We start from the raw sequence: 144,179 nt of genomic DNA, 5'->3' as shown, positions 1-144,179 counted from the left end.
TTTACATTTTGAATTTAAGTCTACTCAGATCAACTTAATGTTTTTTTACAAGGTGTGAAGTCAAGGTCAGTGTTTATTGCCCTCCTTCCCCCACTCCAAGTGGATATCCAGTTGTTCAAACACCAGTTTTTTAGAAAGACCTTTAGGTTTAATATCATTTGGCTCTATAATTATTATTTCATCCAGTTTGTTTCTGCTATTTATTTTTCTGTAAATATATTTGGGGTCTGATAATCTGAATACACTTGTGCTCAGTCATTATGTTTCTGTACCTAGAATTTATTCTGTCATTCTGTCACTGGAGGTGCTCAAGCAGTTTAGGTGAGATTGATTCGTTCACTTTTCAAAGTCAGGTTATGTTTGGCCTAAATCAAGCAGATTAATGCATATTTCAACATTTCTCTTCTGCTTTACATATTTCAGGGTAATTTTTTTTCAGCAATGGATAGGTGACAATTTATTCAAACTGAATTAAGCCCAGACATATGCTATAATAAATGAAAGAAGAAGAGAATCTATCTCCCATATGGACCTCAAAGCGTGTAGTGAAAGAAGGCATTTTAGGATTGTGCCAACCTTGTGAGAGCAGATAGAATAAGCAGAGAGAAACCTGGTTTTGATGACATTGTTGAGAAAATACATTAACTCATACCTGAAAACTATGCCATGGTGCTAGGTTTTTCAGTTACGTGGTGTAGATTCTGTTCAGTTTTTTATTCATGTCTCTGAAAACATCCTAAATGATAAAATCTACCTACATTTTTCTCAAGTCCCCCTTTCTACTTCATAGAAACCAATTTTCTTTATACTGCGTGACTACATGAATACAAATAGAGCAGTATGATTTAAAGCCATTTTAAATTACAATTAAAACACATAGGAATGGTGAAAGAGTTTTGTTTTGTTTGTTTTTTTTTTCCCCTGTAAATATTTGTCTAATGGCATAGACATTTATTTCAGGAGGAACTGAAATGATGACAGGAAACATGTTATATCTCTCATTAACTTCTTTTTTTTAATTTTATTGGGGAAAATTGGGGAACAGTGTATTTCTCCAGGGCCCATCAGCACCAAGTCACTCTCCTTCAATCTGGTTGTGGAGGGCGCAGCTAACTGGCCCATGTGGGAATCGAACTGGCAACCCTGTAGTGCAGAGCTTACGCTCTAACCAACGGAGGCATCTGGCCACTCTCTCATCAACTTCTTCATGTGCTTCTTTTCTTTGCACAACAATTATTAAAGTGTCACAATTTAAATGTAGCTATTTTTGAGATTGAATAACTCAGCTTTTTTTTTTTTCCAAATTAGTGTCTAGGCTCACTTAAACTCTGAAAGTTATGAGTATATACTCATATTTGATCAAATGAACATTATTTTTCAAAACATAAAGCCTCTTTGCTGTGAAAAATACTTTAGCTATGCTAGAGGAGGATAAATTTCTGAAATGAGATAATTAACTTTAAAGATGAAAGTATAACAATTTTCAATAATTTTCACTTTCATTATAATTTAATATTGCTGGCTAAATTTTCTAGGTTAGGAAGATATAACCTAGAAATATAGATTAATTTGCTTTGATGAAATGGTGGCAGAATATCACATTAATTTCTTTGGACATCAAATGAATAAAAAGAAATTTTATTGAAGCAAAAATTGCATGTGAAATAAATTTTGCACTAAGTAAATATGTACAAATTTGCAAACATGATAAATGTGATTGTGACAACAAAAAGATTCAAGACATCTACTGTAAGATTATTTTTTAAGGTGATACTATTCACTGAATAAAAAGAATAATGATAAAATCATACAAATAAATGTTATGATGGTAATAAAGTACTAGATATAAATGTGTTTTGCTGATGAGTATTTTCCTGGAAAACTGGGATTTTTTTTTTCTGATACCTTGTTCAGTCTAAATTAAACTTTAATGAAACATGGTATGTTTTTATGTCCCCTGGAGGTATGTGTGTGTTGTTGAAGATATGGACTGATTTGGAAATTATGTAAAATAAAAGAGAATGTCATGAAGGAAAGATAGAAATTATTATAGGAATTGGCTCACATGGTTATGAAGGCAAAGAAGAAATCTGATCTTCCATTTGCAAGCTGGAGAAGTAGAAAAGCCAGTGGTATAATTCAGTCTGAGGCCAAAGATCTAAGAACCTGGGGGCCACTGGTGTAAATCCCAGAACAAAAAGCCTGATATTCTTAAGCTCCTATATCCATAGGCAAGAGAAGGTGGACATCCCAGCTCAAGAAGGGAGAAAGAATTTGCCCCCTTTTCACTTTTTTGTTCCATTTAGGCTTCCCAGAGATTGGATGGTGGGTGTCTGTCCACATTGGTGACGGTGAATTTCTTTACTTAGTCTACTGAATCAAATGCTAATCCTTGTCAGAAAAACTGTCACAGACATATCCAGAAATAATGTTTTACCACCAATCTGGGCATCCCTTAGGCCAAACAAGTTGACATATAATATTGACCATTACAGGGATATTTGACCATTCAATGTGGTCAATATTAACCAGATACCAAAACCAAATAAAAACATTATAAGAAAATAAAAATGAAAAATATTATATATTAATGTGGTTGCCAAAATTCTTAACAAAGCCTTAGTAAGTTGGGTTCAACAATACAGAAAAAGTAAAAGAAAAGAAAAAGAAAAAAAAAAACGTACCTTGACATTTGACTAAGTGGGTTTATTTCATGAATACAAGTAGTTGTTGCATTTGCAAATCAACCATTTAACCTATATTAATAGATAAAACATCATCTGAACAGATATGTATCAGGTATATCTGATATGTATCATATATATACACATATATATACACATGTTCATCTGAAAAAGCATTTGGCAAAAATTAATATCTACACCTGATAATAATCCTTAGCAAATTAGAAATCTAAGGGAATTCCTTTAACCTAACAAAAAGCAATATAGAAAACTTACAGTTATCATATTTAATGGTGAAAGATTCAATGTAAGTTAATGTCGTGGTATGACAAAGCTGGAAGGAAACAAGAGTCAGAGAGATGACACCAAAAATAACTATAAAAAATATGAAAATGAGTAGTAGTTCCAATCAGTGTTATAAATTTATAATTGCAAGAGTAAAGCTTAACAAATTGTCATTGTTTTTGCCATATATAAACATCATGTTTCTAATAACGATATATGTATCTATTACACATTGTGGCCAAAATTGATAGTTGTATCCCAATGTGATTTTTACCTTTTTATATAGTAATAGAATTTTAGCCTTTCCTAGCAGCAAAACTAAAAATCCCAGCCACTATTGGAGTAAGATAAGACCTAGCAGTTAATTTCTGGCTAACAAGTATGTTAGGTTTTTATTATAATATCCATATTAATTAATGTCTTGAATTTACATGCAATGTTTATGCAGTACACTATTATTATTTTCTCACAAGCAAGTAATATTCGTGAGATCTTATACTCAGTTCTTACCCATAAGTGGATGTAATAAAAACTAAATTACCATATATATACATGAGATGTTTGCATTTTAGGCTAGGGACATACAAAAAATATACATTTGTAATATTTGTATAGGGCAAAGAGGCAGTTATTATTCTTTGCTCCACGGAGAGAATTACCTTAGAAACTTAATGAGAAGAATCTTTAACACTTTGGTATGTAAATAAGTATCTTCATGTGGAAGATAAAACTGTATGTTTTGTTTTAAAGACTTGGGATATCTACTTGATTGTTGGTCTCAAATCCCTTGAAATAGAAACAAATACATCTGGAGTTAAATAAATCTCTCTGGAGTCTCTACTTTGTAGATAGTTGTAAAACAACATCTAAGTCTTGTTCTTGTGATTCAGATTCCAAGTTTCTACAGGTTTTGGTTGGAGAACCCTAAATACAGAAATACAAAAATATTTTCATATAATTCCACATGTGGAGCTAACTTATGTTTTCAAATTCTGCGTTATGACATTATGAAAGAGGCATGTCCTACACTCTGCCTTTGCCCTTTCTAGCTACCAAGATCTGGATGTAATGGCTGGTAGAGTGACAGCTATGTGGGAAATGATATAGAAAGTTCACGATGAAGATGGCTGAACAACCAGTTTCCATGAATCTGGTCAATGTTCTGATTTTCTACATAAAAAATTGCCCTAAAACTTAAAGGGTAAAACCAACAACTATTTTATTACATCTCATAATTTTGTGGTTCAGTGATATGAACAGCTCTGCTGGCTAACTCTTCTGCTATACATGATTTTGACTGGGTTTGTTGTGTGATGTTCTGCAGGAGGCTCAACTTGATTGTAAATGCCTTAACTTAAAGAACTTGGCAGAGCTAAACCCAGCTCTTTTTCCGTGTAGTTTCAGTATTTCGCCACATGTTCTTTCTAGCAGTACCTGAAGCTCTCACACAAGAACTCGAAGTTCCAGGAGTAAGTCTTTCAAGAGCCATAAAGTAGAACCTGTCAGATAGGTAAAGCCAGGGCGAGAAAATTAGCACAATGTCCATTCTGCCATATTCTATTGGTCAAAGCACTCAGATTAAAGGGAGGAGAGAATGAACACATCACTTGATGGGAGAGACATCAAAGAATGTTGACATCTTTAGTCTACTGCAGTCTGTGCCATAGACAAACCTCCATACTTATTTCATGAACATGACTTTTATGTTAGGTAAAAATAATATATTCTAAGCAGCTACAGTTATATAGAGTGTCTTTTTAATAATGGATCTTTTGTTATACAGGATTACTTTTTACCTATATACATACCATTATACTTAATATTGCCTAACTGGATATCAAGTTAAGAGCCAGACTATCTTAACTGAATTTTTTATATTCACTTCCCTAGCTCTAATTTAGACCACTTTGCTGTCATTTGGTACACCATTTTTCTTCAAAAAGAATTTTTTTTGAAATTCATATATGTGTGTATGTGTGCGTATACCATATATATATATGTGTATACATATATATGTTTACATATATACATACCATATATAAATACATATACTTATATTTATATATAATATATTATATATATATTTGCATATGTATATATATTTACATTATATTTACATATGTGCATTTACATATATATGTAGGTTTAGCACTTTACTCTGAATATAACAGGGATAGAAGATTTTATGGCCTAATTTTCTCCTAATAATAATGATAAAACCTCATCTCACAATCTTTCATGGTCTTAGGGTTATTAGTAATATATTGAAATCTGGTACCAACTAATTAATAAAAATTTAATATATATGTCAATGACTAAGATATTTGATCATACTGTGTTTTAAACAAACTTTCCAAGAGTGTCATTTACTGGTATTTATCTTGTCTTTTCTGCTCAGGTTAAATGCCTCACATCTCTTTTTCACGCTCCATTAGACTCTTGCAAAATTTTACTCACATAAACTGTTAAGACTTATGGGAGTATCTTTAACATGGCGGAGACCAAATGTTTACATTGACAGGAAAGCTAGAGATGGGAAAGAGCAAAGTTCAGATTTTCTATTTTTATTGGAATTGTGAAGAATTGACTATTGTTATAATGTGGAGAAGGTTTATTTGATGTCATTTGAAGAGAAACTAATAACAGATAGAAGAATAAACTGTAGTTCAAGAGAAAGGTATGAAACGAAAGGGGTTACAGGCTCTTTGCAGCACTTGAGAAAAGTAATCATTTCTTTTGATTGCTTGACATTCCTGAAGAGAATATCATGCATGCAATTTTATGCTTGTATCTGAGCCTCTATTTTAATGATCAAGATGTTTTTCAAGCAAGCAGAACTTCAATCCTAAAAAAGAAACATACAAAAAAACTAATGTATTTTAATAAAAGCCATTTCCCAAGATGAAAGGAAAGTTCAACTTATTCTTTGTAGATTTGTTTTTAAGCTAGTCCCAGAAATTTAGGCATACTTTGAGACCTAGCAAAATGTGGGTAAATAATACTGATGAGGCAGTGATAACTGTCATTAATCCTTAAATTGCATTTGTATCTTCAGAATATTCTTGTCAGGGAAAAATGCACAGATGTGAGAACTGAGGCACAGAACTGAAGTGTTAAGTCAAGACTACCATGCATTTAAAAGTAAATTTTAACTGAACCGTACTAAAATCCTAACACATGTATACACTGTTATAAAACAAAGCTGTTGGGTATGGGAAATGAGCTATTAAAATGAGTGATCTAAGATTGGATCTCCATTTTAGAAGTTGTGTTTCTCCACGGGACACATTTTATATGTATTTCATGAGTAAGCAAGGTTAAACTTGGGGTTATTACTGCACTTTGTTTTTACTATTGTCTTTGGTAATAATGCTTCTTTATATCTTTGATAAAAACAGACATGATAGAATGTTAAAACAGCAAATATAGTGTTAATTATAAGAAATTTTATATAATTCAAGACTTTAATGTCTTTTCACATCCTAAAATTCTATAGGATTTGTCAATTTTAGAAACATTTTATTAGAAAGATCTTCAAAAATAAAAATAAAGAGAATGGTAAAATGAACCATCATATATACATCATCTAGATTTTATCTCACAAGATAAAGTGAAAGCAAAGTGAGATCCCAGTTTTCCCAGCTTTGTTCTTCTTTTCCAAAATTGTATAGCTCTTTCATCCAAATATTGCTTTAGGTGAATCCTATGCATTTTGGTGTGTTCTCATTTCATTTTTATCCATCTCAAAGTCTTTTGTAATTCTCTTTTAAATTTATTCTTTAACTCATTGATAATTATAAATATGTTTAATTTTTACATATTTGTGAATTTGCCAAATATATTTCAATTATTGTTTTTAATCTTATCCAGTTGTGGTCAGAAAACAGTCTGTATGTTTTTAATTATTGTAAATTCATTGAGACTTATTTGATGGCCTAATATATGATATAATATCTCCAGGAAAACGTTTCATGTGCATTTGAGAACATGTATTCTTATGCTTTGGGGTAGAGTCTTGTATAGAAGTCTGGTTCAGTTGGCTTGTACTTTTGTTCAAGTCTTCTATTTCTTTTTGGTCTTCTATCTAGTTGTCATATACATTGTTAAAAGTGGGGTATTGATGTCTGCGACTCATGGAACCTAGATATCAATATTTTTAATCTCCATGCATTACAGTGTACAGCCACACATGAGAGAAAGAGAAAAAAATCTATCTCAACTGTGCTATTACACGTAGAATAGTTCTTGGACTCATGCTGTTGTGAGAACTAAGTCATTGTTTAAGATATAAGTACTAAAATTGAGAGTAAGAATTTATATGCTTTGAGAACAATTCAACAGGATAATTTTGTGTCTGTTGACAATAATACAGAGTTTTTATTGCATGTTTTTTATTTTGTCATTTTTCTGTTATTGCCTTTTATTGTATTTTACAAAAGTAATGGTTTGGGATTGATTGAGTAAATGATTTTTTCCATATAGAGAATATGAAAAGGATTGAACATTAACATTCTCAGCAACAGTACTATCTCTTCAGAACTTTAGTTTAAGTTTTAGAAAAGATACCCTTTCTTTTTCTACCACCCAGGACAACCTAGGAAAAAGCTAAGATCTCTGTCACTCTAGGTATGTGTGTAGGTTGACAGATGGATTATGGGATAGATAGATTTGGTTCAGAATTCTTCAATTTTGCATTTGTATTCTATCCCACATATTGGTTCAAACCTTCGTAAGAAATTACAATGACCACATTAGAAGAATGGCTTCCTACATTCTGATGGGTCAAGAGTTGAATGAAAGGTGAAGAAACAGAGATAATGCCTATGGCCCTTAGAGAGGAAGTATCAAAAGTTGCTTGTTTTGTGTTTGTATCTCTTTCATTAGCTAGATAACGTTTTTGATCATGTGATAGGCCTTAGGGGAGCAGTCGGTGAAGATGAAGCAATACATATTGAGAGCAGAACATAACTAAGAGAATTGGGGCATAGTGGATGTTAGGACTGAGGAGAATGGGCCAATATTGAGTATCAGGAAGGAAACACATGCACTGTGAATATGGTGTTAGGCACAGACAGGTGCATGTGTTTGCATGTGACATGCGTATGCTCCCTCATACTGTTTGTTCACCTATTATATCAGATTTTTTCTTGAATACATTAATGTGGTGGAAATTGAAGGAATACAGTTTGGTCAATAACATTATCTTGTAACCCTCATAAGCAAAATTCAGGTAGCATAAAAAATTACTTACTAGGTGGGTGAAATGTTCATTTATGTGATACCCACCAATTATTTCAGGACATTTGTACTTTATTTACATAAGTTTATTTGTTTACTGAAATAATTTGTTAATTGTGCAGGAATGAACATTTTAATTCAATAATCATTTACTGTTTCCTAATATTTACTCCTAAAATATCATCGGAAACTTTAAACAGTCGGACATATACAGAGAAAAATGCAACTTAGTTTCCCATTTCTACTTAAATGTGTGAAGTGTAGATATGCTTTTTGTTTTCATATTTCCTTTTTTTATAGACGTTATAATCTGCATTTCAATGTTTAATATCATCCCCTAAGTAATTTATAAATAAACTATATTACAAAAGTACTTCTCACAAATATTTAATGAGCACATTATATATAATTTGCCATATTCTGCTATAAGTAAAAAACATTTTCTTACATTGTTCCATAATGTACATCATGAATGAATTTATATAAAATAAAAAATATCCCCTGAATTATTTTATTTTGTGCATCTACATTATCATTATTTATCACCTTTTATATGTATATATGTATATATACATATATATGCGTATAAATATCCATATATATGTATACACACACACACACACACACACACACACACATATATACAGCTATACACAGAGTGTACCAAAAAAATGTATACACATTTTAAAAAAGGAAAAATCTGTATTAAAATTTTAATACTCAATATTTACTGATAACAAAAGATGAATACAAAGTACAAGTCATGTGTATACATTTTTTGGCATCTATATATATGGATATATTGTTTGTGTGGTAATTAACTGGGATGCTAGTCTCAAATTCGGCATCCCATATAGCATAGAGAAGGCGATGACCAGTTTGAAACACAGCTCTTGGAATATTTTTCTGATAAATTGTTATTACCTCCACCATTGTGGAAGCAATTTATAGCTCCTGTAAAATCTGAGCAGGGGGAAGAAACTTTTACAATCTTTGTATCATTCAAATGTCTTCCTATTTTCTTCGTAAGTTGTTGTCATCCATCAAGATAACAATATAACATCTTATAACACAGAAACAAAGTCATTAGGAAAAACAGAATAACATATAAAATAAACAAGAAATGTGAGGGGAGATGTTCACCTATGGTGACACTTTTCAAGTTCAAAAATAAAATAGCCAGTTATGTAGCAGCCAAATGAGTTTATTCAGGAATAGCAGAGAACTGCAATTCGAAACCGGAAAACTGTAGCAAGCTATGAGCAAGTCCAAAGAAACAAATGGATGGGGGATAGTCAGCTTTTACTAGTTTTTCCGGAGGAATTTGGGGAGGGTTGTTTTGAACGAAAGTTCTTCGGAGGAGAAGAGTTTGAGGTTGTGGTGGTTTCTCATTCTCATTAGATGAAAGTGGTAGTTAGTGTGCTGTATCTGGAGCTAGGAGGAATCTTCCTTTTTTTGAAAAAGCAGATTAAATTCCTATGTGAAAAATGTCCTCCCTTGTGAAAATAATTCTTCTCTTCTCCTTGCTGGTTATGGAGGCTTCAATGAATCGTATGTGCACGAGAGCTCCTGCGTCAGGACTCCATTTTAAATGAGGCTTCCTTTATTTATTCTCACACTGTCCTTGTGGAATAACCATTTGAATGGATTTTTTTCCCCTCAGAGGCTCGTAGCATCACATCATTCATTACTAATTTGGACATAAACATTGTTTCCTATAGTAAATCCCTAAATCTGTTTCATTAATATGATGTATTAAGACCTAAGATTTTTCTGCCCAATATGTTCAGCATTTGGTTATCAAAGACATAAAATAATGCACTTCATATATATATCAAATAAGAGAAAATGTGGCCTTTCTCTATAGATCAACAAAAATGATAAATAATACGTAGAATAGAGATGAACCAATATATAATACATGGGGATGAGTGCTCTAAAGAACTCTTATTCAGAAAGTGCATTTATGAAAATAAAGAGAAAATAAGGTCTGTCAGGCAACATGAACATTCTCGATGATGGTCCAAATGAAGAAGTACATTTTCAGAAGTTTTCCACATTTCATCATGAGTCATCAATACTACATTTGAATGTTTTGGTTAATATTGTACTTTTGCAACAAAAATCTCACACATTTCAGAATAAGGATAGATGAAAGAATGCAAATTTTATTTCATCTTTTTTTTTTAAATTGCATATAATATATATATGCATATAAAATTCATATAATATAAATGCATATATATATGCATATATATATGCATTTATATATGCATATATAAATTCATATAATATAAATGCAACCATTTCTAAGTGAACATTCAATATTATTTTATACATTCACTACATTGTGCAATTCACAGTATTGTGGTGGGTTTTTCATAAATGCATTTAATCATGTGGAGGCATTTCCTTCTGACTTTTCTGATTTTTTTTTTTCATCGTGGAAGCATGTTAGGCTGTATCAAATGTTGTTCTGAATTAACAGAGATGGATGTGAACTTTGTATATTCTATTTTAATTGGGTAGAATGTGCTATATATGTCTGCTAACATGTCTACTACATGTTTCTATATATTTATCCAATTTCTCTAGGTTATTTAATTTGTCCATATACAACTGTCTGTAGAATTTTCTTATAATAATTTTTATTTCTGTAAGTTTGGTAATAGTATCCCCACTTTCATTTCTGATTTTAGTTGTTTCCATTTTCTTTCCTTTTGCTACTTTTCTTGATCTTTTTAAAGAAACAACTTTGCTTTTATTTATTCTCTGTTTCTTTTTCTATTATCTGTTTCATTTCTCTGCAGTTTTTATTATTTTATCCTATCTCCCGGCTTTGGATTTAGTTGGCTCTTCTTTTTCTAATTCCAAGGTGTAAAAGTGGGTTATTAATTTGATTTTTAAAATGTGCTCATTGACAGCTTAAAATGTCCCACTGAATATTGCCTTCACTGCTTCCCTTAAGTTTTGGTATGCTGTGTTTGCATTTTCATTTGTCTCTATGCATTTTCTAATTCCTAATTGTCAATTTTCTAATTGTCATTTTTTCTTTGTCTCATTCATTGTTTAATAATGTGTGATTTAATTTCTATGTATTTGTTTACTTTCTAGTTTTCCTTCTGTATTTGATTTCTAGATTCCTTTCATGGTCTTAGGAAACATTTTATATGATTTTTCTGTTCAAATTTATTAAGACTTTTATTATATCTTTACATATGGTCTATGCTGGAGAACACTCCATGGCCATTTAAAAAGAATGTGTATACGGCTGTTGGTGGCTGGAGGGTTTTATATATGTTTGTTAGGTCTAGTTCATTTATCATATTGTTCAAGCCCTTAATTTCCGTATTGATCTCCTGTCTAGATGTTCTTCCATTGCTGAAAGTGATGTATTGAAGTTTCCAACTATTATTGTAGAGCTATCTATTTCTCCCTTCAATTCTTTCAATGTGTGCTTCATATATTTTAGGGCGCTGTTGTTTTGTGCATATATGTCACAATGCTTTTTTAATGAAATTTAAGCTCATGGTTTATTAAGCACTTCCTTGTGGTTGTAAATTTTTTATTAGATTCAGCATTCCAAAAATTGATTTTATCAATTTTTACCAGCCTAACGTATGCTTCAGTGAAGAAAACAAGGCTTGAAGCTCACTTTTCCATCATTTCTGTGATATCACTGAACCAGTGTATTTCTTTTTAAATTATATACATTTTAGAATGTTTTTGGATTTCTGTTTTGTTTTGGTTTTACAATATATAATATAGGAATGCACTTTCTGTGAGTTCTGATCAACTACAAAAAAGTGTTATATATCTGTTTTCATTATCTGGTAACCATCTTACGTAATATATCTAGAACTATTAAACATAATTTACTTAAATTTAACTGAAAAGAATGAAATGTTCATGAATATTAAAGAAATAAAAGGACATTTCTCTTACTATACAATTCTATGTTAGATCTTGGTTCCTTTTAGCAAATTTAGTAAAGTCTTTTTAGATCTTTATCTCCTTATGTAGAAGTTTCTCCTCATTGCTTTGATTTTATATATATATATATATATATATATATATATATATATATATATATATATATATATATATAGAGAGAGAGAGAGAGAGAGAGAGAGAGAGAGAGAGAGAGAACCTATTTTCATCACATAGATCCTTACCTTATTGTTAGTAAGATTTTTGGATGTCTTCTTCATTGAATTAGTGGTAAAGGTCCATATGATACTTGACTTAGTAGTCCATAAGAAATGCAAGTAATGAAATATAACTAAGTAGTCCATGAATGAATGCAAGTAATGATATATATCTTTAGCATTTATTTTACTTCTAGTTTAAATGGTTATTTTTCTATTAAGTAGTCTGTTTACTATACTATTCAAGAGTCCTAATTTTCTACATTTATATTTTTAAATTGCAAATTCTCTATGGTGTTTTGATAGGCTTTATAATTCTTCACCATAGGAATAGTGTTGTGTCCCATTTGGTGCCAAGTATTGTGTCCTACAATAGCAGGAATTTAGTTTAAAATGTCCCTAAGGTGAGAGTTGGTTTCAGAATCATACTAATCATTGTGGCCAGCTGGATTGCAAAAAGCAGGAAAGGCTGATGATAACATTAAGACCAAAGGGTATAAAACATATGGGAAACAAGATGAAATTCTGCTCATTCATATGTCACAGAAAAGTGAGACTGATCAACAGGTTTGGATTACTTTACTTCTCCATTCTTGGTCAGTGGATTCCTGGTGCTAGGATATGCCAACATCAATGGGGGAATATATTTAGAAAATTTCACCATATGAAAGCATTCAAAGTCAGTAGTATATCTGGAATCCATGTGTGTACTATTTTTGTTTTTTGTGTTTGAACAGTACATTATAACAATACCACCTTTTATTTACATTAATTCTCAACTTGAAAAACACTTTGGCATGCATTATTTTATCTTTTTGGTATCTCTATGAACTAGTAGAGAGAAATAATATAATCCTCACTTCATGGAGTAGAAGACTAATCCTTTGAGGTAATAAATGTGGTGTGCATGGATGTACTCACACTACATGGAAAGTCAAAGCTAAATTGCTCTTCCAACTCCTCCTTCTTTTCTCTTTACATACACTATTCTGGCAGAATGTCTTTCTGTTAAAGAAAGGTTATAACCAAATGTTTTCATTATGCAATGTGAGTGAAAGCAGGTTAAGTGTATTATATAGTTTTTCACGCCGATTCTATTTTTAATGGGACAAATCCTTTAATATCTGAAAATATTAAAAAAAAACACTTCAATATATGATGCTATTTGAAATTATGTGTATATGTGCATGAAAAAAAGTCAAACCTTTTATGTTATATCTGGAACTCTTTCCTGCAGAAAGCAGTTTTAAAGTAGCTAGTTTTAAAAAAAATGATACTTATTCATTTTTCTCAAATAGCGTAAGAATTTGAACTTTTTGATATTAGTCATACATCAGTACATTTTAAGAAAACTGTCATAGCTGCATATTTCAAAAAGTTAAAGAAAAATGAAAAATTGAAGAGGAAAACATCTGTGATTTTCAAAAGTAAACATACAATTAAATTTTAGAGGTTTGAGATGATGACTGTCTTTAGAATAACTTCTCTGTGTATCTCAAAATCCTTTCTTTGAGATATTTTAAAAGGAGAAAAGGATTAGTTGAGACTACTTATTCGGACAGAAGAAGTATCAGTGGATATATAAATTCACTTTTACATATGAGAATTTGTTATTGAATATTTTTTTCTCCTACTTAAATTGTATTACTTGGCTAGCTCAGGAAATCTGTTGCAAATAAAAATAAAAGTGGTAGAATAGGACATAATATATATTCATCTCTTTAATCAACTAAAGCAAATGCACATTTTATATAAATGCACCTTATCGAACCAGTTCTCTGTATAAGTGAATCTCTGGGAAATGTTAGGTTGAAATCATCATGTACTATAATATCAAAAGTAGGATGATATGTTAGTTTACGGTAACCATTAATCATTGATGAATCTCAAGAAAACATAAAAACTTATGAAGTAAATTACCATGGGTCCTGAAAACTGTAATAATGCAATATCCTGAGTTGGCTTGGCAATGTTTAATATCAGGTATTCTGTTATTGTCCAAAAATTAAATCATTTTTGCTTTACTCTGCCACTTTTTAAATGTAAATAATACTGTTAAATGTCATGAGTTTATAACTTTTTACATCGATTTTCTGATGATAGAACTAAGTCATAAATATATAATGAAACAATAAAATTCCAACATGCAAATGCTACATAGATGTCTTATGTTGATCGTCTTTTTCCATGCCTTATGGTATGCATTATTTATAATATATTTTTGTGTAATTTAATTTGTATAGCTAAACCCTGTTAATACAATATTGAAGAAAAATTAAACATACTCACAATATTCAATATTTGTATGATAGTTTCAAAGACCATTAAGCATTTTCAAAAAAAATTTGTAAAGGTAAAGGAAAGTATTATTTATTAATCTACTATTTGCTAGGCACTTGCCTTGTATATTTTTTTATTTGATTTTTTGATCAATGACATGAAATAAATAATGCTATGTCCACTTTATGTAATCAAGAGCACAGTCTCTGAGATGAGAAACAAGTTGACCAAAGATAAGAAGTAGACAAGTAAAACTACAAATATCTGACTAATTTCCTCTTTTGTTCCTCACCAATTACCCAGTAAAATACAAGCCTTTACATATATTTCGAATGCTACGTACTTAGGTTCTCTGATATGTTAAGCAATTAACCATTTGTTGATTAAAGAGATATATTTGAAAACAATAATTTTTATTTGATAGAAATGTCGAATTTTATGACAAATCACCAAATTTCAAAAATGAACAAATAGCAAAATTTAATTTCACTGTAATTTCTTTGTATTTCCTAACAATAAATAATATTCTAAAGTAATTTTGTTTATTTGCACCCTTGGAAATTATAATACTTAGGCTTAACAAGGCAACTGCCTTAATTTTCATTACAATATTATTTTCTAGATTGGAATCTTTGAAATTCTCACCACGTGGAATATCATATGCTATCTATCAACACGATGTGTGAAATTACAGTGATGACATTAACTTTGTGTCGACAGTTTTTTTTTGTTTGTTTCTGTTTAGATATGCAGCATTTTGTTTTCAGAAGGAACTTCTATTTCTTTTACATTCTCCTTTGGAAGGCAATATATCATGTTTGATACACATTCTTCATTATTTAAGATTTTTGCTAGTATTGTTTTGACACCTAATGCAAGAACATTACAAACGTTTACCTCATATTCTAATTTAACCTCATGTTGTCTTATTTCATCTTCCATGGAGCAGTTTTCAATAGTTGCTTTAAATATACCAGAGTTGAAAATGAAAACGTTTAAAAATTGGTTTATCTTTTATTAGTATACCAATTTCATTTTTTTAAGTATTAGAATCATATGCATTCAGACACTAACTAAATGTATTTTCTAATATATCACACCTAGAATGTGTGCATTTTAGTGCAAAAAAAAACAACAACATACAGTTGTATTGGTACTATTGAAACAAGTTCAGTTTAATAAAAACAAATCCATTATGAGGGACCTAATTATTTATGTACAAGGTGTGACTAAACAATACAGTGAATGTTTAAATTAAAAAATATATATTACAGTAAAAGATACATTGCCATTAATCCCCCTCAAAATACTACTCCTCACTTTGAGCAAACATATCCCATCAGTCTTGTCACTTTTTGAAGCAGGTCTGGAAGTCCTCTTTCATGAGTGTCTTTAGTTGCACCATCTTGGCTGCCTCAATGTCCTTAATCGATTCAAGATGTTTACCTTTCATAGTCAATTTGACTTTAGGGAAGAGTCAGAAGTTGCTTGTTGCCAGATCCAGTGAATAAAGTGGATAAGAACACACCAGTCACGTTTTTCTGTTCGACAGAATTTGCCATATATCAGAAGCAATGTGTGACATGGAGCATTGTCATGATAGAAGATGATTTACGGCACACTTAAAAACAAACCTTCTCTCAACCGTAGCTCACACCCAACTGACTGCACGGAACAAGTTGAAACTTGTCACACACTGTTACTAAGGTTCCATGCGCCACTTCCCGTATTAAAGATCCCTGCCTTTCTGTTGGAGGGCACTTGGCTGCAGCATTCACTGTATTTTGTGATCACAATGGAAAGGCTCTGTGTCACACATCGCTTCTGGTATGTGGAAATTTCTGTCAGATAAAAACATTATGGTGTGTCCCCATCCACCTTATTCACTATATCTGGCACCATGTGATTTCTGGCTCTTCCCCAAAGTCAAAATGATTTAGGACATCGAGGCAGCCACAATAGCGCAACTAAAGACACTCACAAAAGAGGACTTCCAGAACTGCTTCGGAAAGTCACAAGAATGATGGGATAAGTGTGTTCGAAGAAAGAGGGAGTATTTTGTGAAATTGCTGGGTCATATGTTAACTCTAAATTGAAATTTTTGAGGGATTATCAAATCTTTTTCGAAAAGACTGCACCGTCATACATTCCCACATACAATATATAATGATTTCAATTTCTCTACATCCTCACCAATCCTTATTACCATGTGTCTTTTTTAATTATATATAGACTAGTGTGTGTGTGAAGTGGTATCTAACTGTTATTTTTAGTTACATTTTCCTAATGGTTAATGATATTGGGCATTATTTTATGTGTTAATTGTTGCATATTTGCTATGGGGGCAAGTTGCATATTTGTTATGGGGGCATGTCTATTCAGATATTTTTCATATTTTTGTTAAAGTGAGAAGACTTTATCATAGAGTTGCAAGTGATCATTTTATGTTGTGGATACAAGTCTGTTGTCATAAATGTGATTTGTAAACATTTTCTCCCATTCTTTGGGTTGCCTTTAGACTTTCTAGATGTTGTCTTTTAAAGAAACTTTCTTGAATTCTGACAAAATCCAATTTATCTGTTTTTCTTTCTTTTGCCACTGTTACTTTTGGTGTCATACCTAAGAAAGCTTTGCCTAAATCCAGATCACTAGATTTGTCACTGTATTTTTAATCTAAGAATTTCATATGTTTAGCTGTGTAAGTACATAATTTATATACAGTTATATTTTGTGTATGGTGAGGAAGGAGTCCAACTTTATTTTTTGTATATGGATATCAGTAGTCCCCAGAAAAGGCTATTCATTAAGAATTAAATCATTTTGGCTTTTGTGAAAAATCAATTTGACCATAAATGTGAGGGTTTACTTCTGAACTCATAAAAAAGGCTGCTGTAAAAGCCCACTGGGATTTCTATCAATCTGTACATCAATTATGGGATTATCAGACTCTTAACTATATTAAGTATTCCAGTTCATGAACTTAGTAGTGATTTTATCTTGAAAATTATTTCACTTTGTTGAAATGCTCTCTTTGTGTCTATTGTGATGATCAGGTGACCTTTGTTAAATGTAAATATATACCTTGTTTCCCAAAAAATAAGGCCTATCCAGACAATCAGCTCTGATGCGTCTTTTGGAGCAAAAATTAATAAAAGACCCAGTCTTATTTTACTATAAGACTGTGTCAATGTAATATTATATAATAATAAAATATAACAATAATATAATATAATATAACATAATATAATATAATATAGTATAATACCAGGTCTTACATTAAGTTTTGCTCCAAAAAGATGCATTAGAGCTGATTATCCTGCTAGGTCTTATTTTTGGGGAAACAAGCAGGGTGCATATATATATATATATATAGATAGATAGATAGATAGATAGATAGATAGATAGATAGATAGATAGATATATATCCCAAAGTAGAATTCTGGGAATAAATCCAAGTTAATTATGGTTTATACTCCTTTTTTATGCATTGATAGATTTAGTATACTTATATTTGTGAGGATTTTTTAGTCTATAATTTGTAACTTTTCTTCCCTTGTGATAAATTTGGTTGTGACATCGTAATAATACTGTACTCCTAGAATACATGGGAAATTTCTCCCCCTGCTCTGTTTTGAAGAATTTGTGAAGTATTAGAACTATTTCTACTAAATTTTTTAATAAATATTTGGTAGCATTGACCAAGGAAGCCACCCAGGTCTGAGTTTTTCTTTGTGAGAGAATATTAATTCAATGTCTTTTTATTTTTCTTTCTTTATTTTCGGTCAGTATAGCTAATGATTTGTCATTTTTCTCTTGGAAAAGAATCAACTTTGATTTTGTTGATTTTCTCTGGGTCTACGTTCTCTATTTTATTAATTTCCATTATAATTTATAGCATTTCCTTTCTTAGCCCTAGTTTACTTTGTATCTACCAGTGTTTATAGAAGCAGTTTAAGTTTTTAATTTGAAATATGATTTTAAAAATGGCAAATATAGTTATAAATTGGCTGAGGTGTTAAAGTTTTCAACTATTATTTTAATTTGTCTTTTTCTCCCTTCAATTATTTCATTTTTGCTTCACCTACTTTGGGACTCTGTTTTTTGGTGTATATATGGTTATGAGTTTATATTTACCTGATGAATTGGAATTTTCATTATTCTATAGTTTTCCTTTTTTCTCAAGAAACATATTTGTTTTATTTTTATTTTTGTTTGCTTCCTTATTGTTGCAGTCTCAATGATTGTTTCGTTCTAGCCATTTGTTCTCAATCTATTTGTATCTTTAAATCGAAGTGTGTCTTGTGTATGTACAATATAGTCTGTTTTTTTAATCTACTCTGACAACACTGCCTTTTCATTGGATTATTCAATCCATTTATAATTAATGTAATTACTGATATATTTTATCTGCATCTGATATTTTGCTCTTTTTTATAAATGTGTCATGCTTTTATTTATCTGTGTATCTTTTACAGCTCTTTTTTCTTGCATTAAGTAAATATTTTCTGATGTACCATTGTACTTCCTTTTATTTTCACTGTATTTTTTACTTACATTTTTTAGTGGTAATGATCTAGGACTTACTATTTACATCCATTCTTATCAGAATGGATTTTAGACTTTAATTCTAGTGAAACATAGAAATATTATTTTTATATACTTCTCTCATCTCCTTTATTGTGGTATTATTTTTATACAAATTGCATCTATATATGTCAAAAACAATAATATAGTATTACTATGACTTATATAATTTTATTATTTTTAAAAGAGGTGAGAGAAGAAAGGAGAGTAAATGTATGTTTTCACAGTTTATTTACCATTTCAGTTCTCTTTATTTTGCACTAGTTTTGAGTTACCATCTTGTATCATTTATTTTATTCCAATATGACCATACCCTCAACAGCCAGCCTCCTTTGTCCTGTTGTTGTCAAAATGTTATATGTATATATGTATATATAACATTTTGACAACATTTTTGGGAAAACACAGTATATATCTATACACACACACACACACACACATTATATAATATGTATTTAATATATATGATATACATATACACACACACACACATAAATGAGCCCCAGTTAAGATCTCAGCCAGATGGACTCATTTAGTACATTATGATGATGTTCCAGAAGAAGATGACATGATTATATTTGAATAAATGTAGATTGTTGTGCATGAAAAAATGAGACATCCCCTGAAAATACGCCCTAGTGCATCTTTTGGAGCAAAAATTAATATAAGACCCAGTCTTATTTGGGGGGAAATATGGTATAAGACTCAATCTTATTTTTGGGGAAACACAATATATAGGGTATACAAGTGGGTACTTTAGTCAAAGTTATTCAAACAGTAGTTCACCATAATCAGAAGTGTCTGGACACTGGTGGTAATCACTTTGAGCACCTCTTGTAATTGCAGAAGTCAAACGTGACTTGTATTCGCCATTTGTTATCGTTATATATTGAGTATTGTGACTTTAATTTTAATACAGTTTTCCTTTCTTAAAATGTTTATACATTTTTTTGGCACCCTCTGTATATATTACACCAAGCAATGCATGATGTTTTATACGATTGTGTTATTTGAGATTCAAAATAGGAGAACTATGTACTCATACTGTTTTTTATATACCTCCATGATTACTGATACTTATTTTTTTAATGTGGATTTGAAATGCTGTCTGGTGTCACTTTGTTTCAGCCTGAAAAACCTCTATTGTTATTTATTGTAATGAAAGTTTGCTAGCAATAAATTTTCTCAAGTTTTGTTTACATATGAAGGTCTTTTTTTGCCTTCATTATTGAAATATAGATTTACTGTATATAAGATTCTTTGTTGACAGCTATTTTTTTTTCCATTCCTGTTTTGAATGTACCTTCTGGCCTTCATTTTTTCTGATGAGAACTAAGCTATTAATTGATGTTTGTTGTCATTAGTTATTTTTTTAATAAAATCAGTTATTGAATTATTTGAGTTAAATAAGTTATCTATAGTCTTTCAAGATTTTCTCTCTTTCAACATTTTTACTATGCTTAGTCTAAATATGAATCTCTGATGTATCTTACTTGGAGAAGATTGAGATTCTTGGACGTGTTAATTAATATTTTTCACGTAATTTTGGAAATTTATTATTATTTCTTCTGACATTTTTTTTGTTGTTGTTCTCTCTCTCCCCTCTACTTCTGGTACGTGGATGTGCCAACTGGTCTCTCACGTTTGTCTGAGGTTCTCTTCATTCATGTTTATTCTTTTGTTGTTTTTTAATCAGCTTACAAAGTCTGTATTGATCTATTTTCAAGTTTCCTAATTTTTTCTTCAGCCAGCTCTAAATCAAATCTTGAGCACCCTAGTGAATTTTTCATTTTAGTTATGGTAGTCCCTCCTTATCTATGGAAGGTATGTTCTGAGAACCCCAATGGATGCCTGAAACCATGGGTAGTACCAGACCTTATATATAGAGTAGGATTTTTCCTCTACATGCACCTATGATAAAGTTTAATTTATAAATTAGGCACAGTAAGAAATTAACAACAATAACTAATAGTAAAATAGAACACATAACAAAATAATATGTCATGTAAATGTGATCTCTCTCTCTCAAAATATCTTACTGTACTCTACTCACCTTTTCACTTGAAGGAAGCACTTTATAATTTCTCTTGGGAGTATCCATATTGCCAGCATCACTACTATTGCACTTTGGAGTGATTATTAAGTAAAATAAAGGTGACTTGAACTCAGTCACTGTGAAGCCAGGACATTCGATCTAATAACTGAGATAGCTGGTAAGTGACTAACAGGTTGGTAGCATATACAGTGTGGATATGCTGGGCAAAGGGGTGATTTACATCTGGGCCGGACAAAGAAATGCAATAAGAGATTTTTATCACACTACTCAGAAGGCATGCAATTTAAACTTATGAGTTGTTTTCTCCTACTTTCAGACTGTATTTGACTGCAGGTAACTAAAACCATAGAGGGAAACTGTTGTAAAGGGGGACTACTGTATTGTCCTTCTCGAGTCTAGAATTTCCATTTGATTTTTTTCTCAATATTTTCTTTTTATTAATATTATTTTTGGGGACATTGTTATCATACCTTTCTGTACTTTTATAAGTTATTTTATTTTTTTAGTCCTTTGAATGTAGTTAAAACAATGACTTTGATATTTTGTCTGCTTTGAACTTTCCCAAAGGCAATTTCTCTTGCATGCTTTATCCTTGTTTATGGATCAAGTTCTCCTGTTTATCTGAATTTCTCATAAATCTTTTTTCCTTTTGCTGAAAATGGACATCTTAAGTAATATATAGTAGTAACTTTGTATACTGACCTACCATTTCTGCGGCTTCTTGTTCTCATTTGTTTGCTGACTCGTTGAGTGACTTGGCTGGACTAATATAGTGATGTGTATTACATCGATCAGGTACAGTCTCCAATGTGCTGCTTCCCAAATGGCACAGCCACACATATGTGCACTGCTGCCGTAGGATGACAGCGGTTCTTCAGGGTTCTGTCTTGTCCCCTAATATTTCTGTTAAGCTGTCTGCATCTGTCACTATCATATCCAACTGTTCTCCTCTACTAATTTCTAGATGTTTGTTCTAGTTTTTATTTTTCTTGATTTTTCTATTTTGTGACAATGTTCTGGGTCATAAATTTCTTTACAATTTATTATACATTATATGTAATACGACATATAGTTAATATTACATCATACCAGATATTTTATAATTTAATATCATATGTAGTTTGTATTATACATAATAATATTATATATATATATATATATAAAATTATATATTGATCTTATATTGATTAATACAATTAAATGCAGGCTTCTCCCCAGGGGTAATATTTGAGGCTAATCCTTGAGGTTTACTTCAAGCTCTGAAGGACTCTTATAGTAGGTTCTTTTGCTTGTTTATTTTGCTAAATCTCTAGATGTTTCATTTTCTACATTGTTATTTTCACGGAACTGCCAGCCTCCACTTAGGTTTTTTATCACCAATGTAGCCATTGTTTTCAACCAAACTCTTAACTTGGATTTGAACTTTGCCATATTCTGTTCCTCAAGGTTTTCCTAAGGGGAGAAATATATGGATGTCTCTGTTCTTAGAATCTGTCTTTCCCCATGCAAACCTCTTGAATTGTCTCCAGACCTAGGGGCAAGAAAATTAGCTGCTTCTCTGGAAGTGACACTCTTACTTTGCAAGTGGGATCCTGGATAGGGTGATAGTATCTGGGTTACTTGCCTTCTTCATGCAGTATGGAGAGGTGCCTTCTTCATGCACCTCTGTTCTGCCAGCAAGCTGAACTAAAAGTCAGCAGGACCCAGTATTCTCAGCCTGCCATCCCTGTGGAACTACTCGTGTACACATGCACCCTGGTTGGTTAAAGGGAACCCGGGATCTTTTAGCTTCTCTTTCCTAGAATAGAGCTGGGTACTAAATGGGTAAGGAGCCCTGTGTTCTTATGTTCTCTGAGATTCTACCATGGAGATTTGGTGGGTTGGGGAAGAAATGGATCTTGCCTCAAATAGTATATACTTTCACTGTTTGTTCCAAGACTTAGCAGAATTTCTGGAATAAAAATTTCATCATTTACTGTATTAATTTAGGCATATAATATCTAGGACAACTCTAGATGTTGTCTCTTAAGATAATCTTTTCTAAATTATGGTTGTTTTGCTGAGGCAAGTTTTATGGAGCTGCTCATATTGCCAATCTCGAAATTTCATATAAAATTTTATAAATATGATCACTGTGTGCTTCATTTATAGGTGACATATGAACAAAACTTGGAGAAATTGAGGGAATTAGCTCAACAAATATCTTGAGAAATAACTGACTAAGTTGAAGGAATAGTAGACAAAGAATCCCTCAATTAGTACCATTTCTGATGTGTTGGCAGAACAGAAGGACTCCTACTTAGATGGAGAGGTATGAAAAAGAAATAGGTACTTAATTTTCTATGATGTCTTCAACCCCCAGTTCTACACTGATGCTTTCCAAATATTTATTTTTGCCTACGTAGCTCTTGCTTAAATTACCTCCATTACCTCAAACTTGATGTGTTTAAAACTAACTTATCTTTTAAAAAAATAACTGTTAAGGCCACAGAGTAAGAAAGCAAGTATCAATGTTCTTTATGTCATGTGTTTTATTCTAGTCCTTTTCTCGTATATTCCAATGTCTTTCAATTCTTCAACTCACTTTACACTTTTAAGCTTTTATAAAAATCATCACCTATTATTTCTCTTTTGGGTAAAGTCACAAAGATATGATTTCAATTGAATTGCTCAGAAAGTCAATATTAGTGTTTACATTTATGAGATGGTTAAAGATCAAGGTTGGTCTTCAAGATTGCTCTTATGAAACATTTGTACTTTTGTAAAAAAAAATGTTTCTATAAGTTAACTAGCAGCAGTAATTTCTGTAGTAGCACAAGAGTGGGGCTATTTAGTTTATGACATATTTATTTTGATATCTGTGGGTTTCCCTCTTAAATTAAATTGTATGTAGACTCCAAGAATATAGAACACTGTGAAAGAGGCTTAATCTTGGGCTGTTATAGAGATAGAAAGAGAGACTTCTTCACTTTCTAGGAAGACATAGGATAATTGATTTAATAAGGTTAAATAAATGAATTGTGGGATAATAATAGCATGTAATCCAAACTTACATTTTACACATTAGTTGAAACTGAATTGTAGAATTTGATATCAACAACAATTTTAATCCTCTATTTATCCACACTCTCTAAAGTAAAAGATTACCCTAGACATAAAATCTGTACTACCATGATACAGAAACCATAATTACATTAACATCTGTTTGAAATGTTGAAATTAAACCCACTAAAAAGACTGGCTTGGGAATTTTACCATCTCTATCTTATTGTGTTTTAATTTTCCAAACAAGAGTAAGCTGTGGTTTATAGCTTATTCACTTTCAAAACTAAATAATTATGATTTCAAAATCTATGTGTAACAGCCTAGCTTGAGTTCAGATCAATATATACTTTTGGCCCAGGAACCATCCTTTGTCTTTCTACAGATCATCAAACTGTCACTTCTTTTAAACTAACCTCTTTCACTTTGCAGCCTCTCTTTTTTATTTATTTTATTTTATTTATTTATTTCTTGCTGCTTACTGTGTTTCCCTGAAAATAAGACCTAGCCAGACCATCAGCTCTAATGTGTCTTTTGGAACAAAAATTAATATAAGACCTGGTCTTATTTTAATATAAGACAGGGTCGTATATAATATAAGACTGGGTCTTTAATATAATATAACATAACATAATATAATATAATATAATATAATATAATATAATACAATACAAGACCGTGTCTTATGTTAATTTTTGCTCCAAAAGACGCATTAGCGCTGATGGTCTAGCTAGGTCTTATTTTCGGGGACACACAATAGTTCATCCTCGGACTTTGTCCAATTTTTCTTGAACCCCATTCCACAATTCCCTTTCCTATTCCCAATAGTCTGATGTGTCTGTGCTGATCATGACTGTCTCTGAGCACAAAGACTGGCCACTTTGTCACTCCTTCAAAACAATTAGGCTTCCCTTGCTTAGGGCCTCATGGTTAAAATTCCTATCTATGGATCACTTAAATAGGTGCATCAATTTGTTTTAAACAGAGAAATGTTTCTGGTTGATCTGGAACGCCCAGGTGAATGAGCATGGTAACATACAATGTTGGCCCAGAATAAACTGCCCCCCAAGTTATTACAGCAAACATACATACAGAAAGGTAAATAACATCCCCTGTGCTATTCAAACAATTCAAATAATGCCTCTAATGAGATATTTCAAGACACTTAGGAAGATTGGGAAAATATTTGTGGAGAAATGGGTTATTTTATTTCATTTTGTTTTCTTCCTCTCTTGATATTCAAAGCTTTGGCTATAACAACAAGTTTCATACAGTGACTTTATGATAGTATTTCAAAAGCATTTGATTCAGGCAGTTTAGTCAGGAAACATTACACTAAAGCAGGGGTGTCCAAACTGTGGCCCACAGGCCAACTGCGGCCCGCGATCCATTTTTTATTGGCCCGCAGCAAATTCCAAAAATATATTTAGTTTATTTAAATAAACCAGGTTGAGGCAATACGTACTTCACCTCGAGTGAGTGGCCCGGCTGTTTGTGTACTTTACCGCATACGGCCCTTGGTGAAAAACGTTGAAAAAAGTTTGGACACCCCTGCACTAAAAAGTATGGGTTATTTAATTTTAAAAAGATACAACTTTGAACATTGTTAGCACCATTTTCTTCTAAGATTCTTCTTAATTTTAGAACATCATAAGTAAAGTGTTCCTATTCTGCTGAATATCCAAGTGAGCTCCTTTTATTAAAAAATGTGATAAGACATAAAAATAGATCTAAGTGTTGTTTCTTATCAACTTGAAATAAATTGCTATACACACTATTTTTCAAGAATAAAGTCTTAATATTATATAAAAACAATGTAAAGTAGTTGAAATCGATCTATTTATGCAAAATTGAATAAAATATATGGTTAATTAAGGATACATTTCTATCTATCCATCTATCTACCTATCTCTCCTCACATCCATGACTTGAAAATTATACTTTAATGATAGTGACTATTAGTTGACTTATTCTGTAATTAGGTTTGCCTTTAAACTATGAAACACTGAAATCCTATTATCCTACAGATAATAAATGCATTCTTTCGCAGAAATAATTTACTACAAACATGTAGACCTGAATCTTATTACTATTGCTAAGTTTTCCCACCATTGACCATATCTTCTTTATACTTAACTTCTACCATCTTTTTAAGAATCGATATATTTACCAGAAAAACTACTGCTCAACATGAGTTAGTGCAAAGTTTCTGCTAGTCAGAGGTCTTGAATATACTTTCACAGAGTTAAACTGATTTTTAAGTTTAAATTGTCTTAGTTGGTGTATAGCTTATTCTGTATATTAATAAATCATGTTTAATTTTTCAATTTCTTTTCATTTCATCTGCATGAACTTGAAATAATAGCAATTGACTTACTTGATATCTAAGTTTCATTTTCCTCTAAAATGCTGAACATTAAATTGATTTTTATGAGTACATAAAAAATATGTACTCTGAGATTGGTATCTTACACTGAGAGAATAAAATAGGAAAAGGAACATAAACTTTAAAAAATATACTTTCTGTATAGTATTTCTATTATTATGTATGGGGCAGCCATGACATCTAAGTATTTTCTCTGTCATTATCTAAAAACAATTCCAGCTCTAAAGAAAATGCACAAAGAGGAAAGTAAGCAGTACGAGTTTGTATCCTTTCACCTGTAGTATAAAATTCTTTAAAAAATAAAAATATTAAGGAATATTTCTAGTAAGTTGTGACTTGCTATATTTTGCAATGCTCAATTTCATGGATTTTGACAATATATCAGGATAGTAATATTTAAGGAAATGATCAAGTCTGCTTATCAGTAGAATGGATATTCCATAAAATTTTTATTTATAAGATTTTCTCTGCTTGTTGCTCTGCTTTTAAGATCAACTCTAATATATGTGGGTTTAAGCAAAGGTGCATTTTGTGTCTATACTACATATATGTGTGTATGTTTGTGTGTGTTTTCTTATCACACACATTCAGTTTTATACTACTGAAAGACAACTATTGTTATATACCAGATGCTCAAAACATAAAACCTGACATGAGGAATTGTACGTCCCTGTAGAATATTCTCCACAAGATAATGTTGCTGCCATCTTAACCATGAGAAAAAGTCAGATGATTCACAAAGTCATATTGTTTGAGCCCATCAGGGAGCTGAGGTCACAGGCATGCAATTAAACTGAATTCCAAAGACTGATAGAGATGATACGTGAACAGTATCACAATTGAAAAAATACATGAGGAAGAGAAAAGCTGGAATCATCCATGTGGATAAAAGATAGATAGATGATAGATAGATAGATAGATAGATAGATAGATAGATAGATAGATAGATAGATAGATATCAGCTAATATATTAATATATTCTTAAAGGTCAAATGTAGGTTTTCTGTCATTCTGAAATTATTGAGACCCTCTCACCACAGAGAGAAGGGAAGCTGGCGGTTCCTCATAACTCTTTTCTATGGGCCTTCACTTGGAGCTTATGAGAAAGATTAGAGAAAGAGACAGGACCCCAAGTGGTGCAGAAAGGCAAATGACGAGCTGCCTGTGGGGACATGAGCAAATTACCGCTTCTTATGCAATTCCATCGTATGACACAAAGATCTTTGCTGGAATAGGGATAACAAACCCTTCAACCTCCAATGTCATAAGAAGATCTATTTCTTTTGGGGAAGAGGTTGACTCAAACAAAAAAAATAAACAACAACAAACATGATGGAGAGAGGGAGGAATCTCTCTTCAGGTAAGGATCTGATGATACAAAATAGGTGTCTGCTACTGCTGGAAGAGAGATGGGATTCTCCGCTGCATGATCTGACAGATATATAAAGTACTGCTTCTCACAGGAAAATATGAATCCAGAGAAGAAGGCCTTATCCTTCTGAGGTACATAGACCACATGGAGTTTGCAGTCTAAAAATGAAAACAGAATTACTTTCCTCCTATTACAAGTCGAACAATGAATATCAAACCTCAGTAGACTACCACAGGGAAATAAGACAAAAGAAAATACTGAAGAGAATGGCTAAGGATGTTCCGAAATTAAGAAATAAAAAGAAAACGGGGTAAGAGAACAAGAGAGAGAAAGAAAAAATTAAAATGTGGATCCAAATGCCTAGAGGAGATCAAACACAGAAGTAAAACATGCACCTAATGTAGTCAAACTGTAGATAACCACAGATAAAAGGAAAATCCTGAACAGAGCCAGAGAATTAAGAATCATAAAATAGACCAGAGCATAAATAGAGTTACAATAGTCTTCTTTTCAGAAAACATATAAACCCACAGACAGTGGAGTAGTAATTTGAAAGTAATGAAAGAAAGAAAATAAAAGAAAAACATCCAAACCAGAATTGTATTCTCTGTTAAGATACTTTCCATTTGAATAGAAAAATAAAGAAGTTGTTTAAAACAAACATAAGCTGTGATAATTTATGTCCAACAGAATTATGTTACAAAAAAATTTAAAGAAAATTCTTCCCGCTGATAGAATATGATAACAGATGGAACTCTGGATGATGGAGGACTAAAAAAGAACATTGAAATAGTAAAAATTTAAGTGAATGTAAAAGACTTTCTAAAGTATCAATTTAAAATATAATTGAGAAGAAATAACAATGAATTGTTGAATGTAAAACATAAATAAAATGTTTATTTCTGTAAAAAATAATGCATGGCAACATTAGAACTAAACATAAGAAGAAAGAAAATAAAACTATATCATTGTGGGAATTTTATACCAGAAACAGTAAAAGATTATTTAAAGATAAGCTGGGAGAAGTTAAGGATGCATAGTATAAATAATGGAGAAACCAGAGAGAGAAAGAGAGAGAGAGAGAGAGAGAGAGAGAGAGAGAGAGAGAGAGAGAGAGAGAGAGCCTATTATATAGAACAATTGTAGAGATAAAAATCCAAGAATAATCCAAAAATCCACATTTAAAAAAAGAAAAACAAATCAAGAAAGAAGAGATAGAGCCAATAAGACAACTATAAGACTTCAATATGCATATATCAGTAATTACATTAACACAATTTATCTAACTACCACAGTTAAAAGTTGTGATATTGAATTTTTGTTTTGTGTATTTTACTGTTTACTTTTTTTAAATTCTTTTTACATTTAAGGTGGTTTTCGTATAGACAAAACAAAAATCCTAACCAAAAGAGACCTAGGGTCTATGTTAATGTCAGACGGGTATGTTTTGGTAAAAGGTATACCAAAATATATATCATGAAAAATTAGCCCCATACATCAGGAAGAAATAATGATCTAAAAGGTATATGCATCTAATGAAAGCTTCAAGATAAATAAAACAAATAGAATGAATAGAACTGAGAGGACAAATTCCTACTTATAATTGGATATTTCCAAATCTTGTCTAATATGCCATAGAACAAATAGAGAGGAAATAAAAATGATACAGATGGTCTGAATAACACTGTGAACTTACCTGAACACCACATCCAATAGTAGCACGAGCAGAATATGTATTCTTCTCATGTATGACCTTCACAAAGATAGACCATCAGAAAACTTCACCATATGTAAAATATTTATAATTATATACAAATATATTTGACCACAAAAAAGTGAAACTAGAAATCAGTAATCAAAATGTATCTTGAAATTGCCAATAAATTTCTAAATTCCCCATGAATCAAAAAACAACAAGCAAAATAGAAAATATTTGAAATGAAGAAAAATGAATACAAAACATAATTATCTGTTACTTGCACCTATAGTCATACTTAGATGGAAATTCACATAATTGAATGCTTGTATGACATAAGAAGGAAAGTTCTTTTTTATTATTATTATTAGTTTCAGGTGTACAATGTCATAGTTAGACATATACACCACTCACAAAGTGACAACCCCCTCCCCCAATCTACTACCCCTCTGACATCGTATATATAGCTGTTACAGTTCCACTGACTCTATTCCTAATGCTGTACTCCACATCCTGTGATGATAAATGTATGTATTATACACACATTTATATGTATGTGTGTGTGTGTGTGTATATTATATATATATATATATATATATATATATATATATATATATATATATAATGTATATATATAATTGTAGTTGACATTCATTACTATTCAGCTTCAGCTTCAGGTGTACGTTGCAGTAGTCAGACACCTACACCATTCATGAAGTGGTCCCCCTAATAAGCCAAGTGTCCATTAAATACCCTACAAAATCTTTACATTAATGATTATATTCCCCAAACTGTCTTTCATATCCCTATGGTAATTTTCTGGTTTCAGATTGTGCTTTCTAATCCCCTCACCTTCTCCCTAATCCCAGCCCCCTCCCATCTAGCACCCCTCAGTTTTTCCTCTATATCTCTGAGACTATTTCTCATTAGTTTGTTAATTTATTCTATTCTTTAGATTGCCCTTCTAAGTGAGATCATATGGTATTTGTCTTTCTCCTTCTGACTTATTTTACTTAGCATAATGTTCTCTAGGTCCGTCCTTATCCTTGCTAATAGTTAGATTTCATTCTTCTTGATGTAATACTCCAACAAGATGTAATACTTCTTGATGTAATTACTCCAGTAATACTCCATTGTATAAATGTACCACAGTTTTTTAATCCAGTCATCTACTGATGGGCATTTTGGTTGTTTCCATATCTTGGCTATTGTGAATAGCACTGCAATAAACATAGGGGTGCATATTTTTTTTTCAAATTAGTGTTTTGGATTTCTCCGGGTAGATACCTAAGAGTGAAACTGCTGGGTCATAAGGTAGTTCCATTTCCAATTTTTTGAGATATGTCCATACTGATTTCCATAGTGGCTGCACCAATCTGCAATCCCACCAATAGTGCATGAGGGTTCCCTTTATTCCACATTCTTGCCAGCACTTGTTGTTTGTTGATTTATTGATGATGGTCATTCTGACTGGGGTGAGGTGGTATTTCATTGTGGGTTTTATTTGCATTTCTCTAATGATTAGTGAGATTGAACATTTTTTCGTATATCTGTTTGCCGTCTCTATGTCCTCTTTAGAAACATGTCTCTTCATGTCTTCTGCCCACTTTTTAAATTGCGTTGTTTGTTTTTTTGGTGTTGAGTTAAATGAGTTTTTTATTTTGGATATTTACTCCTTATTAGATGTATCCTTGACAAATATCTTCTCCCATTCAGTATGATGCCTTTTGTTTTTATTGATGGTTTTCTTTGCTGTGAAAATCATTTTAGTTTAATGTAATCCCATATGTTTATTTTTTTCCTCTTACTTCCCTTGCCAGAGGGGAAATGTCAGCAAAAATATTACTAAGGGTAATGTCTGCAATTTTACTTCTTTTATTTTCTTTTATGAGCTTTATGGATTCAAATCTTACATTTAAGTCTTTAATACATTTTGAATTTATTCTTATATATGGTGTAAGGAGGTGGTCTAGCTTCATTTTTTTGCATATGTCTGTCCAGGTTTCCCAGCACCATTTATTGAACAGACTGTCTTTACACCAATTTAAATTCTTGCTTCGATTGTCATAGATTAAATGACTACATAGGCATGGATTTATTTCCGGGCTCTCTATTCTGTTCCACTGATCTATGTGTCTGTTTTTATGCCAGTACCATGCTGTTTTGATTACTGTAGCCTTGTAGTATGATTTGATGTCAGGTATCGTGATACCTCCCATTTTGTTCTTCTTTCTCAAGATTGCCGTGGCTATTTGAGGTCTTTTATGGTTCCATATAAATTTTCAGATTCTATGTTCTATTTGTATGAAAAGTGTCATCGGTAGTTTGATAGGAATTGCATTGAATCTATATATTGCCGTAGGCAGTATGGACATTATAACTATATTAATTCTTCCTATCCATGAGCATGGTATGTGTTTCCATTTATTTGTATCTTCTTTAATTTCTCTTTTCAGTGTCTTATCATTTTTTGGTTACAGGTCTCTTACAGGTCTTTTACTTCTTTGGTTAAATTTATTTCTAAGTATTTTACAGTTTTTGAAGCAATTGTAAATACAACTGTTTTCTTAATTTCTCCTTCTGATATTTTATTATTGGTATACAAATGCCACTGGTTTCTGAATATTAATTTTGTATCCTGCCACTTTACTAAATTCATTTAGCAGTTCTAATAGTGTTTTGGTGGAGTCTTTGGGGTTCTCTATAGTATCATGTCATCTGCATATAATGACAATTTCACTTCCTCCTTACCAATTTAAATGCCTTTTATTTCTTTTTCTTGTATGATTGCTGTGGCTAGAACTTCCAGAATTATGTTGAATAAAAGTGGAGAAAGTGTGTTATCTTGTCTTGTTCCTGACCTTAAGGGGAATGATTTTAGCTTTTCCCCGTTAAGTATGATGTTAGCTGTGGGTTTATCATATATGGCTTTATTATGTTGAGATATGATCCCTTTATTCCTTCTTTCTTAAGAGTCTTTATCATAAATGGCTGTTGCATTTTGTTAAATGCTTTTTCTGTATTTATTGATATGACCACGGTTTTTATTTTTTTCATTTTATTAATGTGGTGTGTCATATTAATTGATTTGCAAATATTGAACAAAGCTTGTATACCAGGAATGAATCCCACTTGATCATAGTGTATAATCTTGTTAATGTATTGCTGAATTCTGTTTGGTAGTATTTTGTTGAGGATTTTTGCATCTATGTTCATTAGGGACATCGGCCTGTGGTTTTCTATTTTTGTAATGTGTCTGTCTGATTTTGGGATCACGGTGATAGTGGCTTCATAAAAAGAGTTTGGGAGGCTTCCCTCCTTCTGGACTTTTTGGGATACTTTGAGGAGACTAGGTGATAATTCTTTATTGAATGTTCTGTAAAATTAACCTGTAAAGCCATCTGGTCCAGGGCTTTTGTTTGGTGGGAGCTTTTTGATTACTGATTCAATTGCACTGGTAGTAATCAGTCTATTCAGAGTTTCCATTTCTTCTTGAGTTAATCTTGGAGGTTGTATGTCTCTAGGAAATTATCCATTTCTTACAAATTGTCTAATTTGTTGGCATATAGTTGCTTATAGTATTTTCTTAATTTTTTTGTGTATTTCTGTGGTGTCTGTTGTCACTTCTCTTTCATTTCTGATTTTATTAATTTGGGTCCTCTCTCTTTTTTTTTTTTTTTTTTTTTGGTTTCATTGATGTTTGTATTGCTTTTTTTGGTCTCTATTTAATTTATTTCTGCTCTGATCATTATTATCTCCTTCCTTGTACTCTGTTTAGGCTTATTTTGTTGTTCTTCTTCCAGTTCCCTTAAGCTTAAAGATAATCTGTTGATTTGAGGTTTTTCTTGTTTCTTTATGTAGGCCTGCATTGCTGTGAATTTCCCTCATAGGACTGCTTTCACTGCATCCCATAGAATTTGTGTCGTTGTGTTTTTATTTCAATTTGTCTCAAGGTATCTTTTGATTTCTTCCTTGATCTTACTCATTAGTAACATGTTATTCAGCCTCCATTTATTTGTGTGTTTTCCAAGTTTTTTTTCTTGTAATTGATTTCTAATTCCATAGCACTGTGGACAGAGAAGACACTTGATATGATTTCAGTTTTCTTAAATCTATTGAGACTTGTTTTATGGCCTAACATGTGGTGTATCCTGGAAAATGTTCTGTGTACACTCGAGAAGAGTGTATATTCTGCAGCTTTGGGGAGAAATGCTCTAAAAATATCAATTAAATCCAACTAGTCCAATGTGCTAATTAAGTCCACTGATTTTTCTGTCTGGAGGATCTCTCCCTTGTTGTCAGTGGTGCGTTGACGTTCCCTACTATGATAGTGTTACTGTTCATTTCTGTCTTTATGTCAGTCAATATTATTTTATATATTTAGGTGCTCCCATATTGGATACATAGATGTTTACTAGGGTTATGTCCTCTTGTTGGATCGATCCCTTTATTATTACATAATGTCCTTCTTTGTCTTTTATTATATTCATTTTAAAGTCTATTTTTTTTCAAATGTAAGTATTACTACTTCAGTTTATTTCTCATTTCCATTTGCATGAAATATCTTGCTCCATCCCTTCAATTTTAGCCTGTGTGTGTGTGTCTTTTGATCTGAGATGATTCTCTTATATACAGCATATGCAAAGGTCTTGTTTTCTTATCCACCCAACCACTCTGTGTCTTATGATTGGAGCATTTAATCCATTTACATTTAAAGTGATTATTGATAGGTACATAGTTACTGCCATTTTGTTATTTGTATTTCTGGTCTTCATTAGTGAGATTGTTTTCATCTTTCTTCTGTTTAAAGAAGCCCTTTTAACATTTCCTTCAATGCTGGCTTAGTGGTAATGAATTCCGTTAGCTTATTTTTTTCTGGGAAGCTCTTAATCTCTCCTACAATTTTAAATGATAACCTTGCTGGATAAAGCAATCTAGGTAGTAGGGCTTTGTTTTTAATCACTTTGAATACGTCCTGCCACTCCCTTCTGGCCTGCAAAGTTTCTGTAGAAAAGTCAGCTGATTGTCTTATGGAAGCACCCTTGTAATTAACTTGCTGTCTGTCTTTTGCTGCTTTGAGGATTCTCTCTTTTTCTTTAAACTTTGCCATTTTAACTATAATGTGTCTTGGTGTGGGCCTGTGTGGGTTCAACTTGTTTGGAACTCTTTGCATTTCCTTAACTTGTATGTCAAATTCCTTCACAAAGTTAGGCAAGTTTTTGGTCATTATTACTTCAAATATGTTTTTGATCCCTTGCTGTCTCTATTCTCCTTCTGGTATTCCTATGAGATGCATGTTGTGGCGCTTGATGTTATCCTGCAGATCTCTTAAACTGTTTTTTTTTTTTAATTTTTTTCTCTTTTTGTTGTTCTGCTTGGGTGATCTCTGCTATCTTGTCTTCTAAATCACTGATTTGATCCTCTGCTTCATATAACCTGCTGGTAATTCTTTCAACTGTGTTCTTTATTTCAGTTATTGTATTTTTTTAGTTCTAAATGGTTGTTTTTTTATGATTTCTCTATTCTTCTTTATTAAGTTCCATAAACATTCTTATCATCAGTGTTCTAAATTCTGTCTCTGATAGGTTGATTATCTCTATTTCATTTAGTTCCAATTCTGGAGGTATCTTCTGTTCTTTTATGTGGGACATGTTTCTTCGTTTCCTCATTCTGGCTGTCTCTCTGTGTTTGCTTTGATGTATTAGGTAGATCCCCTAGGTCTCTCAGTCTTTGCAGGGTGGACTTGAATAATATGTGTCCTTTGTATTTGAATTACGTAGTCTCCCTATTGTCCTGTGCATGTGTTCCAGAGGTATTCCTTGTGCTGTGTGTATTCTCCTGTAGAAGATCAGCTTTAATTGCTTTTGCCTTGTAAGTGGGATTGACTCCCAAGCTGACTAGCTATGAGAATTGGCTATGCTCACAGTGTATGAGTTGCTGCATTAGGGTTGAACCATAAGTGAGGCTTGGCCCCTATGGGCTCTTGTGCCTGTAGGGAATTCCGTTTGGGTGTGTCACTTGTAGGTCAAAACTGGCAATACTCTGGTTTGGTCTGGAGGTGGCCTCTGGGTGTGTTGATTCTTGTGACTCTTGAGCTGGGCCCTGATGCAGGACAATTTCAGAATGAAACAAGTCAATAAGCACAACAACAACAACATCAACAAAAACCAAATACACTCACATGTAAAAACAACCGACAACCAACACTTGACACACACAAAAATATCAAAAATACAAAAAAAAAAAGAAACAAAACAAAAAATAGCAGCACCCCCCCCACACACACAAAAAAATCAATACAGAAGGAGAGGAAAAAATTATATATATATATGTAATTTAGCATTATATATATAATGCTAATATATATAATTTAGCAATATAATTTAGCATAATATATATAATTTAGCATTACATATATAAATATTTTTAAAAATTATATATATATATATATATATATATATATATATATATATATATATATGCTAAAATAACAAAAACAGGAAAAAAAAAGAAAAAAAACACAGTGCCAGTCTTGGCTTAAGCCCACCAAGCTATCTCCAGAAGTCTTTGTTCTCTGCTGTACAAAGACTCCTCTGTGTCTTGCAGAGGCAGAGCCGGTCACCTGGTGTCCAGAGTGACCCTGGCACTGCAGTTCTAGATGAGAGGGACTATGGGGTGTGGTTGGTAGTTCTTACAAAGCCAGTGCAGTTTCTGCTCTTGCCTGCACAAACTTTCCCTGAGAGCATCACAGGCAGCCACCAGAATGAGGGCTTCTTCCCTGTGCGCAGGTCTCCTGGGTCTTAGAGAATTTACTCTGTCAGGGGGAGTGGAGGGCAAGAGATTTCTGAGCTGCTAAAAGGACAGAACTGCCAGTGCCACCGGCTGCTGACATCTGAGTTTGTCTCAGAAGGTGTAATTGCCCTGCTGGAGGCACCCAGAAAAGGTGGGGCCTGGAAAGGGAGGAGTCTTATGTCTCCCTGTCCTGACTCTTCCCTAGGTCACAGTGCAAACCTGCTTTTTCCAGTTCTTGAGGGTCACAGCTCCTCTGTAATTTGACACTTCTCCTCTGTTCAAGGACCATCCTAAGACTCTGGAAGGACTGGGGTAGGATTGCTGTGGGAGAGTCGGGGGAGGGACCTAGGTATGGAATTTGCTTTCTGTCTGGCTGAGAGAGCCCAGCCAGAGTTCTCAGCTGAGGTTTCTGCCTCAAGCGCTAGACACCACCGTCCTCTGTGCTGATCTCTTGGCAGGACTGTGAGGCACAGGGAGGCAGCCCACTGCCCGGCTGTTGTGATCTCTGGTCAGCGTCCTGGCGCCCCACATCTCCACAAGCCACACATGTGGGCCCATCTCCATACCACTCCCTTCCCTCTTCACCCACTCACCCAGTTTGCCCACTTTCAAGTAATCCTAATGCGAATCTCTTAGCTGTTCTGTGTGATGAGCAGAGAGTCTTTTGATGGGTTGTAGATGTTCAATTTGTGGTAAGTTCTGGAGGAGAACTCAAGAAGCTCACCTCGCTGCTGCCATTTCTATGACATCCAAGAAAGAAAGTTCTTAAGTCAGTTATCTAAGCTTAAACATTAGAAAATAGGAAAATAGTAAGAAAGGACTTTAAGACGATGGAAGGAAATAGTAAATACAAATACAGAAATCAATGATATTCAAATCATAAAAATTTTAGATAAAGCCGTAACACCAGAAACATTTTCCTTGAGATTAGTAAAATTGGTAATACTGAAACCAGACTCAACAAAACGTGAGAGACGCCAGACATTACTAATATTAAAGACGAAAAGTGACATGTATATAGATATTATACACATTAAAGTAATTTAAGGGTGCATTACGGAATAATAAGGGAATATTATGAAAAACTTTATGCCAACCAATTTGATCAAATAAATGAAATGGATTAATTTCTTTACTCAAATTAAAATTCTCATTCAAAAAGATATATATATATATATATATATATATATATACACACATATATATGTATTATTCATATATATGTGAATAATCAAAGAAATCTCTATCCCCAGATTATATATTGTCGAATGCACCAATATTGAAAGAAAAAACTAAACCTGTTCTGTGAAATCTCTCCAGAAATTGAGAGGTAGAGAACCTACCAACTCAATTTTTTTTTTTTAGGTCCTCTGGTAATGATAAAATTTTGTTTGTAAAAAATAATATCCATTTTGAAATGTTTCACTTTTTTATCAGTTCCATGTCTATGAAACAATGTAATAGTTAGACAGTTAGATATTTGCACCATTCACAAAGTGATAAGCCTCCTCCCCCAATCTATTACCCCTCTGACATAGTATATAGCTGTTACAATTCCACTGACTCTATTCCCTATGCTGTGCTTCACATCCCATGAATATATATATATATATATATATATATATAATTATAATTGGCGTGCAGTATTATTCAACTTCAGCTTCAGGTGTACAGCTCAGTGATCAGGCATCTACACAGTCCGTGAAGTGGTCTCCCTAATAAGACAAGTGCCCATCTGACATCCTACAAAATCACTTGTCAACTCATTTTTTGAACTGAGAATTACCTTGTACAAAACCTAGGCAAAGATATAACAAGAATAAGAAGGTAGAATTATATTATTCATGAACATAGATTTAAAAATTCATAAAATATTCAAAATTAAAATTCAATAATTAACGAAAGGTAACTCATCATGACCAATTCTGGTCTGTTCCAATAATGTAAGGTTAGGAAAACATTTGAATACTAAACAATATAATTAATCACATCAATAGTATAGAAAACGAGAATTTCTCCGATCTTAATAATAGGCTCAGAAAAATAATTTGACAAAAAACTGCATCTGTTCATGGAAAAACTCTCAGCATACAAGTAGGAACCTTCTTCAACTCAATAAAGACATGTAATGAATCCCCATGGCTAACTTTATAGAAAGAAAACAAAAAAAAGAAAAGAAAAACAGCTTTTCACCTAAGATCAGGAACCAAGCATAGATGTGTCTGCTCTTACCATTTATATTCAGCATTATACTGGAGATCATAGGTAATATAGCAAGGCCAGAAAATATAATAAAAGCCATACAGATTGAAAGGGAAGAATTACACCTCTCTATTTTCAGACAACATAATAATCTGATCATCTATGTAGAAAATTCTACAAAAGATTCTACATATAATCTCAAAAGTTCTACGAAAGATTCTACATATAATATCCTGTAGCCCAGTAAATTTGGTAAGATTGCAATATAAAGGCCAATATAGAAAATCAATTGCATTTCTACACAATGACAATAAGCATGGACGTTGCTTGTACAAATACATTTACAATAACCTCAAATAAAATTTAGTTTTAGGAATCAATTTACTGTAGCAAATTAATACATTTAATATAAAAAATGAAAAATTTATTTGATACAAACTACAAAACATTTGTAAGACGACTTAAAGCAAAATAAAACAAATGAAGAGTTATGATAGGTACATAGATTGGAAAAGTTAATGGTGGAAATGACAATTGTCCTCAAATTAGTTTAAAGATTCAGTGTAATATTGATTAATATCCATGAAATGTTTTACTGTTTTTTTCTTTTTTCTTTTTTTTTTAGAACTGGCATGCTGATACTAAAACTTTATATGAAAACAAACAACCCAAAAAAAACCAAAAAAAAACAAAGGCCTTAACAGTATTAAAGGGAAAAAAAGAAAAGTTGGAAACCTCAACAGAATTTAAGACATGCGATAAAGCTACCATAACTCAGCTAATGTAGCATTGGATTATAGATAGACAATAGAGATCAATGTGATAGCAGAAAGAGGAAAAATTAAAAACAAAACAAAACAAAAAAAAACACCTCAACAAGCAAACATACATGGGCAGCTGATTTTTGACAGATTTTCCAAAGTAACAAAATAGAGAAAGGAAGGGTTTTATTAAGTAAATAGTGCTATAAAAATTGGACATGCCTTAACCTAATCTAATACCATTAAAACAAACAAACAAACAAACAAAATCAAAGTGGGTCACAGTACAAAATTAAGGGCAAAAACCATAACTTTCTATCAAAAACAGGAGAATATGCTGGGTTACACAAAGTTTTCTTTGTCCCAGATACCACAAAAAAAATAATATATTGGCCTTCATTATAGTTAAAAACTCCTGTTTACTGAAAGACTAAAACATGTAAAGACAAACGACAGACAGGGTTGAAGCATTTGCAAAACACATATCTGTTAAAGGATTTATACAACTCAATAACAAGAAGACAAACAACTCAATTAAAAATTGAAAAAATAACTTGGTAAAAGATTTGAGCAGACAGGTAATTGAAGAAAAGATTAAGATTCTAAAGCAGCACACGAAAATATGCTCGATGTCCTCAAGTTTTGGAGAAAGGCAAATTGATACCATAATAAGATATCCTATAAACATTCTAGTATAGGTAAAATAAAGATGATAGAGAGATGGATAGATGATGATAGATAGATGATAAATAGATAGATAGATAGATAGACAGACAGACAGACAGACAGACAGACAGACAGACAGATAGATAGACAGATAGATAGATATGTACTCACATGGATGGATAGGATGCAAAGCAATTTGGATGTCTTTTATATTGCCAGTGGGAATTCAGTTTGGCACAGCTACTTTGCCAAATGGTTTGACAGTTTCTTATAAAATTAGGCATACAGTTTTGATGTGACCCAGTAATCTTATTCTTCAATATTTACACAATAGAGATAAAACTATATGTCCCCACAGATGTCTGTACATGAATATATATAGCAGCTTTCTTCACAATTACCAAATTCTGGAAACATCACTAATTCCTATTGACTGGCTATTGAGGAATATATTGTGGTACATCTATAAAAGGATACACTGTTCAGCAGGAACTGCTGATGCAACCCCCCACTCCAAAAAAAGCAAATAGATCTCAGTAGTTTCATGAGATTGAAGAAAGCTGAATGAGAAAGCATGCCGTCTGAATGTATTTATATGAAAGTCTTAAAAAGGCAAAAGGATAAGGATTTAAATCCAGTTAGCGGAGACCAAAATCTGAGGGAGGGAGAAGGGTATTGACTGCAAAAGACACTAGACATGTTATTGTTTTTTGTTTTGTTTGAGTTTCTGGTCACATTCTATATCCTGATGTTGGTATCGGTTACCTTACTGCATATATTTGTCCAAACTCACCAAACCATATATCTGAAAAGTATGATTACTTTTGTATGCAAATCATACATCAATAAACATAAAAAACAAAATTATAAGTTACATAAAATAAAGATTGAAAAAAACAGTTATGAGTGTAACAGCGACATGTAAACTCTTTCCCTTCTTGAGGGGTAGCTCTGTTAATGTCATTCCTCTGCCTCTATTCAAGAACCCAATCTTTTCTGAGAGACATGGCCCAGACATATTTGGGGTGCACTTCCAGAAACTTGGGTGATTGGGAAGAAATAAACGATTTATATGATAATCTCATCATATAAGAGGCTGCTGAAATTTAGCAAGCTAGTTTTCTTAGATGCCATTTAAGTTGGTGAGAAGACTGAGGGAATCAGAAGTTTCGTAGGCGACACATTACTAAAACAGTTCCTTTCAGAACACAACAAGGAACAAAATATCAGGTAGTTTATACTTGCAATTTTTCATGCACGCTGTTCTATGGAATTTGACAGTGATGATTATGTGAATCAAATAGTAAATTCACCCAGGTCTATTATGTGTATAACTCCCCAAAACTATTTTGGTGAAAGCTTTTCGTTATACTTTAAGGATTATCTTCTGTTTATTCTTCAGCATAAGGCAGATTGTAAAACTCTGAAATTCATTTTGAATGAAGAGTTATTTGTTCTATTGTGAAATATAGATGGAAATCATATTTTACCTATGAGTACCGGGAGTCTCTATGGCTAATATATTTTGCATTTTCCTCACCATGAATATGTACTTATTTTTCCCCTTAGATTTAGATATTCATATCAGTATAGTACAATTGTTCTGTTTTTCCTTTTCCCTCTTTCTCCCCCTTTCCCTCGATAAATTTTACTGATTCCTTTGAAATAACTGAGGCCTCAGACAAATACAACACTTACTACAAAACAATTTACCCCCTTCTATCTCTACAAAAATGAAAGGATTATATAATAAATAAATGACATTAAGAGACAAAACAGATAATTATCACAGTGTATCAAAGTAATAAATCCACATTTTGAATAATTTTTCTTAGTAGATTTAATGCTAGGATTAAGCACTCGCACATTCTTCAGAGATTTCAGATATCTCTGTCCTCTAAAGGCAGGCTATAATTCATTGCAGAGTATATCATTACTCATAAAAACCCTGAAACATATTTTTCCCAGATGAACAATGGTTTCTTGTAATGGTTAATTTCCTAAGACAACCTTCCACACTCTATTTTCATAATGTAGGTAAAATACTGTATGTTAAATTAGAAAGGATACAAAAACTGCAATTAAAAGAGCATTTTCCTGGGCAAAACGGTTTGAAAATCAACCATTGTCAAAGACTTCTGCTTGCATCGACTAGAGGCACACTTTCCTACAGATGGAGTGACCTGTGTGTGGTATGATGTGAGATTCTTATTGAGTTACCATTGGGTGGACCTGCTTGCAGATCTGCATAAATGCTGCTGTTTGGGACTGCCTCTCAGTTTCGTATCTGACATGTAAAAAGCTTGGAACTCGTGACTGTCCTTCTGACAAGGAAAAGCTATATAAGCTGAAACCCTGTGGCTTTTCTAAGACCCAGCAGATAATTGATGTAGCTGGACAAAACACTGTGCTGAAATCTTGAAAAGTAGGCATATCCAGAGAGATGTAGATCTTGAGATTTTATTACCTGCAATAGAAGCTTCTACTGTGTTTCTCTGAAAATAAGTCCTCATCAGAAAGTAAGCTCTAGCATGATTTTTCAGGATGACATTCCCTGAACATAGCCCTAATGTGTCTTTTGGAGCAAAAATTAACATAAGACCCGATCTTATTTTCAGGGAAACACGGTAGAATCAATCGGATAATGGGAAAACTAAAATGGTTATTTTACAGAATTGCTGTAGGCTGAGTTTAGAATAGTGTGAGAGTGAGAAACTCCTGGGGTCCACTGTCATAAGTGGACCCCCATAGGTATGCAGAATTTTACAAAAGAGTTCTCAGTCATGGCCCTGTTCAGGGTGAGAGGGACAGTAGTGATCTGATACTCTTCTACCTATAACACTTCTAATCTTGGGGGTAGGGTGGGGGGTGGAGGGGTGGAAGAGAGTAATTCCCAGAAGGGAATTCTAAAGTTTTACCGTAACTGGGAAAAGGGAATTTTGCCCCAGCTCCAGTCTTCTTATCTTACCAAAGGTGGTGGAAAAAAATCAACAGGAGACAGGGTTTCAGAAAATAGATGTGAATGCTCCTCTTGGGAAAGATAATAGAGTTACGGGGGACACTAATCCATAACTTTGGAGGAGGAACAGAAACGATTGTGAAAGAGAAACCCTAAGAATAATCCATGAAAAGACTGAGACAATATCATGGAATTATAGAATACTCCCTTCCCCACCTCTTACCACCATACCTTGACAATGTGAAGAATGTAACAGAGAGATGAAAACTTTAAGAAACTATAGAAAAATAAAGCTCTAGAAGTTAGAAGTACAGTAACAGGACTAAACAATGCCTTGGAGCAGTTCATGTGTAGATTACACAGCTGAGAAAAGAGCAGTGAACTTGAAGATAGGTCAGTATAAACTTCCCAAAAGAGAAATATGAATTAAAAAAACAAAACAGAAAATAACAGAAACATTCAAGAACATGTAGTTTGTATACTAGAAAGAGAAGAACGAGAGAAAAGGTAGAAGAAATATTTGAAGTAATATGGCCAAGAACTTTGCTAAATTAATGACTCGCAATGACATTTATTAATTCAAGAATCTCAGAGAACTTCAAGGAAGATTAACAGCAACAAACTAGGCTTATATTCAAACTGCAGGGAAAAAGGAAGAAAATATTGAAGGAAGATAAGGAAAAAAAATCTCTTACATATATAAATAAGGACGTAAGAATTTCATGGATTCCAGGTCTATAGCTTCACACTTGATCTATCTCTATCTCTGTCTCTATCTCTATCTTCATCTCTATCACTGTCTCTGTCTCCCTCTGAAACAACCTGCCATGTTGTGTGTAGCCCTAGAGAGACTGACCAGGAACTGATATCTCTGGTCACCTGTGTGAGGAACTGAGACCTGCCAATGGCCAATGAGTGAGTTTATAAGTGCACTCTGACCCTCTGACACCCCACCCTCAAATACCCCACCCCAATTACCCAGGTTGAGCCTCGATACCATGATTGAAGCTTTGTGAGGAGCCATGAGCTGCAGGACCCACCTAAGCTATGCCTGAACTACAAACACTGAGAGATAATAAATGCTGTTTTAAGTCAAAAGTGAAAAAAAAGTTCAGCAGACTTCTCATCAAAAACATGCAAAAAAGGAGAGTGTTGAAACACTACAAGTGTTAAAAGGAAAAAAAAGTCTAAAAATCTATATCCAATTTATATCTAGTGAACTCATCTTTCAAAAGTGAAGGAGGAGGAATACAGACTCAGGAAAAGAAAAAAAAATGAGGGAAGTCATTTCTAGCAAACTTGCTCTGCAAGAAATGTTAAAAATGTCTTCAGTCAGGAAAAGAAAAAAAAAACAGGTTAGAAACTTGGAACTACATTACGTAAAGGGTTGAAAAAGGTATAAAGGAAGACAAAATGTAATCTTGTATGTTTCTTATTTTGTTGATATAAAACATAATTGCTTGTTTAAAGAAATCGAGCAATGTTGTTTATATATCAGGTATGTATAACCTATGGATAATTGGTCTAAATGACAGCTTTAACATTTTTGGTGCATGTGTGTTGTCATCAATCTCTATATTCAAGCCATTAGTATGTATATTTGTGTGATTTACACACATTAGAGTAAGTTGAATATAACACGATGACGCATAACAGGTCATCAAAAATATTATCATAAAGACTTTAACATTTAACGTAAAGATTTTAACATTTAGTTTGGTTTGAAATAAAATACAATCAAATATTTTAATGTTATTAAACAATCCCTAATTAGAAAGCATTGTGACTTATCTTTAGATGCATTTAATTTAGCAAAGTTTATAGGTGGTTTAATAATAGACAGTTCTTTCTAATTCATTGAATCTTTTCAGATACCGTTGACTTGCTCATACCGTTTTGAATCCACGTTCTTTCCACTCCCCACCACTGTTTCAGATATATACATAAGAAAATCTATCTGTAAATCTGAAAATAAAAGTCTTTCTCACTCAATGCAGACTTCTTTGAAAACCTAATAGGAAAGCAATTGGAAAAAGAGACAGGGGTTCTTTTTTACTTTTCTCTCCCCCTCCCTGTTTGATATCTTTCCTTCATAGCTGGATTTATTTTGTTCTTGGTTGATGATCACATGCTAATTTTCACAGCTCAAATCACCCAGATGGAACATATACCTTCCTGTGGGAGTAAAAGCACAGTTCTTTAGACATTCCTTTTTTTCAAGGTGTAATTGTTTACATATCCCCAGGACCACCTTTCTTAAACAGCAGGCAGTAAGTGTCTTCCCTGATTGCTAGGTTATAAAAGTGTATCCTGAACTCTGCATCTTAACAACACGTGGATCCTATTTAATAGCTGTATATCCTAATAATTCTAATAATATCAGTGAACAAAAACTCAAAAACAATCACTTTTTGGAGGAAAATATGCTTGTGAAGAAGTTTGTAGAATGTGTGGCATTTGTGTATTAGGCGCATCTTGTTCTGTGTATGTTCTACAGTTCACGTATCTTGTCATAGGTTAGCTACCTAGGGCACTGGATTTTTAATACCTTCAAGAAAGATAAAAGTCTCCTTTCACATGAACTGCCTGTGTTTATGAGCATCTTTAACACCCTATCCTCTTCCTCTCCCCATGTTTCCAAGTAAATGTAAGACAAAAATCCATTTGCCAGTGACTTTGAAATTTTAACTTAGAAGGAAGGGATATTCATTTAGGGAAAATATATTTTAATTTGTTATCTGAGACATAATTTACAGTGAGCATATTAAATAATACTGCTCATAAAAGAGAGGCTATACATTTCAATGAAAGGGAGTTAACTTATGATGGAGAAAGCTTTACAATTTTACTCTGCAGTGTCACCTGCTTCAAAGGAAGTATCTCAGCATCTCCTCTCCCATCAGCCCTTGCTCCATGTTATAATATCCCCACCTACATCAAAGGCAGAAACAGAAGAGTCAACATTATCCAGAGTAGTCTGATTGTGTATTGTGAAATCATATTTTAAAATGTCTTTCACTTTTTATTTGTATTGATAGTTGCTACCTTCCCAGAAATTAGTATAAATGCAATGAAAAAAAAAAAAAAAGGAAATGTAAGCATGCTTGTGTAAGTAGAAAAATTACGTGCTTCCTTTTCCATTTTTAAATCATATTTCAGACAATTACACTTTTTTATTCCTCTGGGATCTTAGAAAGTTGCATTGTCATTTGTGAGCCGGATGCATTAACTAGTAAGGGGTAGAACACAATGATATGATTTCTTGAGGCTGTGCTCTGCTTATGTCCTACCTCTACGCTTCATTCATCACTCAGAAGATCTTCATATTCATGGGAATAGCCAGAGTAGGTTTTCATAATAAAGTGAAGCTCCCCAAGAATTGTTAGGTGATGTAACTATGGGTTAATTATTTAATGATTGAAGGAGCTTCACCAACTGTTAAATTATTTGTTCAAGATTTCACATTGGGACATTTGAAAAGCAGGAGTAGATCCTAGTTTTACTGATATGCACTGTCCATGTCTCTTTTCCTATACATGTTACTTTGATCACTTTATTTGTATTTATCTGCCACTGAGAATCTGTAGTCACATTGTATAGTATTTTATGTACTGCAATTCAATGATAATTTTATTATAATGTCTTCCCCAATAGATTGTACCACTACAAAAGGAAAAAAAAAAAAGGAGACATGTAATGTGACATTTATTTCAAAAACTCTAGTGCTTAGCATATGATCACAATTCTCAAATGTCACTCAGTAAATATTTGGTGAACTGAATCGAAGTACTATATTAATGACATTTTTGTAATGCAGGCATTGGAATGAAATAAATTGATTAAAAGTCAAATGTAATCAGGGTATATCAATCTCACAAAAATATTGCAATTTAAATCATGTCATTTTTGTTTCTCCTACAATTTAATATTTTGTTATTTTTACTACAATAGTACCACTATAAAAAAAATATTAAATTCTCAGAGTCTCCATTCTAAAGCTCATATAGGCAAAATCAAATTGTAATTATTATTTAATATTCTTCTTATTTTTTAATTACAGTTGACATATAATATTATGTTAGTGTCAGATATACAACATATGGATTAGACATTTATATACCTTCTGAAGTGATCACCTCGATAAGTCTAGTACCCATCTAACAACATCCATATTTATTACAACATTACTGACTAAATTCCCTATGCTGTACTTTATATCACCGTGACTGTTTTTATAACTGGCATTTTGTACCTCCTAATCTCTCACCTTTTCACCCATCCCCCCAGCCCCCTCCCATCTGGCAATCATGTAAATGTTCTCCATATCTATGAGTTTGTTCCTGTTTTGATTTTTTTCTGTATCTGTTTGTTGTGTTTCTGTTTGTTTCTGTTTTATTTTGCTTTTAGTTTCCACATATAAGTGAAATCATATTGTATTTGTCTTTCTATGCCTGACTTATTTCACTTAACATACTACCTCTAGGTCCATCCATGTTTTTGCAAATGGCAAGATTTAATTCTTTTTATGGCTGAGTAATATTCCATTGTATATATGTACCTCATCATAATTATTTTTGATATCTATATCAGAAGCCAAAAATACCTGTTCTTGAATAAATTCTGTTCTAAGAAATCTATGGTGTATTGACTTAAAGATTACAGTGTTTACACTACAGATGTATAGAAAACAACCCAGGAGTGCCAAGGAGCATGTTTCCTGAATCATATCGTTTCAGCATGTTTACTTTTGCAAGAAACTGCCAAACTGTCTTCCAGAGTGGCTCTATCATTTTGCATTCCCACCAACAATGAATGAGATTTCTTTTTGCTCAATATACTTACCAGCATTTGGTGTTGTTAGTGTTTCAGATTTTGTCCATTTTAATAGGTGCTGTTTAATTTACATTTCTCTGATGACATATGATGTGGAGCATCTTTTTATATGCTTATTTGACATCTCTGTATCTTCTTCAGTGAGGTGCTAAAGGTATTTGGCCCATTATCTCCAACTTTCTGTAATTTGAAAATTACATGCTTGTGCATGGTTGTTTTTGTTGTTGTTTTTGTTTTATTGTTTTTTTGTTTGTTTGTTTGTTTGTTTCTGGGGTGGAGGGGAGGGTTGACATTTATCCTGCTTGATGTTCTTTGAGCTTCCTAGATCTGCGGCTTGGTGTCTGACATTAATTTGGGGACATTCTTGGTCATTTTTGTTTCAAAATTTCTTCTGTTCCTTTCTCTTTTTCTTGTCCTTTCGGTATTTCCATTAGGCATATGTTATACCTTTTATTGTTATCCCACAGCACTTGGATATTCTGTTGGATTTTGTTCTCTCTTTCTCATCTTTTCTTTCCAGTTTGGGGGTGTTTCTGTTGGGATAACCTTAAGCTCAGAAATGTTTTCTCAGCTGTGTCCTTTCTACTGATAAGTCCATCAATGTTGTAATTAAGTACCCACTTACTGTATAATAAACTGGCTATTAATACTGACCCATCATGCAACAATTCATATGATTCAGCCAGTGAATTTCTGTTAAATGCTCTGAAGACAGAAAAGTATACATAATGGTAGTAAAAAATAACCCCTGAATTGTTTTCCCAACAAGAATGGTGATTTTTGTGGTGTCTGTCCTATAAGAATTCATTATAAAAACACTAATACTCACCAGAACTGACATGACAAAGATTTTTATTTTGAAGAAGAATTTATGATCACATCAGGACTGGTGAAAAGGAGAGCAAAAGAGGAAGGAAGGAAGGAAAGAAGGAAGGAAGGAAGGAAGGAAAGAAGGAAGGAAGGAAGGAAGGAAGGAAAGAAGGAAGGAAGGAAGGAAGGAAAAAAGGAAGGAAAGAAGAAAGGAAGGAAGAAAGGAAGCAATCACTGTAATATCAGATTATATGACTATATAGAAATATATAGAATGGATGGAAATATTAACAAAGGCACCTGATTTAAGGGAGAAACCTATGGTGTAACAGATTTATATTCAGAAAGTCTGGATCCAAACTCTCATCTAGAATTTACTGTATTTGACTTTGATTAACACTCTTTATTTTTCTAAACTTCAAATTCCTCATTTGAAATGTCAGGTAATTATGCAGTGCAGGAAACCACTGTAAAGGTCCCTCCATACAGTGCAGGCTCTGTAAATGCTTGATCATTTCTTTCTTAATTAAACCATTAGTGACAATCAAAGGAGCTTGAACTTGAAAAAATAAAAAGAGAGACAAAGCCAAGGAGAAATAGAAATGAAGAAAAAGATAAAAACCTGCATTACTTTATTGTTTTTCACAATTAAATTTAGTGAACTAACTGAATCCCATAGTTTAGAGCAGGAGTTGATTGATGGATATGACTGTGCCCTGGGTAAGAAAGTCCCTGGAATGACTTTTCCTGTGGAGTTTTTCATCAGCATAGACTAATCTGTTACATAACAATAATATTAATATAATAGTAATCTAGATAACTGTGCACAGCCTTATCTACTAAATTAGATATTTATGAGTGGGAGAGAAATGATTAAAATGATTAAGAAATGATCATTTTAAAGTATATATACACCTAGTGATATAGCTTTCAATCCTGGGGTGGGGAAGAAAATAGTTTTAATGGTTTGCTAACATGTAGATCTCCGGGAGACTTCCTCACTGACCCACCTCCCGCTCAGTGATTGTATGAGAGCTGATATGCTTGTTTGGGGAATATTTATAATGTGAAGTATTTATATTGTGAAGCCTGAGGACCTAGTTTTTCATCTTTCTAAATTTAGAAGAGCAAACTAGTCAATCAGGGGACCACTGGACTACTAATCCCTCCTAATTAAATCCCACATTATACAGCTTTGGGAACATATGCTATCTGTTTAAATGCCATAAGGAGGAGTGTTTTGATATTTCACTTGCAGGGTTTAGAGTTCAGAATGTAAACTTAAGCTAAAGTACATGCTGAAGATGATCTCATTTGAGTTTCTCTCCTAAAATTGTATAAATATTTTTTTTTATTCTACCAGTTTCATTAGTTACCAATTAGGATACATTGTTCTTATTTAAACATTTTTATTATTTTTAATCATGCTATCTTGTAGCGTATATAACATTAAAAAACAATAAATCCTTTACTATATACCAGCATATTTACTTTAGATTATTATTTTAAGGCAAGGAAAATAGAAAAGAAGGAAGAGAAAGGAAGCAGGAGTAAGGGGAAAGTGAGGGAAAGAATGAAGAAATGAAGAAAGCTTTGTGTATAGAACTAAAACTTGATCTTTCCATCTCTGTTCTCCTTCAGAGGTAATTTATATGCTAAAATAATGTGTATCATTCCCATACTTAAACATCCTTGACAATAATCTTAAGTCCCCACCAAACACAAAACTTCTAAGCATGTGGTTTGTCTTCTTCTTAGGCCTTTCCCTGTGATTATTTCTGGGAAATTTCTGAATATCTGGGAAAGATAAGAAATTCAGTTTCTGTTATTCTATGAATTTTAGAAAAGGTTAAAAAATTCACATAAAGCAGAGTCCAGGATAACTGCATACTCAGAAAAAAAAAAAAAAAGAAGAAGCAATCTGATAGTTATTTTCCCAGTTAATTCAAAAGGCACGATTATTGTGAAGCACAGAAGTCTGCGTTAAAGGAATATTAATATCTATGCGAAACATCCTTTTATTTCACATTAGTGTTAGTTAAAAAGGACAGATTATATCTTGCACAGAAAAATGCATTGACATAGGAATCAGATATTGTGACTTATTCTCTCAGACCTGTCATTAGATAGCAAGCTTGACACAGGCAAGTCAGTTAACTTCTTCATCCCTTTCTCTTTATCTGTAAAGTGATGGGATGCATATGTATTATCATAGATCTTTTACAGCTTTAAATTCATGTCACTCTAAACACTTAGACTGTATTATCCCTCATCAATTTCAAAGAAACAAAAAGTACAAAAAGGTATCGATTATACTTCATTTGTGCATAATTCATTTGTGCAAAGATCCCTCATAAAATAATTTATTTTGTATTGGGCATTGAGTTATTTTGCACTGTATGTTGAAGTCTGAAGAATTCAACTTATAGAATCAGTATTATGGAACTACATTAACCTACAGCATTTACACATGTTGTATTTTACATCCGAGGATGAAGGGTTTGGATGAATATTGATCATGTCAATATTTAATTTTAAATGTGTCCAAAAGTATTAGCCATGTAGTTTGTTTCTTTGTGTACTAAATCCCCAAATCCTTTTAGTTATAGTGATTCTAACTGCACATAATGTTTGATACAAACTCACTTATGTTCAAAATTGGAATTCAGAGCAATCTCTAAAATTATATTTTTGACTTTGCACTATTACATTGTGGCATTTTGTTACTTGTAAAGCATTAACTAAATTTGCAGTCCTTTGCTTACTAGCCCCAAATTTAATTACATTAATTCCTTATCACAGAGAAAAATATAGACCATTAAGTTACAGTGTAACTCAGAAAAGTATAAACAAACAAAAAACAAAATGGTAAAATCTCAATTATCCTTTCAGACTGAAATATATACAATTATGTTTGATCTGAAATGAAAAAATAATTAGAGATTATCCATTAAACAAATCTAAAGAGACTATTTTTAAATGAAATAATTTAGAATTCATTGTAAAATATATGAAACATTAAAACATACCCATACCAAATAATTTGCTTCGCCGTGCTTTATAATCATCGGGTCCTAATGTGTTAAAACTTATTTTGATCTTAAATTGTTCAAAAATATTTATTTTGAACCTGGATATATATCTGGAGATCTCATTTGTTGGACAAAATTACATACGTTTAGAGAGCCGGAGTGCTCTGGTGAGAAGGCGTTCTCTATGAATCAAACACATTAGTTCAGTAGTAGAAGATTCTTAGTCCTCTGTGTTCTTCAGGAATGGATTCTGTAGCAGTGGGAAATGCACTGCGCTTGGACCAGCAAATTGTTGCCTCTCACCTGAACTCTTGAGAGAAACAGAGTGGATCAAGTACAGCCAGGAAAAGATGCCATATTGCCTCTCACTTAAGTAAAAAAGTTACAAAAAGAATCCAGGATAAAGACAGTTCAGGGTGGAGTTCTATCAAAGATAAGGATGTTGACAGTACTGAGTCTCATAGTGATTCATGTAGGAAAGTCTAGTTTCTTTAGCAATTGTGAAATGGATTAAGGGAAAAGTTTAAAACTCACGAATGGAGTGACTATGACAGCCTTGGCAGTCACGGTGACAGAAGTGGCTTTGTCAAATGTGAGCATGGTGGAAATAGTCGCTGGTGTGACAAATCAGATGAAGATGATTGATCAAAACCACCTCCGACAAAGTGAATGCTTGGAACAGGAACTCTTTTCTGGCGATAACACTGGGATTAATTGAGAAAAATATGACATTCCAATAAAACCAACAGGCAACACTTGCCGCCCACATATTGAAAGTTACAGTGGTATCGAGATGGGAGAACTATGGGATACATTGAGTTTACTAATTATTCTCACCCAACTCCAGTGTAAATGGATGCTATTCCTATTACCAAGGAGAAAATACACTTGATAGCTTGCGCTCAAACAGCATCTGGAAAAACTGCAGCATTTTCCCTGCCCATCTTGAGTCATATTTATTCACCTGGTCCAGGTGAGTTTGGTGGAGGTTCCTATGGAGGCTTTTATGACAGTGATGGATATGGAGGAACTTACAACTCCCAGAGGGTTGACTAGTGGGGCAACGGAACATGCTTTGCAGTAGATCAATCTGCCACATGAGCTAACAACATGGAAACAACCATCAACTCAGCCAGCGTATACCTTCTGCAGCCTCAAGAACTCACAGCAAATTGCCAACTGTGGTACTCCACTCATATTTATTTGTTTTTAAAGAAGCTCAAGGTCACAAAAAGAGATGAAAGGAATGATTAGCAGCTCTGTCTGGAGGGTAGTTTGAAGCCTTCCATTGCTGTAGTTTGGATTAACTCTCCTTCCAACTAGCCCAATTCCAAACTGCATTTATCATTTTGTGACTCAGGATCATTTGTTTGTTAATGTTCTGTGCCTTTAACTTTCCGCAACCTTTTATTTTGATGTTCACTCAATAATGTTTCAAGATATCAATTGTTTTGACAAAATCAATTTACTTAACTTGGGCCATATTTTTTTTTTTAATCCTGTATATTTAAAACCTAAGCACACGTTTACACACAAAAGTCTATTCATTTTTTTTTTTTTTAAGTATTTAAGGAGTAGACTGACTGTTCATAGTAAACCTCTATCTTAAGGATATTTTTCTTCCCAAGTACGTAATTATACAGAACAGCAGATATGTGTTTTTCTATTAAAATAATGACATGGCAATGCCATCCTTTCTCTTTATTATAAGTATTTGCTTTGCCTTATGTTTATAAGGAGTCCTGATCCTCATGAAGTAAATGTCAGACATACAGGGGATACAGGGAATTACTAGAGAGACTCAGAGGGTCCTGATGAATCTATCCAGTACAGCAAAATTAAACACTACCTGATTACTGTTTGCTAAGACTGGGCTCATCTGTGCACACATTTAATTTATGGTTTTAATTTACCTTTAATGTGAAATATAACTTTCAAGGATTTAATATTTCACTTGTCCCTAATAAATCTGTCATAAATGTGAGTTAGTCTTATATGATTTTTAGAAGCAATCTTGGAGTCTAAGAAAAAATGTAACTAAATCACAGGTTTTTATGTTTGCGATATGTATGAAATATGCCTGCAATAATATTTCAGTATTTAGTGGTGACATTTACCTTGAATGGAAAGGAGCAAAAGATTAAAAAAAAAAAAAAAAAAAAAACACCTTACATTTCTTAGAATTTTCTGTATTAGCATATTTTAGTAAAGCAGAACATATGACTTTTGAAATGGCTAATCTTCTGGATATTCACTTTCAAGTGATTGTTGTTTACAGAAAAGAGTTCAAGGAGCAAACTCTAGGAGATGCAAAGAAATGAAATGTTACTGTGAGACTCAAGGACAGAAATTTAAAAATCTTAATCACGAACTGAAAGTTCACTGATGTCTCTAATTCTGATCATACATACCTTATTAAGCACAATTAGAGCTACTAATGATTTTCCGAAGTCCTTTCTTAAATGACACTTCAAAAATATTTTAGCATTAGTTTCTATTTTATGTATTTAAGAAAATATGCCACAGAGCACAGATTAAAATGAGAGAGAGAGAGAGAGAGAGAGAGAGAGAGAGAGAGAGAGAGAATAAAGAAAGTCTTGTACAAAGTGACCAATATGCTTTACTGACTTATCTTGATAAATAAGAACAGAAATGTAATTTCTCACTCAGATTTTATTTTTTATTGGTCAAGCTTGTCTGTGATATACACCAAATCATTCTGCTGAAATGTGTTCTTTTTCACATTAGAAAACAAAAACATAATTTCTATTTTAAAAACTGGCAAATGAAAAACTTAAAACGGAAACCTCTTTTTATACTTAAGTCCTTTTTGGTTAAAGGAAAATGTACCTAAAGAACTTTGACTTAATTTAAGTACTGGAAGAAAAGGTTTGAGATATTTGCTGAAAGGCCTAGGAGAAATTTACAGGTAAATTTTCCTGCCTGTTGAGAGCACAGAGCTATCCAGCACTGGCATTTCATATAGATTAAAGCTAAAATGACCCAGTACATTACAAGGTACAAACACTTTAGTAAGAATGGTATTCTTTTTCCAAGATGATAAATAAACAAATAAATGAATACAGATTATACTATAAACTGTTTGTGATACAGTTGTCATTATCATTTGATCCTCCATTCTCACTATAGTACGTACAATTTTTAAATTAAAAATATGATAAAAAGATACAAGATTGCAATGAGCTCCCAAAGAATCCACAAAAATTGAATTACAAGCAAGAAAATTGAATCACTGGTATTTAGCATCAATTGGATAAACTTTGATACATTAAATTAGACATAACTGTTTCTCCAATAATGATATTGAAATGTTAGGTAAAGTCATAATAGACATAAAAACAATTCTTCCCAATTGCATGTATTTATTCTAACATATATTCTGCCAAGATAATAAGTTCTTTCTGTGAGTCTGAAAGATCAATAGACTTTACTTGTTGAATTGTGGCTTAACTAATTATATAACTTCGAGCTTGAGAATACATTTCTCGCTTACCAAGAAACAATTTAAAAATGAGTAGAAGCACAAAAGAATAAAGTGTGCTCGAGCACCTTGTGAAGGGACGTGCAGAGCAATTTTTAAGGATGCAGACCATCGAGTGTGAACATCAACTCTTTTTTTCCTTCTCTGTAAAAGTGGACAAGTTACACAATACCTTTTTGTTTCTGTTTCCTCATTTGTAAAATGAAGATATTAATATCTACTTTACTGGATTACTGTGAAGATTAAATGAATTAATGCTGTGAAAAGCTGAGAACAGAGCTAGGTTTTATTATAAAAATTTTATATTAAATATGACATGTTTGCCTTATTGTAGCAAATAGAAATATGTTTGATCACTAAATGGTTGATTATATTCTCTGTTTCTATGTTCTGGTTTTAGTTTATGTCTTATTTACCTATAATTTTAGTTCATTTCCTTCTCTATAGTGAGAAAAAAATTAATCATAAACTTAGTATTATCTAAGTCTATCATATATTGAAAATTCTACAATGCGATGGATGAGTAAGGTATTCTTTTCAAAGAACTTTCAAATGAATGTAAAATATTTCCTTAAGAAAATGTGACTGTATTACGATGCAAAATAACTGAGTGGATAAAGTATATTAAAAATTACTAGTCCAAAAGAATTAAAAATGGAGAAATATGGTCTTATATACGTTACCTGCTTCTATGGACTTTACCATATAATGATGAAATTTATATAGCTATAGATATAAGATTAAGAAAGTAGCAATACTAAAAATGTTACTGAGAATTATTCTACGACATAAAACCAATCCTTCTGATTACAAAGGATTTAACTTGTAGACAGGTTAATAAGTAGATGATTCATTTTAAAGATCTTTCAAATATCAAAAACTAAACAATAAAGTTCAGGAACTATATACTAAAAAGAGAAAACAACACATGAATATATGAACATGCCAAGTCACTATAGGAGGACATAATCCACTCAGACTTTGAGTCTGCAGTTGAATTGGAAATCGTTCACTAAAGTATGTGGGCAGCATACATCAGACTATTCCACTAGGAAAATATAACAATCTGCCATGAGAAAAACAAAAATCATTCATTAATCTCATTGAAATGTTTTATTTTATGGTAAATATTCGATTTTGGAAAAACAACAGAAGAGATTTTAAATGTTCCAATTTTAGCATCTTCACTCAAAGAGGTAATTATAATTTGCATTCCAGTAAGGTTACTAGTTTACTGGAGAAATGCAGAACATAGAGTTAAATTGCTCAATTCAGAAGATTAACAGGATTTTTGCTCAAGTATCATTAAATGATGGCTTCAATTCATATCTCAATGTAAGGAAGCTTCAAGCAAAATTTGATGTAGGCATTATTAATTTGAAATGATGAGATAATATATAATTCTAAAATAGAGACTAATCAGAAATAGGCCTACCTAGGGTATTTTGATTGCTAATCAACTCTGTCCATTTTCGTATAAACATTAAGACATTCAAATTATTATTTATCAGAAATTATTCAAATTAAAATATATCTATGGGTCAAGAACAAGAAATTGAAAATATGATTCTCAATGCTGTTACCTGAAAAATAATCTGAATCTTAAAATTAATTACTATAACAGAAAATGATGTCTACACAGAAAACAGTCATATATATATATAATTTATATATATATATATATATATATTATATTATATCATATTATATATATATTATAATATATGTAATATAATACATATATATATTATTTCTGAAAACAAACTGTCATATAGTTTTTACTTATCCAAATAACATATAACTCCTTACATAGCAAAGAGAAATTATATCAAAGTTTCTAAAAAAAAATCTATATTGATATCAAATATAGTTTAAGAGAGGGGCAGACTAAACAGTTTATGTACTATAACAATCCTCATAACAGAGAGGAAGAAAAAGTACCAGCACATAAATTATGCATTATAAATTCAACCTGATAATCCAGAATTCAGGGGTTATGGCATTAATACATTCATAGGTTATACATTATTTACTCATGGTTACATGAAACAAACTTTCAGGAAAAAAGAAAATAAATGCTCAATATATTTAATTGGGATATTAGAAAGTTAGAATATAAATTCATATTAGATTAATACAAAATCAAAGCCAGAATGTATGTTGATCTCTATAAGAAAAACGGGTTTTTAGTAGTCCTTTTCCCATTGGAACAGAATCGGGGCCAAACAAATGCCATAATTTACCCACATTTTTAAAGAGAGAATCAGTTGGAGTCAGGAGATTTCATTAGGGCTAAGATGTGATCATGATACACTCCCTAAATTCCCAGGCTTTGTAAGACTGCTAGGCAGGAGGAAACGATACAAAGGAGGTGGGAGAAGAGGAAGCCAGTAATGCACCCTCCATGTAGTCAAAGTGTGAGGGGTACAGAGTCCAGGCTTCGGAGAGAGGTGTGCATTTCTTTCCCATTAGCCACATGTATGTCTGTGTGTGAGCATGTGTGCTCTCTAAAAGAAGGAAAAAGTTCCAGGGGGACTTCCGCGTAAGCAGAAGTTTCACTGCCCTTCTCTTGTGCATCTCTGCGTAACGGAGAAGAGTATTGGAGAGATATCAGAGCAGGGAGATGAACAGTAAGGAAGTAGCCAGCATTCCACACTATGTTTCTAGGACAGAAGGAGGGAGATTTTCATAGGGCAAGTGGACACCCCAGAAATTAATAGAGGTTGAGCTGCTGTTATTTCTCCCAGGAGGATTGCCTGCCAGATGACAGCCAGAACACCGATAGCATAAGCTTGTGGGTGCGTGAGGTCGCAGGAGGTAAGGGACTGATAGTGGAGAACTAAGTAGAAATGGGTCTCCACAATGGGGAACGCAAGCGTCCTACGTGGAATTCACACCTGAACCCTTTGGACGAGCAAACTTTGAACAGAGGACATTCATGACCAATCAGTGTCAGCCAGAGAGTCAAGAGCAAAGTGAAATACAGCACGTGTCAGTTGGGTAAAAAGATACTTCCTTTCCACTTTCTCCTTTTCTCATCAACAGTTTGGAAGGACTTAACTTCAGAGAAGGAAAGTAGAAGCAGTAATCTAATCATAAATATTCTTTTCCATTTCTATAATTTAGAGACCCAGGTAAAACATAAACTGGGGTCTGGACTTGAGGAATGGGAAAAATTAAATCAATTCATCCTTAACTAGATTGATCTTGAAAACGTTTCAGTCACCAGTGAGATGTGGAATCGGCTCAAGATACAGTTAAGTAACGAACATGGAGATTGGACAGAGCCTGATTAAGTTCAGTGAATAGAAAAAATAAAATATTTCATTCATACCCCTCTGATTTGAGACTGCTAAGTACTAGCATATCTAGAATATTCATGAATAGTTGTGTTTCTTTTACTAGACTGTATTACTTCTAATATACGGCAAAGACTCTGCAGTTATCTACCTGACTTTCACATGCACACACACACACACACACACACACACACACACACACACACACACACACCTCTGCTCTTTTAAAGGCAGTACCACAATATTTGCACATATGGAATGACACTCAATGGTTGTGCTCCTTCCTGGTGCCATAGATAGTTCAGAAGTGACAAGTCATGTCTAATATAATTTCCCTACATTATTTTAGAAATGGATAGAAGGAGACAGTAAATAAAATTTAATTCTGTCTTTGTGAACAGAAAACATGAAGGGGTGGGGGCAGGGCAGACAAGCACCAAAAAATGTCTGTGAAGATATCCGTTCCTCCTTACCTATTCACAAAACATTTATTGGCAAAGGAAAATAAGTTTCACAATGTTTTTAAAAAAGTGACACTTATGTAATATTTATATTATCAATATAGTTTTTTTCTATTCAAACAAGCAACCTAAATTTAAATATAAAAATGTATATCATTAACTCATATAACTTGCTTCCTTAAATGAGTCACCGAGAACATAAGTAATAACACTGTGATAGAAAACATTATTTACTTTGATAAGTTAATTCTTTCTCAGAAAATCCATTGAATTCCAGCTAATCGCTCAAAGGTAAGGTTCTGTTTTCTGATTTCTGAAGTGTACTATTCAACAAAAGCCGTGGTTAACACTTTAGGTATATGGATGATAGGTAGGTAAGTAAATGGACGGATAATTTTTAGTGACATAAATTGCATTAGAAATAGAGAATATTTTGTTTAGTTAAATTTTCAGCATCAGAGTTTCTGAATACCCGTCCTAAAATAAATTTTATGTTAATGTAATGCTTCTTGTATAATGTCTAATTTTACACAATGGTATTTTAAAAACTATTCATTAGAAATAATGTTTGAAAAACTATAAAAGTAGAAGGCTAGGTGACTGTCATAAAAATATTGTTCAAGTTCTGAATGGGAGAAAATAATATTTGGAAATCATATTTTTTTGAAAATGGATTCGTCCTTTATTTCATAGCATCAATTCAAGCAAATTCTCTGACGAAAGGTGTACAGGGGGCGCCTGACTTTTGTTTATGAAAGCCTGTTCACTTTGAATAGACTACAGAATGTGCTTCTAAAGATATTAGAAAGAGTTGAGAGAATTGTGGGTGAGGGGGGATACAAGGAAAATCCTAGAGAGAGAAAGAAAATACTTGAAACTGTTTCTGTGGATGAGTCTAAGGTGATCATAGAACTCCAAGTATTTTGTGGATATGATGGTAAAATGTGTATCTGGGTAATAATACATGTGGGTCTTACTCATTCAGTTCAGCAGGATATTCACTGGGCTCTTTCCATATGGAGAAATGCATCCCAAGTGTATCAATCCTAAGAAATGCAGGATTAACTAAATCATTTAATTCTAGGGAGGTAAACAACCCAATTAATATGTAAATATTAAGTATACATTTAAATTGACAATGAATAGTACTTGCTTAGTTCAACGTGGATAATTAATGTATTTTGACAAGTAGCATTTAATTATTGTAGTCTATATCTGTATCTCAGCATTCAAAAAGTATACCACCTAACCAATATTTTAGAATATATCCGAGCACCTCTCTCTACACAGTGTTCCATATTTGGTAATTTCATCTATGAAGAGAATCGCCAATAACTACAAAGTAATCTTAGCAGTTCATAAATAAAGCCTTATAGATTATTTATTCACAGTTAATTTTCACATGATTTTTTTTTGTTTGGATAGCTGGTTTTCAGTATTAAAAAAATTAAAGGCTGTAATTCATAAGCAACGAGGCTGATAAATACAGGCATAATAAGTACTTTTTTTAATTATGAAAGACTGACAGTGACACCATAACATACCCCAAAGTGTAAATACAGATGATATTAATATATACGAGGTCTGACAATTAAGTTCGTGAACTCATCCTAGGAAAAGTGCTACAGACCTCATTGCTGAATATCACTACGGTCACCTTCGAAGTACTCCCCTTGGGAAGCTATGCACTGACACTAGCGCCTAGTCTACCCTTCAAAGCAATTTTGGAACTCTTTTTCTGGAATGGCCATCAGAGCTGTCATGGTATTACCCTTGATGTCCTGAATGTTATCAAAATGTCTTCCTTTCAATATTTCCTTTATCTTAGAGTAAAGAAAGAAGTCACTGGGGGCCAGATCAGGTGAGTAGGGAAGGTGTTCCTCCAATTCAGTGATTTGTTTACTGGCTAAAATCTCTGTCACAGACAGTCTGTGTGAGCTGGTGCATTGTTGTAATGCAAGAGCCATGAACTGTTGCTGAAAAGTTCAGATTGTCTAACTTTTCCATGCAGCCTTTTCAGTACTTCCAAATAGTAAACTTGGTTAACTGTTTGCCCAGTTGGTGCCAATTCATAATGAATAATCCATCTGATATCAAAACAGTTTAGCAATATTGTTGCAACAGGTTCACAGATTTAATTGTCAGACCTAGTATAAGTTTATAGACTAAGCAAAAGCAACATAAATGAAACAAAACTGTTCCATTAAATCCTATTGGAAATTTCATGTTGATTATTTTTTATACTGGTCTTGTTGTTTTAATAAAGCCTCTCTATCACCTTATGTCATCTTATAAGCACATACTCACGTGACAGCCTACCGATCTGATTGCTGCCACATGTATGCATCAGAACTCCTGTGTATTTGCCCATTAAAGAAGGAAAATTCTATCAAAGAAGTTCTAGAAAAAGAACGAAAGTATGTAATTGTGAAAGTCTCTCATTTCTACTGGACACCACCCCTGCTCTTATGATAGAACCAAGAAGATATATTCGGATACTCTGAATACAGGCAGAACTGCTTCTGGCCCAAAAGGCAGAGACCATTTTGCACACTTCAGACAGCCTAAGTTTGGAAGTGCTGGGAATATCAGGATACAGCAAACATTACAATGTACACTTGGCAGGATTTTGTGGGAAAGAAGAAACACTGATGCTTCTCTAAGAAGGTTGCTGAAGTGAGAGACAGAGAAGGATGGAAATGCCAAAAGATGATTGCAGATATCTTTGTGCAACAATTATGCTAGGAGGAGGAACCTCAGAAATAACCAACAGCCACTTTGACAAGTGCTGAAGTCCTGTTTTAACTCTTTTAGGGATTGTCAGTACAGGAGATATTTAACATATGAACATTTGGTTCTTGATGATAAAATAAGTTATTCAGAAGATTCATTTATGTTCAGCAATTCATGCCCAGGTGCAGTTGGTGTTTCTTTACGTCTCACCTTGTGATCCCTGTACTCAAAAAGTTTGACAAATTGTAACCAGAGATGGTTTAGGTAAAGGTCCACATTTTATATTTTAAGGGAAATTATTCTGTAGAATAGTGACTCAACTCCTACTTGGTGATTCCAGCTGGACCTCTTTTCACTTGAAATTCTAGCCTTGAGCTCTAAGCAGCTTGGTCCTTTTTGATTCTTCCTGGGTCTCGTGGCCGCCCCTTTAGGCTTCTTGGATCAATAGTTCTTCTTAAGCAGAGAAAATAAAGCTCCGGGCCAAAATAAAATAGAACGAGCAAAAAAAAAAAAAAAGCACACGTTTTTCTCATGTGATTCTTTTACTTCATTCACTAAAATCCACATACTCAGTATTTTAAAGTCAAAGAAACATGACCGGAAGGGAAAACAAACAAACAATATAATCTTTCCATTGTAGGTTAGGTATTATTCAACCTTCTTCCGATTATTCTTGGTCTATTCTATCAATATATTTCTGTTATACTATGTTGAAATCTTTTCTCAGTACCTTTTTTTTTTCAGTTTTTTGTTTGTTTGTTTGTTTGGTGTTTGTTTTTTTGTATATCCATCATATTAATTGGTCCCCACTACTACCTTAAAAAGACAGGGATGCTGTAGGTGCATTTTTGGACCAAGTTGTATTTTGCCTTCTCTCATCTCATTTCTATGATAATTTTCACAATTTAGTAATATCTAATGGTTTTAAACTATTATTTGCTATAAATAAGTAAAATATCTGCCCTAAATCATCATACAAGTATAACTGGCAAAATGCTTCACTGAAATGTGATATCTTAGAATTATTATGTATTGGTATTAGTGCGTAATTATGAAATTATAAGTCATTGAAGGAAAAAAAAAATTGGTGATGTCTTGGTTTAAGGTAATGGCAGTATATCCGGCAGTATAACATAGAAAGAAAATGGTTCTATGTTATTACCGTGTTTCCCTGAAAATAAGACCTAGCCAGATAATCAGTTCTAATGCGTCTTTTGGAGCAAAAATTAATATAAGACCCGGTTTTGTTTTACTGTTATATAAGACCGGGTCTTACTAACATAATATAATATAAGAGGGGTGTTATATTGATTTTTTCTCCGAAAGACGCATTAAAGCTGATTGTCTGGCTAGGTCTTATTTTCGGGGAAACACGGTAGTAGAATGAATACTGTTTGTTAATAGATTAAGTCTGGGCTATAAACAGAAATAGAAATTTAGTTCTGGCTTAAGAAATTGATTTGAAGAGTGGGGAAATCAGGTTGTTTGTGCTAGGATGGAGTTAGTTACTCAAGTGCATGGGGAAAATAAGCAACTGGTATATACACATTTAAAGCCTAGAAAAGTTTTAAGAAAAACATATGTTTGTTAAATATTGGTATAGAAGTGGCATTAAAAATCACAGGAATAGATGAGTTTGCCTAAAAAGATAAAATGGGCAGAGATAAGTAGATTCCCAGGAATTGAGTTCAATAACTCTACCAAATTAGTGCTGAGGTAGACACTGCCTGCTTAAACTGGAATCTTTTTTATACGATTCAAATTTGGAGGGTATTCAAGTCATATGATATTTAAAAATCAGAACTCTGAGTTCTCTTTTTATTTTAGAGAATTAGTTTATTTTATTTCAATATTGCCAGTTTTCAAAATAATGATCAGGTTGATTTTACATTATAACTATTAACAGTTATTTCATCTTTACTTAATTTGTGGTTTATCAGCTACCATGAAAAAATTTCCACAATTTACACCTTTTATATTTTTAAAGCATGCAATTATATTTACTTACAAGATGTTAGGTTTTTTGATATTTTACAGTGTTTCACCGATAATAAGATCTAACCAGAAAATAAGCCCTAGCATGATTTTTCAGGATGACATCCCCTGAACATAAGCCTTAATGTGTCTTTTGGAGCAAACCTTAATATAAGACCCTGTCTTATTTTCGGGGAAACACGGTATGATGTATTTAATTTAATATAAAATGCATTTATTAATTAATATAAAATATGTTTACTGATAAAATTATTTAAACTTTGCTATCGGCAGCTATTAGATAATTGAATACACAGCTTTATCTGGGCATTGAAGAGATTTATGAAGAAAATCCATATAATATGTTTTGAGGAAAATTCGTATTCTTCTCACAGTTGTGCTCAGGGATTCTGAGAGATTGGTAACAGTGACTAAGAAGGAAAATATATCTTTCAAAATTTTGGGTGTGGTAATAAAAGATGACAGACCTGGAGTAGAGAAGATATTTGTGTTATGGGCAAGTTATTCAATAGTCTCCTTTAGAATGACATGAATAGTTATTCCAGAAATTCTCTAGCTAGTTTCATGTCACTCATGGAAACCCGAAGCCCTTGGCTTTTGCTATGAGTTCTGGTTAACCTTCATAACCATGCAAAATAAATATTCATGAAAACCAGGGTTATTTAAAAAAAAAAAAAAAGATATTTCCAAGGTTATAAGAATGCAGGTAAAAAATGGGAATTGGGTTTCAGTTCTTTGTGTGTCCTTCCCCAGTTTTTGTCATGGTAAAGGGGACTTTTTATAACTGGAACTCCAAGTTCTAAGTTTCTCTGTGGGGCAAAAGTGGGAATCATATAAGTCAGCGCTTCTTGTAGCAATCTTTTATATTTAGCTTGTCATAGGGTTTCTGTAGTTAATTTTAGAAAGACGAAAATATAGATCAGAGTCACATCTAAACTACGATTCTAAAATAATAAAAGTTTTTTATTCCTGTCGTCTTACCTACTTGATTTATCTCATTGGGTTTTATGGCCTTTATGCTTTGCTCCTTGCTATTAGAGAAGGAAAGATTCAAATTGATGATTTTTGTATCCAGAAGGCAAACTCGCCCTCATAGAACAAATCATATGTCCCTTGATTTTTCACCCTTTGGACTATCTCTCACCTTCTTTATTTATATGAGTTCCTCTACTTCATATACATCTGACTGACAACTCCTAAACTTTTTTTGTATTTGCAAGTCAATAATTATTGTAGATATTACTCTAATGAAGGGCATCCTGGAATATGGTAAAATGATTGTTATTTGGTTAGTGTTTTACTAATACTCTTCATTTTATTTTTACAGCAAATAATGTTTAATCATTTTATTTAGGAAAATAAAAGCACTAATATAGGAAACACTGAAAATCAGTAGTAAATTGTAAAACAGGTGAGCATTTTACTCATCTTTTATCCCATGAAAATCATATACAATTGCATGATTAATAGAAGATTTGAGCAAAATTTCTCAAAACAATTGAGTCCAGGATATCAGTTCACAAAAGATAGTCACACTAATGAATAATATTTATTATTAATATTAATATTTGTTCAGCTCTACACAATTGGGTAATTATATACATATTATTTTATACCCTTTCTTTTTCAATAGAGTTTATTATTATATTCAACACTGTATAATCATTATTCAAGGTCAGACAATTAAGTTCGCAAACTCATACAAGAAAAAGTGCTACATACCTCATTGCTGAATATCACTATGGTAACCTTCGAAGTACTCCCCTTGGGAAGCAATGCACGGATGCCAGTGCCTAGGCCACCCTTCAAAGCAATTTTGGAACTCTTTTTCTGGAATGGCCATCAGAGCTGTCGTCATATTACCCTTGATGTCCTGAATGTCATCAAAATGTCCTCCTTTCAATATTTCATTTATCTTTGGGTAAAGAAAGAAGTCATTGGAGGCCAGATCAGGTGAGTAGGGAGGGTGTTCCAATACAGTGATTTGTTTACTGGCTACATACTCCATCACAGACAGTGCCGTGGGAGCTGGTGCATTGTTGTGATGCAAGAGCCATGAATTGTTGGTGAAAAGTTCAGGTCATCTAATTTTTTCATACAGCCTTTTCAGCACTTCCAAATAGAAAACTTGGTTAACTGTTTGCCCAGTTGGTACAAATTCATAATGAATAATTCCTTTGATAGGAAAGAAAAGTTAGCAACATTGTTGCAATCAGTTCCTGAACTTAATTTTCAGACCTGGTATATAATGATTACATAGTATACCAAAGTAAGTTTCTCAGGGAGAAACAAACATATACATATATATGTCATATATATGTACATATATATACATATATATATCACAGCAGAAATAACTCTGTTATTTCATTTTAATGTGTTTTATATTATCATGACTCTCACCAGAGGGCTTCATAAAATAAATCATGATATGAACTAAAGAGAAGTACTATGTTTACCAAGTTATTTTATGCTTGAGATTCTTTTAAGACTGCAGTTGACTACCTAGAAGAACTATAATAACATTTCCTAGAAATAAATTGTATTGCAGTTATTTTCACATTTTAAAAGTTGTATATTTTCAAAATAAATTCTATAAAATTTCCCATCTTTAAAAATTTTTGCTGACATCATCGTATAGTTTAATAATTGAAAGAGGTAGGAAAATATTATAAGTTGTTATAGTCTTATTTGTAATTATTATAATGCTATTTAACATTTCAATAAGTTTATTTTCTGTAATTTTGTTTTTATTCATAATAAAACATTTTTGTAGTAAGAAAATTTTGGAAGTGATTATAGTTCCAACTTGAGCCCATATATTTTTTCAAGCTATGTTTCGTATTATCTTTATCTTCAATTATATACTAACTATAATTTTGATTTACCCTTTAAATCAAAGTTTATTTAGGCATGTATTATTGTCATATCCAGATGATTTAGATGAACGTTGGTTGTTAATTGCTTTTTGTGTTGTTTATTCTTTAATTTCTAAATTAATTTCATTAAGATCACATGGCTTAGAATTTCTTAGTATTATTTCTGGGCATAAAAATTAATTTGATTTTGTAAAATGTTTCAGAGAAGCTTAAGTCTATGATTTATTCTCTGCAAGTGGTAGATTTCAGTACATAATAATGCTTAAATTAATATTGAGATTTTATGGAATATTATGTATTTGTAGTCCTTTAATATATCAAGGACTAAAAACAATTTATAAAGCTACTTTAATACTAAAATGTTTCTTATCTTTATACTCCTTTCACTTTTTGCTATGTGTGTGTATGCGTGTGCATATTCTGTTTTTCTGATACCAATTTCAAGGAAATCAAGAGTTTTTTGTGATTAAACATTTTAAGTGACTCATTTTTTTCTGTAAAAAAAGAGTTAAATGCATTTTAATTTAAATATCTCGATATTAATGTCAGTTTTTTAATTGTCTTGTAATACATTTATCAATTATTTTATATTTTGATTATTGTTTTCGTGGACTTCTGTCTTATGTAATCCAATATGAGAAGATTCTTCTTTTAATATGTATTATGTAAATATTTAAGTTGGTACTAATTCTGACACAGTGCTTTTTAATTGTTTGCATTATTGCTGCTGTTCATAGCATTGTTCTATGGCCCCTTGTTTTTAATTTCCTTTTTCTTATTACATTATAGAAAGTCACATTTTCTTTGTCAAATTGTATTCTACATACATTGTTTCATTTTTATTCATCATATTTTAAATTCCAAATATTTTTCCTCTCTTCTTAAGATATGTATCTTAAGAAATTTAATTTAAAAAAGAAACAGTATTTATTGATTTCTAGTAATGAAATGGGAAATAATAATAATACACACACAAATAAATCTATCACTTTGTACCACTTTTATTTTTCCCAAGGTTACAAATTTATGTCCCAGCCTATTATGCTCACATGCCTACAAAATTTATATTACATTTAAAAAAGTTCATAAGTTTTATTTTGCTTTTTCATTAAATTATTTTAATCATTCTATGAATAAACTAAGCTGATGCTTATCCATTATTGTTTTGTTATCAAATATTCCAAGGTCATTAAGTTTTATTTCAATGAATTTATTTGCTGTTCTCTGTTTAGTATATTATTTTGTTGCCCTGAGATTTTTCACCTTGACACGTTCTAAAGAAGTATACATTAAGTCTTTTGATATTTCAAAAAGTATTTATTTTTGAATTATATGATAATACCATCATTGGTGGTATAGAATCTCGTTTATACATTTTCTTCTAAATACTGTAAAGACAATCTTCCATTGTTTTCTGATAAGTTGCATTTTGAGGTCAGGCAAACTCTTTTTGTTACTGTCCTATCTCTCCCTTTTGTACTAGGATTTATTTTTGTCTCTGAAATTGTCTAAGTTCATGAGGATATGTCTTCTTTTTAGTTACTTTTTATCAGTTTTGATTGGTAAATAGTAAACACTTTTTGCATATTAAGAATTTGTTACAGTTCAGAGAAAATTGTTTGAGAAAATAATCTTCAAACACTTTCCAGACAATTTTATGTTAGCTCTTTACTTTTATACTGCCTTGTATGCCATTCATATGAAAGATATATTGAACTTATTTTTCTTTGTTTATACATTGGAATTTGGTCGATTTTCTCAAAAGACATTTCGACAGTGCCAAATTTGCACTTCCCGTAGCCTAATGTTAATTTCTTGTTTAGCTCCATCATTTATGCTTTTGCCTCGTTTTTCTTCCATTTTAATAATCTCTTTCTTTATCGACTTACTTTTCATTTTGGTACTTCATAGAGATCATAGAACTATTTAAACAATTAAATTAATATCCATTAAATGACTGCTTTTCAACGTCATCAATAAACACATTATATCTATAAAGTGTCTCTATGGTTTACTATTTCTTTCCAGAATTTTATGTTAGAAAAATTATCAGATTTACTCCATCTCTAGTTTTATTCAGTGAAGCCTCATTTCTCTCATCCATTTCCCTTTATAGGGGATGACATAATGATTCAATTTTTCTATAGTCAGAGATACTGTTACTTATTTGGCAATGTTTTACAATTCTTATTCATAACTGAGAAAAAATGTTCAGCGAAAACAAAAGCAAGAACTTTAGACACATAAACTTAATGGTGCAGAAACATTGGTGTCCGTCAGATGTAATAAAGCAGCTGCTTCCTACTTGGGTTAAGGAACTAGTCAGCACACATGAAAGAATAAACCTTCATTTATTAAAATCAAGTGTGCCTCCCAAACCCTATTTGAACTAATGACTCAGAACAAGAAGCCCGTATAAAATGCAAATATAAAAAATTGTAATTAGGACTTTAATAAGTTTAGAACACTTTATATAATTGCATGCAATATTTCTAATGTTAATAGCCAACATCTCTAATTAAATTATCCCACTGAGATTATTGAATAAAATTATTTTAGTTACAGTCAAAAGAAATATGGTCAACAGATATATCTATTTTTAGATATTGTAATGTCTTTAGCTTGAGACATATCGATGCAAAAGTGATGATGACAGTTTTAATGTCAACTTTCTCACAGGTTAGGTTTCTTTCATGCAGAAGTGGTAGTAATAAGAAGATAAATTTGAGAATAATAAAAAAGTCAGTTTTTATTTAATCTAAATAAACTAAGGTCAACTAAATATTTTACCTTTCTTTTTAATGTGGAAAGAGGAAAATTATATAAGTACAAAGAACAATGATCTCTTGCCATGAGTGTTACTTTAGAAAACACGTTACCAGCATCTGGGTCCAAATATCACTTAGAGATCGAAAAAGTAAATGAAAATAATTTTCTGCAAATAACTAAAAATAAATATTTGCAATTCCATGTTGTGGAGAAAAAAATAGAAAGATGAAAACAATGATGGGTTATGTTTAGCAAATAATGACTTTGAGAAGACTGGCATTATTTCCTAATTTGGAAAGTTTATATCAAAATGAAAAGAGGAATTTTTATTTTAAAGATTCGAACTTTTATTTTTAGGAATTAAATTTGTATTACATATAATATATATAATATTTATATATAAATATATAATATATATATAATGTATATCTAAATATATATTATATATAAACATATTATATATAATATATATTAGAAACAATATATTATATATTATATATAAACATAATATAAACATATTATTTATAATATATATTATAAACATAATAAATATTTATATAACATGTAAATATATACATATATAATATTTATATATATGCAACTAATACACACACTTATTTGCCTAAGCGTTAGTAATAAAACATAATGTGATTATTTTACTGTTATTTATAGCCAATTATTTCTTTTTTTTTTAATTTTTTTTAATTTTTTATTTTTTTAAATTTATTGGGGTGACAATTGTTAGTAAAATTACATAGATTTCAGGTGTGCAATTCTGTATCACATCATCCATAAATCACACTGTGTGTTCACCACCCAGAGTCAGCTCCCCTTCCATCACCATACATTTGATCCCCCTCACCCTCATCCTCCACCCCCCAACCCCCTTACCCTCTGGTAACCACCAAATTACGTTCCCCAGATTAATTTTCAAACCCGTGGCCATCCTGTGGTCACCGACTGCCCTCCAATCCCCTCACCCTCCCCCCCACCTCCCACCCTGCCCGCCCATCTAGCAACCCTCAGTTTTTCCTCTTTGTCTCCAAAACTGTTTCTGATTAGTTCATTCACTTATTCTTTTCTTTAGATTCCGCAAATAAGTGAGATCATATGGTACTTATCTTTCTCTGTCTGACTTATTTCACTTAACATAATGTTCTCTAGGTCCATCCATGTTGTTGCAAATGGTAAGATTTCTTTCTTCTTTATGGCTGCGTAATACTCCACTGTATAAATGTACCAGGGTTTCTTAATCCAGTCATCTACCGATGGGCATTTTGGTTGTTTCTATGTCTTAGCTATTGTGTATAGTGCTGCAATAAACATAGGAGTGCATAAAGATTTTTGAATTGAAGTTTTGGATTTCTCCGGATAGATACCTAGGAGTGGAATTACTGGATCATAGGGTAGTTCCATTTTCAGATTTTTGAGATACCTCCATACTGTTTTCCATAGTGGCAATTATTTCTTGATGTTCAAAATCCATAACAATACATTTCCTGATGACTTTTTGAAGAAAATAATCTAACTGAGAATACATAAGAAGCAAAAGTTATGGAAACAGTAAAAAGTTCACTGGTTGACTGGGAGTGGGAGGGAGGGGAGGGATAAACAGGTGAAGCACGTAGAATTTTTAGGACAGTGAGAATAGTCTCTGTGTTACTATTATGATGGACTCGTGTCATTATGCATTTGTCCAAACCTATAAACTGTAAAACACCAAGAGTGAACCCAGACGTGAACCGTGCACTTTGGGAGATGATAATTTGTCAATATGGGTTCATCAATTGTAACAAAAGCAGCACTCTAGTGGGGAATGTCGATAATGGTGGAGGCTGTGCGTGTGTGGCAGCGTAAGTTATATAGGAAATTTCTATACCTTCTATGATTTTTTTTTATGTGAACCTACACTTGCTCTACAAACCAAAAAATTGAAAAGTTGAGGATACATTCTGTGTGCTTCCCCATGGGATCATTCCCTCTGTTATAAAAAGAGTGGTAAAATTATTATGATTTACTGATCCTCTACTTCATGCAAAGGATCTAGTGCCCAGCTAGTGAATATTAATTAATTATAATACTGGCATAAAAATCAGGCTTATTAATTGTGTCATTCATTGTTTAATTATATTATTCCCTTATGACAATACCATTACTAAAGAAGAACCCTTTAGATTACTGGAATTGTGAAACACAGACAATACCTGGTTTTCAATCACTGATAAGATTTTTTTTTCACTGTATCAATACAGAATTGATAATTTTCAAGGAATTATTAGTGGGTATTATTATTAGTGGGGAAATACATGTTTTAAAAATAAACTTTCTATTTTATATGTCAATCAATGTAACTAACACATATTCTGTTTAAGTTCTCTTGCATCGTGGTTTTATAGATTGCTGGTCTTATTTCCTCTGCCTCTGAGTATAACACGAGGATGAGAAAGTGCATAAAAAGTTATACAAAAATAAAAAATATCATAGCTAATTACCAATCATGATCAGATAGGAAGAATGATTGCCATCAATGAAAGTTGAATTTCCAAAGCAACCATCACTAAGTTGAAGTATGACTTTTTCTGTTTTTTTTTTTTTTTTTTTTTTTTGAGAATAGAATTTCTTTAATTCTACCAGAGTGCAAGGGTAAAAATGTATAGGAAAAAAAAATCCCTATATTAAATTAAATCTGTATTAAACCTTTCTTCTTAGACTTATTCTTGTATCACTTTTCAATATGAAGCCCTAGCATCATAAAATAACTTGTATTAGAGAGAATAACATGTAAATTGTCATTTTCATTTTCACACTGAGGAGTGTTATTCCAACAATATTTTAAAAATGAGAATGGTGTCCAGTCTCTTTTATTCATATGTTTTTAATGGCACCTCATTTCCCAATCCGTATGATGCATATTTAAGAGATATATTTTCATTTAAGATAAATTATATTTATGTAATTAAATTCACCAGAAGATAAAACTGTGCTCCAGCCTTAGACCTTAGATCATATTATGAGTGATACTATATAGCAATATTTATTTATGAATGGATATATATTTATACTACTAAGCAAATAATTTTAAATGGTAACTTATTTGTGTTTTTCTCTGATAAACACAGGTTGTCTATATCTGTATCATTTGAAAGGACAGTACATAAGAAAAGGTAACAGAATGTAACTTAGTTTACATATTGCTTAAATAATGAACAAATCAGAGGCAAATGTCTCTCTAGCTTAATTCTGAAGTAGAGTTTTGTTGGGCATAAGAGGCAGAATGACAGATCTCCTGCCTCAGAGCTCACTGACAGCTCCAGTAGGATGGGAATCATATGCAAGAGCAAACTGAAATAAAACTTCAGCAGTGCTTAGAGTATGGGAGAAATAACTGTAAATATGCATTCGAAGTCAAATAATGCAACCAAATCATACACATCATGATCTAGTTCACTGGGCAGAAATGCTATGTGAAACAAAGATCAAAGGATGCCAAATAATATTATGAAATTCTTTTGTGAAAACTAGTAAATAGAAACTGTATAAATTAATGTAAATTATGTAAATGATCACAGTAATTTTTATGTGGATATGCAAATTTACATATGACATAAACCAGCAAAAAGTAACACTTTTTTCTTCACAAGAATTCATGTTTTTTTTCAAGATTTCACATTTTTAATGTAGTAAGTTACATTGCCATTTTAATTGTACTGTCCATATGTCAAAATTATCTCGTTCTATAAATACATTTATTTTCCTAGTGATTGGTTTCTTATTCACTTTTTTTTCTCTTCTTTACAATTCTGTGTATTTTTCTGATCACAGTCACTTCACTAAATACTTTGTAGTTGTCCGTGATGAGGTGAGAAAAATGATAAACAGGGCCACTCAAGTATTTGCAGAAGCTATGTGAATACCTGCGTAGAGAACCAGCATATTCTCAGGTAAAAGATTTGTTAGAGTCATAACAACACAGTGGAATAGTAAAGTAAATGAATGTACAGTTGAATGGAACAGGAAGTAATTGAGAAATTAATAATAATGCAGGCTAGTGCTGCAAAATTAGCTGGGTCATCTTATTCATAGTGCCATAGGGGGTTGGTCTATTATTTGACACACTCAGGTAATAGAATGGATTGAATCTGACAAGTAACAGACCTCCTGCGGTACTAAACAGTCAGTTTACTCATAAATGGACCCAGTTTTCATTTGGAAAGGCAAGTACCAAATCCTGCTTTTGAGGAAGGACTGTGGCAAGGGAGAAGACAGATTATAGGATTACAATTAATTTGGCTATCTACTCAGAGGTTCAAGGTCACAGGACTTACAAGAACATGGCATTGACAATGAAGAACCTCAGTTCTTCATACTTGTTAAACTATAGGCAATATGGGAACATTGAAATAAGGTGACCCATTGCAGAACATCCATGCCACATACATAATAATCGTGATATAATTTAAATGCAACACACTGTCCCTCACTAGCCTGAACCTTCTGATGACACATGTATTTCAGAAAAAAATTATTTCTGGACTTGTGTTTCTTAGAATGAATAATTTGTCTCCTAAGGAGATTGTGGATGAACTGGATAATATGATACAGTACATGGAGAACTATTATAATCGTTTGACTACAGAGATCAAGTAGAGTCATACTGAAAGTTTAAGAAATAGAAATTTCCAGTCCAGCATTATGTGATGCAAATATGTGAATAGATAGAAATGTTCTATATCTGTGCCACTTATTCTCATAGCCGCTAGCCACATATTGCTACTGAGAACTTGAAATGTGGTTAGTTTGACAGGATTGAATTTGTAATGGAATTTAAGTTAGTTTTAATTTTAAATAGCCATATATGGCTAGTGGCTACCTCTTTGTACAGAGAAACTCTAGACCGTAAATTAAAACAACTAGAAATGTACCACTTATCAGATAATGGAGTTAAAAGGCAACAGTTTAACAGGGATGTATATATAAACATTTTGACCATAAGTTCAAAGTTAAGTATTCAGGTATTATTTCAGGAGTCCATAAATTTAATCAGAAGCCTATATTCTCACCTTTTGACTCTACCATCCTTAGGGTATCCAAGTGTGGTTCTGATGAACACGTGATGTTTTCATAAACTCTGAGATTCAGATCATCATCCAGAACACCTACAGGCAGAAAGGAAAGAGTGAGGTTCTCCCATATCTCTCCTCTGCATTAGAAAGGAAATCCTTTCTTAGAGAATATCGCACAACCTTCATTTACATTTTATTTGTTTTATCAGTGCACTTGGGCAGAACTACTGGCAGCGATTGTGTTGACAATTTCAGAATGAATCATGAGAGAGAGACTCATGCAACAAGGGAAAAGAAGAAGCACTGTCAAATAGGGCATCGACAGTAACTTCTCGGCATGTTACTCGAAGAAAATCTCAGCTAGGTTGGGGAAATAAAACAAAGAATAATAGCAAACAATGTAATCTATTCTTACTTCAACAGAAATATAAAAACATAGTAGGGGCCTCCAGAGGTAGGCAGTGGTAGAAAAAGATGGCTCTTCAGCACTTGAGAAAAGGATTCAAAAGGCCTACAGTATGGCTCATTCAGACTGAGACACATAGTATGTGGTGAGCAATAAAAAAACACAAATTTGGAGGGATTGCTAAGAGTTTGATCACCAGAACCATGTATGTGAAGATAGAAATTTAAACGTCAAATTAGAAATGGTGGTGATGTGATGAGCAGTTTTCAGTGGAGAGTGATATCATTAGATTACTTGTTGATGATCATAACATCAAAGTCTGCCAAAGGGGAGAGTGTGGCAGGAACTCCTTACGTTCACAAACACCTCTAAACCCAAACTACACTCTCTCTTCCTTCTTAACTTTATTTTCCTCCATAGTGATGATCATAGTTTATTTTGAGCCATGTGCAACATGCTAAGGTCCCCCCTGCCAAAACCTTCATGGCTATTCCTTTCCCTAGTCTCTCCGTCAGCTTACTCTGCTCAAGCCACACTGCTCTCCTTTCCGGTGGATGCTTATACCAGCCATCTCCCTCCATGCACCATTTGTAAATGTCGTCCATTCTACTTGAAATGCTCTTTCTGTAGATATTACATGACTTAACCCTTTGCAGGTATTAATATTAAGTGCAGCCTCAGAGCAACCTCTAAACAACATATTTAATGTTACAACTACCACCCTCCCTAACCCAGAAAATTCTATGTATAGTTCCAGGTATTTTAACATAGTCATTTTTTTCACTGAATATATATATATATATATATATATATATATATTCAGTGAAAAATTAACATATATATATGTTGATAGTCTAGATATTGTACTAAAGAACAATTTTGTCTCTTTTACTCACTGTTGTCTACTCATTTGAAGCACATAGCAGTTTCCCTATAAATATTACTTGAAGGAATTATGTATTCACATCCCATATCTATTGTATTCCAGTATTATCTCTCTTTTACTAATAATGTCCTTAAGATAGGGATGTTACGTTATTTGTTTATTTCAGGCTTAGCATTTTCAGTTATATAACCCCATGCAAATAATTGTTTAATATGCAAGTTGTATTGGCAGACTGCAAATTAGTAATATATTGGTGTCGTACATGGTTCCGCTATGAGATTCATTTAGCTATGGTAATTTTCACTGATTTTAAATTATTAACGAATATTTAAAAATAAGTAAATTTGAATTTCAACTCTATGATTAAGTAGCAAAACTGAGCCTACTTTCCTTTATGGTAATAATTAAATTATCTCAACCATCGCTGTCTAATCTAGAGACAGCATATGCTCAATAGGTAAAAATATCTCCCTTCCCCAACTCACTTTATTTATGTTCTTTTACATTTTTACTTTGCTTTACATTTTAGTTTGTAACCACTGGTATAATTAATGGAAAACTTGACAAGAATGCAAAAATATTATTTTCATCAATTATTAGGGTCTCTTCAGAGTAATTGGATTTAATTACTTCTATTTGAAATGAAATATTGCTGTTTGTTGATATAACTTTACTCTTACTGTATTAATGTGCATATTTTGATAATATTTGTAATTATCTTCTTTTCCAATTCAATACATTAGTCAATTCAATACATTAATTAACTTCAGCTCTCTAAATTAATTAAATCTAAAGCATCACAAAGAGTCCTATTGTCTTTAATTAGTGAACAGCTTTAAGAAAACCTGGATACGGAACACAGGCATAGAGACAGAATTGGAAGGCTGGAAAACATAGAAGTTGATCAACTTGAAATATTCTTTAGTGTATGTAGTTTTTCAACACTTTTTAAAGGGAATATAATGCTCTAACAATTTTTCAGAGTAAGCCGAAAATAAATTAGAAGGAGTTTGAAAGTATGACTTTGTACTACAGTGAGAAGATATTCATCCAACAAACATGAGGGCAGGTCCACTGTTTCTCTGGCTCCAACCCAGAGTCAGTGTCTTTGATTCAGCGTCTTTGGATTAGAAACTTCCGAAGATCTTGACTATAGCTCCAAAGAATTGGAACCATTCAAAGGAGTGATTTCAAATTTACTGTACACCTGCATGTTTGAAAGTATGTGCAATGTTTGAAATCTGATGATGACATAGATGTAATAGAGAGAATAAAAGAATGATTCATAAGGGGGACTATATTTATAGAATCAAGTGCCTTTGAGAACGGAAAAGGAGATGATTGTAAAGCTCGTGAATGAGGACAGCCTCAGCTATGAATTAAGGGACACGCTAAGGAAGGCTGAGGGTATGGATGCAATGCAGGTGGTTTGATACATTTGAGGCAGGGATGATAAGGGAATTATGTGCAATTAAGTTTATATCTATTGCCAGTATCTATGTAGAAACCTTTTGTGATACCTGTATTTAAGAAAAATGTAGGGCAATATCATCCACTTAGAGTGAGAAGTGAAAGTATTGGAAATTTGAAGGGGAAAAAGATAGTATACAACTAGAATATAGAGTGTGGGAGAGTACACATCAGAGTGAAGGTGAATAGGGTTTCCGGGCAGCATTGGGTTACTATTGGAGATTATCAGTGATGAATTAGGGGAGTTCACATGACATGAAAGTGTGCTTTCCCCCAGCTACTATCAAGTATGCAGGTGCTGGTGCAAACTAGACTAATATTATTAATCAGTAATGACTCTTGTATCAAGTGTTATACAAAATACTTTAACATATAAACTCACATATAATAACGCCATGCTCAGATAGGTATGATGATCAATATTACCCCTGACATACAGAGATTGAACATCTAAAACTCTTTGTTTTTATCCAATCTAAGAGATAGAGGAAGAGAGGGACAAGGAATTAAAGGTATAGGGGATAAAGTGATCCCTAGAACAAGTGCCTCTGGTATGAATCGGAGTATAATAAGTAAAAAGTGGGATATTTCGTATCTAGATACCAAATGTAGCACAGTTACTAAAAAGGCTTTTTGCTGTTGTTGTTGTTGTTTGTTCTTTTCCCCTTCAAGTAAGTGACTAATGTGAAATACTGAAAGGTATTTGGAGGTGAGCCAGTCAAGCAATAGTGAAACCAGGAATGACAGTAAAAGCAAGGAAAATAGTGGGAAAGAGTCTATAATCTTCTCTCTGTGTTAGACAAAGAAGAAAATTGTGGGAAAAGAGGGGTGATCTTCAATGAATCTTGAGGAATAATTGAGAAATCATCACTGAGTGTTGCAAATCAGGTTTCCAATTTACTGAAATTTTGAATCACTCATCAAATAAGCTATATTTAAAATGAAACATTTTAACACTTCTCAGTGGTTTTGGAGATTCCTTCAAGATTAGTTAAGTTAATTAAATGTGGTCGTGTTATATGTGAGCACCACAAGGCATGTTGATCATAATATATATGAACGCAGGTGTACTCATATAATTTATCAGCAATATAATATTCTGTAAGAGTTATGATCGTCTGGTTCAGGGTAGCATAAAAGAAGATATAATGTACTGACGTGCTATGTGAAAGTTTCTTGAATCAAAGGGAAGATTCACAGTTCTTTGTTGAAAAGATAGACCTAGGCAGTTCCACATGGTCTTGGAAGTGATTTGCTGGTCCAATAGTTGGCTAAGCCATAATGACACGTGAAAGGAAGGAGCTGATGAAAGGAGCCACCAGGACACGGGAAAGTCAGGAAAGGCTACATAGAACTCTGTAATACTAAACATCTTTAAAAGCTCAGTGGCTGAATACAAGAAAAGTGTGTGTCTCACTTACATGACGTGTCCAAAATTGGCAATAGAGTTCTGCTCATTCTATTCACGCAGGAGCCATGCTCACAGAAGCTTCCCCATGTCCTAACACTGCAATTGCAATGTATGACTTTCACATTCATGTTGGCAGATAAAGAGAGTATGGAGAATTTTGTACTTGCATTTAATTTTATTTACATATTCCATTTACTTTTAGTTCATTGGTCAGTTGTCACATGGACTTGCTTAACATCAAGGAGAACATTTTCCTAGTAGGAGAGGAAATCTTCCTGAGCACCAGTAATATCTACCACAGACCACTATGCTTCTAGGATGACCAAATGGAGTGAACTCCTGTACATTGAGAAAGGGGGAATTCATGCTGAGAAACAACTGTTTACTATGCAAATATTACAAAAAATTGAGACCCAGTCTTACTATATGATTGATGCATAGGGCATATATCTTATATCCATTTTATAAACATGGACATATAAAGAAAAATAAATTAATTTGCCCAAAATTATGAATAACATAGTTCATGTCTTCTTGGGGTGCTTTCACTGCTCTTGGTTAAAGATTTTAATAAAGTCCAAGCTTAATAGTACAAATTTAGTGCAACATTTTCAAAGATACTTAGCTGTAGTCTGTTCTCTGCTCTTATGTTATTTTCACATACTTAAACTCTAGCATTTGGCACTTATAATATGATTCACTACCATGCCTTATTGTCTTATAAGAAATAAGGAAAAGTGCCTAAAAATATCAGAAAGAATATTTAAAACAGAAGCGTGCATATTTAATTAAAGTAATAAGTACATTATCAGTCTTTCAATTTCAACTCTTGACTCCATGTTACTTGTAGAATGCCTCTGGAACGTTATTTTTTTGCACTGCCTGTAGAACTAATCCAATTTTACTAATATAGTTGCAAATAGACACATTTCTCAGATGTCGAACTTCTCAGATGACTGTTACTATGAAATATATCTCATTTTCTAATATTTTATTTAAAGATAAGTAATTCAAAGATTTAAGAATGTATCCTTACTTTATTTTTGAACAAACGATAACTAATAATGCTTGACTATTTTTTACAGTGTAAATAATACTCTTGTACTTACTTTCAAATTTCTCTTCTCAACTTTCCATTTTCATAAGTGAATATAAGTCTCATTAGTCAATGAATAATATATAGAAACCACATGCATCTGCAAATCTTATATAACAGAGAAAAAAATGAATTCTGGCAACAGATAAAGCATTACTGCAAAAATAGTATATTTATATTTCAAAATAATTTTTTGTATCAATAGCTAAAGAATTCAACATTGTTCAAAAATTTTCTTTACGTAAACCCCTTGTCCAAGCTATCATGTAAAACATTTGTCTGATCAACATGAGAGAAAAATAATTTTAAAAAAATATATGTCAAAATGCGGTGTCATACAGTGGACTTTTTATTTTTTGTCATAGAAACCCCTTCCTTTTATTTTCTTCAGAAGTTTTGAAGAATATTTTTTTTAAATTCTTTTGGGGTGACAATTATTAGTAAAATTGCATAGATTTCAGGTGTATAATTCTGCATTACATCATCTATAAATCCCACTGTGTGTTCACCACCCAGAGTCAGTTCTCCTTCCATCACCATATATTTCATCCCCCTTACCCTCATCTCCCACCCCCAACCCCGCTTACCCTCTGGTAACCACTAAACTATTGTCTGTGTCTATGACTTTTTGGTTCTCATTTGTTTGTCTTGTTCTTTTGTTGTTTTTGGTTTATATGCCACGTATCAGTGAAATCATATGGTTCTCTGCTTTTTCTGTCTGACTTATTTCGCTTAGCATTTGTCATGCAGGAGACCCTGCTCGCTGCGCCATTTGTCGTGCAGGGCGGCCTGCGGGGTCTCTGCTCCCGCTCCCCACATAAGAACACAGGATATGGTGAGGCCAAAATGAACACCCACGGAGCCATAGGTAGGGGAGTCATACTACTATACTCTCGTTGGCGGCTGGGTTGGAGACACAGGAAGCAGGAGCCACACTGCTCGCATTCCTCACTGCTCCACTTGCAGGCTCAGCCACCACCTTCTTGCTAGCCCCCATTTTTTTGCAACCCTAGCCACGGCAGTTTTTGTTAGTGCCCAATGGCTCATTCGTTACAGCTGATGGCCAACTAGCCACAGCTGATGGCCATTTGATCACAGTCGATTTCCATTTACTACCTGAGACAGCACCTTTCTATGTGAGGCCGAGAGCCTGGAAACTGCTTTTGGGGGCTCTGTCCCCACAGCATTATACTCTCAAGATCCATCCATGTTGTCACAAATGGTCCTATTTCATCTTTTCTTACCGCCGAATAGTATTCCATTGTGTATATATACCACAACTTCTTTATCTATTCATCTATCGAAGGACATTTTGGTTGTTCCCATGTCTTGGCCATCGTAAACAAAGCTGCAATGAACATTGGAGCACACGTGTCTTTATATATAAATGTTTTCAGATATTTTGGGTAGATACCCAGGAGAGGGATTGCTGGGTCATATGGTAATTCTATTAGTAATTTTTTGAGAAACCTCCACACTGCCTTCCATAACGGCTGCACCAGTCTGCATTCCCACCAACAGTGTATGAGGGTTCCTTTTTCTCCACAGCCTCTCCAACACTTGGTACTATTTGTCTTATTGATGATAGCCATTCTGACTGGGGTGAGGTGATATCTCATTGTGGTTTTTATTTGCATTTCTCTGATTATTAGTGATGTTGAGCATATCTTCATATGTCTATTTGCCATTTATATGTCCTCTTTGGAGAAATGTCTCTTCAGGTCTTCTGCCCATTTTTCAATTGGGTTGTTTGTTTTGTTGTTGTTGAGTTTCATGAGTTCCTTGTATATTTTGGATATTAGCCCCTTATCGGAGGCACTGTTTGCAAAAATCTTCTCCCATTCAGTTGGTTGCCTCTTTATTTTGTCAATGGTTTCTTTTGCTGTGCAGAAGCTTTTAAGTTTCATATAGTCCCATTCGTTTATTTTAGCTTTTACTTCCATTGCCTTTGGAGTCAAATTCATAAAATGCTCTTTGAACCCGAGGTCCATAAGTTTAGTACCTATGTTTTCTTCTAGGCAGTTTATTGTGTCAGGTTTTATGCTTAAGTCTTTGATCCATTTTGAATTAATTTTGGTACATGGTGACAGATAGCAGTCCAGTTTCATTCTTTTGCACGTGGCTTTCCAATTCTCCCAGAACCATTTATTGAAGAGACTGTCTTTCCTCCATTGCATGTTTTTTGCTTCTTTGTCAAAAATTATCTGTCCATATTTATGTGGTTTTATTTCTGGGTTCTCAATTCTATTCCATTGGTCTATGTGTCTGTTTTTCTGCCAATACCATTCTGTTTTGATTATTGTAGCCCTGTAGTATAAGCTAAAGTCAGGGAGTGTGATACCTCCAGTATTGTTTTTTTTTCTTAAGATTGCTTTGGCTATTCGGGGTCTTTTGTGGTTCCAAACAAATCTGATGATTTTTTGTTATATTTCTTTAAAAAATTCCATTGAGATTTTGATGGGGATTGCATTAAATCTGTATATTGCTTTGGGTAATATGGACATTTTAACTATGTTGATTCTTCCAATTCATGAGCATGGAATGTCTTTCCATTTCTTTGTGTCTTCTTCAATTTCTTTCAAAAATGTCTTATAGTTTTCAGCATGTAGGTCCTTCACATCCTTGGTTAAGTTTATTCCTAGGTATTTTATTATTTTTGCCGCAATTGCAAAAGGAATTTGTTTTTTGTATTTCTTTTTCTAAGATTTCATTTTTAGTATATAGGAATGCAATGGACTTTTGTGCGTTGATTTTGTAGCCAGCAACTTTACTGTATTCGTTGATTGTTTCCAATAACTTTTTGGTGGACTCTTTAGGGTTTTATATATATAGCATCATGTCATCTGCAAAGAGTGATAATTTAACTTCTTCATTCCCAATTTGGATGCCTTTTATTTCTTTCTCTTGCCTGATTGCTCTGGCAAGGACTTCCAACACTATGTTGAAAAGCAGAGGTGATAGGGACAGCCCTGTCGTGTTCCTGAACGTCCAGCAAAGAGCTTCAGTTTTTCACCATTAATTATGAGATTAGCTGAGGACTTGTCATAGATGGCCTGTATTATATTAAGGTATATTCCTTCTATACCTATTTTATTAAGTGTTTTAATCATAAATGGATGTTGCATCCTGTCAAATGCTTTTTCTGCATCAATTGATATAATCATATGATTTTTGTCTTTTATTTTGTTTATGTGATGTGTCACACTGATGGATTTGTGGATGTTGAACCATCCTTATGCCCCGGGGATGAACCCCACTTGGTCGTGATGAATAATCTTTTTAATGCAGTGTTGTATTTGATTTGCTAGAATTCTGTTTAGGATTTTTGCATTTGTATTCATCAGAGATATTGGTCTGTAGTTTTCTTTTTTTGTGTGTCCTTACCAGGTTTTGGTATCAGGGTAATGTTGGCCTCATAAAATGGGTTAGGGAGTACTGTGTCTTCTTCAATTTTTTGGAAGAGTTTGAGCAGGATTGGTATTAGATCCTCGTTGAAGGTTTGGTAGAATTCATTAGAGAAGCCATCTGGTCCTGGACTTTTGCTTTTGGGAAGGTTTTGGAATGATTGATTGAATTTCTTTACTGGTGATCGGTCTGTTTAAATTCTCCAGTTCTTTATGGTTCAGCCTTGGAAGACTACATGTTTCTAAGAACTTGTCCATTTCTTGTAGGTTATTGAATTTGGTGGCATATAGTCCTTCATAGTATTCTTGGATGACCCTTTGTAATTCTGTGGTGTCCGTGATAACTTCCCCTTTTTCATTTCTGGATTTGTTAATTAGTGTCTTCTCTCTTTTAATCTTAGTGAGTCTAGGCAAGCGTTTGTCAATTTTGTTAATCTTTTCAAAGAACCAGCTCTTTGTCACATTAATTTTTTCTGTTGTCTTTCTGTTCTCTATTTCATTTAGTTCTGCTCTGATTTTTGTTATTTCCTTTCTTCTGCTGACCGTGGGTTTCACTTGTTCTTATTTTTCTAGTTCTTTAAGGTGTAACATGAGGTTATTCATTTGGGATTTTTCTTGTGTCTTGAGATAGGCCTGGAATGATATAAATTTCCCTCTTAAAATTGCTTTCGCTGCATCCCAAAAATTTTGGTAGGATGTATTTTCATTGTCATTTGTTTCTATGTATCTTTTGATTTCTCCTCTAATTTCTTCTTTGACTCAGTCATTCTTTAGAAGTATGTTGTTTAATCTCCATGTATTTGTGTTTTTTCCTGCTTTCTTTTTTGTAGTTGATATCCAATTTCAAAGCCTTGTGATCAGAGAATATGCTTGGTATGATTTCAATCTTCTTAAATTTGCTGAGGCTGATTTTATGTCCCAATATATGGTCTATCCTTGAGAATGTTCCATGTACACTAGAAAAGAATGTATAGTCTGATGTTTTAGGATGAAGTGCTCTATATATGTCAATTATGTCCATTTCATCTAATGTGTCATTTAGGGCTGCTATTTCATTATGTATTTTCTGTTTGGATGATCTATCCATAGCTCTCAATGATGTATTTAAGTCCCCTAGTATAATTATGTTTTGGTCAATTTCTCCCTTTAGTTCTGTTAGTAGTTGCTTGGCATATATCGGTGCTCCCTGATTGGGGGCATAAATATTGATGACTGTTATGTCTTCTTGTTGTATAGTCCCCTTTACCATTATGAAATGTCCATCTTGTTATCTTTTTCACCCTGAAGTCTGTTTCATCTGATATCATTATGGCTACACCTGATTTTCTCTGGGTACCATTTGCTTGGAGTGTCCATTTCCACCCTTTCACTTTGAGTCTATGCTTGTCCTTGTAGCTGAGATGTGTCTCTTGGAGACAGCATAAGGTTGGGTTAAGCTTTTTGATCCTATCTAATACTCTGTGCCTTTTTATTGGTGAGTTCAGTCCATTTACATTTAGGGTGATTATTGATATGTGAGGATTTCCTGTCATTCTATCTTTAGTTTTCTGGTAAGGCTGTGTCTCCATTGTTTCTTTCCCTTTTTGTTGTTGTCTATTATTTCTGTGTGGTGCTATTCTATGATGTTTCCCTCTGTTTCTTCTTTTATTACAGTATATATTTCAGTTCTGGATTTTTTTTTTTTGAGTGGTTACCCTTAAGTTTATGTAAAAGAAAGTTTGATATTTAGAGTATTCTATTTTCTTCAGCACGCTAACTTTCTCCATTCCCATATACCGGTTCAGGTCTTTACTCTCCCCCTTTTTATGTTTTGGTTGCCACAAATTGTCCCTGTTCATGGTGGTGGAATAGCCTCCTTTAGTATTTCTTGTAGTGCAGGTCGTGTGTTAGAAAATTCCCTCAGCTTCTGTATGTCTGGAAAGGTCTTTATTCCTCCTTCATATCTAAAGGATATCTTTGCTGGTTATATTGTTCTTGGCTCATAATTTCTGTCTTTCAATAGTGTGAATATTTGGTCCCACTCCCTACTGGCTTGTAGAGTTTCTGCTGAAAAATCTGGTGATAATCTAATGGGCTTTCCTTCGTAGGTTACCATCTTCTTTTCCCTGGCTGCCTTGAGGATTCTTCCTTTGTCATTGATTTTAGACAGCTTCAATACAATGTGCCTTGGAGAAGGCCTGTTGGGATTGAAGTAATTAGCTGTTCTTTTTGCTTCTTGGATTCGAGGATCCAGTTCTGTCCACAAGTTTGGGAAGTTCTCATCAACAATTTGTTTGAATATATTCTCTGTTCCCCTCTCTCTTTCTTCTCCCTCTGGTATGCCCATTATTCTTATGTTGTTCTTTCTGATGGAGTCAGAAAGTTCTTGTAGAGTTCTTTCATTTCTTTTAAGTCTCAAGTCTCTTTCTTCTTCCATCTGTGTAATTTCCAGGTTTCTATCTTCGATGTCATTGATTCTCTCCTCCGTCTTGTCACCTCTACTACTTAAGCTGGTTATTTCATTCTTAATTTCTTGTATTGAGTTCTTAGTTTCCAGAAATTCTATTTGGTTCTTTTTTAAAATTTCAATCTCTTTCGTAAAATGCTCATGTTGTTCTTTGATTGTGTTTCTGAGTTCATTAAACTGTCTTTCTGTGTTTTGTTGCATCTCTAACTTTTTTCAGAACAGCAATCTTGAATTCTCTGTCATTTAAGTCACATATTTCCATATCTTTAAGTTTCTTTTCTGGAGACTTTTCACTTTCTTTCTGTGCTGTCTTGTTGCCTTGGTTATTCATGGCAATTACTGATTTATTATTTCTCTTCCTAAACATCTACTGGAGCGGCTTCTGTAACAGGTTGATAGGAAGAGGTCTTAATTTTCTTTTCCAGTACTTGTTGGTAGAATGTTTTATTTTCTCTCCAACTGAAGCCTTTTTTTTTTTCTCTCTTACACAGTAGTGCTATGTTTTCTCTGCACTATTCCAGCTTCTCACACAGTGGGGGAATTCCCTGGGAGACAGGCTTCTCTGTTAATAGTTCATCTGGGTAACAGGGCGCAGTGTCCCGGTGGGTATGCGGAGAGCTTTTGAAGTTCCAAAGCTCTCCCTGCACCAGATTCAGATCCCGTATGTTTCAGCAGTTCTGTTTACTCCTTCAGGGATCCGCCCAGATAGATGGGGCCAGGGGCAGAGTGATTTGTGAGAGGTGGCCCAGAGCAACAGCGGCGACCACCACCACAGCCAGTCCTGCTTCCACAGCTCCCTCCCATTTGCCGGAACTAGTTGGGCTGCAAATCTGTGTCTGCGGTCCACAGTTCTCAGAACAGCAAATATTCTGTTCTTTTGATCTGACACTGCCACTGTTTCGCTTCTAGCCCAGGGTTGGTGTGGGCGGGGCGAGCTCTGGGAGGGTTAGGAAGGAGTGGCTAGTCTCAGTGCCAGAGGCTTCCGTTCTCTGCTCGGCAGTGAGGGCTTAAACCACCGTTTTCAGCCTTCTTTCCTCAGTTTTTCTCCGAGGTCTCTGCCGTGAGCGTTGGTTTCAGCCGTGTTATATGCTGCCCCCTCAGCCCTGTGGGCCATAAGCGGAGCCCTAGCAGCCCGAGTTCTTCCCTCTCCCGCAGCTGCGGTAGCTCTGGGATGCAGCCAGCTCCGAGCACTGAGCTAGGTCTGCGTCCTGCGCCTGCCCGTGTGGCTCCGTCTCCGCACTTCTCCCTTCCTGCCTCCCCTGCTCGTACGATTCGCCCACTTTTAGGTGAATACAGTAGTGGGCGTCTTCGTCTTGCCTGTCTGCTGTGCATGGAGTCCTTTGTGGAGTCATTGTTGTCGATTAGTTGTAAATTCCAGGGGAGCTTTACAGAGGCTTACCTCACGCCACCATTTTGATCGTCTGAGAATAGTTTTTTTTTAAAACTATATAATTGCAAGTAATCATTTTTTACATAGGCCTGTCTTGTATAGAAAAATATCATTTTGTCAGGCTTTTATGACCCCCATACTTTTTACAAAGGAAGTTTTATAGAGCTGTATGAAATATTCTCCATATGCAACAGTTTATAAAGATGCTTTCTTAACAAAATATAACACCATTCATAACCTCTACATGCACAACATATTTTTCCCATTTATTTATTTTGTTCTTAGGATCCTTATTGGCATGCTTTCACTCACTTCATTTTGTCTATAGTTTCATCATGCTCCAATATTTTTATTTTATCATTGATATATAAGCTTAAATCTACTTAATATTTTTGATCCTAGTCTGATATTTGCTTCCTTCCTGATATATTCAACTTTAAACTTGCTCTACACCTCTGAGCATATTAACTCAACTAAAAACATATTGACCAACCATCAACCAAAAAGCACTCTCTCAGTTCTCTAAAACAACTCAAATCCAACATACCCATTCACTTCTTTAAGGTCAGATTCTAAGTACTTTTTGCATTGTTTATGGAGTTTACATGGAAAATATTTCAGTTATTTACCCCAAATGCCATGGAGGTCATTTTTATAAAATGAATGAATATATCACAGGATTTTGTTTCTTTTTTTCTTCTCTTTCTTGTCTTTTCTTTTATGGAGTATATGAAGGGAATGGTTTTGGTTACAGTAGTTTCATAGGATTAACACAGTGATGGTGTTTAATCTTTGTTAGTAGAAGTACTAGTAGCTTTATTATGATCTATTAAAATTTTAATGTTCCTTTCATATGATCCAAAATATTTAAGAAATAACCCAAGACAATACACACAGATGGAAAGATATTTTAAAATAATTCATATATTTTGTAACATTGCCTAACACACAAGATTATGGTTTACAAACAATACCCATCATTAAATTATCAATTAGGCAAAACATAGTGTATTCATAGAATGGAATTTCATGACATTAAACTTTGTGCGCTTATTTTAATGTGTTGGTGCCCCAATATGTGACTGTTGTTAGGGTTACAATATCACACACACACACACACACACACAGAAAAACAAAAAAACCAAAACAAAACAAAAAAACAGAGAGAAAAACACTGTATGAGTGTGTGAGAGAGAGAGTAAACACTTTACCTCCAAATATCTTGGTAGAGAACTGCCCATGCCTAAAGTGGGAGCAGCATAAAAGACCAATTCATGATCAGGGTACCAGCTTTAGAAGCACACCTTTTGCTATTTCAGATACATCTGATTCCTTCCCTCTACTCCCGAAGGAGTTAGCGACTGGCCAAGGTACCTCAAAATCAGTACCATTCTGGCACATAGGAAGTCATTATTTTCACCTCAGTCCATACACATTCAGGCCACATATTATCATAAAGGAGGCTAGGCTGCCCTGGGACCATGGCTCCATGGCTTTAAATACAGGATAACGAGCAAGTGCTGCCACTGACTTTTTTTTTTTTTACTTATTGAAGATTACCAAATACAGTCCTCAATATTTTTTAATTCTTCATATTAATTTTTAGATTTATATAAACCATGTTGAAGACCGTATCTTCCTCCCAATTCCTTTGGGTATATCAGAATAGCTATTAGATATCTGAGGATGTCTGAAATGATAATTATGTACATTTTGACAATTATCATAAAAGGAGGCATTTCTGTCAGTTTTTAAAATGTGTTTTTTGCAATTTATTACATATGGTATATACATGCTATTTTGATAAAGTAATAACTGACTTAAAATAATAGCACATATTTTAAAATACCAGGAAAAAAAAATAACACATGAGAAGTAATGATATGAGAAAACTATTTGAACATATACAACAAAAAGTAATATTTTTATTATATAAATAGAAGCTATGCATTAGAGCTAGAGGATTCTTAAATGAACACTGAGTTTCAATGCAAAATAGTTACATAAAAACTCACATTTATTAGAAATTAAAGAACTGCACATTATAATAACAAAGCACTAAGCTATGTTGCTCAAATTTCTAAAGATTTTCTTTAAAATGTTAATATTCTACATTGTAGCAGATGGGGGAAGATCTCATAGTCAATACAACTGTAGATCATTATAAGGAATAATGGTAAACTTCTATAATTACTCAAGAATCTTTAGGAATATGTTTTGAACCAGTCTTTTTATTTCTATGACTTTATTTATTGCATATTTAGAAATGTATAGTATGATATATGGCAAACAACTATCTAAAGTGAGAAATTTAAGCAGTATTATGTACAGTGACAGGAATTGATTAAAATAATAATAATTATTAGAACTACAATGTATTGAATACTTTTTTATTTTATAAGCATTGTCCCATGTACTTTATATACGCTTTATTAATTAGCATAATAATGTGTACAGGTATTCACAATTATTTTTTATGTCACAGAAAACAGATTTAAGGAAGTTAAATTATATTCCCAAAATATAGGGTCTGAAGTCAAAACGTTATTCAAAATTTGTTCTTTTGGGTATCCCAAATACTTCCATTCTTACATAAGATAAAATGCAATATGATTCTAAAAAATTATTTAATGGAAGCATTTAGAAAAATGCTCACAGAATATCAAAATAGACAATTTAAAGTTTAATATGTAAATGTAATCCTATTTCTATGTTTTTATGAAGAAACAGATCAAACTCCTTCTTTTCATTTAAACCTGGATGTCTAGAATGGGTGGCCTTAAATGTTATTATTATCATAAAACTCACTATGAGGTAAAATATTGTATACATTTTAAAGTATTATTAAATTTGATTAAAAAAATGTATACAAAAAAATAAATACACACCACGTATATCTGAATCAGGGAACACGATTAGCAAATTATGACAACAGTGAATATATACTCCAGTAATAGGCTTAAACATTTGTTTAAAGATGATGACCTAGTTTCATTAATATCATCACTGCTTGTAAACAATGTGATTATTTTCACAAACATTGTAGAATCACATACAGTTTACACCTCGCAGGAGGGCTCTGTAATCATGTAGAAGGTCTTCCTAAAATGAACAGTATTTTTTCCCAAGAGAACCACAAGTAGACAAAGGAGGATACTGGTAATAGTCACAGCTTCCACACAAGAGCAGCAATGTTAATTTAGAATAGGTTAACATTATATCTCTTGAAGAAATTTTTGAGGATATAAACAATCAGGATTTGCCTGGAAGGGATTGCATGATACAAAAAGCAAAATAAATATTTTAGTATTTTAGTATTAGATTAAGAAATGTATCAGTTGCCAATTTCTTAACTTAAGCATATTTTCTGAAACTTTATATGTTAACATGAAACATTTGTGAAGTACAAAACTATATATTCTTATGGATCTTAGTAAACTGAGGTTAGCACATGGATTGTTCATGGAAATTTCGCTTTGTGTAAAATATGTGAGAGGTAAACGTAAATTGCAGTGGCCAGAAAAGTAAACAAAAAAGTAATTTAAAGAACAAATTTGTTCTCCTTCCTTTCTCTCCTGCAATTTTTACTTTTATTTTATTTTATTTTTTTCAATTCACATTATGTTAAAGAGAGGTCATTCTTGGAGAAAACAGAAATTTAGTTAAAATATACTTATATAAATATTGAAAATTTTTTTAAAGTTTCATAAATGTAGAGTAAAAATAACATTGAATTAGAAGACAAAATAGTAGATGATAGACAGATACATAGATAGATAAATGGTGATGGATAGTGCACCAAAGGGTTTAATTCATGATATCTCACCTTAGTTGTATAATAAAGTTTCATTTATGTATTTTTGTTTTACTTAATTATTTTGATAATTTATTTTAAAAAAAATAAGAAAGTGTGCCATTTGGAAAAAAAATATATAGTATTTTACTGTCAACAACTATATTAGATCTGTCATTTTTGTCTACTAGCAATGTATCAAATTACCATACCATTTCATTGATACTGACAGAAGATAGGTAAATCCTGATTCAGAGAAAAGGGATATTGTTACTCTCAGAAATAGCAGTAGGTACAGTATCAGCATTTTTGTTGTCCATTTCTGGAGTCTCTATTCTCATGAAGTGACAGGAAGATGATCAGGTAATCCTTGAACACACAGTAGGAAGTGTTGCATGGGAGAAGCCCTGATTTTGGGAACCCAAATGTTTTCAACTGAACAGCAAGCATGCCCACCTTTTGTTCTGGACAAAGACACTACCTCTATCTTCCAAGCTGTTTGTTGTTAAAACATCCTCATAAAGATATTCCACAATAAATATAATCATTACTCTTGATCACACACAAAAATAATTCTGAAACACATGGACTCGTGAAATATTGTCTCCTATCTCCTACAAATTGAAAAAAGAATCTCATTAAGATTGTGTATTAGACAATAAGACCTGTTAGGTATGAGTCTACCAATTTGGGAAATATCATTACAATTTGATCACACACACACCATGGAAAGTTTGAGAACTTAATTGCCAGACTGTGTAAGTGTGTGTGTGTGTGTGTGTGTGTGTGTGTGTGTGTGTGTATTTATATATATTTGTGCTGAGTTCATGTTATTCAAAATAAACCTTACATTTGTAAATTTAGTAAGTAAATGCATTTCATATTTTACATATATTTACACAGAAATAATTGAACAATAATTTAAAAATATACACATGACAGAAAATAGGCAGGTTAATATACTGAGTAGTACATAAAACTGGTGTCACAATACATGAAACACTAACCAGCTCCAACATTAACTAAGGATGCATCCTTTGACAATTCACATAATAAAGCTTTGTTTTATTTCATTTACCTATAAAACATTAAAAAAATGGGTTAGATGATCTCTATGGAGCTTATAAAATTAAGACGTTAATAAAAACTATGAAGAGTGCTAGAAGTTTACAAGGGTTTGCTGTTTTCTTTTCATTCTTCCCGATGCAATTTGTTTCATTTCAAATCTGTGAAAATGTATAGTATATACAAGGTGTGATCAAAAGATATGGTGAATGTTTAAATTAAAAAGAAATGATTACAGTAAAAGACACATTGTCATCAATCCCCTCAAAATAAGCCCTTTCACTTCTAACACACTTATCCCATCATTCTAGCCACTTTCTGAAACAATTCATGAAGACCTCTTTCATGAGTGTCTTTACATCATCCTCCATCATGACAACGTATCACACATCGCTTCTGGTACAGCAATTTCTGTCAAATAAAAACATCATGGTGTGTCATCCACCTTATTCACTGGATCTGGCACCATACAACTCTCTCTTCCCCAAAGTCAAAATGACCGTGACATTTAAACATTTTGAACTGATACAGGACATCAAGGCAGCCACAACAGCACAACTGAAGACACTCATGAAAGATGACTCCCAGAACTGCTTCAGAAAGTGGCAAGAAAGATTGGATAAGTGTGTTTGAAGTGTGGGGGAGTGTCTTGAGGGGTATTAATGGCAATATGTCTTTTACTGTAATGAATTTTTGTATTTAAACATTCACCATATTTTTTTATCACACCTTCGTACATAGGCTAGTATACATACACAGAGGAGCAAAATGTGATCACTTTCCTCCAGGGAATTTCATATATGGGTAAATAGAACTGCCACATATTAATAATTGTGCATTACATAAAACTAGACTGTGATATAAATGGGATTCCTATATTTGTCCATTATACAACTTGAACAATTTTATAAATCAGTCTACATCAGTTTTCTATTGCTGTATAACACATCACCATGCATTTAATAACTTATAGCAACACATCTGTTTCTTCATACATCCTGGTTCAGGAGTCCAGGCCTGGCTTATCTGATTCCTGTCCTTCAGGGTCAATTACAAGGATTTAATCGAAATGCTACCTGGCCTATGTTTCTATCAAAGCTCAATTAGGAAAATATCTGTGTTCAACTGTATCAGTTTGTTGGCAGAAATCATCTCCTGGTGGTAGTAGGACTGAATGAGACATTATTTTGTTGGCTGTTAACAGGATTCACTCGCAGCTCCCAGAGCCCACCACAGTTTCTTTCCATTAGATCTCTCCATAAACCTTCTCACAATAGACAATTTACTTCTTGAAGCCAGCAAGCATAAGCTGTCTACTTCTAGTCTGTTAAGAGAGAGCCTTATAAAACACAACAGAGGAGAGAGTAACATCCCATCTCTTTAGACCTGTAGTGTAAGCTAATCAATAAATGACTTCTCAGTACCTTTGCTATATCATGTTGGTTAGAAGGAAGTCACAGGCCCCACCCATAATCAATGGGATAGACACACAAATCATGGAAAGTAGCAATTACTGGGGGCAGGGTTCAACCTAAAGTCTGCCCATCACACAACCCTAAAAGGAAAAAAATCGAGCTAAAGAAAAATGCATATAGGTTATTAGTATTGAGAGTCTATGGCACTTGAATATAATGTGTTGACATAATATTAATTAATTATTAATTAATAAGTATTACTATAATATTGTGGATATTAGTTTAAAAGAATGTTTAACATGCCCTTGTACTCATAAATGTAAGTATTTATATGATACAAGAAAGCATCGTGTAAAAGCTGCTTCAGGAGAAGCACATACAGTTCTAGAGCCCATCTGTATGGGCAAAGCTAATATTTTCTTTGGAAAATAAGTTGTGAAAATAAAATGAGATACACATGGAACTAGGTTAATTGATTTGACTATTGAATATATAAGCTGAGAGTCACTAAATATCACAAGCATCATTATGCTTTCTCTGAGAACATTAAATTTCTTCATGCCCAAGATAATAGTTTTGCAGCACCCATGGTATTTCCAGTTAATTATTAAAATGGACTCTGATCAACTGAGTTAGACAAATATGCAAAGACGATTCAATGGAACAAGGATACTCTTTTCAAGAAAAGATCCTGGAACATTTACAAAATAATAAATCTCAATACAAACCTCGTACCATATACAAAACTTAATTTGATATGGACCATAGACCAAATCATAAAATTTAACACTATACAACTTCTAAAAGAAAACAAAGGAGAGATATATGTGACCATGAGTTTGGTGATACATTTTTAGACATAATACCAAAATTCCAATCAATTTTTAAAAAATTGAATGTTATCAAAAATCCATAAAATATTGGACTTCATCAAAATTAAAACAAAACCTTGTCTAGTGAAAGACACTATTAAAAGAAAATAAAACCAAGCCCCAAACCACGAGAAAATATTTATCATAACATATCTGATAAAGAACTCATCTGTAATATATAAAGATCCCTTTAAAATAATCAATAAGGAAATAAATAATTAAATGTGGGCACAATATATGAACAGTTTACCAAATAACAAAAAAGATACCATCATTTATCATTATGGAAATGCAAAGTAAAACCACAATTTGACACCATTACTCGCCTATTTAAATGACTATGATCCAAAATGCTGACAATAACAAATGCTAATGAAAATGCTGAGAAACAGAAACTGCCATCAATGTCATAGGAATGCAAAATTACATTCTCTTTGGAAGACAGTTTGGCAGTATCTTATAAGTTTAAACATAAACATCAGATGATCCTGCAATTATACTCTTATATAACAGAAGTGAGTTGGAAATGATGTTCACAGAAAATTCTGTACATTACTGTTTAGAGCAGCTTTACTCATGAGCAGCATAAACTGGAAACAACCAAGATCTTCTTCAACAGATAAATGTAAAACCAATACATTATTACAATAGAATATTACAGAAATTAAAGGACTGAGGTATTAATTCACCGAGCCATAGAGATGAATTTAAATGCAATTTGCTGAGGGACAAAAGCCAGAATCAAAAAGCAACATATTATGTTTTCTTTTATCCACATGATATTCTAGATAAAGCAAAACTATAGAAAGGGATTAAAAAAAAAAATAGATCAGAAGTATCCAGGTATTGGGCGAAGAGTTGGTTTTCTATAAAGGGGAATTTTTAGGGTGATGAAAACATGATTATATGCATTTCTAAAAACTCATACAGCTATCCATCACCAGAATAGTTTAAAGTATGAAAATTAAACACACACTGGATAATTAGATCACATGATGCTATAGGTACTGCAAAAAATTAAATGTTCCTTATACACTGAAAGGCATTAGGGGCAAACAAGCAGACCTATTTAATTTTGTGACAATGTTGAATTTACTGGAAATACTAAGGCTAAAGGCAAACAGAACTGTACTCGGTAATTTTGTTTTCACATGAGTAGAGTTTAATAATTCTGAAAGTACTATATGTGAATATTAGTGCTGAATAAAGGAAATAAATGAAACAACATGGGAGCCAGGTTTCTTGTTGTCAGAAAAAGACATTAGAAATAAGCAAGAGAGGAAGACTAGAATAAACTCTCATGACGAATTAAAGTCTGGAACATCCTTATATATCCATGTGAAGTTTAATATAGACCCAAATATAGAGAGACAGTAATAATTATAACTATGTGTGTATGAATATATATGGGTTTTTACATTTCAATACATGTCCTACTTCTGTCTGTTAAGAGGGCCTGGAAACTGACACAACCAGCAGCAAGAAAAACATCCAGCACTCAGATGTGGTTTCTAAATGCCATTCTACACAATAAACAGAACCAAATTTCTTGGATAAAATGGCTGGATCTAGGTCTGGTGCAAGGAACATGTAAGATGAACCTAGAGTATCTGTAGTGCCAGAAAGTAAGCAATTGCTCAATACACAAAAAGATGGCAGGTCAAGAGAATACAGAAACCAACCTGATAGAGCTCCTGATTGGTACAATAAAACAAATTATCTAGTATTGGGTTTTAACACTCCATTAGTTTTCTATTACTGCTGTGAAAACCTAACACAAAGTTAGAGGCTTACAACAACACAAATATCTTATAGTTCTGTAGGTCAGAAGTCCAACAAGGAACTCATTGGCTGAAAACTGAGGTGTTGGAAGGGTTCATTCTTTTTAGAGACCCTGGGGGAGAATCTGTTCTCTTGCTTTGACCAACTCCTAAAGGCTATTCACTTCCCCTGACGAGTCACCCTTTTGCTCCATTTTTAAAAGCCAGCGATTTTGCAGTCCTCTGACTGTTCTTCCTAAGTCTTATCTTTCTGTGACTACAGTAAGGAAAAGGAACTCTACTTTTAAGGGCTTCTATGCGAAGAATGAACTCACCAAGATAATCACTCCAATTCAAGGTCTTTAGCCTTCATCACATCTGCAAAGTCCCTTTTGCCATGTAAAGTAACTCCCACGTTTTCTAAGAATTAGGACAGGACATATTTGGGGAACCATTATCCTGCCTACCATAAACATGAAATATAAAATATGTATCCATGATCCACAGTGATATAAATACATGTTGGAATATATAAATAAATAGGGGATATGAGACAATTTTTTCTTACAGAAGAATTTCAGATAATAACTGTAGATATGTTTCTCTTTAGGAGGTGGAGCCTTTTGGTGAGCTGGACTCAATGACTTATTTCCAAAGAATAAAGTATGCACAGGGAGATCTAATAACTGTAGAGAGGAGAAATCTATCAAACACTCCCTTAACTCAGTGACCAAAGTTAACAACACCAGTTATAAGTTATATTTCTATCATCTGCCCCTGATATGATACGTTGCCAAGACATTTCACCTCTGTGGTAATTTTCCCCAATATTCATAACTCTAGTCTCATCATGACAGAAAAATGTAAAAACACCCAGGTTCAAGGAATTTTATAGAATATCGGACCTGTACATGTCAAAGCATTCACGTTCATGAAAAAGAAGGAAAGAATGAGAAATTGTCTGAGACCAGAAGAGATGAGGGACACACGGTAACTAAATGAAAGCTGGTATCCTTGAATGGTTTGTGATTTCTATTGATTCACGACCTGTCTGCTAAAATAATAATAGCTGACATTAATCACGTGCCAGCCACTGCTGAAGCAAACTTCACATGTTCTAGTTCATATAATGCAATAGATCCCCATATTAAAAATGGGGAAACTCGACCAAGTTAATTATGATTATGATACTCATGAATGTCAGGGTTGCGATTGGAACCACGGTTGTTTGATTTGAGAGTAGGTGCTCTTCATCATTTGGATTCACTGCCTCACTCCGAGAGGAAGGGGCTTTGTCCAGCTGCTTTGGAACTGTAGCTCACTCCTGATACAGCCCTCTTTCCTCTGCATTCTGGTAAACACATTTCCAGCCACAGCCTCTCACTGTAATGATTATTTTTTACAAGCTTTTTAAAACAGAATTCATACATCATAACATTCTCCAGTTGAAATGTACAAAATGAACTGATTTTTAGGATATTAACAGAGTTGTACAAACATCACAAGTCTCCAATTTTAGAGCATTTAATCACCCCCTAAAGAAACTCCACTACACTCACAGCCATTTACCTTGGCCCTTTCTCCTCAGCCTCCAGCAACCACTAACTTATTTGTGTCTCTGTGGATTCTCCTATACTAAACATTTTATATAAATATAATCACACAATATGTGGTCTTTTGTGACTGGCTTTTTTCACTTAGCATAAAGTTTTCAGGATTCATTCATATTGCAGTATTAGTATTTCATTCAGTTTTTATTGCCAAATAATATTTCATTTAGTGAACAGGCAATTAAATATTATCTACTCATTCATCAGTTGATGGACATTTGAATTGCTCCCACTTTTTGGCTTTTCTGAATAAAGCTGCAATGAATATTTATGTACAAATTTTATATGTATGTTTTCATTTATCTTGGTATATGACTAGGAATTTAATCACTGAGTCATACGGTAACTCTACATTCAACAATTTGCTGAACTGCCAAACTGCTTTAGCCAATGTGACTGTATGTACCACTTTACCATTTTACCAGTTCCAGTTTATCTACTTCCTCAACAACTGTCATTATATTTTTTATTATAGCCACCTTGTGGGTACAAAGTGTTATCTCATTTAGGTTTCGGTTTTCATCTCTCAAATAATTAATGATGTTAAGCATCTTTTAATGTGCTTATTGGTTATTTGTATACATTCTTGGGAGAAGTGTCTATTCAAATTCTTTGCTAATTTTTAATAGGGTTTTTGTATTTTTATTTTTGAGCTGTATGGATTCTTTTTATATTCTAGATGCAAGTCCATTATCAGATCTATGATTTGCAAATATTTTCTCCCATTTGTGGGTTTCCTTTTCACTTACTTTTTGATGTTTTTTTTTTTTTTTTAAATAGAAATATTTTTAATTTTGGTGAAGTAAAAGTTATCTATTTTTAAAAATGTGTCCCTTCTGCTTTGGTGTCATATTTAAGAAACCATCAATTAACAGAAGGTCACCAGGACTTACTCCTATGTTTTCTTCTAAGAGTTTCATAGTTTTTGCTTTCATATTTAGATCAACGATTCATTTTGAGTTAATTTTTTGTGTATGGTATTTTGTAGGCAGATATTCCATTGTCCCTTCATTGTTTGTTGAAAAGACTTTTTCCATTAAACTATCTTAGAACCCTTGTCAAAAATCACTTGACTACAAATGTAAGTATTCACTTACCATCTCAGTTCTGTTACATTTAGCTCTACGTCTATTTTTATCCAATCAGCACACTCTTTTGGTTACTGTAGCTTTGTAGTAAGTTTTGAAATTGGGAAGTTTGAATCATCCAACTTTTTTCTTTTTAAAGATTGTTATTCTAGTTCCTGCAGAACTTACCATGTTTATTTAGCAAATATAGACATTCATAAGTAATAATGTGTAATTTGCCTATGATGTAGGAATACTTTTCGTGAGTCCCCAAATGATGTACATGATGTTGGATCTGCTGGCAGTTTCTGGGTGTGGGCCGGGATCGTGTCACCTGAGACCGAAGAATGGAAACACGGACCCAGGAGAGGCAAAGAGTTTTTAAAAGAGGATAGTTTATTGAAAGCAAAGAGTCAAAGCTCCTGCGCTGGAGGGTGTCCTGTATGGGGATGGCCTCATGACTGAGGCAAAAGCTGTTACTTTTATACCTTCCCTTGCCTGTTTGGGGAAATCCGGGAGCTGATTGAAGAAGAGATCTTGTTTGAAGCAGGGAATTGGCGTCTTCTAATGAAATTCCTCTACCAGGTTTTTTCTGCTTGCCCATCCTGGAAGAATTAGCAAAGTAACCCACTCTTATCTATCAGATCTGCTTCGTTTGTCAGGCGAAAAGGAATTTCATGATTAACCTCAAGGCCTTGGAGCGAAGGAATGATTTCAAAACCTGGAGTTTTCGGATATGACTGTCTTTATTCATTCCACCAGGGACCTCCCTGTCTACCTAGCGACATGCTAGGTAACCTGTATCACCTATAAATATAGGTATTCCATGTTTCCCATGAGAAACCAGTGGAAGCCAGTTGAATAGAATCCACAAGTGCTTGTGAAATCCCTTTTACTTGGGGGAATCCAGTGACTTTATGATCTTACACGGCTCTTAGCATTCATTAAATTTTAGCAGAAGGTTTACACATTTGTATGGCAGTGTCTCCTTTCTCTTGCACTCCATCCACCACAGGTGAAATAATTCACACTCTGCAGATCTCAAAAATGCTTGACCTCTCCTTTCTAGGAATTTAGGCTATGTGGGTGCCCTAAAACTTCATCTTGCTTATGGGTTCAAGAGAAATTATGATTTTGTAGTTTTCTTCTGACTTTTTCTTGTTAGACAGGAGGGATACTCTTTCCAATTTTCTACATGTTAGGCAGAAGTGTAAAATGGTGACCCTTCAGCAGATTAAAGTTGAGAACCACTGCTTCTAACAAGTAAAAATATAGCCTTGGAATTTCTGCAAACATAAAATGTTCTTCAAAGAGTGTAGCAGAGCATCTATTTATAAGACATAGCCAAGTGCATATGAAAATATTCAGAAGCTGACAGAGTATAGAATCACAGATTTGCTTTTAAACAACCTAATAAACTGGTGCATGTCCCTATTCAAAACCCTCCAATGATATGCTCTCAAATTTAGTACAATCTCCACACTACATAAAACATGGCCGACAAGGTCCTTATTGTCTGGCCCTTCATTTCTTCTTCACTCATCCATGACTTTTCCATTCTGATTGAGATATGTTTTTCTACTTATTCTTCAACCATGCCTCAAGGCAGTTGTAGTATTTTCTGCTTCTTCCTGGAATGTGCATTTGCCCATATTCTGAGTCCCTTTTTTCAGGGATGTCTATCCAAAGACAGTTCAAAATTAAATGAAATTAAATTTTTAAAAGAAAAACAATTACTTCTATTCTCCATATTCTTATAGTCTTACCCTGTCTTAAGTTTTCTTCATGGTTCCAGTCCCTAAAACATTATGTGTTATTTTTGATCCCTGAATTGCCCCAGTATAAAACATTGTCAGTTGCATAATACTCACTTAATATCTATTTGTTAAATGTATAAATATAAATGTGTTAGTGAAGAAACCATGCAGCATTAAAGACAGTATTAATGTTTACAATCAATGGAAATTTCTAGTGTCATCCTATGCCCTATGGTGTTGGTACATCACTGAATATTCTGGTGAAAACTTGAGAATATTCCTTAAATGAGCCAGGAATTCTCTAATATTATCAGGTAATGCTCTTTCTTCCTTCCTTCCTTCATTTCTTTCTTTCTTTCTTTCTTTCTTTCTTTCTTTCTTTCTTTCTTTCTTTCTTTCTTTCTTTCTTTTTTTCATATTTCTTTCTTTCTTTCTACAGTAAATGAAATAATTATGGGATATAAATATGACCTTTCAGTAAAGTACACCAAGATATACATATTCTTGCTAAAGAGATGTTTGTCATAAGCAAGGAAGCAAGGATAACTGTGTTGGTTCTAAAGGTTTTCTTCCCCCCCCCACCCCCACAAAGCCCTGTTTGCTGGAGAATTGTGATAGACTGATTATCCTTGTAGGTATCAATTTAGTCATCCAACCACTCACCTATCTATCCAGCTAGGATAGGTCTATCCAGCTATTCAGCTACCATTATCTTTTTATCAAGCTGGTCTTAATATCCCATTAAATTAACTGAATTTTAACAGTTTTCTTCCTGATTGTGGTCCTCTGACCTTCTTTTTCTTGGAGCATGTACTGTATTTGCAATTGTAAATTCTTTCTTTGTTCATTTGAGATGTAAATCTTTTCCCAGTGTCCTGCCAGTTTCACAACCAAGAGAATTCTTTCTCCAGGACCTGGTAGCCATCCCTTTGAAATAAATGCAATCATCAAAATAGATAATGTTTTTGTCTTCAGATCTCTGTGGGAGGGCAGAATACTGAGTTAGATTAATGCCAATGAGCAGCACCAATGGCTGAATCACATTGACCAACGTCCCCACTTATACAACTGTGTTTCCCTGAAATAAGACCTAGCCGGACAATCAGCTCTAATGCGGTCTTATATGATATAAAACCAGGTCTTATAGTAAAATAAGACCAGATCTTATGTTAATTTTTTTCTCCAAAAGACGCATTAGAGCTGATTGTCCAGCTCGGTCTTAGTTTTGCAGAAACAAGGTAGTGCACTTCCATTTACTCACTCCAGGACTTCAAAAAAAAAACGACTCCCTGCCTTTGTTTCTGGGAAATTGAGTTAAATCTGTCCTCTATTGGAATAGTATTGAATTAAGTCTTCGTTGTCTGTTTCACTAGTGCAGTGCAATTTTTCTCTGATACTATCCATCTAGTTCTTGACAGAGACTGCCTGGGTTTGAATCCAAACGCCACCATTTAGTGACTATGTGACTTTGAGAAAATTTGTAATCTCTCCGTAATAAATCCAGTCACCTTTAATAAGGAGACAATAATGCATCTACTTCAAAGATGTGTTAAAAGAAGTTAATGTAATAATATAATGCACTTATATAAAAATGTGATGAGGTAAATGTTAACTATTGTTTGTGAAACAGGATGAACAGAATAAACCATCCCAAAATATGTTACTTTGGCATGTAGATTATTTTGTGCTGAAGGAAATCAAGACCTAATTTACTCAGAAAGAGTTTTTTGTTTGTTTGTTAGTTTACCTCTCTCTTAAATGCCTGAAAGAATTAGATAGGGGCCTGTACCAGAAAGAGAGCTAATACTAGAAACCAGACATAAATTTATCTCAGAAAGGCTTGTCTGCCTGGCATGGCAAGCATTTGTTTCCCAAACATTTGCTATTCCCACCTTCCTATGAATTGTCTCCCTGCCCTTCCAAGTCTCAGACCCTCACCCTCTTCTCCTTAGCTCAAGAAAGCATATAAGCCTCAGTCGCCTACTGTTGGAGAGCCTCATATCTTTGGGGTTCCCACACACACAAAATGAAATCTGTTTTTTTTCCCCTTCTGTTATATGGATTTATGTCAATTTAATTATGATACCATCTGAAGAACTTAGAAGGGAAGAAGGAAAACATTTTTCTTTCCCTATAAAACTTTCCAAACAATTCTCAGATAAACTCAAGTTTTATTCAGATGTTACCATGGACCTTCTTTTTTCCCAACTTAAAAATGGAAGAAGTATGATGACTTCCTATGTCTGCATTGTTATCCTTACTCCCCAACAGAATAGTCATCTCGTCATAATTGCAGACACTAAGACCCTACTCATTTTCACCTTCATTATGTGTATGCAGGGTCCACAGAGAGCAAGATTTCAGAAATATTAGTGAAGTAGGAGATGTTGGATCTGCCGGCAGTTTCTGAGTGTGGGCCGGGATCATGTCTCGTGAAGCCGAATGGAAACATGGACCAGGGAGAGGCAAAAAGTTTTAAAAAGAGGATAGTTTATTAGAGGCAGGAGAAGAGGTTGCAGCTCCCAAGCAGGAGGGGTCACGAATGGAGGTGTCCCATGACTGAGGCAAAATCTCTTACTTTTATACCTTCCCTTGCCTCCTTGGGGAAGGGGAGCTGTTTGGAGAAGGGAACTTGTTTGAAGAAGGGAATCGGTGCCTTCTAATGAAATTCGTCTATCAGGTTTGTTCCGCTTGCCCATCCTAAAGGAATTAGCAAAGTAACCCACTCTTATCTGTCAGATCTGCTCCATTTGTCAGGCCAAAAGGAATTTTATGATTAACCTCAAGGCCTGTTACTTTATGTCCCGGAGCAAACGAATGAGATTTCAAAACCTAAAGTTTTAGGATATGACTGTCTTTAGTTTATTCCACCAGGGACCTCCCTGTCTACCTAGGGACATGCTAGCTAATGTATCATTAGGAGTTATACAGTGCGGATTATATCTAGTATATCTAGTAAAGAGAAAATACAATTTTAACAATTTTACATGTAGACTTCTTTCTCTTTGTGTCTACAATAAAAAAAAGGTCTGGAGTTAGGGATTCTGTATTATTATTATTTTTTTTTAATTTATTGGGGTGACAATTGTTAGTAAAATTACATAGATTTCAGGTGTGCAATTCTGTATCACATCATCCATAAATCACACTGTGTGTTCACCACCCAGAGTCAGCTCCCCTTCCATCACTATACATTTGATCCCCCTCACCCTCATCCCCCACCCCCAACCCCTTTACCTTCTGGTAACCACCAAATTACGTTCCCCAGATTAATTTTCAAACCCGTGGCCATCCTGTGGTCACCGACTGCCCTCCAATCTCCTCACCCTCCCCCCCACCCTCCACCCCTCCCGCCCATCTAGCAACCCTCAGTTTTTCCTCATTGTCTCCAAAACTGTTTCTGATTAGTTCATTCACTTATTCTTTTCTTTAGAATCCGCAAATAAGTGAGATCATATGGTACTTATCTTTCTCTGTCTGACTTATTTCAGTATTATTTTTAAACCCAAACACATGACTTTCTCAAAATCAGGGTATGTAGACACATACTCAAAGGACATAATGAAAGATAATTAAGGAACAGAGAGAATCCCTATAGCTTGCTGGGAAACAGCAAATGCTTTTGGTTCAAAATGCCACAAGGAGATCAAAACAGGGCTTCTTTCTAAACTCAAGGTATCGTATAATTTCTAAAAATACAGTCCTTAGCAGCAATGTTTTTTTTTTTGTTTATAATACCTGCAGAATTGGACTTCTCTTACATCTCAGGACCATGATTCTTACGGCAATAGAGAGACAGGACATTTTGTGATTGTTTTCCTTCTTAATAAAAATAATGGGATTTGCTTGAAAGTCTAGTTTGTTTATGATTTCTTTATTTATTTTTGCTTAAGCATTTTTGCACATTTAGCCAGGATTTATGTTTACTTCCTCTTTCTAGCAGATCTGACATCCCTTCTCAACATTTCTCTGTTGAATTAAATGGTTAATTTAAATTATGCAATCTCCAAAATCTTTCTTTTAAAGAAGTCCAACTTTATTTGAGAATTATTCTTGCTTAGGTAGATATTCACACAATATGTGGATTTCAGGAAAGAAAACAAGTATATTAAAAGTTTTTACCTTGAATTGACTATATACATATCCTACCAAAGAACATTAATCATTTATGAAAGTGAAACAATTTTGTAACTATCCATCTTTTTTCTCTAGTGACAAGCAACAAGATATATTTCCTTCAAACTTCATCAAATATTCGACCAACACCGAGGTTGATTTAGAAAGTTTATTTCATGATGGGGATAGAAAACTTGCAATTTCTATCATGCATCTACAATAAAAAAGCTACAAAGAGAGTCCCTAATCAGTTGATCATACCTAAAGCTTCCTAACATTTGTAGAACAGTTATTTTTAAAGGGTGCATATGAAATCAAGCAAGTGGCATTGACATTTGCAGGACTTAGTTCATTTTCCCATCTGAATCCTCAAGGATATGCAATAGCTTGCTGGGCATTTGGTTAGTCAAGTGTTATTGCTGGCCTCTGTTTCAGTGTTTCATTGGGGAATTTTTGTTCTAATCAAAATAAATAGGCTATTTCATACCAAAAGTGATCTTATTGACTGATCCTAAAAATGTTAAATGAGCAACCTATCCTAGAAATGTTCTGTTCTAATTTAAAATCATTACAGCACTGGATCCTTGACATGAAGTTATTTGTTATAATTTCTTACTTGGTTACTGTAAGCTACTCCAGGTATTTCTTCTTTGAGTTTTGCCTTTTATTTAAAATTATTAGCACTATAGTTACATTTATATTTACAGTTTTACTCTGAAAAATACATGGCACAAATGGAAACAATTTCTACTCTATTCTTACATTTCACAATTGCTAAATTGGTACTTAGACATTTTAGTATTTAACCATTATGAGTTTTTCAATATGTCTATAATTTATCACATTCATCATGTATTAATTTTTTCTAGACATGTCAAGGACAATAGTGCTTGATTTATTTGATAATTCTAACTCACCCCACCACCACCACAGACACACACACACACACACACACACACACACACACACACACACTCCAAGCAAACAACAGCACAATAACCTTTGTTTACCAAGAAAAGACTTTTGAATATTATTTTGTATTTTAACTGTTTAACACTTGACTATAAGTATTCTTATTTTCATTATTAAGAAGATATTTAGAAGGCAGCTATCACTAAAAGCATCTCCATTATCTAAAATATGAACTATATTTTCTTCTGTAGGAAATATGAGCTATTTGTTTCTGTTATTGAAAAAGTTTCTTCATTTGAGAGTATATTGTAGTGAGTAGGAGTGCAGAATCCAAAAGCAAACCATGTGATTTTGAATCTCAGTATTCACTCTAAATTTTGACAGGTTGCAAAACCTATTTCGTAGGGTTGATATAAGGATTAAATAAATTAATTTACATAAACATACTCAAATAGTGCATAGCATATATAAAACATGTTAATATGACATCATTACTGTTATCTCATTTTGACTTGACAAACTTTTATTCAGTTGACTTCGATGGATAATTTTATTATGTCAGTAGTTTCCTTCTTCACATTGTAAAAAGAAAAGCATAACAAAAGAAAGAAGGTGAAAAACAGAAGAAAGGAAGGAAAGAAGGAAGGAAGGAAAAAAGGAAGGGGAGAGAGAGAGAGAGAGAGAGAAAGGAAGAAAGATGGAGGGAAAGATGTGGATGAACTGGTTTAAAGGATATAGCCATATGAAGCCAAAATAAATAAACTAAATTATAATTTGCACAGTGTTCTATAAAAGTATATAAATTCTCATAAAACTACCTAGTATTATACAAGGAACTACTTACTATGTTATTAATAAGAGTAACACAATAAATATTTTTGGCTATTTTTATACTCTTGATCTTGGGTATTCTGATCTTGGTTATTTAGAGTTCTTCAAAACTCTGCAATTCAAATATATTAATAAACTAAGCATATGGAAAAAGTAACATAGACAATTTTTAAAAACATCATTGAGAATAAAAGATATTAACCCAGTTAAAATTACTTCAAGTCATTTTCCTTGAATCGTCATGACAAAGATATAAATTGAAACTGGGTATGAAAAATAAAACTTCAAATTATACTTTAATTATACTTTAATTTTCTTATCAAATCTAATTTGAAATGTCTTGTAGATAAGATTGTTTGACACTTGCCTTGTGTCTTAGGCTCTTAGCACCTGACATTTTCCTAACAAGGATATGACTCTATTGCTACATCAAGCTGGAGGATCCAGCTAAAGTGCCCAGAATTCTGATCTACGAGTTAGCCTAGGAATTATTCTCTGTTGAGAACCACTCTAGCCATCATGTTCTTTATCTGTGAAATAGAGCTAAAATTATACTCCATGCCTTTTTCAGATGTTTGTTCAGAAGAATAATATGTAATGAATAAAACCATTTTATTCAATTCAAAGCACTGCATATTTATTTATTATAATACTATTTATGAATTATAATGACCAATTAAATGTATGATTATGATAGACATTCAATAAATCTTTAAGTTTACCACTTTTTTATTAATAGACCGTATTTCAATAGCATTTTTAAGTTTATATTATTATTGAGCACAAAGTACAGAAAGCTCTCACATACCTCTTCTCCCTCCAATCTTTCTTTCCTCTGTTACTAACGTCTTGTATCGGTGTGAAGTGAAGTTCTCATTACAACAGATGAAACAATAGTGATGTCGTATCATTACCTACATCCCACAGTTTACATTTGGGTTTAGTCTTCATGTTGTCCAGTTTTATGTGTTTTACCAAAAGCATAATGCCATGTTCTACGATTGCAGCATCATGCAGATTAGATTCCCTGCTGAAAAATCCCATGCTCCACTCTTTCACCATCATCACCCACAAATAACTCCTGGAAAACACCTATCTTTTTACTGTTTCATTAGTGTTGCTTTTTTGTGAATGTCATAGAGTTTTAAAAACACCAGATGTAATATTTTCAGTTTGGTTTCTTTCACCTAATATGAAAATAAATAAATAAATAAATATTGCACACCACAACCAAGTGGGGTTGCTTCCCAATATGCAAGGCTGGTTCCACGTTCAAATATCAATGTATGTAACCCATCAGATCAACAAAGCAAAGAAGGAAAAGCATATAATCACATCAATAGACAATGAAAAGTAATTTGAAAAATGTTGGATTTTATTTACTAATATTTTATTGAGGATTTTTTGCATCTATGCTCATGAGATATTGGTGTGTAGTTTTCCTTTCTTGTAACATCTAGTTTTGGTATTAAAGTAGTGCTGACTTCATACAATGAGTTATAAAGTGTTCTCTCTGCTTCTATTTTCTGGAAGAGATTGTAGAAAATTGGTATCATTTATTCATTTAGTGTTAGGTAGAACCCACCAGTGAAACCGTTTGGCCTGGTGCTTTCTGATTTATAAAGTTTTTATTTATTGATTCAATGTATTTCATAGACACAGACTTATTAAGATTATCTATTCATCCCGTGTGAGTTGTATTAAATTATGTGTTTCAAAGAATAGGTATATTTAATATAGGTTATTAAATTTGTGGCCATAGAGTTGGTCATGGTATCACTACACTTATTCCCCTTTCAATGACCATGGGATCTGGAGTAATGACCCTTCTTTATTTCTGATATTAAAAAAAAAATGTGTGTTCTCTCTGTTTTGCTTGGTTTAACTGGTCAGGGGATTACCAAATTTATCAATATTTTCAAAGAACCATGGCAAAAGATTAGCTAAGCTACTCCATGGTATTGTTGCCTTGGCATCCATTTGGTTTGCCCGGAGACTTGCATTGATTTCAAACTGACACTAACACCTTATGAAAGCTCATGCTCTAGAGAGCAGCCCACAGATTTGGAAGTAAATGTAAGTTTCCAACATGACTTCTCCAAAAGCCCTTGCAATCAACAGTTTCCCTTGCCTGCCGGCACTTTCCTCTATGCCTTCTTCACATAAAACCCTTGAGAGTTTATGAACTCCACTCTTGGTTTGAATTGACGAATCTATCCCTAGCCCTGGACCACAAAACACTCCACCCACTGACACTAATAAAGCCATTTTTGCCCAGTACTGTCTCTCTCTAACTGCCCTCTGCCCTGATCTCCGTACATAGACACTCAGGCATAGCTGGTGCTTCTTCTAGGACCTGTGAATAATAAACTTCTGTAATTTCAATTTCTCTGTGTTCTGTTGTTGAACCATGGCTCACTATCTGGCACCCTGTCCTCCACCTAACAAGTATTAATTTGACAAATTCATAACAAATTAGCTCTTGGTTTTGTCAAATTTTTTCTCTTGTTTTCCTGTTTTTAATTTTGTGGATTTCTGCTTTGATTTGTATTATTTATTTTCTTCTGTTTACTTCCATTTTAATTTGTTCTTTTTCTCTTACTTCATAAAGTTTAAATGATTGGTTTTAGATCTTTCTTCTTTCTAGTATATGCATTCAATGATATAAATTTCACTCTAAGAACTGCTTTTGCTACACCACACAAATATCAATAGCTTATATTTTCATATTTAATTTTGTTAAAAATTCCTCTTCAGACTTTTATGATCCATGGGTTATTTACAACTATGATGTTAACATATACTTTGGGATTTTCCAGCTATCTTTCTATTATATATTAATACTTTAAATCCATGTAATCTGAGATCATATTTTGTATTGTATCCTTTATAGTAAATGTGTTGTGTTTTATGACCCAGAGTAGTCATAAGTAGTCATAAGTAGTGCATCTTGGTAAATATTTAATGTGAGCTTGAGAATAATGTGTATTCTGCTGTTGTTAGATAAATTGTCCCCTAATAAGACCTCTATATGTGTTAAACAGTCATTGATATATATCAGGTGTTTAGAAAACAGACTCAGAATATTTTATTTATTTGTAAAAATTAACTCATGGAATAATAAATTTAGTTTAAAACCAATAAGGAAGTATCACTACAGTTCCAAATTTCAAATTGGGGTGTGAATATAAAAATATTTTTTTGCTATCAGTTAATTAATATAGGTTCTATATAATCTGAAGAAAGAGGAGGAAGAGGAGGAGAAGGAGAAAGAGAAGAGAAAAAAGATAATTTTCCTTGTTTTAAAGTTTGTTTTATCTGAAATCAATATTACTACTCCAACTTTCCTTTGATTAATTTTAGCACAGTGCGTCTTTCTCATTTACTTTAATCTATCTGTGCATAATACTTAAAGTGGGTTTGTGGTAGACAATATATTGTTGTGTCTTATTTTTTTTTCCACTCAGACAGTTTCTGTCTTGCAATTGATGTATTTAGACCAATGAGCTTTACAGTGGTTATTTGTATAGTTAGCTTACTGTCTAACATATTTGTAACTGTTTTCTATCCATTAGCTTTTGTGTTGTCTTTTACTTTGGCTTCTCTGTTTTTAATCAGCATTTATATGATCCTCTTTCCTCTCTTAGCATATAAATAATATTTACTAGTTTGCTTTTCATTAGTGGTTACCAGCGAGTTTACAATACATATTTATTTATAATTAATTCAAGTCCACTTCAAGTAACACTACAGTTGACCCCTGAACAGCATGAGTTTGAGCTTCATGGATTTATTTACAGGCCAATTATTTCAATAAATATACAGTGAACTCTCCATATTCCTAGTTTTCACATCCATGGATTCAACCCACTGTGGATAGAAAACGATACTTTTGATCCATGGTTGAGAATCTGTGAATGCAGAGGGACAACTGTATGCATTGTTCTACACCGTTTTACATAAGGGACTTGAGCACAGGCAGATTTTGGTATCTACAGGGTGTCCTGGAATCAATTCCCCATGAATACCAAGGGACAACTGAAGTTTTGGAGAGAGAAAAATGGTACAAGTAGATTTTTGATTACTTAATTATCTGCCTCTTTAATATCTGCATTATTCAAGGGTTAACTGTACACTTCATGGGTAGTGTAATTTATAGTAATTCCAATTCTTTTCTTCCATTCATTCATGGCATTGCTTTCATTTATATAACTTGTCCATATGTTGTAATCAACAAATATAATGTCCATATTATAATTTTGAACACTGTTATCTGTTAGGTATATTTCAAAACAAAAAAATAAAAGATTTTTATTACACTTTCATTTATTTGTTTTCCTACATTCTTCTAATCTGAGTTTCTGGAAGTCTCCCTATTATTAAGTATGAATAAATAATATTTTCTATAAGAAATACTGTAGTTTCATTTATATATAACAACATATGAATATATGTCAAAGCTGATTAGAAATTTGGAGATTCTCTAACACACTCATTGTATAAACCAGAAAATAAGCATAGTTCTAACATTATGCTTGTGGCAAAACTACACTTAAAACTTAGCTATCCTGAGTTCTAACTCAGGATTCTTTTCTCCAAATATATAACTAAATTAAAGGAGACAGGTGAACACATAAGGAATGCCTGAAACCCTGTGATAGTCGTACTCTCTGAATGAGTACGTGTTAGAGGAAAAACAGAGTGAGTCTGTAGAAAAATTATCAAAGAGAAGGTAAACCGAATTTATTGTGATCAGTAAAATCATAAATGGCTGGGTGCAGGCATTTCAAATCGGGTCAGCTTATTCCCATTGTCTTTATAGAGGATGGACAGAAAAAGATATGACAAATCTCAAGAACTCAGCACACTTATATGACATATGATAAACTGACTGGTATTTAAATATCTGAAAAATTAAAGATTTAGGGTAAACCTTATTAATAAAAAGAAGTATTTCTCTGGCTAAAAGGTAACAATAGCTTATTAGCATTAAGAAAAGATAGAAAATGTGCAATCTGTGTTTGAATAACCTGGTTCTTGACATTCTTAAGAGGAAAGGTTGTTTCATCTGGCTTTACATTTTTATTATGCATTTTATCTTAGGGAGTATAGCACATCTAATTAATGTACCAAGACAAATGGAGTTTCTGTATCATTAGAACTCACTTATAAAGAATGAAAAAGGACTTCCATGTGCAAACACAGAAAAGTTAATCCCTGGCTATCAAAGGTTCATCTCCTGCAAAGTCATTTCACTTTGCTCATACATTTAATGGGAATCATTTATATAATATTCAGGCAATGGGAGAGAAACTGCAAGAAAAAAAGTTTTAATTTAGTTATTCAACCATCAATTCAGGCTTGTCAGATTTTAAGAAGAGAAACTGAGATAAAAATCCTGAGAGAGGATTTCCTACTAAAAAAAAAAGAAGAAGAAGAAAAAGAAGAAGCCTGGAAAAAACCCCAGTGTATAATTTCACTGTCCTGTTGTGAGATGAGGAGGAAACTTGCCAATTATTACCATTTTTAAAAGAGTGAAACTTTCAGTGACATTCTATTATGCTTAGATTTCTGAGAGACAGCTTCTTCAGCTTCTAATCCATTCAACATATTTAATATGCTTATCTTAAAAAATGACCTTTTAAAAAAAATATGTTAGATATAGAAAAAATATAAGGTGAAGACAAGCTGTGATGTACATTTGCAAATTTTACCTTAGAAGGATTCTTTATTAGTCACTGTATGATAGATATTTTTAAAAATTCATGGTAGGGAAACTTTGAGATATGTTATGCTTATGAATGAGAAGTTGAATTTAAGGGCTGATTTAATTCTCCATGGATACAAGAAAGAAAAAAAAAAAGAAAGTCACTGTATCTGTGCAAGTTTACAAGCTAGAACTTCATTATCCCAAAAGTCACTTCATATATAATATACTAGCCATATTGATTTATATGCCAATCTGTAGGATATACTTCCCTTATCTGTCTCTATCATTGTTTTTCATCCAAAGTGTCCATTCTTCACATTTGGACTATTTGGAGGTCATACAAACCAATAGAATCCTTTCATGCTTTTGCAGAAAAAATAATAAAATTGGGAATTCTCTATTGTGCAAACTTGAATAAAAAACAAATATATTATGTCACATGAGTTTTTTGTACATTTATTTTAACAACTTTTTTAACAAATACTGACAAGTTAAATATGTAAATTAGAAGAAAATAGATAAATTATGAGGAATATAGCAGGCTAGAGATATTTAGGTGTTTTCGGTGTTATATTTATATATTTTAAGGGTTCAAATTATATTTAAAATACAGAATGTTATTGATGAATTCCAAAGCACAATTCTAAGATTGAGTGGGTGTCATTGTAGACAGTTTCTGCTTTAAGTCATTATTTTAAGTTATCATTCTCTTTTTAACTGGATAATACTATATAAAAAAGCGTCACTGTCTCTAACATAAGCTATGTAAGCTATCTCTAACATAGCTTCCAATATAAAAGTTATTTGACTCTATAGGTTAAAAAAATGACAGTGTTTTTAAATGAAGCCTCTCCTGTCATTTGACCCATTTTTTTAAATTAACATATCACTTCCTACATAAACATAAATGTTCTAGATCTTTCAGTCCCCTAACATATGCTGTAAACATGTGTTACACATCATTAAAATAATATTTATGTAAACCCCTATGTCTCTAGTATTATTTCAGCTTACATGATTCTTCCAAGATGATAGCGGTGATCTGTTCTCCTATTATCTTTTTCATCTCAGTTTGGTTGGCTCACATGTTGTCCTCTTGACTAAATAGTGTCCTGAAACAACTTCTTGTTATCCAATTTACTGAAAAAAATAACCAAGTTATTTAATCATTTGTTTTAATCCATGAAGCATTATTTCCTGAGCAATGACTGTGTACGAGGCACTGTTTAAGGCATTGGGGATATAGGTGAAAAACTCTATTTCTTGGTTAACCTTGAATTGAAGCTTCATTTTCCATCCCACATCTCCCCACTTCTTACTTCTTAAAGGGTATAGATATTAGAATCAGAGATCAAATTAGGAGAAAGAAATGCCTTCAAAGACATCCAAATTCTGCATATATTTATTTAACACTTTGGACTTACTCTACTAGACTGTAAGTCTTTTGACACGGCCATTCCTTATTATTCTAGTGTCAAGTGTGGAATACCCTGAATATATTGAATGTTGATTGAATAAGTGAGTTAATGAGAGAATGAATGGGTGAAACTGCCATAACGCTCTCTAAATGAGATGAGAGAAGAAATGATAAAGATAGAATTTGGCCAGGTAGATAAAATAGAGAACGTAGTTACATTTAAACTTATATTATTAAAAATAACACTGCAATGTTCAGTTAGACAGAAAAAGTAGAGAACCATATTATTTCACTGACATGTGGTATATAAAACTGAAAACAACAAAAGAACAAGACAAACAAATGAAGAAACAAAAACTCATAGACACAGACAATAGTTTACTGGTAACTGGAGGGTAAGGGGAGAGGGGGATGGTAGATGAAGGTGAACTGGGTCAAATACATGATGATGGAAGGAGAACTGACTCGAGGTGGTGAACACGCAATGTGATATGATATATAGATGATGTATTACAGAATTGTACATTTGAAATCTATGGAACTTTACTAACAATTGTCACGCTAATAAACTTTAATTAAAAAAAAAAAAACTAACAACACTGTAATGTCCTATGCCCTCTGAAAATATTAGAATAAATTTTGGATATTAAAATCAGACATATAAAAATGATATCCCTGAAATGTAAGTTCCATGAGACAGGGTCATTTTTTTTCTTTTAGCCTCTAATACGTACTTTGCAAAGATAAATGGATCAAAAAGGGTCCTAATAAATATCTGTTGAGTGAAGAGATGAATAGATGATATGGTATAATAAGTATTAAATGCTTTTCTAACCTTACTTAAGGGAATCAATAATTCTCAATAAATTTATTAAATTCCTGTAACTACTTACACAGAAGGGCGATGTATGCAACTGCTTTTGTAAAGCGAAGCTCCTTGTAATCCAGATCACTTATTTTTATGATATTCAATTTGGAGTACATATGTAATTCTTGTTTATTTTCTATACAGATGCTATGACATATATGGCATATCATTCATAACTGATAGTCTTTGTATTTTAGCTGCAGTTCTTCAAATGTGCAATTGAAGGTATAATTGAAAGAACCCTGGAATTATCCTGTAATGAATAATTTGTATTTTAAAATCCCAATCTCCTAATATAGCCTTCATATGCACTGGAAATTCCTTGAAACATGTTCAAGTATTGAGAAAACAGACAGAAAAATCTTGTATTTATGTATATAGATTAATCCATGAAATAATACATGTACAAAGCTCATGGTGGAAAAGGAGGTTTAGAATTAGTTAGGCTTAAACTAAGTTCAGAATCAATGCTATCACGAATATCCCTGAGAAAGGGAAGTCCAGTAGTCAGTGTTTGTGAGTAAACACAAGAAAAGTTTAAAGTTAACCAGGGCAAAATATGGAAACAGGAAATTAACTCAGAATCTTGTAATCTCCTAGACATTCCAGGATTTATTCTGAAGATCGGATACTGATTTCTTGAAAGGCATACACGTATGTCTCTGGGATAGACGCTTAATAATAGGTTTCAAAATAATTCTAGACACATAATAGTATATTGGTTCATATTTTATTTTTAAAATATATTCTATTTTATATTTTACAAAGGTCTTATTCACCAATGTTAATTAGTATAGGTGTATTTTTCACACTGTGAATATTTTTTTTTTAAATTTAATGTATGAGTTTATTCAATGAAATATTTAAATCAAACTTTCAAACCCAAATAGCATTTCTATAGCTATTGTTATCATAGAATTCCATGTGTTTACCTTGTAAATAATTGATAATGCAACCTACTTCCATAATCTGAAATAGTTACATGTACCATACACACTTAATTATTTTTATACTGACATTTTATTAACTTTATCCATATATTTTGCCATTTCTCATGTAATTAGCCAAAGTGTGAAAATCCTGGCACGAGCTGAGTCACCAACTAAATTTTTATACTTTTCCTTTTTCAAATGTATACACCATTGCTATCAACATTATCTTTCTGGTCTCACAAGTGAAATGGGTAGTAAGTTATCCATTTAGGTAGGATGATTTATCCCAGTATATTAAGATATCTGATAGAAGTTTTTCAAATTGTGGTCAGGACATTCAAAATACTTCAGTGGCATTCTCAGCAAACTCAAATTCTAATCCCTTAAAAACAGTGTTTTGTGGGAAGACTAGCAAACCCCATCCTCTGAAAATAGAAGGACTTCAATCAGTCCTTCTGTATTTGTACATTTTTTTAATGATTACAATTAGACACCTGTGAAGAAAAAGGGATACAACTAATTATTTATCAAATAAAGGAAGACATTTCAGACACCATGATTTGGCCACAATTCTTTGAGGGAGAGGTTTGTGGACATATTTAAAGTGTAACTCATCATTCCTAATACCAGTCTAGAGATCTGTGTTGTACTCTGTTATCAATTATGGTATAAAAGGGTGAAATTTCCTGAGCCACTTTCTTTTGCTAAAAAAAAAAAAAGAAAAAAAAAAAGGAGAAGAAGAAAAAAAAATGGCATCCTTTAGAACCAAACTATAAGATATATCAAGGACAGCTAGGGAGATTTGAGAAATTTTGCTTTATCATCACCAATATAGTATTTGTTCGTTAAATGCTTTAGATAATCATTAAAAAGTAGTTAAATAACTTGAAGTGTCTAAAACTCAGGAAAAGGTGTAAAAATAGCAAGATTGTGTTTTATTTTTATTTTGGAGAAAAATAATTACCAGACTCGAAGATAAATGCTTAACATGGGAAAGAATGTAGCATCATGAATTAAACTATTGATGAAGTATATTTTTCTTTGTAAAATTTAGGAACAGTCAGATGTGGAACATTCAGATATGTCCTGCGATCCCAACCTGGCTCTGTCACTGCCACTGTCATCATCATAAGCAGTAGTTCAACAACTTACTGAGAAAAGAAACTTCATGTAGAATTTATAAAGTACACAGAGAGTACACTTCTGCAGAGCAAAACTGCAGAGAAAACATGAAATCTTTAAGAAAGTAATATTTTTGAGCCAATGGAAGTTTGAAATATAGTAATAGATACCTTATTTTCATTATTTTATTCTTAAGATACCCTAAAATCAAACGTGGTACCGTTTTATTCTTTAGGATTTGCAAAGCTCAATTATGATAAAGTGGTGATGCTTTTCTTTGGAATGTGAGCTCTCCCACCCCGCACAAGGAAATAACAAACGACAAAAATACATGAAAAACTACGATTCAGCATATTAAAATTATAAAACAGTGTCTACATTTTTTTTTTAAGAATAGTGAAAATATAATTTAAATCATTGAGTTCAGGTATATATAAACTTCATGTAGAGGACCTTTTTCACTTTCCACTTATCTGACTTAATCAATTTCTGAAATTTGGTACATCAAAGAAAGTACTGATTGGTTTGGACAGGAACCATTAAATGTGTTTTCCCAGAATTGTCTATAAATCATTCACTCCATCTAATATGAATGTATATAACATTGTTTCAATAGCTCACCTGTAGAAGCTACAATGTTTGCGTGATGGAAATTTATAATTTTTATGATCAGATAACTTTTCTTCTGAATAAAAATTGTAAAAATCCTAATCAGCCATGATCTTTATCTTGCAATGATAGACATAGATTATGGTTAAAAATATTGAGATACAAATAAGCAGGGGGAATCTGATCTCGAGTTTCACTCATTTGTGAACAGAACATGACAGCAGAACATGACTTTGTTAGCAAAAATATATATGCAAACCTTCCCCTTAAAATAAATGTCTGATGAGCTCAAAACCTCAATATCAGATAATTTATTTCCTAATATCTGTATCCTCTCCATATCAAAAGAAATATAATAATGAGCCCCAAAAGAAGTATACCAATTCATTACTATATGGAAACAAAGCAACAAATATATTACCATCTACAGTGATAAATGTTTCTAAAACTCGTCTATTTTATAGATTTGTGTAATTGTTGAGTAATTATTTCTATCAGTCATTTTTCAGTTTTATATCAAACAAGAGAAGTTAATAAAATAGTGAAGATAATGCTACATGTTATAGTGTTATGTCTTAAATGTAAATATCTAAATTTCTCATGAGCTTTTGATAACATTTTTTTTTTGTAATTTATACCCCTGTATATTTTGTGATGAAACATTATACTCATGCCTCTTGGCTAAAACAAATTTCACATTGATAATGGCTTCAGGGAGAAAGCAGAATAAAACCAAAACCAAATTTAATTAACCATGGAACATCTTTTCATATCACAGTAATCAAAGAAACTTGTTTATATATATATATATATATATATATATATATATATATATATATATATATATATATGGCTTGCTAATTATATGGTGGGGAGTCTTGACTAATAAAGTCTACTGACAAAAAAAGAAAAAAAATATTCTACATTGTCAGCAAATTACTAAACCAATTCTCAGTGATGAGAATCCAGAAAAAGATGGTAGATTGCACCAGATAAATATATTTTTCTAAACTTTATTAATATATGTAGGGTTTAAAATGAAGTTCTTCATTTTTCTCCACTTCCCCCCACCATCTAAAAAGTTTTCTGGTTATCTATTATTGTAAAACAAATGTCCCCCAAACTTAGTGGTTTAACACAATAATCTTAAAAACACTTTGGAATGTAAGGGCCTAAGAAAACAGGCTACCCCTTCAAAAACAATGACAATTTTGGCAAACATTGTCAAAATTATTTTTTTTCAGTACCCACAAACTAACCAAAGTTTAATTGAAAGAGTGGTTAGTTGAGAAAGGTACCTGAATCACAAGAAAAACAAGCTTTGTGGTATTTTAACTTGCCTTATCCCATCTCCCGTACCCCACCTCCATTGTAGCCTTGAATTCAGCAACCTTCAGTCATGATAACCATCAAAACCAGCAGTAGAAACTCATAAAGCTTTTTGCAGCGTTATTTAGGGACATCAAAAATATATATGTGTTTATCCTATGAACCAGAAATTGTACTTCTAGAAATTGAACCTTCAGAAATACCTGTGCCAGTGTGTAAAGATATGTGTATGTGGATATTTATTGCTTTATTGTCTATAATCACAGGGAAAAAAATGCAATTTAAGTGCAAAAAACAAAGCAAACAAACAAACAAATACAATGGCCTAACAGCCATTAGAGAAAAAAGAATGGCTTTGGACTGTCTAGCTTCTCAAACAGCCCCAACCTCAGAGATCTTCAACAATTTTAGCTTGGCTGACAGTTTCCTGAAAGAGTCACACTCACAGAGTTTGTCTGTATTGATGTCACAGCTCTCTCACTATCCCCAGGGCATCCATAGAAAACATTCCACAGCAATTGTTTAACATCAAAGCTGCTTGAGGTGGAAATACTAGTTGGGATAAACAAGAGATTTGCTAAAAAATTAGGAAATCTGGGAAATGAAATACCTAACCGATCACTGAGAAGGTGTACCATATTCTGAGGCTCCAGATGGGCCTGACACACCTCACCTCTGCCCAGCAGTAAAAAGGCACCGTCCCTCCCCACCAGCAGTGTCAATAAAGATTTAGTGGGTAACCTGGAGTTCTCTCACCATTTGGCGGTAACAGGCAATACACTCTCTTATAAGAACAGTGTCAGAAAAGACCAGTTAAAACAGAACATTTATATAAATCCAGAGTTTAATAACATAATGCAAAAATGACCAGGCTTCAGTTGAAAATCAGTCATTATACTAAGAATCAGGAATATCTCAAATTGAATTTAAAGATAGAAAATTGATTGATGACAACATTGAAATGATAGAGATATTAGAAATATCTGACAGATTTAAAACAACCATTTTCAAAACTCATCAATGAGCAATTTTGAATACGATTAAAAGAACTGAAAATACCAAAAGGCTCTTCAAAGAAATTGAATATATTCATGTAAAGAATTAAATAGAAATATTACAACAGAAAAGCGCAATAAACGAAATAAAAAGCTCAGGTATGAGCTCAATAGCAGAATGGAGGTAACATAGTGACAGGGCAAAAACAGTGACAAAAATCAGTGAACTTGAAGACAGAAGAATGGAAACTATGTAGTTTAAACAACACAGAGAAAATAGGCCAAAAAAAAAAAAGTGAACAAAGTTTCTGGGGCCTTTGGGATGATAACAAAAGATATAATATTCATGTAATTGAATTTTTCCTGGAAGGAAAAGTACTTCAAGTAAATAAGTACTTGAAGAAATAGTGAATGAAAACTCTCCAATTTTTGCAAGAATAAACCTACATATTTAAGAAGTTGAGTTACCTCCAAACAGTATAAAGACAGATAAATCCACACGAAGGTATATCATAATTACTTTCTGAAAGGTAAAGACAAAGAATGTCTCAAAATCAGCCAGAGAAAAATGACAGTTTACCTGTAGAAGAAAAACAATTTGAAAAACAATATATTCTGCATCAGAAACCATGGATGTCAGAAATACTAGATAAGTAATATTTTTCACGTGTCACAAGAAAAGCATGTTTTACCCAGATTATACCCTCTGAAAATACCCTTCAGGAATGAAGAGGAAATGGAAGACATTTTCACACGAAGGAAAACTAAAAGAATGTATTGTCATCACACCTACCACAAAAGAAGGGCTAAAGAAATTTCTCTAAACAGAAAGGACATGCTAAAAGAAGGAATCTTGAAACATGAGGAATGACAAAAAAGAACACAATAAGCAAAATATGAGCAAATAAAATCAGCATTAATCTTACTGTGTTTCAGGAGAGGAGAAAGAAGGCAGAACTAAAAGTATGTGAGAAGTAATAAATGACTGATAAATTCTCAAATTAGGCAAATTATGTTTAATGCTTAAGCGAAAACTACATCACTGTCTAACATGGCCTTCTTTCCTCCATCCTAACACTCCGAAATTGTTTCTTTTTTATTCTATCATTTGTTTAAGAAAATTCCTTCTTTAATGGAACTATCAGTCTTAAGAGGTACATCTACTAGTAACAAATGTTCTTATTTTTCATTTGTCTGAAAATATCTTTATTTTTTCTTTCATTTCTGAAAGATAGTTTTGCCAAATATACGAGTAGCATTCACTACTGACAGAAATGTCCTTTTAGCATGCGAACAATGTGCCATTTCTTTCTCGCCACTATGGTTTCAGAAGAGACATCTGCTGTTATTTGAGTTGGAATTCCCCTGATAGGTAACGCATCTCTCTGGCTGCATTCAAAATAATTACTTTTCTTTTCACTTTCAAATCTTTAATTATGGTGTGTTTCAGTGTGGATTTCTTTGCATTTATCCTGGTTAAAACATATGTAAAATTATGTTTTTTGCCTAATTTGAGAATTTATCAGTCATTTATTACTTCTAATATACTTTTAGTTCTGCCTTCTTTCTCCTCTCCTGGGACTGAAATGATACAACACTGGATTTTTTTTTTATAAGTCCCACTGTTGCTTCTCAACAAATCTGTAATTTCCAATTCTTTTACAAGCCAGAAAAAAACATTAGCAACAGTGTAAATATGTCTGTCTGGTCATTGTCTTTCCAAACATAGAGGAACTGCTTGACCTCTACCCACTGTGAGAATTTACTGGCTCCTTAGGACTACCCATTAAAAAGATTTTTAAGATGTATTTTTCATAAGCTAATCTAAGTTAAACTCATGTTTAATAAAACTTCAAACAAGATATTTTGGTAACTAGACAAGTTAATGATGAATTATGATTAGAAAAGTAAGCAAAGTATTCATATATATAGTCTAAGTTACAAGAAATGAAAATTACACCAATCAATGAAATTTTGTTCAAGTCCACTGATCAAAAGAGAAATATATTTTTAAAATACAATTACATGCAATTTTTCATGGGCCAGAAAAAAAAAAAGCCCTCATATATTGTTGTTTGCAACATAAGTTGATGATCTGCTATAAGCAGGAAAATGAAACTTTCATAATGTTATCTTAATATATGTGTGAATATAAGTACATGTGAAAATATGATGTGTACATAAAATATTTATTGCGGTTTTGTTTATAATAGGAAATTGTTTAGAAAGAGCCAAACTGATTATCAAGGAAAGGACTTTAATTGTATAGATCAGAGTTGGACAACGAGGGTCTGTTTATGTATGTAACATTTAATTGGAACAAGACCCTATCCATTTATTTACATATTGGATAAGACTGTTTTTATGCTCCAACAATGTTGTTGAGAAGTTGTGAAGAAGACTATTTAATCCACAAAGTCTAAAATATTTACTAGCTGATCCTTTGTATAAAAGTTTGTGACCTCTGATACAGGTTTATATCATAGACTGTGCAGTACTTAGAAGGAATAAACGACCTTTAAACATCCTGAAATAGATCCATCTCCATGATGTATTGAGAAAAGAAAAAAAATAAAGAATAATGCACATAGTATGATATATATTTACATGTATATCATATACTTGTATATATAATACAATATATATAAATGTATACATTTGTTGACTTGCGATTTTATACAAATGTACTTCTAATATGTATTTTAAAAATCATTATAAAATTTAAAAACAATTAAATAGGCTTTATTCATAAAAAATAAAACACATTACACACATATTTATATTTATGTTTATGTTTATATTTATATTTGGATGTGTCATTTTCTGTATTATTGGCTTGTTTTTCCTTTTATCTAATTCTTTTAACTCTAAATCCAGTCTATTCATTTGTTGTGTGTTCAATAAGATCTCCATAGCCCATAGTTATAGGGATTTTCTCAGATCATACTGCTTGCTATTGTTACAGGAGAATTTTTGAGAAGTATGATTCTCAGTTATTTATTTATTTATTTGTTTGTTTATTTGTTTATTTGTAACCTTGTTATAAATGCATATCTCCTGGTATGGCAAAAAGTCTGAGTTTCATGTGTACAGTGTGATAGATTATTTATTATAAAGATAGGCTACACAAGCATATGTAGGGATATATTATTTAATATTGAGTCTAAAATTGCTTTAAAAAATCAACATTTTAACAAAACATGAGAATATCTTGCTTATTTGTGTATAAATGACAACTGCTCCTTAAAATGAAATTATTATTTTTTCTCCCTTTCCTTTTTTTCCACACATCTATCTAACTTTTCATTATTTCTCTGCTATTGTCTATACCTCATTCTTTTTCTGAGATCATTTTCACACAGAGAGTAACAAATATATCTCTGTGTGTCTATGTGTGTGTGATGTGGGACTACATGTAAGTTTATTTGAAGAAGTCAGTATAACCTTAGAAAATAGATTTTAATGAATTAAATTATAAAATTGTGGGTATGTTTTTAATAGCATCAAAGAATAATATGTTATAGAATTTACTCTATTTCATTCATACCACACTCAGAAAGAGACTTTAAATCCATTCTACCAGAAAACATATTGGTAATCAGTGATCTTCGTATTTTAAATTATTTCTCTACATTTTTTACATTCTCTTTTGATTGATATAATCGTTTCCAAAATTGTAAATTAGTTAAGTGTGTTTTTTAAAATTCCAAATATGAATAACTAGTTTATATATATTTATTTCAAAGTCCTAACTATAATATCTAAATGTCTTAGTATGTTTGCACTATTATAACAAAAATATCGTAGACTGGGTGGCTTAAACAACAAACATTTATTTCTCACAGTACTGGAGGCTGGGAAGTCCAAGATCAGGCTTTGACAATTTTGATGTCTGGTGAGGGTGGGCTTCTTGGTTCATAGAAGATCATCTGTTGTTATGTTTACCTTTTCCTGAGCCAGGTTAGTGTGAAGTTGATCTTAAGTGATTCAGACAAGACCTAATTAAAGCTCAGACAAACATCACCAGTTTCCTTGTAGGTAAATCTTTGTGTGTTTTTTCTGTTTTTCCCCTAAAACAAAACCAAATAACTCCCCCTCCCCCTATGAAAGAACGTATATATTATTTAATACTATTCATTAATATGTAATACTGTTCATACATAAGTGTAAAAGAAAAGCCCGTTGAAGTAACTGTAGTTCTTTATACCTCAGAAGTGTAATGTTAAAACTCAGTGGCTCTCTTGGTCAAGGTTTAATACACGGAAATGTCTTTGGTGTTTTAAACTATGGAGGATTATGTACAGTGACTATAAAACCTTTTGAAGGGATGGATCAGAAGTAAGGGGGCGGGCACTGGACATTTGTTTTCAAGATCCCATTTCGGGGCTTGTTCTTCGGAGGTCAGGGGTTCCATTGTTATTGCTCCCACTGCAATCATTGCCAAAACTGTATCACACTTACAATATATGTGAATTGATTGTCTAGCTGCTGCAAACACTTATCTGGGGATCTGTGTGTGTGTCAGCTGCCATGAACATGGAAGTGTTTTGTGTTTAATTTCTGCCACCAAATCTTGTACAACCACCTCTAAGTGGTATAACTTCATTCAGCTACAGGAGATTTTACGAAAATTAGTTTTAGGTTTCTACCTCAGTAGTTAATGGGATTTAACCCAACACTTTATCTTTTATTATAAAAGTCCCAGAGTGAAAGGCACTCCTGCTCAATTTCTTACACATTTTCATGTGCAAAAGCTTCAGTAATTGAATCATCCAAGATGTCCTAACTCTCTACTTTTAGAGTGTTTCTGAGAGGTGTTTGATAATAAGAATTAATATCTTAATATATATAACATATCAGAAATATTTCTGACTTTGTACCCCTTTTCAAGTGTTCTAATAGGCTTATGGTTAACAAAACAAAAATCAGAATGCAAGTTATATGCCATTTCTCTTTACAAGATTATAAACATTGGCTCATGCTTTGTGATTGGCCAGAGATGATGTATATTTAGTTTCATTCAGCTTTTATCAGAACTATGGTTGAATAATGCATAATGATTTATTTTCTAAATTTTTAGTTTTTCAAAAAATACTTTATCTTCCAAGGATTTTTAGTCTGAATATAACAGAAAGCTCCCTGTGATTAACAACTAAAACAGTTTTTACTTTAACCTCATTGCATTTTGAACATTATAAGGCAGAGTTAACATATAAATAAGTGGGTAGTAGACATAGATTATAAATACTTTATAAAGTATTTTTTATAATATAAGTATACTTCATAATCTATGTCTACTTCACTTGAATGAAAGAGATTTATAGTAATGTTATCAGTAGCACACATATGAAAAGAGTAACTTGGTTGTTTTATAATTAATATTTCTTTCCTCTAAAAACTTACACATAAGTAATAGATTTAAAACAAAATATAGGTACTGAATATCTGCACTGTTTTTTCCCCTTATAACAAGGAAAAATAAAATGTATTCAACCATCACACATTCAGAACATTAAAACTAACCACAAGTCCCATGCAATGTTTCTTTTCCTGTTTTCACTACAAATATATTCACAAGGAATTAATTAGAAAAAAAAATGTAGGTGGGCCAAAGAAACAAACATAAGCAGGTCACAATTTCCTAAATTGTACAAAAAAGCTTAGCACAAGGTCTGAACTAATGACTTTCCATAGCAGACATTTATAAGTAAGAAATTCCTCTAATATCCAGATGAAGTAGCTGGATTCATGGGAAGTAATATAATTTCTATTCAGATTTCACATGGAATTGTACCTCACCAATAGTCCAAATTAGAAATGTAATGTAATGATTGAATTTATTGATATTTTCATATCAATGTTGATATTTTAATATCTCCTTTTTGATAATAATCAGTAACGTGTTCGAAGCCAGTGCTCGTTCTTCTGTCAATTAAAATAGCTCCTAGATGAATAATTAATTTTTCTTCTCTATATCATAGCATGACTCAGACATTTCTACAAAGACCAAGAAAAATCTATTCGTCATGTATTTTTAGCTTTATAGCTGTAAAAATCATAGCTATATGTCCAAATAAGACACAAAATTGGAGATTTAATTACTATGTTTTAAACATAAATTGGAATCAAAATGTCACTTATATTTGTTCTGTGAAAATGTATGCATTTGATTTTTTGCAACTCACCAAAACTATTGGTAGAATTAGATACACCTAGCTCAGTACACACGATGAAAAAGGTAGTAAGAACTCTCTGGCACAAAAATGATATGCTGCTTATTTATTACCAACATGGCACAAAAATTATTATCCCCAGTTTCTATTCTTGATTTCTACTTAAGAACACCATGAAACAATGAAAAGAAACTATTCAAAGTCAGAAGTGCTCATAACAATGAAAAATAAATATCAAACTAATTCAAAAAATTGCCGTGGTCCTTTGCTCCATCATTTACCTCAGTAATCAATTACCCAGAAAATAGACCATGTATGAGTCAAATGTAATTATTAATTATGTTTTGTACATTCCATAATAAAGAGTTAAACTTTGATCATGATTTTTTCTAAATATAGATGTTTGATTTAATTCTTTCCTGAATTGTTACCATTCCTCAGTTTTTTCCAACGCTGTTTCTTATATTAGTTCATTCTTCCTATCACTCTATTAACATCTCCACTCATTGCAATAGAAGTGAGTAATTTTATATCTGTCCTGGGAGCAGATAGTTTTCTAGCATGTCTTCATATCCTGTAGTGAAGTAATTCCGTTCTATTTTTTGTTATAAAAACATTTAATGGGATTTGACTTCAGTACTTTCATGTTCATTTTTTGTGAAATTAGTTTTCTTGGTTGTTTAGAATGAAACATTTTCAGGATAGCTATTCTGATTTCACAGTGTACCCTCTTCTGTCATTTTTAACTATAATATTCCAACATACAGTGGCATGGCTTTTCAGATTTCCTGGTTCCATTATCCTCCTCCACCATTCTTGCTGGTGTTTCTTGTTCCTTTGTTTCTGTTTTCCCTACAATCCTCAATTTTGTTTACTGCCCAACACTTTTTCTTTACCCTGGATTCCTGTGCTGAAACAGATATGGCGACTCAGTTTCACAAGATCACGGGCATTAAACTGTTTCCATTCCATTAGTTCCTGTTGCAAACTTCGCTCTCAGACACTAGTGGAAAGGGCAAAACCATCCTCTACTAAGTAGTCTGGGGTCCCCAGTTCTCTGGTCTGTCAGACTGTCTCTTACATCCTTCTGCTCTCCTTTGTTTAAACATGGATAACACCACATGTCTTGTAAATCTTGATTTGTCCTTTTCAGTTGTTACTTTGAATGATTTGTCACTTAATGTCGTGTAAACGCTCTTGATGTATTCAGGTATTGCGACTTAATTGCTCTGTCTCATTTTACGTCCAGATTTGCACCACCTGCCTAGAAACTACTTTTTTAAAATATCATTACAAGTGGGATTGTTTATTTCACTATTAAATTATTAAATACATCATCTCTGATGGTTAAGAAATTTAATGATTTTTAAAGGTTTATTAAACAATCAGAGTATATATATATATATATATATATACACATATATATATATACTTATTTATTTTATATATAAGTATATATATACTTATTTATTTTGTTATCCATTTATTTCTGTTTTGTAAAGGAAAACTGATGTCTCAACATGTTTGTCTTCCTTGTTTATGGGTCTATTCAGATTTTTCAATACTGTCTATAAATCACCTTTAGCTAAATATCCGTTTCATTATTTGAAATTTTATCATTATTGCAGAGTTGTCCTGTTTTTTAATTTAAAAAAAAAAAGGTCTTTTAAATAAAATTTACTCAAGAAGTTAACTATCTTATTTCTTTACAAAGAATGAATCTAGGGTTCAAATATGTCATGACAGATTATTTTTGTTGCAGTTATTGCTTTTCATCCATTGAGTCCCTCTTTACCTCATAAAACTATTTGTTACATGTTGTTTTAATATCTTTCTAGTTTTTTTTTAATTATACCTATGTTTATCTTAGTTTTTAAAAAAAGCGTTTTAATACTTCCAAGGCAACAATTCTAACAAAACAATTCTTTTGACTCTCTTTGTTTGTTTTACTAATACAGATATACATAGAAAAGGATTAGACTTAGGATTTTATGTATATTCATGTATTGCTTAATGACAGGGATTCATTGTGGGAAATGTATCAGTAGGTGGTTTCATCATTTCGCAAATATCATAGAGTGTGATTACAAAACCTAGATGGTACAGCCTACTACACACATAGGCTACATTGCATAGTCAATTTTTCCTGAGCTACAAACCTGTACAGTGTATTACTGTACTCAGTACTGTAGACAATTGTAGCACAATGGTGTTTGTGTATTTAAACATACAGAAGGTACAGTAAAAATGTGGTATAAAGGATACAAAATGGTCCAACCATATAGGGCATTTACCATGACTGGAGCCTGCAAGACTGGCAGTGACTCTGCGTGAGTAGGTGAGCGAGTGAGTAGGGGGGTGACTGTGAAGGCCTAGGATGTGACTGTCCTGTGACTGTCCCATGACTGTCTCCTACTGCAGACTATAAACATTGTACACTTAGGCTACACTAAATTTATACTAAAATATTTTATTTAATAATAAATTACCCTTAGCTTGCTGTAACTTTTTAACTTTATAAACTTCTTAATTTTTAAAAAACATTTTGACTCTTTTGTAATAACACTGCTTAAAACACAAACGCATTGTACAGCTATACACAAATACTTTCTCTTTATATCCTTTATATTCTATAAGCTTTACTCTAACTTTTTTTTTAACTTTTAAAACATTTTTGTTAAAAACTAAGATACGAATCTATACATTTAGCCTAGGTTTACACAGGGTCCGGATCATAAATATCACTGTCCCTCATTGCCATATCTTGTACCACTGGAAGGCCTTCAGAGACAATAATACACATGTCACCTCCTACGATAGCAATGCCTTCTCCTGGAACACCTCCTGAAGGGCATGCCCGAGCTCTTCTTGAGGAGGGGTCACTCATTTCAGAAACCTGTCCATGGTGGTTTACTTGGTTTATTTTTCTCATCATAGATTTGTTTGTAAACAGATAATGCACCAGGAACAGTCCTCTCTAGTAGTGAAAACTTTTCAGAGTTGGGGTTAATGTTGTCAAGATTTTTAAGGAACATCTTGGGGTCAGCAAAAACTTCTGCTAACTTTTTCGTGTGCATTTTCATGGGTTTTTCTTATTTTTTTCTCTCCTACAATTTCTTTTCTCTGGCCCCTTCTTCAACTCTGCATTTTTGTTTCTGTTCCAACACCTCCTCATAAGTCAACTCAGTAACCACCCCCAGAAGCTCCTAGGTGTCACTGCCAACCACACTCAGGTTCAAGTTCTTTGCCATCTCAGCCACAACCTTGTTGATTTGTGCAACCTGCTCATCCTTGGAAAATCCTTGGAAGTCATGGATGAACCTATTGATTGTCTTCTTCCAAATGCCATTCTTTGGTGACCTCACCCCAAGCCCAAGCAAGGTTTAGGATGCCATCATAGATGTTGCAATCCTTTTGGAATCGTCTCAGTGTCTTCTCATTGTCTTCCTTACTTTCAGCAATATCTTGAACAAAGTTATTTCTCAGGTAGTAGACCTTAAAAGTTGTTGTGATGTTTTTGTGCATTGGTTGTAAGGAGAAATATCACTTGATTTTGGGATGCAGATCACCAAAGAAAGGAAGATGTGCAGGAGTATTATCAACAATAAGCCAAATCTCGGGTCCATTCAAGATGGTGGAGTAGGAAAATACTGTGCTCATGTCCTCCCATGGTCACATCAAAATTGTAACTAAACTACAGTACAACCATCCTTGAGAACTACCTGACAACTAGGTTAACAGAACTGCTATAATTAAGGATATAAAAAGAAGCCCAAATGGGTCTAGTAGGAGGGGTGGAGAATCCAAATGGTCTGGTTTCACACCCATGTGTGGCGGTTCAGAAACAAGATTGATATCTTGGATAAGGAGGTCCCTGATGAAGAGTGAGGGGTTCCAACCCCACCCTGAATTCTTCATCCCAGGGTTGCAGTGCCAGGAAGAGAAGTCCACATAACTTCTGGCTTTGAAAACCAGTCAAGATTCCCTCCAGGTGAGAGGGAGCGCCTTTGTTGTCCCAGGCATTCTTATAAAGGGCCCATACATGGACTTACTTGTTGAGGGACTCGCTCACTCTAAGCTCCAGCCCTGGGGCAGCAGCTCAAAAGTCACCAGGGACATACGGGGAGGAACTGAATTGTGTGGCTTCAGAATAAGAGAGAGAAGGGCAGCTCTCATGGCTAATACGCTGACAGCCACCATCGTTTCTTTATTGAGACCTCCCCCACCCAGCCTGTAGCCACAGGAGGGCACCAAATGTTAGTCTCCATTAATCTTGATAACATGTTCAGTGGCCCTAAGGTGATTCCACGAGACCTTGCCCTATCCATCACGAGCACCTGGACAAAGCATCTTCCAGTGGCTTCCCCACACAAAAGCCCTGCCTCAGCTCAGGCTGCAGAATTTCCTAAAATATCTCAAAGGGTCACAAACCCCAACCAAGCCGTTTCTGGCCTCAGTATGCCCCATACTCTTTGGTAAGTGGCCTTAAACCAGGAACTGGTGAAAGCCGATCTCAGTTTACAGCTGAGTCTCTCTAAGGTGCCTCCAAGCCCAACACCAGTGACAACCATCTTCAGTTCATTTTGTAGCCCCTACTAGGTGCTTCAGATCATTTTGTAGCTCCTACCAGGTGGTTCTGGACTGGGCACAGGCAACAGATAATCTTGGCATGCACCAGAGACCCGCCAAAAATGCCCCAAAACCAACATACCTGGCAGCTGCCTTCACACTACAGCACAGCACCACTCAACCACTTCCACAAACCACACACCCAAAGGGTAGACTGGGCAGGCACCAGAGCCCCACTAAAGCCAATCCCACTCCGTGGTGTCAACCCTGCACAACAGTTCATTCACTGTAGTCACAGCCAGTCCTCACAGCCAATAAACCTGCAGGTCAGTCCCTTTAACTGACATGCCAAAGCTCAACTACAACAGGAGGGCACATACAACACACACAAGAGATAGGCCTGGAGCCTCCAGCTCTGGTGACCAGGGAGTCTGCCCCACTGGGCCCCACAGGACACTTACTACATAATGTCACTCTGCCCATCCTGGGAGATATAGCAGATCTATTTCATATGGAGAAACAAACACAGGGAATCAGCCAAAATGAGGAAACAAAGAAACATGTCCCAAATGAAAGAATAGGACAAAACTCCAGAAAAGAACAAACAAAAAGACAGCAAACAGTCTACCAGATGCAGAGTTCAAAACACTTGTTATAAGGCTGCTCAGTGAACTTAGGGGAAAAAAATAGTAGATGAACTCAGTGAGAACTTTAACAGAGAAATAGAAGTTATAAAATTAGAGATAGAACACATAAAAAAGAGCCATTCAGATATGAAGAATACTATAGAGAGAATTATTAGTTGATTAGATGAGGCAGAGGATCGAATCAGTGGTTTGGTAGACAAAGTAGTAGAAAACACTCAGTCAGAACAGGGGAAAGAAAAAAAAAATTAAAAATGAGGATGCTCTAAAGGACTTTCTGGGACACATCAAGCATGCAAACATCCACATCGTAGGGGTACCAGAAGAAAAGAGAAAGCAAGGAATTGAAAGACTATTTGAAGAAATGATGATGAAAAATCTCCCTAGCCTACTATAGGAAATAGATACACAACCCCAGGAAGCGCAGAGAGTCCCAAGCAATACGAACCATAAGAGCCCCACACCAAAACACATCCTAATTAAATAAAGACAGGGGAAGAATCTTAAAAGCAACAAGAGAGAAGCAGGTAGTTATCTACAGTTACTTATCTATTCCCATCGGACTGTCAGTTCATTTTTCATCAGAAACTTTGCAGGACAGATGGGATTTACACAAAATATTCTAAGTGATGAAAAGTAAGGACCTAGAACCTAGACTGCTCTATGCAGAAAGGCTATCAATAAGAATTGAAGGACAGATAAAGAGCTTCCCAGACAAGAGAAAGCTGAAGAAGTTCATTACCACCAAACCAGTATTACAAGAAATGCTAAATGAAGAAAAATATATAAAGACATGAATAATAAAATAGGAATAACTACATATATATCAACAATCACCTTAAATGTAAATGGATTAAATGCTCCAATCAAAAGACATGGGGTGTACACTGCAGTGGTCAGGCACGTACACTGTCCATGAAGTGGTCGCCCTAATAAGACAAGTGTCTATCGGATACCCTACAAAATCTTTACAACATTGTTGATTATATTCTCCAAACTGACTGTTGTATCTCTGTGGCAAGTTTGTGATTACCCTTTGTGCTTTCTAATCTCCTCACCTTCTCCCTCATCCACACCCCCCTCCCATCTAGCACCCCTCTTTTTTCTATATATATATCTGAGGCTGTTTCTGATTAGTTCATTCATTTATACTATTCTTTAGATTCTACATATAAGTGAGATCATATGGTATTTGTCTTTCTCCTTCTGACTTATTTTACTTAGCGTAATGTTCTCTAGTGTACACCTGAAGCTGAATAATAATGAATGTCAACAATTATATATATATATATACATACATGTATATATACATATATATACACATATACATATATATATGTGTGTGTGTGTGTATATATATATATATATATATATATTCATTCACAGGATGTGGAGTAGAGCATAAGGAATAGAGTCAGTGGAACTGTAACAGCTATATATGATGTCAGAGGGGTAGTAGATTGGGGGAGGAGGGGTTATCACTTTGTGAGGTATATAAACTAAAAAAAAAAAAGGTGCCTGAAAGGATAGGAATAGAAGACCCATACATATGGTGCCTACAGGAAACCCACTTCAGATCGAAACACATACACAGACTGAAGGTAAAGGAATGGAAAAAGATATTTCATGCATATGGGAATGAAACAAAAAAAACGCTGTGGTAGAGATATTTATATCAGAAAAATATAGATTTTAAAACAAAGGCTATAACGAGACAAAGAACAACATGCATAATGATTAAGAGATCAATCCGATAAGAGGATATAAGCCTTGTGAACATTTATGCAACCAATGTAGGAGCATCTAAATTTACAAAACAAACATTGATGGACTTAACAGAAGAGATTGACAGTAATGAGTAACAGTAGGGCTCTTCAATACCCCATTGACATGAAAGTATATATTATCCCAACAGAAAATCAACAAGGAAACTGTGGCATTAAATGACATATTAGATCTGACAAATCTAATTGATATTATAGAACATTACACCACATGTCAGCAGAATGTACATTCTTTTTAATTGTACATGGAACATTTTCCAGTATAGACAATATATTAGGATACCAAAAAAACTCTGTAAATTTAGGAAGATTGTAATCATATCCAACATCTTCTCCAATTACAGTGGTATGAAATTAGAAATCAATTGCAAGAAGAAAACTGAAAAACATGCAAACTCATTGAAGCTAAATAGCATGCTACCGAACAATGACAACAAGATTAAGAAAGGCTGACAAAAAGATTAAGAAAGAAATCAAGGATACCTAGAGAAAAATGATAATGAAAACAGAATTACCCCAAATCTATGCAACACAGCCAAAGCAATTCTAAGAAGGAAAATGCATGCCTAACTCAAGAAACAAGAAAAATCTCAAACAAACAATCTATCCTTACACCTAAAAGAAGAAAACAAACATTCAAAGCCCAAAGTGAGTAGAAGGGAAAAAAAATAATAATAACAGTAAAGATCAGAATGGAAATAAACACAATAGAATCTAAGGAAACAATATAAAAGATCAGTGAAACCAAAAGTTGATTTTTTGAGAAGATAAATATAATTGCAAAAATTTAACCAGACTCATCAAGAAAAATATAGAGGGCACCCAAATAAATAATATCAGAAATAAAAGAGGAGAAGTGACAACTGACACCACAGAAACATGAAGGATTATAAGAAAAATCTACGAGCAAATATTCTCCAACAAACTGGACAATCTGGAAGAAATGGATAAATTCCTAGAGACATACAATCTTCCAAGTTTGAATCCAGAAGAAACAGAAAATCTGAACAGATCAATAACTAACAAAGACAAATCAATAATCAAAACACTCTGAACAATGAAAAGTCCTGGAACAGAAGGCTTCACAAGTGAATTTTACCAAGCATTCAAAGAGTAATCTCAAAGTATTCAAAAAAGAGGGGGTGGGGAGAGGAATGAAGGCTCACAGACTCATTTTACAAGGCCAGCATTAACCTCTTTCCAAAATCAGACAAAGACATTATAAAAACAAAAAAGAAAATGATAGGCCAATATGCTAATAAACATAGATGCAAAAACCCTCAACAGAATTCTAGCACACTGAATTTAGCAATACATTAAAAATGTCATACCGCATGATCTAGTGAGATTTATTTCTGAGATGCAAGGTCGGTTCAATACCCCCAAATCAATTATGGTGATACACCACATAAACAAAATAAAGAATAAAAATTATATTATCATGTCAAAAGTTGCAGAAAAGCATTTGACAAAGTCTGGCATCCGTTTATGATAAAAATTTTCAGCAAAGTGGGAATAGAGGGAACATTCCTAAACATAATAAAGGGTATATATGACAGGACAAATCCACAGCTAATATCATACTCAATGGCAAAAAGCTAAGTGTCTTTCTTAAGATCAGGAACAAGACATGTATGTCCACTTTCAACACTTTTAGTCAACATAGTATTGGAAGTCTTAGCCACAGCAGCCAGACAAGTAAAAGAAATAAAAAGCATCAAATTGGAAACAAAGTGGTATAATTGACATTATTTGCAGATGACATGATACTAGATATAGAGAACACTAAAAACTCCATCAAAAAATATTAGAGCTGATAAATATATTCAGTAAATTAACAGACACAAAATCGATATTCAGAAAATGGTTGCATATTTATACACCAATAATGAATTGTCAGAAAAAGAAATTAAAACACACACACAAAAAAATAACCTCATTTAAAATTGCCTCGGAAAAAAAATTAATCAGTGGATCAAAGATTTGTACTTGGAAACCTCTGAGACATTGAAGAATGAAATTGAAGAAGAAACAAATAAATGGAAGGATATACCATGCTCATGGATAGGAAGAATCATCATCGTTAAAATGTCCATTCTACCCAAAGCAAACTACAGTTCAATGCAGTCCCTATCAAAATACCAATGACATTTTTCACAGAACTAGAACAAATAATTCTAAAATTTATACAGAACCACAAAAGACCCTGAATATCAAAAGCAATCTTGAGAAAAAAAGAGCAAATTTGGAAGGATCTCACTACCTGATTACAAGGTTATTGAATCAAAATAGCATGGTTCCTGCATAAAAAACAGACAGATAGATCCACCGAACAGAATGAAGAACCCAGAAATGAAGCAATGCCTATATAGTCAACTAACCTATGATAAAGGAGACAAGAATATACAATAGGGTAAGGATAGTGTCATCAGTAAATGGTTCTGGGAAAACTGGGCAGACACGTACAAAAGAATAAAACTGGATCACTTTGTTACACCATATATAAGAATACATTCAAAATGGATTAAATAGTAAAATGTAAGACCCGGAACTATAAAACTCCTAGCAAAAAACATAAGCAGTAAACTCTTTGACATCGCTCTTTGTAAATTCTTTGACATAGTAAAGTTTTTTTGGATATGTCTCCTCAAGGAAGGAAAACAAAAGAAAAAAAATAATCAAATGAGAATACATCAAACTAAAGTGTTTTTGCACAGTGAAGAAGACCATCAACAGAATGAAAAGACAACCTACTGAAGGAGAGAAGACATTTGCTAATCATACATGTATAAGAGATTAATACATATAAAGAATTCATATAACTTAATACCAAAAAAAGCAAACAATATGAATACAAATGGGCAGAGGATGCTAACAGATATTTTTCCAAAGAGGATATACAGATGGCCAATAGACATAGGAAAAGATGCACCACTAATCATCACAAAAATGCACATTAAAAGCACAATGAGATATCACCTCACTCTTGTCAGAATGGTCTCATCATTAAATCTACAAACAACACGTGTTGGCAAGGATGTGGAGAAAAGGAAGCCCTTGCAAACTGGGGAAGCCACTATAAAAAGTAGTATGTAGTTTCCACAGATAAAGAAAAAGAGTACCGTCATATCACCCAGCAATTCCACTTCTGGATATTCATCCGAAGAAACCCAAATCACTAATTCAAAAAGACATATGCACCTCTATGTTCATTCCAGCATTATTTACAATAGCCAAGGTATGGAAGCAACCTAAGTATCCATCGATAGATGAATGGGTAAAGCAGAGGTGGTATATATGTACAATGCAGAATTTGCCATAAGAAAGAAGGAAATCCTACCATCTGCATGGATGGACCTAGAGGATATTATGCTAAGTGAAATAAGTCAGAAAGAGAGACGAATACTATATGATGTAACTTATATGTGGAATCTGAAAAAAACAAAATAAATGAAAAAGCAGAACAGAAACAGACTCATAGAAACAGAGAACACTTTGATGGTTGACAGTTGGGAGAGAGGTTGTGGGGGATGGTTGAAAAAGAGGAAGAGTTTAAGATGTACAAATTGCCAATTATAAAAACAGTCAGAAGGATGTAAAGTACAGCATAGGGAATATAGTCAACAATATTGTAATGACTATGGTGTCAGATAGGTACTAGACTAATTGGGGTGATCACTCTATAAGTCATATAAATATCTAACTTGTACAACTGAAACTAACATAATAGTGTATGTCAACTGTAATTGAAAACAATATTAAAAGCTATAAGCAAAATTTAGGAAGTTATGTTATTCTCAAAACATCACTTCTCCATTTTGCTGGCACAACAATTAGGCAGGGTATCTTGGAAGAGGAGCATTGCTCCTGTGTAGACTTGTTGATTTGCTGCCAGGCCCTGGGTTCTCGATCTTTGCCAGATCACAGAGGGTTTCAATTTGTAGGCTGCAACATTGCCCCCAAGAAAGACGGTTATCCTGTCCTTAAAAGCCTTGAAACTTGGCATTGACTTTGCCTTCTTATGGATGAAAGTCCTTTCAGTCATTCATTTCCAGAATTGATCCATATTGAATATCTGCTCTGGCAAATAATTTTCCTCCACAATTAGCTTATCTAGAGTTTCCCAAATTACTTCAAGTGACTTCACATCAGAACTGGCAGACTCACCACTCACTTTCACATTATGTTATGAATAATGGTTCTTGAATCATTTAAACCACCAAGAGCTAACTGTGAATTCAATACAGTGGCCTGCCCCAACCTTTCCTTTCAACATCGCAAACAAAATTTTGCTTTGGCCGTGATGCTCATGGTGCTGAAAGGGATAAGATTTTGTGTCTGGTATTCATTCATTTAGGTCATCAGAAGTTTCCCAAGGTCTGAAATAGGCCTGTCTTGAATTTCCGTTTGTCTCATTGTTTTCAGTGAAGCAGATCCTTTAACAGTTCCATCACTTTGTTCTTGTTCCAGGATCATAGCTGTGGTGGCGTGGGACATGCCTGACTGGCAAACAGTAACTATCACTGATCTGCCATCTTTGAGGTCCTCAATCACTTTTAATTCTGTTTCCATGTCATCCACTCCATGTGGCCTCTTAATATTAGGCAACACTAGCAGTGGACTTTTTACACTTAGGGGCCATGATGAACAAAACAACATGAGATTAAATAAACAGAAGAGAAAGTGATATAATCAAGAGAAGCCGTAAACAGAAGATGTATGGGTCTGCTGCCAGCAAGATGGCATACTGTCTTACAGCAAACTTTTATTTTTATAAGTAGAAAGGGTACACTGTAAAAGAACAATGGGAGTATTTACAGTAAATACATAAACTGATAACACAGTTGTTTATTATCCGGATTAATTATTGTGTAATGTACATAATTGAAAGAGCTGTACTTTTATGTGACTGGCAACACAGTAGGTTAGTTTATACCAGGATCACCACAAACACGCAAGGAATGCATTGAGCTAGGGCATTAAAATGGTTGTCAATTCACTAGGTGAAAAGACTTTTTCAGTTCCATTATCATCTATGGGAGCACCTTATAGGAGTATATTTTGTCCAGTTTACCGAAACATCACTTTATGGCACATAACTGTACCTTTATTTTTTAATGTTAAATTCAAATTATGTCCAAGTCAGTCGATACGTTTCATAGAGTAATTAATTAAGCAAATTATTGACATCGTTTGCCAAGAATTTTACAATGTGATATTAGGTTGAAATATTGCTCATATATGAGGAATACTTATTGTGGGCTCAAAATTTTCACAGTTTAAAAATGCTGTATTAATTGGACGGGAAACAAATAGTTGACTTCATTTTCCCTTTTTATTTGCCTCTATGAAGTAATGAACACATAGTATAACCACTATTATTCTCCTGTGAAATTGACACTGCTCATCTTAAATGCTGCTTAAAAAAATCTATCACAGCTTGCATAAATTACAGTCATACTGTTTGAAGATATGAAATTAAAACTCAGGAATTTCTCACATTTAATTTTAAACTCAATGCTCCCACATGCACATCTTCTGAACAGTCCATTAATCAGAAAAGCTAAAAACTATTCATCATAGTTCAGTTTAACAATTTTTTCATATGCTCCTATCTTTGTTGGGCTATACATTTTGGAAATTGCTTACTCTTGGGCATTTTCTCCATTTGAAGATAAAATATGCCATCAACCTCAAATCTCTACTATAATGATCTGAAATGTGCTGTTCACTTTTTAAGACATTTTGGAAAGCTGACAAGATCAGTCAGCATTTGAAACATTACTAGCTTCAAAAATTTGGTTATTAAAACATGTGTTCATTATTATAAATTTCATTCAGATATATATATAAAAGAAAAAACAACATTTTTCATAATGGAAGAATAAAAATTATATGATAAAGATTGCACGTAATACCTTTAATTGCTGTAGCCTTTTAGGTCTCAAAGACAGCATTGGAGTGGTAGAAACGATTAGGCAGCCTGAACGAAACCGATATTCCTGAGTATGTAACTTCCACTACACTAAGGGAAAGACTTTCATTGTATAGTATCTTCTCCAATCTCCAATCATGTCCATTACCTCTCTTCTCTTGACAACCCAGTAAAAAGGGAGACTATTGGAGAAAGCTCTTCTTATGTACCTTACAAAACTTTTATCCGTGAAAACAAGTCTGCCTTCTCTGGTGACAAATGCTACAACTTGCCCCATAGAATTCCTGACACTGAACCTACACTATGTAAATACAGGTCTTGATTCAGGAAAATGTTACATCACTCTACTGGCTTCTGATTCTCTCACAGGTGCATCTAATTACCCAAGACTTCATTCTTGCCCAAGCCATAGGGAGCTGCAAGAGAAACTCGGTAACCTGTTTTCAGCTTTGTAGGGTAGAATTCCATCGTTGCTTCAAATGCAGGGTATTACTGAAGCATCGAAGAATGGAATTCAGATACCATGCTGCCTCCAAGGATATTAGTCATAAATCAATTAAAAAGGGATTTTGTTTTAAGTCTGCAGACATTTTTGCAACCAGTTATACATCAATCACGTTATAGATGTGTTTTTCAAAGAGCAGTTGTGCTTGTTTTTTTGTGTGCTTTTGATGTTATATATGCATATGAAGGCAGAAAGGTATAGTGTAATTCTTTCAACCTTTCTCATAGTGTGAAAAACACAGTAAATACAAATAATGGTATTACATAGGAGTAATCTGGCAAGACCTCCTTTGCAACTCCAGATTTAGCCCAGATGCCCCAATGCCCAAAGGTGGTCAACATCTTGGCTCACCTGGCACCTATTCACAGCATTTCACTTGGGAAATTGTATTTACTTTATGTGACTCAGTTAATCTCTAAGTTCTTCTGTTGATTAAATGGGACGAAAAATATATATCTACATTTTAGCAATACAAATATGTAAATATCAAAATAAGTAAATATTGATTCAAAACAATTAAGACCATTATTGAACTAAACAGAGAGGCCAAAATAGTAATGTTACTGTTATGTTAGTATTAAGAAATGTAACTTCTATTAAAATTGCCTGGATTCGGGCCGGTGGCTCAGGCATTTGGAGCCCCATGCTCCTAACTCCGAAGCCTGCCGGTTGGATTCCCTCATGGGCCAGTGGGCTCTCAACCACAAGGTTGCAGGTTCAACTTCTCGAGTCCCACAAGGGATGGTGGGCTCCACCCCCTGCAACTAAGATTGAACACAGCACCTTGAGCTGAGCTGCTGCTGAGCTCCCGGATGCCTCAGTTTGTTGGACTGTGTCCTTTCAATCACAAGGTTGCCAGATCGACTCCCTCAAGGGATGGTGTGCTGCACCCCCTACAGCTAGCAATGGCAATTGGACCTGGAGCTGAGCTGATCCCTCCACAACTAAGATTGAACAGACAACAACTTGACTTGGAAAAAAGTCCTGGAAGTACACACTATTCCCCAATAAAAGTCCTGTTCCCCTTCCCCAATAAAATCTTAAAAAAAAAAATTGCCTGGATTCATTTTAAAAACAGATACAATAAGGGTGTATATATATATATATATATATATATATATATATATATATATATATATATATATATATATATATTTAATTTTAAATAACTTCATTTCAAAATAGATCTTGAAAAGGTAGTACAGAGTTCCAATATAGACCATATCATATCCAGCATTCCCTAGTATTAACAGATTTCAATAGTATGGTACATTTATCACAGTTAATGAAGAAATATTGAAACATTGTTTTAACTAATGCCCACAATTTACATTTCCTTAGTTTTTACCTAATATCCTTTTGTAGTTCCAGAATCGTATCCAGGATAACATATCACACTTAATGATTATTTCTCCTTAGTTTCTCATTGTGATATTTAGAATGTATTATTTATTCTTATCTGTATGAATCTTTATATAATATGTTCCGCTGATTGGTATAGGTGAATTTTTAAATTGTACAAATGATATTTCGTTACAGATATTATCTCTTTATCACTCTTTCAGATAAAGATAAATATCTTTATCACTTTTTAAGATAATATTTTGTTTTGTGTTATTACTGCTAAATGATGTATTTATATACACTTTTACTTACCTATTATCCTTTCCATGGATAAATACATAGCTTTCAATTCCCCGCTACCAGCATTTTTTTTTTACAGTGAATATCATTATTTATATCCCAGTATGGATTTTTGTGAGAATTTTACTGAAATATATACACAGAAATGAGATTTCAGAGTTTTAACTTTTTCTTTACTTACATTGATATTTTAGGAAACAATTGGTATTATCTATTTGTCAAGTTAGGAAAGGTTCCTTTTACTGAAACCATGATCAAATTTTTTTAAAAAGTTATGGAACAAATATCATGACTTCGTTTCTTTTTTTGGCTTACAATATAATGACATTGATGGTTTTTCTAGCATTGAACTATCTTTGCATTTTCTAGTGGACAGAATTCTATGGTGACACCCTAGATTCCTACTCTTCTACATGCTCTTTATAATTCCTTCAACTGGAATGTGGGCAGGATATGACAGATTTTACATCTGTGACTAGGTTATAGTATATGACAAAAGGGAAGGGATTTCCATGTAATTAAATTCCCTAATCAGTTAATTTTCATTAGGGGATTATCCTGGGATTGTTTAATTTAATCAGTAGGAAAGGAGATTATCATCCATAGACCTGACTAAATCATTTGGAAGTCTTAGTAAGAGGACTTTGGCTCTCCCTGGAGTGAGTTTCCACTGTAGATAGCGGCCTCTTCTTGTGGTTCATTTTCTTTACTTCCTGATGGCCTGAACTATGCACTTTGAACTTGTTTGCTACCTCCTGCATAGTTGTGTAGGCCAATTTCTTGTAATAAATAATATACAAATAAATATTAAATAAGTAAGTAAATATTCACTGGTTTTGTAAGTATGTGTATAATTGTCCAAATATTCTCAAAATTAACAGAAAATAGAGTAAATTATTAAATATATATTTGTTTTTGAGGATCTTAATATTAGCAATCCATTACTACAGTACTTTCTTAAATGAGTACTTTGGTTCCTATTTAACATTTTGCAATGAAATTTTCTACTACATGAACAATTGTACATCTTAAGCGAACGGTTCCTCATTTATAAGTGTAGTTTTATTCAAAATCTCAAAATATTGAATATGAAATCCATCCATAACTAAATCAATTAACTGATTTTATTATTTTAAGTAGAATTAAACAAGCCATTTGAAACGTCTTTCAAACTTTCAAAGACCTCCTTTCAGTGTTTTCCTAAGATATTTTCATCCTATGTAAGACAGATTGACATGGAATCTGACAAGCATCTGAACATTGCAATTGATTTCAATACTTGCAAACTAATATATTATTCATCAGTGAAATCACAGGGGAGTATATTAAGAGGACAATTGGAGACTGTCAGACGACAGTGGTTTGAAGTGTTGTCTTCAATATTGTTATCAAGCTTTTTCAATCAATATTCTATATAATTTGTTCCCATTCTCTAATAAACATTACAGTCCAATCAATTGTGAGGTTTCAAACAAGGAACACACCTAAAGAGAATGGTGATAGTAGCTAACATTTCTAGATTTTTATATTTAAATGATTATATACTATGGACATTGATTAAATTATGATCTGTTGCTTATACTCTCTACTTACATTATATATTCTATATATGATACATAATGCATCATAAACATTTTATATAAATAAACTCAGAGATATATTTTTTCATAAATCCTTAAAAGGTAATATCAGGTGTCATTAACTAAAATAGTACATTTCAATTGGCTTTTCTTTTTAGATATTAAAATTAATTGATACTTTCTAAGCTTAAGAGTACAAAATCTGGTAGTATGTTGTCTAGATTTCATTTGTAACTCCACCACATATTACATGATGACCTCATGCAAATTACCTGTAAAATGAAGTATTGCCAATTGCATGAAGCTGTGAAGATAAAGTATTTTAATGGGTAAAAAGTGCTTAGTGTATTGACCAATTCACAAAATGCCCTCAGTATATATGATACAGTTTTAGTAGTTTTGTGGTAGAAATATTTTATTTTTATCTTCAGTTGTAATAACACCTTCCATGTTTCCAAAATGTTTTTCTTCATTGATTGATACACATGTAAAAGAAAATAGCAAAGTTTTATTTCACTTCTCATGGATAATTACTGTTCATTCTGCTCCTAGCTCAGTGGCTATTTGCAAGTCTCTTTTAAAAAAGAAAAAATAATAATACATATATATATATACACACACACACACACACACACGGTGTAAAAAAGTTTACATATTTTAAGAAAGGAAAAAAACTGTAATAAAATCATAATACTCAGTACATATCAATAACAAAAGATGAATACAAGTTACATTTGACTTCTGCAATTACAAGAGGTCTCAAAATGGTTACCATCAGTGTCCAGACATTTGTGATTACAGCGAACTACTGCTCGAGCAACATTGACCAAAGTGTCCACTTTTGTACATTTTTCTGACACCCCTGGTGTATGTGTGCATGTGTGTGTCTGTTATGATGAAAAACACATATATACTTGCAATATACTTTTGCACATTTGTGAGAGACTAATAAGAAAATAAGTTTGTTTATTTTATTTAGCATTTTTGGTTTCTTTATTTGCATCTTTGAAGAGAGTGTGCTGGGAAATAACTTAGTGAATCATAGGTAGGGAGAAAGGAATGTTGCAAAATAAAGTTGTTGAAATGTATTCAGTAATATATTTCTTTTCCAGATATAGTTTTCATTACCTCCCTTTAAACTTGTTTATTTCTTTTAAACAATTTGTTCTCTAAGAAAGTATAAAATTACTAGTTCTCTGTGTTCAGAAGATTACTTAATGTGCTCTGCACTCCCATCTAGCTTTTCCCTAGGCTATTTGTTAAAGCACCAGTAGATGAAATTTAGATGTCAGTTAATGATGCAAGATGGGTCACAGTGATGATTTTTATTGGAAAATGGGATAGCCTAAGAAAATGAAAATCTAAACCTATGTAATTTATATGGAATAGTTAAATGACTTCTTAACTTTGTTTAAATGTTAAAGACTGTAGCAACTGCAAATATTAATGAGTACTTCATATGAGCTTTCAACATGTACTCTCACATGTGTGTATGTTTGCCTCAGTGTTAGCCTATATTTCTATCCCTACCTATTTTCATGTTTTAAAGCTAAAATTCTTTAGGAATCACTCTGGTATATAATATAATTTTTAATATATAATCTACAAGTTTGTTTATAATCATGAATGAAGAACAAGAAGCTGGATTAGCTTTGGCCAATAAAGGGCCATTCATTAGCTAACCTACCAAATACCTGAAGTCAGATACTCTATGGGTCACAGGTAATTCTGTTGGAGAGGTCAACATCAAATAGACCATACTAGGTTTAGGTGGCCTTTGTACCTTAGCTTTGATGTATATAAATATTAAGTATGCTAATTAAAACATACTTTAAAAGTAGCTCTACCCTTATGGAAAGACACCGTTCTCATTGAGTGATTCACAGTATCATTTGAGAATCAGTATCACATAAATCATATCCTAGAATCTGAATGTGTATCATACGGGTGGGGAGGGGGATGATTTTTTTTAGTATACTGTGTTTACCCTAAAATAAGACCTAGCCGGACAATCAGCTCTAATATGCCTTTTGAAGCAAAAATTAATATAAGACCCGGTCTTATTTTACTATAATATAAGACCAGGTATAATATAATATAATATAATATAATATAATATAATATAATAT

This window comes from Rhinolophus ferrumequinum, chromosome 4 (genome assembly GCF_004115265.2).
Source record: "Rhinolophus ferrumequinum isolate MPI-CBG mRhiFer1 chromosome 4, mRhiFer1_v1.p, whole genome shotgun sequence".
In the NCBI taxonomy this organism is placed as follows: domain Eukaryota; kingdom Metazoa; phylum Chordata; class Mammalia; order Chiroptera; family Rhinolophidae; genus Rhinolophus; species Rhinolophus ferrumequinum.
Note: the sequence above shows the minus strand (reverse complement) of the source record.